Here is a 139,508-nt window from a genome sequence, read left to right on the forward strand (position 1 = left end):
CTCCTGAGAGTTGCTCTTCAGTTTCAAAGAACAATGCCACGATGATTTTCCTTAAAGTAAGTGCATTGTGGTAGGTGTCACTAAATCATATGTTAATATAAGTGACTCTATGATGCTGCCTGTGAATTCAGAACAAGATGACATAGATGTTGTACTGGTGCAATTTGTGATTCTTCCAGCCTTCAAGAGTTCTGCCACTCTGCAAAAAAAAAGTGTCCTGTCATGGTACCTTTTACAGCTAGAGATTACATCTCCAATTTAAATGATTCACTGGCTTAGTTTTAGTTTAGTTTAGAGATACAGCATGGAAACAGGATCTGTGGCCCACCAAGTCTGCGACGACCAGTGATCCCTGCACACTAACACTATCCTACACACACACACGGGACAATTTACAATTTTACCGAAGCCAATTAACCTACAAACCTGCGTATCTTTGGAGTGTGTGAGGAAGCCGGAACACCCAGAGAAAACCCACACAGGTCACGGGGAGAACGTACAAATTCCGTATAGACAGCACCCGTGTTCAGGATCGAACCCGGGTCTCTGGCGTTGTAAGGCAGCAACTCTGCCGCTGCGCCACCGTGCCGCTGTGCACCAAGGTGCAGTGAAATTCATTATTTGCATTCAGTTCAGTAAATTATTCCAACACATAAACACAATCCCAGATTAAGTACAAAGTGGGTTGAAATAGTCCACTGTGACCATAAACAAGAACCATCAGGGTTTGGCGCCATTTACAAAGTCCAAGCTGCAGCTGGGGTCTTACCTTCTGCGCCCTCAAGGTCGGCTGCAGGAGGCGCCCCCGGGGCAAGGACCTGAAGGTGACTGTGTGAGGAGAGGGACGACAGTTCGCGGGACAGTCCGGACGAACACGGCATCTGCACGGGCCTTTATGGCCATCTGCATCTGGGACTGAAAATATCGCCAAATCCTGGTGAATCGTGCATATAAACTCACTGGGCTGTTCTATACATTCTGAACTTTCATACTACAAGGGTGGCAAGGTGGCGCAGCAGTAGAGTTGCTGCCTTACAGCGCCAGAGACCTGGGTTCGATTTTGACTAGGGGCGCTTGTCTGTACGGAGTTTGTACATTCTCCCTGTGACCTGCATGGATTTTCTCCAGGATCTCTGGTTTCCTCCCACTCTCCTAAGGCATACAGGTTCGTAGGTTAATTGATTTGGTATAATTGGAAAGTGTCCCCAGTGTGTGTAGGATAGCATAAGTGTGCGGGTATCGCTGGTTGGCATGAACTTGGTGGGCCCGATGGGCCTGATTCCGTGCTGTATCTTTCAACTAAACTAATCTAAAAGAGAGAGTAGCAAGACTGTAGATGGCCGTGCGCAGAGAGAGACAACGGTTCGCGGGACGATGTGAAGAAATGGACAAAGACTTCAGGATCAAATGAGATCAGATGAGTCAGTCGTTTCCACATCGACAAATTATAGCAGCTAACGCTGGAGCCTATTGAAGGAATTTTGAACATGAATTAATTCTAGACGTAGGTATAAAACCAAGCGCTGACGCGGAGACACAACTCATCGGTGGATTGAGTCAGGATGTCACGTTCATCAGATCAGTGCAACATCAGAGACCTGAACACAATTAAGAAGGCCCAAGGATCTGAGAAAACCAATCAGGGGATTGAACCTGTAAATGCTATATATATGTGAAACACTCCTTCAAAGATGGAAAGCAGAGTTGCATATCTGAATTTAAATGTGTAATGCCTCATACATCATATACATATCGTAAGCACAAGTGGTTGTTGGTGTGAGTCTGCTTTAAAGTGCATATATGCATGGTCCAAGTCTCCCGGAGTGTCCTAAAGACTATTATATTTGCAACTAGGCAGCTCTTCAAAACAGGTTTATACCACCTTCAGACGCACTGCAAGATGCATTAGCAACATAAACATATTTTAGGAGCCAAGAATAAGACATCTGTCGATGAAACTAATAAAGGCCATGCCTCAGATCCTGACAAGGAAAATTATAAGTTCCGTGAAAATATAAAGGAGCACGTCAGGTGGGTCGAGAGGTGGAAAATAGAATTCAATCCAGACACGTGTGAGGTGATGCATCCGGGAAGGGGAAGGGGATGCAGAATAAATCGAAGGGTGCTCTTATATGTAGAAATTAATGCTCACAGTCACCTCGAGAGCAGGACGGGTAGAAACGGGGAATGAGTATCTTTATAGGTACTTTCCCTATTGCCCAAGGCCTGGCACAAGGACATCATATAAGAACTTGTTTAAGAAGGAACTGCAGATGCTGGAAAATCGAAGGTACACAAAAATGCTGGAGAAACTCAGCAGGTGCAGCAGCATCTATGGAGCGCAGGAAATAGGCAACGTTTCGGGCCGAAACGTTGCATATTTCCTTCGCTCCATAGATGCTGCTTAACCCGCTGAGTTTCTCCAGCATTTTTGTGTACCATCTTATAAGAACTGTTGTAAATGCTGGGTGGGTCACAGCTGTGTTTAGTTTATCACGCTTAAGCTGCCTGGGGCTGCAATCCTACAGTCTACAATTGGCTGTTAATGCTCTCTTATGTAGCCCGACAAGCCAATGGTGGTTTGGAAAATCAATGCGGTATAGGTCAAATGCTTTGTTTTTCTATCACAGGGTTGAAAATATGGTTATACTCACTCTGAAGAATGTTCCTGTGGTTCCTCACAACGCTAAAAAATATTCATCAACTATCCATAAAACATCAGCTAAAGGGATAAAAAAGGGATCATCAGCACTGCCTCAGGATATTTAGGAAGACCACCCATTTATTTCTGAGTTTTCATAACAGTCAAAGCCATGTCAATGATACTCAGACCACAGTGCAGTTGGGACTGGAGACCACCACAAATGCCCATGTCTCAACTCCTGATCAACTTTTGTGCTCTTTGTCACAGTCTGACCTCTCCTCATTCTCATCCACTTCACCTCCCTGTACTTTTCCACCGGTCCCTCCTTCTCCTCACCTGCCACTCCCCTCTCATCAGCCTAACTCTCCTCTCCTGTTGCACTCAGTTGCCTCTGATCACCTATTAACCCATTATATAGACTCTCCTCACCGTTCACACAGTGCCAGATTGTTCTCAGCATTCATGCAAGACTCTCCAGCGATTTCCCGACTGCCTACACGGATTCGAACCTGCCTGCCCCTGACCATTCCGTCCTGTCGTCTTCCCGGATAGCACCTCAGCCTTTTGTCCCCGACCTCCTGGTTTCTGTCTGCCTCTCTCCTGGGCTGTTTGGTGTATCCCTGCAACGGCTCCTCGACTACCTTCCTGGCTTCGACTCTCCTTTCTTCTGTCCCTCGCTGGTTTGTTTGCATCGTGTGTTGGATCTCCTGGTTACTGGACCTTCCGCTACCCGGACTACGTCTCCTGCCTGCCCCTCTTCAGAACCCTCGCTCAATCCTGAGCCTCTGTGTGAGTACGGTGTACCCATTCCTGTGTTACTACACTGTGTTACAGTATCGTAATAGGTTCATTGCCAATTATACCTGCCTGATTCTGTGCTGCTATTGGGTCCAAGCTATACCCGTTACACTCTTAGCTCGGTGACAAACAAATATTCTGTGCTTTAAAAAGATGCACTGAACAAATAGCTCGGGAAATCAGATGTATATGTTGGTAAGACCTAGCCTCTAACTAACCTCAAAGAGCCCAGTTGAAACTTCCCGTTGGAACATAGAACAGTAAAGCATAAGAGCAGGCCCCTCATCCCACAATGTCTGTGCCGAACATAATACCAAGACCAACTCTTATCTGTCTGTACATAATCTATATCCCTCCATATCTATATGCTTATCCACAAGTCTCTAAATGCCTCTCCCATTACCTCTAGCGTTGCATTCCAGGTACTCATCACCCTCTGTGTAAAAAATACTTGCCCCGTGTATCTGCTTTAAACCTTGCCCCTTTAAAGATATGTCACAACACCAAAGACGTACAGGTTTGTAGGTTAATTGGCTTAGTACAAACGGGTATCAAACGGTGTTTTGATAACGGTTTGTATCTTAGTACAAACGGTATCCTAGTGTGCGTAGGATAGTGTGTGGGGATCACTGGTCAGCGCGAACTTGGTGGGCCGAAGGGCCTGTTTTCGTGCTAAACTAAACGTCAAACAAAAAAAATCAAACAAACGCAAAATGCACACATGATGTTTACCACTTAATACATTCAAAAGCAGCCCAGACAAACTTACTTCCTCCGTAAAGAGCCAAGAGTGTAAAACCTGTACGGCAGCAGGGTCTTGTGAGCAATTGTCTGTCAATTTGCCTCTTCCCTGTTTGTGTGAAAATACCTCGCTCATGCAGCCAACAAGTGGGAGAGTAGAGAGCAGAAGTAAAGGAACCCTGATTAATGGCCGCATCTCGTCGATGGTAATTTCTGTGGTAGATTTCTGGCTCGGGGACAGATCTGTGGCTCATGGTATCGGGTTATTGAGGAGGATCACCCAGCAGGATCATCACCACATTGAAAGACCTGGGTAGATAGGAGGATCACACAACAGCAAGCACACCCTCTCCGCCGAAAGACTCCCTCCCCTAGTCCCATCCATAACCATCCCTTGTCATATTCTTGTCCCTTCCCTTCCCTCCCGTACCACCCCCTCCCCGGGCACTTTCCGTTGCAACCGCAAGAAATGCACCACTTGTCCCTTTACCTCCCCCCTCGACTCCATTCAAGGACCCAAGCAGTCGTTCCAGGTGCGACAGAGGTTCACCTGTATCTCCTCCAACCTCATCTATTGCATCCGCTGCTCTAGATGTCAGCAGATCTATATCGGTGAGACCAAGCGGAGGTTGGGCGATCGTTTCAACACTTCAACTACCCCTCCCACTCCGTCCATCCGACCTCTCTGTCCTGGGTCTCCTCCATGGCCAGAGCGAGCAACACCGGAAATTGGAGGAACAGCACCTCATATTCCGCTTGGGGAGTCTGCATCCTGGGGGCATGAACATTGAATTCTCCCAATTTTGTTAGTCCTTGCTGTCTTCTCCCCTTCCTCAGCACTCCTGCTGTCTCCTCCCATCCCCCAGCCTTCGAGCTCCTCCTCCTTTTTCTTTCTTCTCCCCGCCCCCCCATCCCCGATCAGTCTGAAGAAGGGCTTCGGCCCGAAACGTTACCTTTTCCTTCGCTCCATAGATGCTGCTGCACCCGCTGAGTTTCTCCAGCTTTTTTGTGTACCTTCGATTTTCCAGCATCTGCAGTTCATTCTTAAACTCTTAACCACAAAGTTACTGATGTGCCGCAGTGCAACAAAAAATAATGTTTATTGCAAGTTAGGAAAAATGTGATTTCATAAAAATGATATGAAAAATTGGGATTCCAGATTCCTATTGCCTAAAGCTGACAGGTATTTATTTTCAGTGCAGGTGGAGGTCTTTCATTTGGACAAACCACTGATGTTGTGAATGTTTCCAGTCAATGTATTTCTCCTTGCAATATATCAGTGATTAGTCCCTAGATACCTCAGCCAACAAGCCATTCTTCAGAGTGTTCTGGCAGGTAATTTGGCCTTTCTCTGTCCTTATCTGATGCTCAAGAGTTCATTTCCACCACGGCTCACTGGTGACTGACCAGGAATTGGAGCCAGGTGCATTTGTCCACCTCCTAGCTCAGACTCCATTGTAATGCACAAGGTTACAGGTTTTCACAGACAGAGATTGAGCCCTAGTTCTTCCTGCAGTAGGGCAAGGAACACGCTATTGGGACTGTTCTCAGTTTGTTTTTGTTTTTATTAAATTAGGTTAAAAAAAACCCTGAGCAGATTGAGTGGATTTGGAAGGAAAACAAACTGCTTTTTGGTCAAACACTTGACCTTTGTAATTTGCACTGCCCGATTTAGTTATCAACAAACAGTTGTCTGCTCTTGCTGAGACTCTATTTCACATGGCCAGCACTCTGGGGAAACACTCTAGTTTCCAGCATTGCTTGAGACTTGATAATTCTCTGCTCCTGATAAATTATATATTAGTGTTGCCTGCAGATTAAATAGGATCAGTGGTGTTTTTACTTTTAGCCTCAGTCTCTTAAATATATGATGTGTTTGACTTCAGCAATTTTGGTGGTGGATGGAGAGTTTGGTGACTGAAATACAGGCTCACAAAACAACTTATTAAAAGGAATGTGACTTATTAAAAGGAATGTGAGATCACACCATTAGGTAATTCAATTCCGGGATGATTCTGGTCCATATGTTTCTCACTCCCAGGCTTGCTTTCAATGCATTTCCTGGGTTATAAAAGAGCAAGCAACCTTGTGCTTCAAATTATTAACTCACTGCTAAAAAATCGTGGCTTCCTCAGTGCTTTCCAAAGAGAGAGTAAGCATCGATCAGCACAAGCAGCACCACAGTAACAGAGAGGATGCAAATTAACAAACAATTACTCATGAGGTTCGTCAACAATCCCCCAGTTGAACATACAGATTTTACACCATCGGGTTTTTGAAAGAGCTACTTGTCAGGGCCCCTTTTGAAAGTATCAAATGGTTGGAATTATGTGTGGATTTAATGTCTTTGTGTTTGATTGCTGTACGGATTTTATTGATTTGTGAATATTTTTTTGTTTGAACAGCAAGAGATGATGACATCATTGGGAGAACTGGCTCTCGGAGGTTGCTGAGAGTGACAGTGTAGGGATGGGAAGAGGCAGCTAAATTAACATCCAGGTTTTAAGTGATTGGATTGTGAGTTGCATTTGGATTAATGTCTGTATTCATGCTAATTCACGATTATGCTCTTGGACTCAACAATCTATTGATACGTGACTCACCAATTCAGTGATAACATCAAAAGTCATAAAAATGACAACATTATATTTAAATTTATTGCATTTTTTAAACAGTTTAATTTCTGAACAGCATCCAAAGGTTTACAGTAGATACCCTCTCAGTATAGCTGCAACCATATATGGTCACAATAGCTTCTATCTGAATGAATTTATGTACATCCAAGAATTATTTCTTAATTTGGAGATGAAAATAAATCTGTAAAAATCAGCAGAATAAAAAGTAACTTTCTTGAGGGAGCCCTTTCCTGTTTTATGCTACTTTAACAAAGCAAAGACTGACATTGAAAAGGTCATCACACATCCTATCGTTTAATAAAGAGAGTGCAGAATATGTGAGTAATCTAGTAAGAAATATAAAAGCAGAATAGGGAGAGCTTCTAAAGATATGTGAAAGGGAAAAGATTAACAAAGGTTAATGTGATCTGTTTCAGAATGAAGCAGGAGAACTAAATAGGAGGATAAGAGAATGGTAGAGAAAATGAACAAACATTCTGTGTCTGCCTCCATTGATAGGAACCTTAGGGGTAACTTTTTCACACAAAGGGTGGTGGGTGTATAGAACGAGCTGCCTGTGGAGGTAGATGAGGCAGGTATAATCACAACTTTTATGAAACATTTTGACGGGTACATGGATAGGATAGGATAGGTTTAGAGGGATATGGGCCAAAAGCAGGCAGGTGGGACGAGTGTAGATGGGACATGTTGGTGTGGTTGTTGGGCCAAAGGGCCTGTTTCCATGCTGTAAGACTATGACTCTAAGAGTACATAAAACACTTCCAAGAACTACGTCTATATTACAGGAAATGCTCAAATTAGCATTTTTTAATTATTAGTGATAGATAAATTCATAATAGATTAATGGGACTGATAGGTTATACACCCCCAAGGGCTGATAGTCTGCATCCTAGGGTTTTGAAGAGGACATTGTGGAGATAGTGGATGTCCTGGTTGGCATCTTCCTAGTTTCACATTGATTCAAAGGTTGCAATTGTAACCCTTTACCTGCAAAGGAGGGTTACAAATGCAACTGTTTACAATTATTATGTTCCCACTTTCTAATTAAAAGGGAGAGGGGAGAGAAAACTGGGAACTGCTGACCAGTAGTAGGGGAAATGCTGGAATATGTTATTAAGAAAGAAACAGAGCACTTGATAAACAATAGTGGGATTCAAGAAAGTCAAGGATTTATAAAAGGGATATCATCTTTGACAAATCTGGCCCGGAATTTTGAGGTCACAGCGAGCAGAAAAGATAATGGTGAAAGAGTTGATAAGGTGCTGAGGAAGAGCTTGCTTAACAAAATTAGAGCACATTTATGTTGGGAGAAAGTACTCGTGTGGACTGAGAATTAAAAAAATTACAGTTGTTTGATTACCAAGCCTGATGCAAGCTTTCTATTCCAGATTTATCCAAGTTAAATTCCCTGGCTGCCACAGAGGGATATGATCTTATACAGAGGTCCAGGTCTCGGTAGACAAGTCCTTTGCAACCATCGGTAGGCTGAATGTGTCATTGCACCAAGCCTTGACATTAGTCAGAGGTGAATGGCTGTAGTTGCAACAGCTGGGTGACACGACCAAGAGCACTGTATGAATTGATATACAAATCGTTAAAATCTTTATATTTTTTTTAGATTTAGGACATTCAAAAAATGTCAGCAACCTTAACGCACTTTAATAGGAGGTAGTGACATGATGGATAACCATGAGGAAACAAACTAGAAGGGGCCAAAAGGCATATTTGGTATCGTTTTAATTTTCTTCCCAAGTCAATGAAGGAAATAATGGTTTTCCTTGCCTAGAATTTCCCTTCCTCCACATTGGAAGGCCTTTACAAAAATCCGCTCATGCAGTTGGCTGGGAGCTACAACATGACAGGGTCTGGAGTTAAAACTACAGAGGGTTCACAGTGCTGAATAATGTGCCTTGGCCTGCACCATCTCAACCCTTGCCCTGTGTTAAATGACAACACAATTCAGAGAAGAACGTGACAGTTTATCAGGCCTCCTGCCAATCTTTATCCTCCAAGGCTATACTCCATGGATTAGATGAACTAGATTAGAATCCCATAAAGTTTTCAAGGGGCTGAACAGTTTGCAAATTGCAACTGCACAAGACAAAATAATCATGTGCATGAACAGCAGTAGCATATTAAGTGATAAAATATTGATGATTGTAAATTCCTACCTTACAATGATTATATCAAAGGTTGTGTGAGACACTATATTAAACACAATTAAAGAGTCTGAAGAAGGGTCCCAGCCTGAAATGTCACCTATTTGTGTTCTTCAGGGATGTTGCCTGGCCTGCTGAGTTACTCCACCACTTTGTGTTTATTCTTGCTAAATCAGCATCTGCAATTCCTTGTTACTACTTCTATACTCTGAAGGTTCTATACTTTTAGGTCCAACCAGGAACTAAAAAAAAAACAGAATTGCAATAAAAAATGATACCAGATTAGAGTTTGCAATTTACACTGAATCTTGTTTTAAAGTGAAAATCTGTAAGCTTCAGGAGATTTCCTGATGTGTCTTTGCTGAGATTGGTGATGCAATTTTATTCTTTATCTCATTTGATAAGTAGGCACTTGACAGGTCTGATTCTGGTTCTTGTCACCCTTGATGCTACGCTTGCAGTTTAGAAGTCACTTTGCCAGTATTCCGGGTACAAATTTCATTCCTGGACTGATGGGTATATTTAGGTTTGAATAGCATCTTCATTACCTTATATAGCAGGGCCCAATTGAATTTCACGCTCTCAGTATTAATAGCCTGGGAGAACTTCATTCAACACTGCCAAAAATAGCAGGCAAATACTGAAGCAGTGAGAATGAGTTTAACCCCTCACAGACTCCAGCCAATCTTTTCTTTAAACAATCTCCTGTACAAAGCTATTTCCTTGTACAATGAATGAAATTTCCTTCTGAAGTTACCATTTCATTGCACATTTGAAATCCAATCATTTGTCATGATTACGTAAGATTGTATGATATAAGAACACAAGCTACCAATTCATATTGGACTTTATCTGAATTGATCAATAGTGAAGAACAAACTGTTCTGAAAATCATCTTGATGCCCCAGGAAGCCACTATAGCTCATTGCTGTTGAAAAGATAGGTTTGCGGTCAGTGTACCTGAAGCCAATATGAAGCTGACTTGTGGCATGTTTTATACACAGAGGCTAGCGAGTGACTGGAATGTGCTGCTAGGAGTAGTGAGGGATGCAGATACGATCGTGGCATTCGAGAGACCTTTAGACAGGCATGGATATGCAAAGAATGGAAGGATATGGATTATATGCAGACAGATAAGATTTGGTCTTGGCATCATATATGGCACAGATATTGTGGCCTGAAAAAGCTTGTCCATATGCTGTACTGTTCTGTATACTGTGTTCTATCACTCATGAAATTACAAAGGTCTGTTGTGGCTGTACAATGACTGGACCCCATCATTTTGAACATCCTACCATGCTGTGCGTGTGGTCTGATTTGCTTCCATTTAAAAAATATAAAACAACATTGAAGCAGAAAAATATGTCCATTACTTGGGTCTTGGATGCTCGGTAGCAGGTAGAGGTAGAGGGAACTTGGTAGCAGGTAGAGGGAACAGCTAATCCAAGACAGCATGATTCTTTGCAAGACCTTGGACCATTTCTGGAGTCGGAGCTCTCCAGCTGCATTGCTGGGGGGTGACTTTACAGATGTGTGGCAATTCTTACGTAAACTGAACCCTAGTGCTCCAGGCATTTGTTCCGTATGAACATATTTAAAATAATTTTTAAAACAATTTTATTTTGGTCATCATAGTCGGTCAGTAATTTGTATTTAGTGCAACGAGCAGCACAGTGGCGCAGAGGTAGAGTTGCTGCCTTACAGCATCAGGGACCCAGGTTCGATCCTGACTACGGGTGCAGTCTGTACGGAGTTTGTACATTCTCCCCGTGATCGCGTGGTTTTTCTCAGAGATTTTGGTTTCCTCCCACACTTCAAAGACGTAGAGGTTTGTAGGTTAAATGGCTTGGTATAAAGGTAAATTGTCCCTAGTGTGTGTAGTATAGTGCTAGTGTGTGGGGATTGCTGGTCAGAGCGGACTCGGTGGGCCTGTTTCTGTGCTGTATTTCTAATCTAAATTAAAACTAAACTAAGAGCAAGACTACTCTACTAACTTTACATCATCCTGAAGCAGATCCTAATTACCTTGCTCAACCATTGAGAACAAATCTATGAACCTTCTTAGGCCCCCCTCGGTCATGGCTGACCACGGGAGTCTCCAGGGTGTAATTCCCTATATGGAGGAGGCCTGTGCATGACATTGTTTAACGTGGGGAGACTGGTGCACAGACAGCCACCCCACAGTCCTTGACAGATCTGGATCAGGATCCAGTGGCATGGAGTCCAAGATGACCGGAGACCCTTTTCTGCTGCAGCCTTCATCTGCCTTCCCAGCCGTTGTGACGCTCCACTAAGGTCAGCCATCATCCTCCGCCTGTTGCACCGTTGAGGTCTTGGTTGGATTGCTCTTTGTCAGAGACCTCCCCCTCGACCTTACCGCCATGGGTGGCCCTACCAGGAGCATAGCTCCAGACGGCATTGCTCTCAGGATCTCAGGTCCACACAAGCTTCTCCACCACGACATGTTGATAATCCCCGGAGAATCTATGAACCACCGCTAGATTATTGTAAGTTCTTTCCTTACAACAATTGTATCAAGGTTAATACTGTAGTTAATGCTATACAGTTGAAAGTTGATTTGTCCAACTGGGGTTAGAAAAATCATGATAGTAATAATAGATAGGGTTTGAAATGTACACTGGGTTTTATTATAGCGAAAATCTCTAGGCATCAGGAAACCTCCCAGTGTACCTTTACAATCTTGATATTGGGTAATGATTTAATATTCATGTTATCAATAGCTTCAGTTGATGGAAGAGACATTATCAGTGTGCTTTGATTATTGAAATGAGATCTGATGCCAAATCTTGGGCTACTCTTGGGCTTCTTGCTGGAGTGGGCATCAACTCTAAGCCGCACAACAGCTCAAATTAATTTTTACTTCAGTCATCTCATTTGCATCTAAAAAAACAATCGTACTGTGTGGTATGTGTAGGCTTGTATGTTGGTTTTCATAAGCACACAGAGTGGCATTCCAATAATCTGGTTTATGCAGTTAATTTCTTTGAAATAAATCCATAAATTTTTTCTCTAACACTGCTATAAAATGGAAATTTTATTTTAAAAGTGTGCGGATGCAATATTACGAAATGTAAAATTTGGGCGGCACGATGGCGCAGTGGTAGAGTGACTATCTTACATTGTCAGAGACACAGGTTTGATACTGACTACGGGTGTTGCCTGTACAAAGTTTGTACGTTCTCCCCGTGACCTGCGTGGGTTTTTCCTGGGATCTCCGGTTTCCTCTCACACCACAAAGATGTACAGGTTTGCAGGTTAATTGGCTTGGTAAAAAGTGTAACTTGTCCCTCTTGTGAGTGGATAGTGTTAATGTGTGTAAATGTGTAGGCACGGACTCGGTGGGCCGAAGTGCCTGTTTCTGCACTGTCTCTAAACTAAACTAAATGTTGCCAACCACAGGGAGTTCAGCAATTCCAGGGTTAATGGAACGTTGCCCTGGAATAAAAGATAAACAGGTTTATGTTGGCAGTTCAGAGTGATACTCGCATAAGGATTGGTGCATCAAATCGGAGTTAATACATTTGCTTTTTCCATTGGTTTAATGCAGAAGATCTGTTGATTTTACCAAATATACAAGAGCTCCAGAAACACTTGGTGAACAAAACTGAATAAGGTAATATTAGCTTCATTGGGTGTGTTCATATTTCCTTTTATGTTTCTGCATTTAACACTGTGGTTTGGATATTGGCAGAGTTAACGTTTTTTTTGTAAAACCTCTACCAGTTGCATGCAGACAATCCGTATTGTCTGACAACCTGGTATTGCTGCTGTTATCTGGTGCTGCTGGCCACACTACAGCCAATGTAAGTTCAAAATTTATTGAATGTCTTAATTAATGATGAAGTACAGTATGTGTTGAGAGGAGAGCACAATTGAATCTGAGTATGCTGTGGTCTGAAAGTCGATTGGCTTAGATGGGATATAATGTCTGAATGTGTATGTTATGAGTGTAACTGTAAGTCTACGGTTGTATACTTTAAACTCTTACCAAAATGACTATTGACCTTCCATGTATCTGCAGAATTAGGGTGTGGACAGTAATTGTAGAAGACGCATGTGATGAGACAGTCAATTTGGCACTGAATCTTGCAAAGTTCTTGAACTAGAACTTCTTGGCGATGCTAGTTTCTGTTTTATGCAGGAAGATAAAGGGAGTAAAACAATAGTAAAGTTAAAGTTGTCAAGGATTGTTTTGCCTCATATCAGATGGGGTTGCCAATAAAGGAAAGTTACAACTGTTGAGATGCAGAGAAATTCTACAATCATTATTTATAGTGTAGATAAGCACCTCCCAAATATATTTTAACTAACCTATCGCCGCTTGGCTCCTTGTATGATCATGCTAGCACAAGTAGCTGCTGCATTTACTGTGACTGTTAACATTGAGCTTTGGATCTGAAGTGTTTTGATGACTTCTTGGAGAAGTGGTAAGATGCTTTACAAAATGCAAGTCAATTTAAATGGTAGATTTCCACCATCACTATCCATTGCTTAGAAATTCCAAGCACTATCCATTAGGCAGAAACGATACAACCATCAAAATTGTTGGAAGTTAAGGAATTGAACTACACAAGTGAGCTAATTGCAAGGAATAATTTGGCATCTTGTTAACAGGTACATTAGAAGACATTGGCAAAGATATTTTACATGTCTTAAAGGTCCTTAGTCCTCATAGCTCGTTTTTGGAAAATCTCTTGCCAGTCAAATTCTTGGCTGTACATCTCTAGATATGGATATCGGAAAGAGTGGAGGTAAGTAGATGCAAGACAGAGACAATGAAGGGGAGGAGGTTATGAGAAAAGTGGAGGAATACAGGAGATGAGCTTTCTGTTTAGTTCTTATATAAATGCAGCCATTTTGTTTAAGGATGAAGCAGGAGGAAGTTATGCATGTCTGTTTCATTGAGGTGTCATTTCTTCTGGATGAGGTTTCATCCAGAAGAAATGTTACCTTAATATTATCTCCAGTAAAAGAGAGAAGAAAGGTGTTGAGTTTAACGAAAGATTTGAATTAGCAGTGTTCATGGCACCATGAGTTATGAATGATCTGAAGTACAGTAATCTGACTTTATGCATTTCTCCCATATATTTTTTTAAGCTAGTAGAAGTAATAATGAACATAAGGTTTCATGGTATTCACTTTTAACTGGATACAGTATATATTCAATTGGTCTAATTATGGGAAGTGTTCGGGTGATTATTCAATAAAATGAAAGAATTATAGCAACTATAAATGGAGTGAATCAATATGGGTAGCTATCGAAAATGGACATTCTGGCTCACAGATGAATTGGCTCACTGACAGTATGTAAAGGGGATCTTATTGAAACATATAAGATTGTAAGGGTTTGGACACGCTAGAGGCAGGAAAAATGTTCCAGATGTTGGGGGAGTCCAGAACCAGTGGCTACAGTTTAATAATAAGGGGTAAGCCATTTAGACAGACTTTTTCCTCACAGAGAGTTGTGAGTCTGTAGAATTCTCTGCCTCGGAGGGCTGTGGAGGCCGGTTCTCTGGATACTTTCAAGAGAGAGCTAGATAGGGCTCTTAAAGATAGGGGATATGGGAAGAAGGCAGGAACGGGGTACTGATTGGGGATGATCAGCCATGATCACATTGAATGGCGGTGCTGACTCGAAGGGCCGAATGGCTTACTCCTGCACCTATTGTCTATTGTCTAAACTGGGGACTGCTTGTATTTAGTATTTTTTTTGGTACATTGCAAACTTTTTTTTCAAAACCAGGGAAATAGTATGTTGAATGCACTTGCATGAGTATAATGTATACGAATCCAGTTGTTCGATAAAAAAGGATTGATATTCGGCTTGTATTTTGTATATTATGGACATTGCAGATGATGTAAGATTTTCCTTTGGTCACTTGTGCCTGGGGATTAAACAGGAGGAGTATGTTTAAGTGTGGTGCAGCAACTGAGTTCTGGGATGAGGAGATTCTTGGCCCTCGGCCACTAATGTCCCTACTATCACATGTATCTCTCTCTGGAAATGCTCAGAAAGCAACAGCGCCTGAAAATTCAAAAGTTGCTGTGGATTTACCAGGTTTATAACCCTGGAATTTTCTGCTCCCTGTAATGTACAACTTTTTGTTTTAAAGCAGGGACAAATCAGTCTAACTCAAAATTGCAAATCCTCTACCTTCTCTCAGTCCATTGCACTGCAGAAGGTGCTTCTCATGTACATTTTAAATTTGATGCCTGCATCCACCTCTTCCACCCTTGTCCCAATGATTCCAAGTGAAAAACATTTCCTCAACTTGCCTTTAATTCTTCCATCATCGATCTGCATTCTTCATTAATAAGTATTTTATTTGAAAGCGCAGATTTCTCACGAACAAGTATGAACAGATATTCAGCAAGGAAATTAATTATCTTCTGTAATAAACAATATTCTCTGTGGTCGATAAATAACACAATTGTTTATTAAAATCATCTTTATGATCATAAAAATTAGATCAAGTGGGGCCCATCAAATGTAGAGCTGCTAATTAGTTGAGAGTCACGCGTTTCAGTGGAATGCATTGAATGTGCTTAATCAGCCTCATAAATCCTCTACTTGACTTACAGAAAGAAGATTAAAGTGACACAAAAGACCGCATCCTGGTAAATGCTACCTCTTCCAAACTGCAAGTGAGTTGTATATATCATCAGGACCATGTAACAGTCAAAATCAGGAGCTGCATTTAATCATCAACAAATGAGTTTGGAAAAGGGTTTAGATGCATCACAACTGGCAAGGTTGTCTAATGAACAGCAAAAATGGTGCAATTGAATGCTTTGGGGGATGCTCTCCACATCTCCAGCTTGGCGATGCTCACTATTTCCACAAACTGCAGCAGAGTGGGTGAAGGTTTATACCTCTGGTAGAATGAACAGTGTCACCATAGGTCTCCCATTTCTTCAGGTAAAGTCTTCTGTCGATAGCCATTTTAAGGTTATGCATTACTTCAGATCTTTATCTTTCTGTTTGTCGCAACCATTCTGAATATCATTAACCCTGCCAGTATTCCGATGATCCTGGCTGTATCTGTGGGAATTGGATTTCTGACTTTGCCCCTGGAGCTTGCTAATACATTCTGTTGGAGGATTTCATAACTTGCGGAGCTACAGGAATGTTTCTTCATCCACCTCAACTAGTTATATTTATAGAATCTTGGGGCATAAAGTTGGCCCATTTGATGGCTATGGTTTGGGAGCTATGAATGGTGATTCGACTGAAATTATTGTACAAATCATCTACACACATTTTTAGTAGGAGTGTGAGGATCACACACACACACACACACACACACACACACACACACGCGTACAGAAAAGGCAGGGTGAAATGAAAATCATTGTAAAGTGTTGACTAATCCCACCACCTATGAAATTAAAAATCAAACGAGAATTAACCAAATGCGAGATGCCTAGCATTTAATAGCATCTCATCATCCCAACATCAACTGGCTATTTAAACAAATGCTTGGTAACTTGATATTTTTGTGATTGAATGGAAAGCGAGTCAGTTGCATTGATTTTTTTTTAATATTGCTCAGGAAATTGCATGCAACAACAATGGTTTAGTTTAGAGGTTCAACAGGGAAACAGGCCCTTTGGCCCACTGGGTTCATGCTACCTATCTATCACTGTACACACTAGTTCTGTGTTATCCCGCTATCTAATCAACTCCCTACACATTAGGGGCAATTTTACAGAGGGCAGTTAATTGACAATCCCACACATCTTTAGGATGTGGGTGGAAACCGGAGCACCCGGTAGAAATACAGGTGATCACAGGGCGTATGTGGAAACTCCACACAGACAGCAGTCGAGCTCAGGATTGAACCTGGGTCTCTGGCACTGTGAGGCAGCAACTGTATCAGCTGTGCCACTATGCACTACCCTAGTTACCTTGGTCATATCCTCACCATCAATATGTTGCATTGATCACCATTTAATAGAACCCTAACTGCAACTTCCTCATCAATACAGTGCCCTCCAAGAGTAAGGCTTGCTATTCAATGGCAAGTGATTCACCTAATTCGTTAAAACCTTTCCAACTCCTTCCAGGCACAAGATGGGAATTTCCACTACTTACTGCACTTGGATTCATGAAGATCCAACACTGTTAAAATAAAGTTTGGCATCATCCAGGACAAAGCAGCCTCTTTGTTGCCATTATGTTCATTGTCTTGAACAATCGCTCCCTCCACACTTGCACACAATGGTAGCTGCATGCACCGTCTTAAAAATGTTTTATGGGTAGACTTGAGGGCATTTCTGTGCATGCTGCAAACATTGCCATCCAGGAGGACAAAGCCAGAAGTACTTGGGGCCACCACCCTGTGCAGTTAACTGTCCTGGTCATGAATCCTCATAACTGTGAAACATATTGGCATTGCTCCATTGGACTGCCCTGATCTAAATGCTTTCAACACACTTTTAGCAGATGGTTCAACAAGATGCTTCCTAATGATCTTTCTAAAGATAATCAGAGAACAGTATTAAATGCTGGCTTATTCTACATCCCACAAGAGAATAAAAATGAAAAAAATCTATTCCTGCTTCAACTATACTTTTCTTATCTTCTTTCTGTTACTAATGATCTATTTGTACATTGTGAATTGTATTCATGTATTGTCTTTCTGCTGGCTGGTTAGCACACGGCAAAAGCTTTTCACTGTACCTCCACACATGTGACAATAAACTAAACTGAACTGAACCGAATTGAACTAATCTCATTATCTGCTCAATTCCAATTGAAGATAAAGGAAAAACAAAATCAATATACCTGACAATTGTTATATATGCAGTCATGAAAATACGTACAAGAATCATGCGTTAACTTTAACCAAATTCCTTGTGGCTGTCTTCCATGTTTGTTTGTCTGCCCTGCTGCTCTCACCCTGGTAACAGTAGCATGTGGTGGGCTGCTCATTTTCAATGGATGAAGATGCCACAAAGGATGATTTTGGCCAACTTGGGGGCATACTGGCCTTGGAATACCTCACCTCATCATGAGCAATAGCTGTTGCTCAATGACAAGCAGCAGTCAGAGTGCAGGTGAGATCACGTCCATCATCCTGAAAGGGGATGATAGACTGTTGCTGGTTGGAACCATTGCCACCACCCTGGGTCTGGGTTGGAGCAATCTTTGCAATACAATTAGATGTATTGCAAAGCGAGGGTATTACCTTTAGAATCTGCATTATCTAAGGTCATTGATGTTACAATTAATAAAAATCAGCTGGAGGAACAGGCTGCATCTGTTGAAGGAAATGGGCAGATGTTTCGAGTCGGGCTTCTACAGACTTTTGCAGTCAGAAGTCTCCCTCCACGGATACTGCTTGACCTGATGAGTTTTTCCAGCAGTTTGTTTCTTTTGCTCCAGGTTCCAGCAACTACATTCTAGTGTCTCCAATGCTGAAATATAAGTGGCCACTGTTGGAGGGGATAGCTTCCAGAATCAGTGCAAGCTTGGAGACGAACTGTCATTTGACTTTTAACATTTTACATCGTTTTTCTTGACCAGTTAATACCTGAAACTTAAGTTGTGCATGCCTTTATCTGTAGCCTCCTCTGCAGAAAAAATGTACGTGTGACATCGTACTTCAGGAATTAGGAATCCGCCACACTCATTAACCTTTCCTTTTGTCACAGATAAGACCCGTGTTCGATGACTCAGCGCATGCTGATCACTGTTCGAAAGTAATCTCCAAAGTGGAAATGTCCCTGCTAGGGGTGTCAGATCCAGTGGTAGTGACTGTTTCACAGCTCAAGCACCAACCCATTCTCCAAGTGAGAGGCCTTGGAATTCTAAGAGAGAATGACACAAAAGTAGCACTAAAAAGAGAGGAGAGCTGTAAACTGGAGAAGAATACTTGTATCACTTACTCTCTGAAAATAGAAGGAAAGGCAATGATCTGCCATAGGCACAAGTAGCAAGGAGCGATACGCGCACAGACATCTTTATGTCCTCAAAAAGGCACTGTCTGGAAGCAATGTGCTACAAGAATGAATAACACATTTAGGGTAGAATGGTCATTGTATTAGGTTGCGGAATGAATTCTATAAAGGTTGACACTCCACTGGGTCAACAGGGCATAGATTAATTGTCCGCTGCCAACCTATTGCGCGTTTTTCAGTTACACTTATTGTGGCTTTAAATCTTTTGGGTTGGTCAGGTATCAGAGCAAGCACAGAATTATGTAAATACATTACACTATCTGGTGTTGAGATTTTTTTTAAATGTTAGGTTGCAATGGCATAATATTAAAGAGCAAATTCTAATGCTCTTTTTAAAATGGTAGCAATAAACCCTGCAATCTTTTAGAAATTCTTCCGAACCATCCAAGACAAGAGCATAATGCTCATTTTCCACTATTAATCTAACATGGTGGGTATGATCTTCAAATAGAACAATCTATTTGTTCAACCACCTGCCCGAAAAATATTCAGCATGATATACAGGATGGCCTGAGCAATGTATTCCTCGTACCACAAATGCAAACAACACCCCTCATTCATCTGATCACCATTTATTATGTCAAGGCCACGGGTCACATAGAAGATTTAGGGGCAGCACAGTGGCATAGCATTACAATTAGAGTTGCTGCCTTACAGTGCCAGAGACCTAGGGTTTGATCCTGACTATGGGTGCTGCCTGTTGGGCCTGTTTCCGTGCTGTATCTCGGAACTGAACAAAAAAGTATTTATAGAGTTCACCATAATAAAGAACATACATTATATTAAACTATTTCTTTGCGATGCCTCGAGTAAATTGCGCTCGGAGTACTTATTGCTGAGGACACCATGCAGTGCCTAACATCGTGGTGTAGTTTGAGCTGGGATATTGTTAACATTCTTTGAAGTTTTGTAACATCTGGTATTATGCCTGTCACAATAGGAAGCTGAATTTGAGTGCACATTGCAGTCTTCATTACGTACTTACTACCCCGTCAGTTAAGCGAGATGTTCTTTAAATAATGGACAAAAATTACAGAAACAATTCAATCGGTATAGAGTGTACCTCTTGATATCACAGTTCCAAATGAGACTTGCAGCTGCTGTCACGTTGCTATTCATTTCAATAGGGGAACATATGAGGTCAAATTTCTTCAGTGGAAATCTATATGTATCACACTGATTGGTGAAATACAATATACCCTCTCCTCCAATTATTTGTGCCCCTATTTCGCTGGTGGTGAGTCACAGTACAATCCTGTTTTATAGGAGTGGTTTGACATTGTTGTACGAATCCAAAGGACATCACGTAGGTAATGGAAGTATTAACTTCTATAGCAAGTGGAAGGATATAGTCAAGCGGGTCATAACTGTAGTGTTTGTCCAACAGTCTACTTTAAGGTATGTGTGATTGCATCTTGATGATCTGTTACTCTACTTATGTTTAACTCGTCTTACCATTCCCTGTGTGTGCATCTGATTTCCCCATAAGGTAGCATAGGATTTGCCTGAGTGGTGCCTGATATCCAACAGTTATGCTTCCTTTTGGTTATAGAATGCTTTATGATAATTCAAAATAGTTTTGCACACCCAGCCATGTTTTAAACAAACAATGGCTTTAATAAATATGATATTTTGAAGAACTTTAATTATTGTTTGAATTTTTTTTAATTTTCACTAAAAGGGAACTAAATTAAATATCATGTATGCATGTACATCAAAGGCACTATGTAAAATTTGAGATCTAAAGGACGAATAGAGTTTTAAATGGAACATAGAATAGTACAGCACAGGAACGGGCCTTTTTGTCCCCAATGTCTGTGTTGAACATGAAACCAAGACTGCACATAATCCATATCACTCAATTTTGTGCATATATATGTGCTTATCCAAAGGTCTCTTTAATAATAACTTATGCATCTTTCTTTTGGGACGTTAAATGCAAGGGAAAAATATACAACTAATGGCATGATGCTCAACAGCATTGATGTACAGGTAGTCCAAGTCCATAACTCCCTGAAAGTGGCAACACCAGTAGATAGTGGTAAGCAAAGCATATGGTATGCAAGCATTCATTGGTTGGGGCATTAAGTAAAATAGTCAAGATGTAATGATACAGCTGTATAGGACTCTGCTTCCCATAAAGACAATCCTTAAAGTTGTGAATTAAGATGGATGGTAGCTTTTTAACCTCCTGAGCCTTCCTAACATTATCTTTTTAATTGGCAAAAATCTTTATTACCTTTTACGTGACCTGTTCTGGCTTCGGGTTACAAAGTTTATCTAGTGAATAGATGCAGAGCGGAGAGACCCCCAAGTTCAATCTCTAATTCATGTTGCAATACAAGAGCAAAACTCTTTCAAGAGTGAGTTAGAGTTAGATTTAGCTCTTAGGGCTAAGGGAATCAAAGGATATGGGGAAAATAGCCAGAACGGGGTAATAATTTTGGATGATCAGTCATGATCATGTTGAATGGTGGTGCTGGCTTGAAGGGCAGAATGGCCTACTTCTGCACCTATATTTCTAATGTAAAGTACCTCTGCAGTTTTGGGTTGGAAGGGGAATAACACCTAGGATTTACAGGGCTTACCACAAACCAATAATTCCTGTTGGATGTGCACATGTCAACTTCAGGTTAAGACACAAGTCACAAGTCTTGGGAATGAGGAGAGATTGGATAGGTTGGCTTTGGTTTCTTTGGAACAGGGGGTGCTAGGGAGGGACCTGATGGAGGTATACAAAATATCCAGGTAGAGTAGAAAGTAAGAAACATTTCCCCATGGCAGTGGTGTCTACAACAAGAAGTCATAGGTATAAAGTGAGGTTTAGAAGGAATTCGAGGTAACGATTTTTACCATGAGGTGATTGTAATGAGGGATGCGTTGCTAAGGAAGGCATTAAATTGTGGCAGATATTCTCATGATATGAACTAATAGACTACAGGCCAAGTGTTGGGAAATGGGATTAATAAAGATAAGTACTTGATGGTCTGAATCCAAAGCATTGGAATGACTCGGAGTCAAGCATCATCCCTGGAGGATATGGATAGGTGAAGGGTTAGGACCCTTCTTTGCCCCTGCTCCATATGTCTGAAGAAGGTTCCTGATCCAAACATCACCTACCATTCCCTCCAGAGATCCTGCATGACCCACTGAGTTACTCCAGCATTTTGTGTTTTATGTAAGGATTCCAGCATCTGCAGTTCTTTGTGTCTCTACTTGATGGTCAGCAGGGATGTGATAGACCGAAGGGCTTGTTTCTGAGCTGTATGAATATATGCCTCCACTCCGTCAGTTGTGTCTGAATAGCCTGCTAGTGTTCTCTATCCAACTTCATATATGTGTTTGGGTGAGATATGGCATTTGGGAGAGATGGATTAAAACTTGAAGAGAGAAATGTAAAAATTGAAAATATCTGACATTAAAAAAAATGACTGAATTGTGCTTGCAATATTATGCTTCCAATTTAATGTGGTTTAGCTAATAGAGACAAATTAAAATACCGCACTGTTCTGTACTGCAATGGTGCAGCAGTTAGTTCTAGTGCATCACAGCTATTGGACTCTGGTTTTGAATGTGACCTTGGTGCTTTTTGTGTGAGTTTGCGCAGGCGAGTGCTTCAGTTTCCTCCCACATCTCAAAGAGGTAATGATAGATTAATTTGCAACTGTAAATTGCCTCTTAGTATTAGCAAAGATCTTGGAGCTCTAAGATCTTTGGTATTAGTATCTGGCAGGAAGGAATCCAAGAATAGTTGAAGGGCGTGTGAGAGAGAATAGGTTGCAAGACTACTGGGAAGTAAGTAGAGGGGAATAGAATTGATGGGGTTGCTCTCCTGAAAGTCAGCTTTCACCCGACAGGTGACTGGTCTCCTGTGCTGTTATAATGAATAATCAGCAGAACGGCTCGAAAACTGCTGAATTGCCTGAAACTACTCTACCTCTCAGTGTATGTATCTAGGTTCAAATAATAGTATTTCTGTGAATATTCCACTGATTGTGACCCTTCAGACTTTAGAGATACAGCACAGAAACAGGCCCTTTGGCCTACTGAGTCATCGCTGACCAGCATTCACCCCATACACTAACTCTATCCTCCACCCTAGGGACAATTTTTACTGCAGCTAATTAACCTGTAAACCTGTACATCTTTGGAGTGTGGGCGGAATCCGGTGCACCCAGAGAAAACCTACACATCACAGGGAGAACGTACAAAATCCGTACAAACAGCACCCGTAGTCAGTCTCTGGCACTGTAAGGAAGCAACACTACCGCTGCACCACTGTGCCGCCTTGCGATCCAGATTCCTTTTCTCCACATCTTGTTGAATCTGACTTTAACTGGGATTGAAACAGGGTGCAAGCAACTAAAGATATTTCTATCAATACGTCTTTAGCAAATGTTTCAATCTTGAAGCTGTAATGGGTCTTGTAAAAAATGGCCATCATTCACTGTTGAAAGTCATTGTATTGTCCAAAATGTGGTTTGTAGGTTGACATTGGGGTTGACGTTAATTTTGGAGGCGATTCAGTTATGAGGAAATTCCAATCCCATCCACAATAAATCTTGACCCAATGAGTTATGATTGCAACCTTCAACATGGATGAAGTGTTCACTTTGAAGAGGGCAAAAAAGATTTACAAAGATGTTATTGGATCTGGAAGGTTTGATTAAAGTTGAGCCTGGAAATGGCTGGGTCTACTTTGGAACATAGGAGACAGAGGTGACCTTAGAGGTTTATAAAATACCTATGCTATAGGAGCATAGGTATGGTGAATAGCCACAGTCTTTTCCCCAGGATAGGAGAGTCTAAAACTAGAGGGCATAAATTTGAGGTGAGTGGGGACAAATTTAAAAGGGGCATATTTTTGGTACAGAGGGTGGTGCGTACATGGAATGAGCTGCTAGAGGAAGTGATAGAGGCATGTACAATCATGCCATATAAGAGATACTTGGACAGGTCTGTGGATGGGAAAGGATTGGAAGGAAATTGGCCAGGCAGAGGCAAGTGGGACACACTTGATTTGGCAACTTGGTCAGCATGGAAGAGTTGGGCCGAAGGGTCAGATTCCATGCTGTAAACTCTAGACTCTTAGTGAGACTGTGTCTCTGCTTAGTTTACTGCAGTTGTAATTTTGATATGGAATTAAAACTCCACTGCTTTTCCCCTTGACTCCTGTAGGTTTTCAACTATTTTCAACATGGCATCATATGAAGGGTCTTGCTGGCAGTAGGTGGGTGACAGGCAGGCAGTTTGCCTTAAGAATGGGGTGTGACACTGTCTACCTAAGGTGGAATGTGTGCATGAATTACCTATTCATGAGTACTACAGTTTCCAATTAAAAAAAAACTGGTCCGAACCACACCTTCCCCAAGGCCCCATGAGCTGCCTGACTGAGACCTTACAAAAGTGACATATGTTGGTCAGAACATTTAATTATCCACTAATGCTGACACTCAGCTTGATGCCACAGCACTGTGAAGTACAGGCTGTCAGGAGAATGTGTGGCACTGTGGTAGAAAACTAAAATGTTCTTTCCCAGAAGAATTTGACACAAAGTTTCTCAGTTGGCTACTGGGCTTGATTTCATTCATTTGCCTGAAATTCAGTTCCTTCTCTCTCCATCACTGCTAGTACTTCCACTTTCCCCTCAAAGATTCCCAGGCACTCCTCACTGCTTGCTGCAGTCTAAGCCTCTCAGCCGACCATTAGCAGTAATTGATACAGTCCTCGTAGCTAATTCAGTCATCTACAGTATGTCATTGCTGCTGTTTACTGCTGATCAGCACATTTCTGCCTCGAGATGCACTTCAATATAATTCTATTTATTTCCTATTTGATAATATATTTTATTGCCCTTTGCTTTAGCTGACTGTATTAAAAAACACACGTATCTCTATGGGCATGCACTTTTATTATCATTTTCTTCTGACACAGATGTAAATGTTTAGAGTACTCCCCAGATATAAATATCCCCTTAAAGCAGCAGCAAAAAAGTGATCGAGTTATTTACAGGGAATTTACTGCAAGTGGGGCCATCCTGAATGTCTCTCTGATGGGAATGGCATTGGATCAGCACAAAAACCCTGCCATCGACACTTTTCTTGAGAGATTGTGAGTGCTAATTTCAGAAATGCTTTGTGCGGAGTTTACTAATATTGCGGTCTCACATACCCAACAACCACCGGAGATTAGTTTGTACATACATAATAAATTTACAAATGAGTTGGAGGACTATTTGAAATAGGGAGGTTGTTCCACAGTTTTTCATTAAAATTCAGGCAAAAAAAAAAAGACATTATTGCCATTGCAAAACTCCAGCCTTTGCTTTCCATGAGATACTAAAAGAGTTATTACCTGCAGTTCTTCCTGAAATGGCTGAAACCAGGAGCAGCAGCCCCAGCATATAATCCATTACTTACTCTGAGTCTTGGGACCATTATCTGTCATCCCAATATAACTAGCCCTTACTAAAAGGTTAAACAGGTTTTTTTTGAGAGGGGGGGGGGGGGGGGGGGGGGGGATAAATAATCTGTGCACCATGATGGAGACACAACTTGCCTGGACTTTGCGCCTGTGCATGTGCTTGTCATAATTTGCACCAATGTGGCAGTATCATTTCCTAATTGAGAGAAGAGAAAATTCATTATCATATAGCTGTTCAGGTCAGGGTTTTTTCTTTTCTCTCTCTTGCTGCTTGTGTGTTGGTATCGATCTAGGGAAAGGGGTGGGGGTAGGGAAAGCTGATACAGCTTTTGCATTCTATGAATGAGCAGCAGAAGAATGTAATGATAAGGAAAGGAGAGCTGCCTTGAGTGTATCCTGAGAGCCTGCCTTGCACTATCCCGTGTCCCCGTGGCCTGTAACATCAGCATATTCATCACTGCTGTCAGCATTAGTGGACTGTTTGCAGCCTTCAGCCTTAATTGGGGGATACAGCACTTTGAAAAGGAGAGAGAGAGAGGAGGGGAAAAAAAAGACGATGTTTCAAGTCACCGAAAGGACGATGAACGCGTTGCACGAAGACAGTTGGGAAGGGGAGAGGTAACGTTCAAGCGAAAGAACTGACACTGTGGCCGAACAGTCTGTGGTTGGTTAGCTGCTTCCAGCTAATGGCAGGTGCTGAATCAGGTTCATTGGGAACATTTCCATGAATGGGAAAGGGGGAGTTACAACATTGCCCCTCCCAAGCCAACAGAATGCAGAAAGTACAAGGAGCCTTCTGCCCCTCTGCCTCTCTCGACCCCTGCTAACGGATGACGCAGCAGAAATCGACTGGCAGCTCGAAACCGGGCTGGGTGACTTTAAAAATGGCTTCAAGAAGTCACCTACTGAAACTTCTGCTGCAAGCAGCAGCCTGAGGATGTGGTTAGGCTGCCCTGTATCTCACCAGCAGGGCTATTAAATGCTATTTGCTGCATTGGAGATATAATTAATGGGAAAGCAGTGAAGAACTGAAAAGGTAACATTTGCCATATTGTCACAATGCCTCTTACTGCTTGATCTTGTATTTCATTTGAATTAGTTGTGCCTGCATTATGTGTAGTGGGGGTTGGAGTTAGGGTGGTGGAAAGCAGTCATTAACTGTTTAAAGCATGTACTAAGTCAGGAGAATACTGCACTGAGATCAGTTGAGAGTCACACTGGCTAACATGTTTCTTAATGAAATATTTTTTATTGTTGTATATGGGCTGGTCATTTTCTTTCCAAGTCAAAGCCATTTGAGGGTGGGGCTGATTCATGATAAAAGGGGCCATTTTGCATTCTCTAAAAATGTGCAATCTCCATAACCAGTTTGCTTTCTAGCTTCTTGCTTTGTCAAGGAATGTGGTGTGTGCATGTTTCTCTGCACAGCTGCATTCAACGGCAGCTTAAGGTCGCTTCGAATTGCCAGTCAGTTTAGTTCCTCTAACAATGTGGCTGCTTTTTAAGGTTTGGTCTAAATGTTCAGCTGCTTTGAAATAACACAGATGGTCGAAGTGATACTAATTTTCTTCCCCACAGTCAAAAACTTTCAGCTCAAGATGTTACTTACAAAACAGCCTTTGAGTCATGCCACATGATGTTACACAGACTGGAGTCAGGGATAAAAGATCATTACTGTATTAGGTAATAAATACGCTTCCAACTTCTTATGTCATGTTGAAGAGGCATTTGCTCCTCAGCACGAGCTTGGTATATATCCTGTCATTTTCTTGTATTTTGTTAGATATATGATTTTTCTTCTTGTATAAGTCCAAAGCATTGGGTACAGTCTGAGTTAGAAGACAGTGCCTCTTCCTTTGGGACCTGGGTTTGAATCCAGGTCAGACAGAGCAGGTGAAGGACTTCTCTATAACAGGGGAGGGTGTGGGGGGGGGTGTGAGAGGAGCTGACTGTATGATAAAACTCCGTCCTTTCACCTCTGTAGTCGACAAACATGAGCTAGACAAATGAGCTGGCACCATTGAATGTATCTTGATTGTCTGATAGCTGTTTAAGGTTTTAAGTTACAGTTAAAGCTCAAGAGCAGACTCAGACCAAATATCAGTCAATTGAATCATTGTAATGACATTTACAGCACACTTCACAGCTGTCACTTCTGAGTTAGCATTTTTTGTCTTCATCGCATTTTAGAACAATTGGCTACTTCTGTAAAATTACTGACAAATCTGGGGCTCATGGTCACCGTAAAACATCATAGAAACCTTGCTTGTGGACAGTTTGTTTAAGGAATTTGAACATTTTACAGATTTTTCCTTGCTTTGCTCCTCTCAGGCATTCTTTACTTTTGCAATAGGTTTTTGTACAACATTCAGTTTTGATTGGTGATCTTTTAACCTCTTCAAAGCTCAAAAGGTTCTATGATTTGTCAATAAGAGGTTCTGCGTGACGTTTCAGGTCTGAAATGTCACCCATTCCTTCTATGCAGTGATGCTGCCTGTCCCGCTGAGTTAGTCCAGCATTTTGTATCTATCTTCGGTGTAAACCAGCATCTGCAGTTCCTTCCTACACAATAAGATGTGCTGTTGCTCACGGCAGGACTGTCTTAGCACGAAAGAAGAGCACCTAAGAATTGCTAGTAATTGCTGAATCAAGCTCTTTTTACATGAATTTTGAGTTTGTAAATCCATTATGCAAACTGTGTAAAGTCTCAAGGCATGTAGAATGCAATTTAATTATGTAAATCTACAAGTTATTTATATTTGAAAATTTGACATGTATTTGTTCCTTGCATGAATATGGATTATAATTGTTATGCCGTCGTGTTTTCTGTGGGGATTTTTATGTGTATTATTTGTGCAGGGAATCAATGAGAAAGTGGGATAACATAGAATTAATGTTAAAGGGTGATCAGCGGTCAGCGTGGAATTGGGTGACCAAAGGGCCCGTTTCCGTGCTGTATCTCTAAACTATTAGTAGTGCACATTTTTTCTGGTTTCAAGATGTAACATCACTGATCTAAATTACAGGGTCAACTTGTGAAAAATTGGGCAACATCACTGCATTACGTCAAACCATCATAACTTGACACGGTAGAAATTGTCCACTGAAGGTTTCTTCATGTCCAAGTTAATTTGAACATGTAGATGTGAAAGGTGGGTGGGTATGATTGTACTCTATACCTTTTGCATTCTGGATAGCTCACATCTAATGAGACTGCAGCAATGTCAAAACAATTTTCAGTTGTTCTTAGAAATGTTATCAAGGGAGTTTATCATTTTGTAGTCTTTTTCTTCCCTTCTCCCTAGGTTGATATTCAGATGACAGTAAAACTGTATCCTGCTCGAAAACTAAATTTAATTGAAGCATTGTTCACTAGTAAGCCTCTCACTTTTAATTGTCCATCTTCCTTCTGAACTCTTGATCTGATGTTAGTGTGGTAATGCAGGGAATGTAGCAGCACTGTTATTATTCATCTTGCCATGGAGATAATATCTTCTGACTACATTTTGTACTGTTGCTTCAAGGGTGTCAAGCACTTGTCAAAAAATGGCATTCACTGAAAGAATTATTTTTCCTTTCAATGTCCTAATCTGCGTCCGTTGGACCAGTTCGAGGTTGGTTTTTTTCACGTTGTCTAACCTTGATTTAGGGAATTCTTAAAACAGCGCAGTGTAAAATCACATTCTCTTGAGACCAGATTTTAGGCACGTGTTATTGCTAAACCTCTGCTCATTGAAATCGCAATGAAATGTCTACTTGTTGACCTTTTGTTCTGCATCTTCATCCTTGTGATTCATCCAAGTCTGGAGACTTTTACACTGTTTAAAAATAATGCTACATTCTATTCTTGATAACTTCATGTAGGGAGATATTTCCTAGATATTTTATGCCAAGACAAAGCAAGGAATCTCCAGGCCTTGGGGTCCGACTCCATCCAGAGTTACATACTTCTTCATATCTCCATATGAAATGCCTGGCTATGGAATGTAAAGAAGTATGTATTTGCGGTATGGAATATCTTCAGTCATAAAGAAACCATGCTCAATGAACAGCCAAGAAGTTTGCTTTTATAATTCTAATAAAAGGCCTTGATGCTTTCTATATTAGTTGAGATAGTCGACTTTCTAACAGAAAACCTACGTACAGTTCAAAGATCTCTGAGGATTTTACTTCTATACTACAGGCGGTGAGGTAAAAACATTGGCAGGTTTAGGTACAATTGTGACGTGTACCAAGGCACAGTGAAAAGCTTTGTTTTGCATTCTGTCCAAACAGATCATACATAGATACAATCAGTTCAAACTCAAGTACAATAGATATAGCAAAGGGGAAGATATAGGATGCAGAATATAGTTCTCTGCATTGAAGCGCATTGTAACGCATCAGTTCCTTAGACAAAGTCCAATGTTCTCAATGGCGTAGAGGTGAATTGAACAGTACCCTAGTTTATGGAGTGCTGAGTTTAGGAAATGGTCTGAAAGAAAAATCAATCATAACTTTACATGGGAGCCTGAAACTAATGCGATGGGAATCACCCCCAAAAATGTGAGAGTAAAACAAAAGATAACTTTTGCTGAAGACCTTGTCCCTTGCCTCAATTTTGACAATAGAAGGTTACTTATTAATATAATGCACAGATTTTATACTCTCTGTTCCATTTTGTAGTCAAATTCTTTACTTGATAATTTACTGAGACTTGCCATTCCCTGATGTAAATGGGCATCCGAGTAATTCCTCACTCCTATGACAGCACAGTATAAGAGCCCATTAATGATTATACAAGACATTCCTGCTTTATATCAAATGCACAGTCTATTGGAATGGTTAAATGCATTTTACTGCCTTCTCATTGAACTTGATTCCTGACTAATGTCCACCCTCATGTTAGAAGACTGTGTGAGGGAGGGTTAATTGATGGTGTATTGCTTTAGCTTCATACATGAGGAGGGCAGAATAATTGCAAATTGGCCCTAATATATGCAGGATAGCGTTAGTGTGCGGGGATCACTGATCAGCACGGACTTGGTGGGCCAAAGGGCCTGTTTCCGCGCTGTATCTCTAAACTAAACAAAAATTAAAATTCTCATCTTTTATATACTTATCTCATTGCCCTCAGCTTCCAATGCTCCCGAGAAAACAATCCAAGCTTGTCTAACTTCTCCTTACAGATAATATCCTCTAACCTCCGCTCGTGAGTTGCGAAGAACACAGCTGTGATGCCAAAAGGTGTTGCATTTGAAGCTTGTAGATCCTTTTGTTCATTCAAATTTGATTCAAAATCAGAGGGGGTAGGCTAAGAAGCGGAAAGCAAATGCGAATGGAATGCATCAACATTCCATTAAGTAGAAAGGAGAAGGGGTCACACTGCCAAAGATTCCAGCTATATCCTTCAGGATACTTTGGGGCCATATATTTTCCTTCTGATGGTTTTGAACAACAGGCCTAGGTGGGTTAGGGCAGAAGTATTAAAGCTATCTAGTGTCTTGCAAATCCACAGTGATTTAGGTTAAGCAACATTTGCTCGTTGCCACAGTGGGTCCCAGTGATTTCAACCAGCAACAGCTGTAAGTTTTTATGATCCTATCTTCTTGCGTGATTACTCGGAGCAGGTGCCAGATGCTAAACTGCAGATCCTGTTTCTCGGAGAGTTTGTCTAAAAACCGCCAGCCGCATTCTGCTGTCAGAAATAGTGCAGCTACTGTTGTGTTAAAGCATTTCCATTGACATCTCTATAGGTTTAACTAATTTCCAAAGAAAGTGTTCTAACTCTGGCAAAATTACATGCTTCTATTCCACCAGTCTAGGGAAAGTTTGCTTACAATTGCCGAAAGAGTATTGCCACTGCCGAACTTGTTATTTTCCAACATCTAATTTTGCGCTGTTTTGGAATAATTTGGATATGATCATCCAGCAAGCTCTGTGTGTACCGAAGATAGACACAAAATGCTGGAGCAATCAGCGGGTCAGGCAGTATCTCTAGAGAAGAGGAGTAGGTGACCATTTGTGTCGGAACCCATTTTCAAACTGAAAGATAGACTGAAAAATAGGGATTCACTTATCTTTCAGTCAGAAGAAAGGTTCCAACCTGAAACATCACCCATTTCCTCTTCTCTAGAGATACTGCCTGACCTGCTGAGTTGCTCCAGCATTTTGTGTCTATCTTCGGTTTCAATCAGCATCTGCAGTTCCTTGCTACACAAGCTCTGGTTGTACATTTACGACAGAGAGGTCCAACATGAATCGCTTCTGAGAACTCGGGATTGAAGTCTGTGCCTTGGATTTTTTAATTCTGTCTCCCATAGTTTTAAATCCAAATGAACAAATTTTGGTCAGTCTTCCATTTATTTTGTGATAATTATGTGATTAGGCTGTGGGGTAAATAGGAATAAAATAGGGTAGAATGGGTGGTGGACCATTAATATTGTCCAGGTTACACACTTAAGCCTGGAGCTGTCTGGTGTTGACTGCTCCCAGTTTAAACTTGTGCAGGAAGGGACTGCAGATGCTGGTTTATACCGAAGATAGACACAATATGCTGGAGTAACTCAGAGGGTCAAGCAGCATCTGATGCCTGACCCGCTGCGTTACTCCAGTATTTTGTGCTTATCCCCAATTCTGGCTTGTTATCTCAAGCAGGTGAATACATTAAAACGTGTAAAAGCAGGGGGATCTCAAGTTTATACTGATTAGATTATGGCTGATCTGAAGTTAAATGCTAATTTTCTGCCAATTCTCTTCAAATTCCAATCAAATAAAAATCTTGTTTCGACTTGGCTTTGTGGAAAGTATTTGCAGACTACCAGTGATGTCCATGGAAAAAATTGTACTGGTAAATTTATGCAACCCAGCTTCATAATTTAATCCTAAAAACCCTGATTTCATTGCGCCATAGTGTGTTTTTCGTCCAACATTTATTTCGCGAGTGGCAAATCAGAACTGGGTATCTAGATGGGTTCGACTACAGAGAGAACACAGGGGACTGCAAATGCTGGAATCTTGAGCAAAAAACACAAACTGCTGGAGTAACCCAGTGGGTCAGGCAGCATCTGTGGAGGGAACTGATGCATGAGATAGCATTTTGAGGAAGGGTCCCAGTACCTATCCATTCCTTCCACAGATCTGGTCTGACCTGCTGCATGAAATACTCTGGGTTTCACTAAAGTTCAAAATGGCAAATTCCTCTGGTGCTTTAGTACTCTTGCGAAAAAATATTTTGCCTTTCTGATTACTTTCTGTATACATGCACTTTGAGTGATTTGTGCACCTACTGTATACTTAAGTCTCTTTGCTACTTTTTTGGTGCTATGTTAATTTATCTTTATTAGAGTCAAAGCAACTGTTCCTATACCTCCCTACACTGAACACAATGAGAATTCATAGAACAAAGGTCAGTGCAGCACGGGAACAGGCCCATGTTCCGCAATGTCTCTGCCGAACACAATGACAAATTTAAACAAATCACTTCTGCCTGCAAATGATCCATATTCCTCTATTCCCTGCCTATCTAAATGCTTCTTAATAGCACAATCTTGCTTCCATCATCATCCCTGGCCTTCTTCTCCTTATCTAGTCCACACACAAGATTAGAAGTTGTTCAGCCAGAGCTGAACACATTTCTTGGCATCTGCGTACAATGGTGTCTGTCTTGCGCTTCTTCTTGTGCGTGGTGGTGGAAAGATTGGTGGGAACAGGGTCACGACGTGAACGCTCTTTCTTTGACCCTACCCCTGGCAGTGTATTCAGTTACCAACCTGGTGGGGGAGCGGAAGGTGGAATGGGGCGGGAAAACCATGCCCCGCACATTTCCCATTAAATTTTCCTCTTCTCACTGTAAAACCTATGCCATCTTGTTTTTTTGTTTTCATCTTCAAGACCCAACTGCTGAACATACAAGCACACACCTAAGGAGCACTTAAGCCTTGAAACTGCTCTGCCAGTTAATAAGATCACGACTGACCAGAATGTATCTTTATCTCAACATTCCCACCCACCCCTGGTAACCTGGCTTATCAATAATCTATCTACCTTTGCCTTTAAACTATTCAAAGGCTCTGCTTCCAGCAGCCTCTGAGGAAGAGTATTCAAAAACCTATGACCCTCTAAGAAAACAAAAATTGTCACATTTCTGTAATGGGTGTCCCCTCATTTTTAAACAGTAACATCCAGTTTTCGACTCTCCCGCTAAGGAGATATCCTCTTCAGCAGCAGTCAAGGCTGACATAGTTTTCACATTATAAACAGACATGTTTATATACTAAAACTCGGTAGAACATAATAAAACATTCAAACATGTTATTACATTTTAACATGTTAAAAATTTTAATAGTAACTAATTAGAGGAAATATAATACATTGGAAAAATAAATGACCATGTATTCAGAATCCAAGTATGGGCGCTACCCTTTGAAAACAAGCTTCCTTTTACCAGAGTATCACAACCATTGTCCCAGCTCAAGCAATGTTGGATCCAACCCCAGTGAATAATTTTAAAATTATTTTTTTTCCTCTCTGAGGCACAGTCACTGATTATTACTGAAACTTACTTGTTAGACCACTGGACATGTCTGTTTCACGTGTGGCAGCAAAGAAATGTTGATGACTAGTTTAGCTCCATAACATATTAGCTGCTTACTAGCAGAAGCTGGTCCATGGGGTTGTAGAACTTGCAATTTTGAACCACTCATGAGCTGAAATTTGGCTTTTGTTACTTAAGCTACGGAGATAGTGCAGTGAGACTTGCTTGCAGCAAACCTGTAGGTCGATAGGTCTTCCAAAAGCTTATTTTAAATAGCTTGTTTACTCTTTGTTCACAGATCATCTTTTCTATCAGGATAGAGATAGATGAAGAGCTGGTAAGTAAAGGGCGGTGAGTTGATTACAAAATGCATAACCGGTTAACAATCTATCTGCAAGCAGTAGTGAATTAGTTACTGCATGATGCAGATTTGACACACATTCATCCAGTGACGCACATTTATGTACTACATGGCCAAATTCAGGATATAGACAGCACAGCTGAAGGACCAGCTCAAAGGTCAGCTCCTTCAATCTTCCAGTCTCTCCTCGATTTGCAAATTCAGCACTGTGTGCAAGTAGTCTTTAAAAAAAACATGTTGTGCTTCCTTCCCTTCACTGTTTTGTGAGAAATGGATTCACAGTGTGACTTGCCCCACTTAAAATAATTCTGGGAAAGGAAAATTCAGCGCAAATTTCCAGCTAAGAACACGATATTTTTATCCAAACCCTTCTGATCAGAACTGGAATGTCGAGGGATAAGAAAGGTAAGATTTATGCTTTCCTTTTTAAATCAATATTTTCAAGCCATGCTTTCCACTTTTCTGGTGGCAGAAAAATAGAGCAGGACAGAGAGACTCTAAATCCACAATAGCTTGAATGAAGTTTATGTTTCAAAGGGGCACATCAGCCAGAGGGCCCTCGGTGGTGGGGTGTGATAATACCATGTGTAGGACAAGCATTTCCTGTAGGAAAAAAAACAAAAGATGCAAAAGGTATTTATGCCCTTGTGGGAGCTAGTTGTAAAGTCCAACCACTGCTGGTCATAATCACACTCTCCTCTTTTCTGGGACAATATGTGGTGTTGGTTACATATTTAAAAAAAAGAAATATGTGCTAGTCTTGCTGCTGCGCTCCCACTTTTCTCCTAAAGATTGCTCTTTCTACAATATTTCTCCATCTATGGATAATGTCTGCCAGATAACAACAGCTTTAGGCAATAATTACTAACACTGTGAATAATGCTCTTATCCTAAATATGAATTATAAAAACGTTTTCCCCATCTTAATCCTTTTCCATCCCCCTCTCCTAAAGGTGTTAATTCCTTGTCAACTTCTACTGTCTCCTTGCCCCAATGTGAGCGAGAGAATATGAGAGTGGGATCAGTTAAATCAAGGCAGCCTTGGTAAACTAACTTCACTAAACCACTCAGATTTCCTAAGCAACTGTGGCCATTAATAGGGCTAACTTAAGGGCTTGTCCCACTTGGGCGTCATTTGCGCGTCACGCAGGTATCACGCGAATATTTTGTGAATCTCAAAATTCTGGGGCTCCGCGCGTCACTGCCTAGGTCACCGTGCACCAAGCGTGTGCACATCACATGCGCACATCACGTGCGCGTCATGAAGCGTGCGTCGTGGCGCATAAATGATGTTGCGTAAATGACGCCCTAGTGGGACAGGCCCTTTATGCTCAACTTTATTATTTATTATTATTTTATTCCAACCCATTTTTACTTAAGACTAGACCAAGTAGGACCCGTTGGATCCCTGTCACACGGGAGGCCTGGTCCCATAATGCAACCCGTTCCCCCAACACAATATTCGACCACTCACCCATAGATCCCACGGGACGCCTGGCCCCCTATGCAACTCGTTCCCCAACTCAAAATTTCCACCACTCACCCGTTCCCCCAACGCAAATTTCTCAAATTGGGGTTTTGTAAATCTAAAAATGTTAATAACGTGAAATATAACATCAATCTGAATGAAACTTGACACAAACCACCACAGGACAATTGTGAGTAAGGCGGTGCAAAAGTTTTAGCGCTATCGTGTACCGTTTTGGCATAGTTCAGGGATCACATTCATACACGCGCATAGATAGATAGATTGATAGATAGATAGATAGATAGATAGATAGATAGATAGATATAGATAGAAACAAACAAGATGAGTTTTAGTAATATACTAGACCAAGCAGGACCTGTTGGTCCCTGTCACATGGGAGGCCTGGTCCCCCAACGCAACCCATTCCACCAATGCAATATTCGACCACTCACCCATAGCCCCCAACTGTGCTGGTCAGCTTTTTCACCCTTCCTCATTTTTAACTTAAAAAAAATGCAATTGTACTAACATTTTTTTTATTCTCTAATGTGAAGTGGGTACCACTGACATGGCCATTAAACTTAGCCGTGGCTTTGCAATCACATATGTGCTGGGTTAGGCTGGCAGATTCTTCCCCTGCAGAACATTTGCTGTCAAGGACTCAATGTCTTGGGATAGCATCATTATAGCTAGGGCATTGTGACGTCATAGCTGGTAACTGCCAGTCCAGATTTTAAGAAATCCTTCTCGAAATGGGGTTATGTAAATTTCTAAATGTCAATATGTGAAATATATCATCAATCAGAACGAAATTTGTCACAATCGACCACAGGACAATGGAGAGTAATGTGGTGCAAATATATTAGCGCTATCGTGTGCCATTTTGGCATAATACTGGGATCACATGTATACACACGCATAGATAGATAGATAGATAGATAGATAGATAGATAGATAGATAGATAGATAAAATTGATGTATGAGAAAAGATACCTGTCTATAGAGAGACATTCGCTGAAAACATTTTGGGATTAAATTTCTGCTGAAACAATTACTATGTTATTACAATTATAATGTGCATTGGGAACTTCTATTTCACTTTTTCATTGATGAATTTAGATTCTGCAAAACTTTTATCATCAGGCTTTGATCCACAGACACCACTTCGCTTCGTGTTTTTCTTTGTCTCTCATACATGTGGCAGTGTACAGTGTAGGAGGGTCGAGAACCAGAGGACATAGGTTTAAAGAGAAAGGGGAAAGATTTAATATGAACCCGAGGGGTAACTTTTTCATACAAAGAGTTGTGGGTGTATGCAATAAGCTGCCAGAGGAGGTAGTTGAGGCAGCGACTATCGCAACATTTAAGAAACAATTAGACAGGAACGTGGATAAGACAGGTTTAGAGGGATATGTGGCAAATGCAGGCCTGTGGGACTAGTGTAGCTGGGACATGTTAGTTGGTGTGGACAAGTTGGACCAAAGGGCCTGTTTCCATGCTGTATGACTCCATGACTCTATATGAACTGAAAATCTAGATTACATTTTATTTATTGCTTAACTTTAGTAGTCCTGCCCAGAGTTCTCATTTCTGTGAGTTAGGAAAATAATTATGGTTTGTAGAATTGTTCCCCAACTTTGTTTTATCAGTAGAACACCGCATATAAATGTTGTTCTAATTTTACCATTCTTCTGCTGCTTTCACTTTGGGGCAGGTGCGGTTTTCTTCCACAGTGCATATCACTTTTTGTTGAGTACTACAATAATGCTGAAGGTCTCATTTGAAATTGTTAATTGACTTTTAATAATAAACTTGGTTAATGACTAAGGCCAAAATAAATTGTAGCGTTTTAATTAGCCTTTCCAAGCAGAACCCTGATTCCTGTCTGTTCAATATAGCTCATACATAAGGGCTACCTTCAGTTGTTTCTACAGATTCTGATTACCAGCTGAATGATTTCCTCGAAAAAAGAATGGCACATAGAATATTAGATGATTTTCATTTAAGTATCGGTTTGGGTGGAGTAGCATTGTTGCGCTTCTTCATAAAGGTATGTTTCTGTAGGGCTGAACTTGCCTGTTCTGCAGATTATTTTATGGTTCTTAGTAGCATGCTTTTGATAATAGAACTTTTTTGCAATATTAATGAATGACATCCACAGAAAAACCTGTGGTTACTACAAATGGGTGCATTGACGTAAATACTATGCTATTCATAATTAGTTATGTGGAGATATAATCAAAATGTGCCGAACCTGCACTTGTACCCACTTATTATGCTACTATTGTGCAGAATATATCATCCAATTAAGGATTCTGAGAACTTACTGCTTCAATTTCCATATTTATTTTTAACTTTAAATATTATGGTTAAATATGTACACTGCTCGCATCCAGTTGTAATTCATTACCATCTCTTACCTCCTTCTTTGCCTCTGATTTGACATGTTTCCCATGGGATATTAAGCCTTGAATGAGCATAAATTTCCACAACTTGTAGAGTACACAGCTCAGGCGCTATAATGGTGAAAACTGTTGCGCTATAATGCTGAGAACTCTATTCTTCTGATCTCTATCTTTCCCTTCACTTTACCTTAATTGTATTTATGTTTAGTACCATTTGATTTGATTGTGCAGCATGCCAAACCAAGCTTTTCACTGTACCTCAGTACACGTGACAATAATATACTTAAACCTAAACCTTTGGTCCCACCACAAAATCTGTCACCCAAATTATCAACTGTTGTGTGATCCTAAACCAGACTGCTTGCAAACTCACTCTCCTATCTGAACCTAAATTGAGCACATCTATCCATTTCCCTACCAAGTTCCCCTACCTCCATAGCATCATGCCTCTCAGCCTTGAGTACATCCAGGGCTGAAGCCCTCATTAATATCTTTATTTTCCTGTTTTATGACTAAACTGAAATTCCATTTTCAACTCACCAGAAACTAACCTTTCAAACCTCTGCAGCTCCCACCATGCTCAATTCATCCATTACTCCCGTGGTCACCATCCTTCAGTACATGCTATCAACACTTTGGTTTAAAAAAATGTAACCTTTGTTTTCAAATTTCTCCATGATTCCTATTCTTTACTCTATGATCGCCTCCAGCCCAGCAATATTCATTGATATGTTGTTAAATTAATTGACCAATATCCAGAGGCTAAGTCCATTGATCTGGAGGCAAAGTTCAAATTCCATCAAGGTATTTGTGTATTCATACTGAAGTAATTCGATCTGGAATAAATTGTTGGGGGATTTATATAAAGGAATGTGGAGAAAGGTTAATGGTGGAATGGGAGGATTTTTTTTAAACCAGACTATTGAATATCTGGAATTCACTGCTGATAAGGATTGTAGAGGCAGAAGTCTTCATCACAGTTAAAAGATACTGGAAATAAAACTTGTGATATTCAGGGCTATGGAGCTAATGCTGGTGGGTGGGATTAGGCTACACGGCTCTTACTTTACAATTCTATGATCTGCTTTCCTCAAATGATTTCCAATTCTTAGTAGCCAGGATCTGAAGACATGGAATCATCATCGAATTCTCACTGTTCTTTGACCTTCTCATTTTTTTAGGACACCATTTTAAACTTGCAGATTTGGCAGTTTTCTGCTCCCCTGTCCTAATACCAGATTTTGTTTGACTTTCCTCCTGGGAAGGACTGAGACATTTTGTAAGTTAAAGGCTACATGAAAGAATAGAGTTATAAATGAACACCTGCTCATTTGTTCTTTAGTTAGCTTAAGATTTTAATAATGTTTTGCCTTTGCTTGGTATTAAAATTTCCTCATATTGGCATTTGGCAGTAGAGCTCTGATTTTCATCAATGGTTTCTTAATCGAGGAAGTTATCTTTTTAAAAAATTGAAAAAGTCAAAATAATGAAATAAATAGAGAAAATACTGGAAATATTCAGCACGTTAGGTTGCAACTGTGGAGAGCGAAAGAACGAAAGAGAAAGACCATTGCATTCCAGGCCAGTAACCTTACAACAGAGTGGTTCGTATCAGTGTTCAGTGACTCTCTATTCCTTGCGTCTAAGAATCTTTGGCAAAACTATTTTTGCACGGTTTAATGCCATATCTGTAACAAGGTTCAGTTTTGCGTTTTCTGTGATCTCTTAATGATTGGTTTGTTTTCTCTGTCACCTTGATGTGCTTCGAGAAGAAAAATGCATTATGTGCAATAGAATTCACATGTGATTCATCAACATGCAGTTCACGTGAAACTGAAGAGGAAATATAATAAAACGCACTATTTGCTTTGGTTGGAATTACAATTTGCTGTTAATATTAGGTGAAAATGCTCTGTTCTTAATAATATGCCTTTCAGAATTAAGACTGCCAATACAATTATCAAATTGTGCATGTTTTTGTTCAGCATTTTCAGTAATAGAAGCTGATTAAATAACTCTGTATGGACTTAGGATAAGGGAATGGAGAGTTTAGAAAGAGGTAAAGGAGATAAGCTGTTTCCTTTAATGGAATGGTTTAAGAACTGGGCAGCCAAATGTTAAATAATAGTCAAAAGATGAGCAAAACATATAGGGGATTTGTGAGAAAGCTGCACAGTGGCTACGATCAATCAAGGCTTCAAAACAAATATTGGATAGGTACTTAATGGTTGCAGGGAAACCACAGAGAATTGGGACTTGGGATAGCTCTGCAAAGGGCCAGCATCGACTAGGTCACAATTCAATGGATTCCACAGGTATTGAGAATTGATAATGCTCATTTAACAACGGCACTCTGTAAAACAAATTAATCTCCATACTCCATCATTATCTTCCTCAAATACTGTTTATACTTGGCATTGATAATGATCATTAAGCAGTGGTTCTCTATTTTCTGGGATTGAGATCATTCAAATTTATTTTGCTGGGGTTACGGGTTGATCATTATAGGATTGAAATTACGCAAACTCGTTACTATTTGGGCTGATCAGAACAATCTGTCCATTGGGATCTTCAATTATTTTCATTACTGGTGCTGGATGAATCGAGTATCAGACCGTCATGTTAAAGTGCTAAAGCCATGTTAGCCCTTTATGAATTAAAGAAAGGAAAGTTAGAGATACTGGAAATCTAATTCTAAGTACATCACAGTTCACTTCATAGAGAATAATATTTCAGATACAAAACATAAAGTACTGGAGATACCCAGTGGGTCAAGCAGCATCTGTGGAGGGAATTTTCTCCACAGATGCTGCGTATCCCAATGTATTAACAGCACATTATGGTTTGCTCATGGTTTGAGCATGTGCAATTCCTTGTGTCTCCAATATTTCAGGTGTGGTTATTATTTCATTTTAGAGATACAGCACGGAAACAGGCCCTTCGGTCCACCAAGTCCATGCTGACCAGCAATCGCTGCACACTAACACTATTCCACACACACCAGGGACAATTTACAATTTACCAAGCCAATGAACCTACAAACCTCTACGTCTTTGGAGTGTGGGAGAAAATTGAAGTTCTCGGAAAACCCACATGGGTCACGGTGAGAATGTACAAACTCAGTACGATCCTTAGTCATGATAGAACCCGGGTACTGGCGCTGTAAGCATTGTAAGGCAGCAACTACCACAGCGCCACCGTTCCAACCTGTTTCAATGCTTCCATTATTCCAATGCACTTGGTATACTAAACAAATTAGAATCTCCTCGCTATTTTTGAGATAGAGTCCGTTTTATTTTCCGATCTGTTTCAGAAGGCATTGAAGAATTAACTCCTTACCAATTTGTATTGCTTCGCTGATCCTCAAAGCAATGCTCTGTGTAAACTTCTAGCTGCATAATTTCCAACAAAACACATGAGTAAAGCAGCATAAGGGTTACATGTGGTAGGCTTTGCCTTTCTCAATGGCACGCCAGTTGACATTGAAAGGAAGTATTACTAGAATGCAACTATTCACCTATACGCCACAAAATTAAGGATATAGCTAGATGGAACCTAATTCCTTTCTTAAGTCTCACTCGAGAATTGAATCTATTAAAATGAACATATTGCCAAGACTGTTATATTTATTTCAGACCCTACCAATAGAGATTAATCAAAAACAATTTAAGAATGGGACAAAAATTGTTAAGATATATTAATGAAAAGACCTAGGACCCGTCTCAAAATTACAGTTAAGTATATCTTTATTGTCATTTCCTGAGTATTCGCAACCCAGTAAAAAAAACGACCTAGGTGTGCACCCATCTCAAAAAAAATACTTACAGTTAACAAAAGAAAAACAGTGGGGGGGATGGGGTTTGTACCCTCTCAAGACTATTTTATCAGGCAGCACAGTTAAGACCTATGATATGCTGGTGCAACCCATCATATGATGTTCAATGGAAAAATATTGAAGAGAGAACACTCGCCATTCCTGTACAAGCGATCATAGCTGATGGCAACCTACAAGACTATATAAATGCTATTGAAAATCCTTGGGTAAAATTGACTTAAAATATGGAAAACAGTTATAACAGAGTATAATTTAGAGGAAGACATTACAATTCTTAAATGGTGCGCATATGGCACAGACTTTACTCCTAATAAATTAGATAGTAGGTTTAAAGAGTAGACAGTTAAAGGCATAACTGCTGTTTGTAACATAATGAACGAAGAAAAACTGTTAAGTTTTTAAATGCTTAAGGAAAAATTCCTGTTAGAAAAACAAGGCTTCTATCGATACTTACAGATGCGGAACTATGTTAATAAAAATGTTAAAAATAAAACGGTCGAATATAGGTTTGATGGGATTATTTAGGAAAGCGTATAACTCGAATACTGGAAGTAAAAGTATTTCATGCATGTATAAAGGGTTACTGAATCTTAAATCACACTCAACCTTGTATATTAAAATGAAATGGGAGAAAGAAGGAGGGATAATTATATCCGAGGAAGAATGGGCAGCAATATGGGGGTATCGATGGAAGTGTACCAGTTCACAAAACTGGAGGGAGTTTAGTTGGGAAAGCCTGAAACGGTATTTTATTACGCTTCTCAGAAATCCCATTACGGTGGGACCACTCCAGTTTGTTGGAGAAAATGTGGAAATTTAAAGGCAGATCATTACCATTTTCTCTGTGATTGCCCAGTTATTAAATATTTTTGGAGAGAGTTACATGATGCCTTACAAGACATTTTTAGATGTCATGTGCCCCTGGAGAGTAAGACCATGTTTTTTGGACTCATACCTGAAGACTGACGGAAAAAAGCAAATACTTACTGAATATATTGATGGTATCTGGTAAAAAAGCTCCCACAAAGAAATGGTTATCACAGGAGAGCCCAACTCTGAATGCATGGATGGGCATCACAATGGACATTTATAAAATGGAGAAAATAACAGCATATGTTAACTTTAATTTGGATTTATTTGTGTCACGCTGGGAAAATGGGAAAACTATGTAACGCCACATAGACTAGACTTTATTTTTTACAAATTTTTGATTGTATGGTAAAGAAAGGATTACTCCATAAGTGTTTGTAGTTTTTACTGTGTTCTTGTTTCTATATTTGTTAGCTACAATTCTCAAAAAGAGGCAATTCAAGACAAACATAAGTGGATGATGTATACATATAGTATTATGCCTGAAACCCGTTTTATGGAAATGCTGTGGAATGCCAATAAAAGAGTATATTAAAAAAAAAAAAAAAAGAAAGGAAGTATTACAGGTCGGGTGTGAACAGACCCACATTGATAATCTCATTGTGTTTCTGTGGGCACAAACCCTCAATTAAGTTTACCTGGCAGTATCTTGAGCACACAATGTTATATTGTCTTTATAATTGTTATTTTTTTCTCTTTTTAATGTCCTTATGAAATACTTCCATCTTTGTCATGCCTATAATGTCTATTTAATAGTATTTTTGTGTGCTCTTATTTGCTGTCTTTTTAAATTATGGTTTTGTCTCAATGCTTAATCTGGATTGATTGTTTTCATGTTCTTATTTGTTGATTACATGCTTGCTTTCCCCACATATGTACATGGATGCCAAATGGCCATGCTACATTATGAAGAAGACAAAATAAATTACAGATGCTGGAGTCTTGAGCAAAAATAATAAGATGTTGGAGGAACTCAACAGGTCAGGCAGCATCTGTGGAGGGAACGTCCATTCTCTCCACAGATGCTGCCTGACCTACTGATTTCCTCCAGCACCTTTTTTTAGCTAAATAATAGAGAAGCCTTGTTTTATCTCCACAAACATAAACAACCTCTATCAGATGAGTAACTGGGGAATTTAAATTTAGATAAATAAATCTGAAATGAGAAGTTAGTAACAATAATATGACCATGGAACCCTTGGATTGTAGTAACATGTTACAGTATCTGATCCAGTGAAGGAAATCTACCATCCCTATCCACTCAGGCATGTACGTGACTCTAAGTTTAATTCTCAGGTTAGAGATAATTAGAGAAAGCAACTAATCACCTGCCAAGGCACAACCCGTGAATTAATTTAAAAAAGGACCACAATATCTATTAAGATTTGCCCGTTTCCAGAAGGTAAAAAATCTGGTTATTGGATTGGAGGCCAATATAAAAGTTGCATGTGATAGAAAAATAGCCTAATCCCAGCCCAAGAATGCTAGCGTGACAAAGTTTCATACACCAAAAAAATCGAAACTTGACTTTAACATGGATGTTTCACTTCTTTGCATTCATTCTGGAACGTGATTTCTTCCTTGCTGAGATGACAGGATAGAGAAAGAATCCTTGTTCTCAGCTCTTCCCTTTGTTCCTTTTGGTCATTTGCAGCTGTATAAGGATGTACATGATTTACACAGCCTCCATTTCTCATAGTTTTCCTCAGGCCCAAGATGACATGATTTAATTCCATATTTAGCTTTCAAAGTCAGCCAATGACACAACAAAAATATGGCCTAGATTTTCCCTTCTGTTGCACTTTATTGTTATGCTCAATTCAGCCAAAATCAACATATCCAGCGCAAAATAATACAGCACTTGAAGCGCAAGTTACATTGTGCAAACATTTATGTTGGTTTAAAACTAACACAAGAAAACAACCAGGCCCTGAATCTAGCTCAAAGTTAAACTAATCATTGTTGCAAACTGTAGGTACACAAAGCTGGAGAAACTCAGCGGGTGCAGCAGCATCTATGGAGCGAAGGAAATAGGCAACATTTCGGGCCGAAACCCTTCTTCAGCTGCTGCACCCGCTGAGTTTCTTCAGCTTTTTTGTGTACCTTCGATTTTCCAGCATCTGCAGTTCCTTCTTAAACACATTGTTGCAAACTGTGTTTCTTTGTGGGACTGAGGGGGTCTATAGAATTTAAATGGAATATTTAATGGAAAGCACACTAACAGAAATGCTCATAGTGCTTTTCCAAAGCAATTTACTGAGTAACAGGCTACTCTGTTGCAGATTAGTAGTTGAGCAGTAATCGGTGAGATAAAAACTGTCACTAGTATCTTCCAGCATTGTTCGGATTGAGAATAGGGTACTTGTAAATTGGCTCAGTCCCACGTTATATGGGTAGGCCACACCTGGTAATTTTATTCTTTATTAGCTGTGTGCCTGTACTGCAGTCATACTGACCATCTTAGCCAGAAACACAGCTAATTTCTGAGCATGTCTTCGGTATTAGAGCTCAAATGTTATTCAGGCCTCCATTCATCCATAAATTAAGGGCTACCAGATTTTTCTGAAAATATTATTATTTTAAACCATTTTAAACTCAGCAGATAATTGTATTTGTACACTGTGGATGGCTCGATCGTAATCACGTATAGTCTTTCTGCTGACTAGTTAGCAGACAAGCTTTTCACTATACCCCGAAACACGTGACAATAACTAAACTAATCAATTTGGCAGTATGTAGAGGAGTATAAGTGTAAACTGTAAAAAAAAAAAAAAAATCTTCTAAACACCAGAACACCATTGAGAATAAATGTCACATATTTCACTTGAGGAATCAATGTAGAAATGACCAGAAGAGCCTTGCAATAGATTTAGCACAGATTTCCATGCAATGTGGTTCTCTGTTTCAGAGTGCCTTTGTTTAATTACACATTCGAAGTGTATTGGTATGTGTGTTCATTATGATTTTTTTTAAGTTGGTGCATTATAAGCTCCAGTCTATTTTTCTCACGTGAACATTTTTATTTGCCTGGCAGCTTCATTAATCCTATAACTGGAAAATGCTCTGAACACCTTCAAGTGGGATCAATAATATAAAGGGTGTCATAGGGTAAATATTTATATGCTTAGATCCCTTCCAATCAATAGGAAAATAATTAGTAGATAGAGACATCAAGATTGAATCCTAATTGGAAATTGCTTGATGACTAGAATAGTCAACATCCAATGTGACCACCCTGAGACACTGTGAGACAGTCTCCAAAGCATGAATAAGGGGAGCACAGTGGTGCAGTGGTAGAGTAGCCGCCTTACTGCGCCAGTGACCCTGGATCGATACTGCCTACGGATGCTTGTCTGTGCTGAGTTTCAACATTCTCCCCATGACCTGTGTGGGTTTTCTCCAGGGTTTCCTCCCACTCTCCAAAGACGTACAAGTTTGTAAGTTAATTGGCTTGGTATAATTGTAAATTGTTCTTAGTGGGTGTAGGATTGTGTTAATGTTCGGAGATCGCTGGTTAGCGTGGACTCGGTGGGCCGAAGGTTTTGTTTCTGCGCTGTATCTCTAAACTAATGTGCACTAAGAAAGAGGATGGTGATCCTGTTTGTCTCTGCAATATAGTTCTACAGCGAAACAGGAGTTTAGGATTGTCCAGGATGGGGGACTCAACATATGGAGCAGGGCAACAAATTGTGCAAGTTATTTTTTTAATTCTTACTCCGGGAACGAGATTTGAATCTGTTTGCCTATGACCCTAAATAGAGGTACAATCATTCTTCACCTGGTTCATCAAAACTAAATCCCACACTGACTTCAAAGCAGAGACAATTTGGCCGAGTTAGAACAGAACTTGCACAATAGGCTTGTACCCGTCAATTTCCCGCTGAAACAGAAAAATAGTTGATATGTTAAATAATTTCTTTACATCAATCTTCACCATGGAAATATCCTAAAAGTAATAGTGTTGGAGAAACTGTGGAGCTAGGACCTGATGGCCTGCTTCCAAGGGATCTAAAGGAAGAAGCTGCAGAGATAAAGGACACATTTAGTTTAGAGTATGGAAACAGACCCTTCGGCCCACCTTGTCCATGCTGACCAAAGATCTCCTATTTACAGTATTCTGTCCTATTTACAGTATTCTGTGTTATCCCACTTTTCCATCCACTCTACACACTAGGGGCAATTTCCCAGAGGCCAATTAATTACAAACCCGCACATCTTTGGGATGTGGAAGGAAACTGCAGCACCGGGAGGAAACCTGTGCGGTCAGAGGTAGAACGTACAAACTCCACACAGGCAGCACCCATAGTCAGGATCAAACCCAGGTCTCTGGTGCTGTGAGGCAGCGGCTCTGCTATTGCGTGGTTCTGTGCTATGTTCATTGTTTAAAATTTTCTATAACTCACTAAATTCTGGGAAAGGAATACATAGGGACACAGATGAAAAAAGCAAATGATGTACCAGAAGATGAGTAAACAGCCAATGTGACTCCCTTCTTCAAAAAGGGAGGAGTTCTAAAGTTAGGGAGCTGTGGTACAGTTAGCTTAAAAATCTATTGTTGATATGTTGTTAGTTAAGCAACAATGAGAAAAGAACTAATCATTTTGGAAAGATGAATGTAAACAAATTTAGTTAATGTGTTTTATGAAAAGCTAATCATGTTTGACAAATAACCTGTTCATGTGCTGTACTATTCTATGTTCTATGTTAAATTTGGTTATGGAAATACAGGGATTGGACTATCATGGTACAGCCTGTACAAGTCATTGGTGAGACCACAATTGAAGTATTGTGTACATTTCTGGTCACCCAAATAGAATGTTATTAATCTTCATGAGGATGTTACCATGACTGAAGGACTTGGGTGATAAGGGGAGACTGAATTAGTTGGGGCTTTTTCCCCCATGACCTGTAAGAGGTTAAGGGGTGAGCTTACAGACACATAAAATCATGAGGGCCACAAAGAAGGTGGATGTTCTTTATTTTTTCAAGTGTAAGAGTGATAAAAAACGGACACATTTTGTTTTTATACAGAGGGTGGTGGGTACATGGAACAAGCTGGCAGAGTAAGCTGTAGAAGCGGGTATAACTACAATTTCGCAAAGACATCTGGTCAGGTACATGGAAAGTAAAGGTCTGAAGAATACAGGCCAAATGCAGGCAAATGAGACTAGCACAGGTAAACATCTTGGCTAGTCTGGACGAGTTGGATGGAAGGAGCTGTTTCGTTACTATATGTCTAAGATTTATAACAATAGTAAGGTACCATATGGATTGGTTCTTGGTCCATGGTTAATTACCATTTACATTGGTAAGAAAGGAGGGAATGGTATGGAAGATTTACAAATTTGCCAATGATAGAAAAATACATGGAAGGGCACATTGTGATGAGGAGCTGCAGTAATCGGGCAGCACATTTTATTAGAGATCGTATTCCCACATCTGCAACATTATGTCTGTATAGAACACATGGGTGTGAAGATGGTTGCATGGAAATACCAGAAAAATAAAAATACCAAAAATCGTGATGCAAATCGAGCCGTTTATCTTGTATTTCATCATGAAACAACTGTGAAATTTCAGATGTGTAATAAGTGGAATGCTTTTTATTTTTATCAGCAGATTTTCATCTTCGCCATAAGTAGATGCTTTGCTGAAGCTGGTAAAAGAGAACCAGATCGACTCTACCACTGATTTGGTCCCCTTCAACCAGCTGCAGCTGCGCATTCATTACCCCACCGCATATCGTGGCCATCGCACGACTCCTGACAGCCACGCTGGATGAAACATCATACCCGGATGCTCAACATTGACTGGAGAACAAGGTAAAGCAGACATAAGACTGGTATCCTTTGGATCAGATTGGCTGTTTAAAGCACAAAACTGTTAAGTCCACATATGGTAAAACCTGTTACAATGCTGATGATAAACCACAGTAATAATAACTTTCAGGGAAACTATTGTGCCAAGCCACTTGTATTGTTTATTGCATTATACATGTACACAATTGTGATATAGGTCATTTCTAAATACTTAAAAAATAGTGATTTATGCAACTCTATTGGGTTGGAATGCGCACCAAATTCCATTCGAAAGATATTAACCCTGTTCAGAAAATCACAAATTTTCAATTTGATAATTGGAGCTAGGCAGCCACATAAACTACATTGTCCATTCTACAGAAGATTTACACAAAGTGCAGGAGTAACTCAGCAGGCCAGGCAGCATCTCTGGAGAAAAAGGATGGGTAACATTTTGGGTTGGGACACTTCTTCAGACAATGTCCATTCTACACATTCTTGTCCATTCTACACATGCATCGCATATGTTGATAGAAGTATGTCCGAGTCCTGTGTGTGGTGTGGCCACATTGAAATGCACGAGTAGTACATTTTTAGAGCCTCAGTTCAATTACGATCAGAAATTATTTATCCATTTTGACTGTTTCTCCTCCGTCAAAAGCAAAATCTGGCTTTATTTGCATGTAATATAACTTTGCTTTGTTTCAGAATTAAAGTAATCTGTACTATTCCTTCGTTTTTCAAATCAAAAACTTGTTCTAATATCTCAACATATGCAGAGGTGGAAGTTCGGAACAGCAGTGGGAAAGAGTTTATTAGGGAAGCCTATTCTATGTTTGCCTGAATGCAGTGGAGTTTTAACTGCAAAATGTGTTTCTTTCCAGAGGTGGGATTGGAATTGGACAGATCATGCAGGTAGGTGTTGGTGAATGGGGTGCTGTGGGTGTGTAGCTGGGAACTGCTTTTGAAATCAGTGAAAACATTGCTGCATCCAATTGCTATAACAAAGGGTTCGGAGGCTGTATTGTAAAAATCCATAAGCAATAGACCCAATGCTTCCCAGGAAGGAAGTTCCTGGGAAGAAACTGGAGTACCCGGAGAAATCCCATGCAAACTCCACACGCACAGCATCCAAGGTCAGGATCAAATCTGCGTCACTGGCGTTGTCAGGCAGCAGCTCTACCAGCTGCACCATTGTTCCGTCCACTTGCGGTATTACATTTCCTGTGGTGTTACAATTACCCTCGCATGTTCATAAGTTGATAAGTCATAGGAGCAGATTTGGACCATTCGGCTCATAGTCTACTGTCTTTCAATCATGGTTGATCTATCTTTCCCACTCAACCACACCCATAACCTATGACACCCTTACTAATCAAGAGAATGTCAATCACTGCTTTAAAAATACCCAAAGACTTGGCCTCCACAGCCATCTGTGGCAATGAAGTCTATAGATTTACCACCCTTTGGGAAAATAAATTCCTCTTCATCTCTTTTCTAAAGGAACGTCCTTTTATTCTGAGGCTATGCCCTCTGGTTCTAGTCTCTCCCACTAGATGTGGGAACCATCCTCTCCACATCCACTTTATGCAGACCTTTCATTATTGAGCCACCCCATCATCTTTCTAAACATCTGTGAGTACAGGCCCAGAGATATCAAACGTTCATCAAATGTTAACCCAATCATCCTTGGGATCATTTTCATAAACAACTTCCAATACCAGCACATCCCTCCTCAGATATGAGGTCCAAAACTGCTCATAATGTTAGTTTTCTTTCTAGATTTAATTTGTCTGCTTATATGTTTCTGCATATTAACGTGTATACATTTAAATGGATTACATTGGTACATGGTTGACTGCCGTTTATATGACTATATATTTGATATTGGATTTGAATCTATACATGCAAATGTGAGCAAAGGAAATATATATCGATGTAGTCACGAGTACATATTTTTACAAAATCAGAAAATGATGGAAAAACTCAGCAAATCAGACAGCATCTGTAGGAAGAGAAACAATCGACATTTCAGGTCTGTGCCCCTTCATAATCATCAGAAAAGAGATGTTTAGAGAAAGCTGAAGAAGCATACAATATACACACATTTAGATTAGATGAGTAATTTTCCAACTTCAAAGAGCCTTAACTACTGATAACTGATGTGAACCAGGATGCTGGAATTTCCAATAGACAGAGGATGGATATGGTTCCACATCAAGATTGTAGAGTACAAATATTTTCTGTATGGAATTTGCACGTTTATTTATGTACCTAAGAGTGTTTGGTTATTCCATTTTAAAAGGATTAATTTAATCAAGAACACAAGTTAATTTTTATCCATGATCTTTGCGATTTTATGAAAATCGTAAATGCAAGAGTCATCCCCTGATAACAGCGGCAAAGCTGAAATTGCTGATACGTTTTATTTCCCAGTCAGAGGAAGCAGTGAGGATGTACTGAATGCTTGTCAGGTACAGTGTGGTCCCATCACTATCTATTGTTTTGTATGTGCAATGCAATGTTTATTCTGACAAACTCGCCGAATAAAAATGAATTGGTGAAGAATTGTGTTTTTTTGTTTAGTATTAATTTAAACACATGTGCCAGCAACAGACTTTGTGTTAGCATTGTACATGAATTATAGTGTTGTCATTAAATTACTTTCTCGTGTTACAAATAGGTTGCTTAATTTAGAATGAAACATTGAGGAACACTTTCTGTTGTACAGTTTCCGTACCTAATGCAAGATGATGAACTGCAATTTGAACTATTTCTCTATTTTTAGTAATAGTTCAATTGAGTGGTGTAGTCATGCATCATCTTATATAGGTTGGTTCTCATATATCCAATAAATTAGTCAAAGTGTGTAATCTGAACAAAGAAAATGCACATATTAGTAATTTAAGCTAAATTGATTTATTTTTAAGAGTGAATATAATCCACATGCACAACAAACTGATTTATATCTTCAATTTATAGGCAACTTATAATTATTCACATATTGGATGAACATATAATTGAAGTCAATGATGCGAGGGTAAATTGTTCTGTGAAAGGCAAATTAAAATGTTATGTGAAAAGACGTTTAGAACTAAATGTAGTGTGGATGAAATCTCAATATCAGACTGCACTAGATCCGAATCATTTTGCCTGCAAGCGCTATCATTGTGATAAGAAGGCTCATTTCCCTAGAGACAGCAGCTTCTGAGCAAAGGGGAAAAAAAAGTACAACGTCAGCATTGTCACAAATCACATCATTAGAGTTATGATAAATGGTTGTTTAAGCTGCGTCAAGGAGAGAGTGGAAATGACTTTCCTTTGGCTGCTCATTAAAAGAGGCTGTATCATCAGCAGTTTGCAGCTTCAAAGTAAAAACTCCTATTTACACAGCAGCCCAAGGTCATGACATTGATGCTGTCGTTTCCCCACTGCTCAGTCTATAAGGTCATAAAGAACAAATCTCAAAATTACCAAGGATTTTGAGGTATACAAGCTTAGAAAATGTATTCCACGTGATATTGTGCACAGAAACGTTGTTACAATTAGCACTAACGCCAAACTGGATTTTCCTCAAAACAATCGTCAAATCGGTCAAAAGGACACGTGAAAGGGTGTTAACGTGATTTACCAGAGAAATAAGTTCTAAAATGAGATCTGTCTGGGTCCTGGCAGAAGCTAGCCCAGCTGAGTGCAGCTGCCAACACTTAACTTTTCAGCAATTATAGAGAGGTTTCTGCCATTAAGACAGAATCCCCACTGAAGCCAGACAACATGCGCCTGGCCGTCGAAAGACACATAGACGACGTGCTCCACATGGAGGGAGTGAGATCCTGGGTGTTGTTGGGCATTGGGAGTGGCTGGAGTGAGGAGGCTAATCACAGCCTCCATTGAAGAAAGTGTGGCAGGAGGTAGTCAACGTTGTTTCCACATGTGAAAATCCCTGCACAAGGATCATTGTCCAAAGCAATTTCACTAGAAATGTCAAGGTGAGTTGCAGACTTTGCAAGCTATTAGAAGTCCCAGTTCCCACTCTCCCCAGAACATCATATGCGGCAGGTGAGCAGGGGACAGAGGAAGAGGCAAAGGAAAAAGGGGGGGGGGGGGGGGGGGGTGGGGGGGTGAGGAAATCATCGTCATACAGTGTAGAAAGAGGACCTTTGGCCTAACGGCCACACCATCAACATGTCCCATCCACACTAGTCCCATCTGCGTTTGGCTCATATCCCTCTGAAACTATCCTATCCTATCCATGTCCTAATGTTTCTTAAAAGTTGCGATAGTCCCTGCCTCAACTATCTCAACCCTCAATACCCAGCTGGAGACTAGACTTGTGCAAGATGAATAGGTGATCACAAGTATACACACACACACACACAATCACAGTACACCATACACGCATGCAGACACACACACACACACACACCTCTCCAATACGCACAGCCAGCAGATTCCTACACCATGGGCACACTCATTTTGTACCCACCATCTGCATACTGAGTTTTGTTAATTAGTTCAGTTTATTGTCACGTGTACCAAGGTGCAGCAAAAATATTTTATTGTGTGTTAACCAGTCAGCGGAAAGATTATACATGGTTATAATCAAGCCATCCAAATGTGGGAAACTGTCCTGCGGAAATAAAGCATAAATAAATCAACTCAAAATTGATGTTTTTCAACTTGCGTTTCTTGACACACGTACAGATGATGCAGCATTGTGTTACGGAAATCACCATGTGATCTGCTTTTTAGGAACGCAACCCCTTACCCTTCCCGTAATGCAGGGATCACACTGCACCCACAACTAGAGGGCTACAGGTCAGAACTAGACACACAAAATCTGGAGTAGGGGGCTCACCGAGTTGTGGTGGTATGGGCAAAGGGTTCGCCCATCTGGGCTGCCCAAGAAGTCTCGCATGAGGACCACAAGTGGGATGCTTTCACAAGGCTGATTTGTATGCACAATGAAATAATTAACAGTTTGCAAGAAATGATGAGGAACTTGATGCAGTCCACCTCCATGTTCTCGCAGGAGAGAGGTGGCTGTGATTTTATTGCGTGTTGATAACAATCCTGTCTCATTCAGGATCAGGTGAGAAGAGGCACAGAGTGAAGCCAGACAAACTTGTTCAGCTGCTCTGCACTCTCGCTCTGATCTGGCTGGATATCAAACTCTGCCCCACAGAGCAATTGGGCTGCCTGACAAAGCAGTAATAAGTGACCAGGCCAGATGGTGTCCTCAGTGAGTAGACAGAAGCCATTCACTAGCAGGTTGCCTTCCTCAGTGAAAGCCACTCATAGACGAATTGCTCTATGGCATGAGCAGAGAGATTCATTAGCAATCAGGTAAAGATACGGCAAATGGAAATTGGTACCTCTTTTGACGGAGCAGAGACATGGCTCCTACACTCTGATACCACTCATCGTGAATGGTGTCTACTCAGATAGTGCAGAGAACTGATTCCAGGAATGAAAGTGAAGTCAGCAGTCACCAGTCACCTGTGATTCGAGGTCTATCAATCAGGTCAGTACAAAGTCTGGAGGTTGAAACAATGGTGGAATGGTCTGAGTATCAGCAGATTATAGCACGATCGACCTGAGATGGTTGCCTGATGCACAGGTTCAGCATGTCAACATCCCTCTACATTAGGGCATTAATTCACTTGACACGATCTCTCAGGCAGCACACTCACTCATGCCCCACAGCCAGTTATCCTTACCTACGAGGTTGTTAAATGGCAAAAACACACAGCAAAATCTTATGGGAAAAATGAATAGTTCTCCATTAATATATTGTTTATCTGGCTTTGATATGAATGATGCTTAGGCCAACAGCAATGTTGAAATGTGTTCCCATTTAGACCACATTGAATCCATGGAACAGTACAGAACATGAACAGGCCCATCAGCCCAAAGTGTCTGCGTTGACCATAATGCCAAGGTAAATTAATCACCTTGGCCTGCATATGATCCATATCCCTTCATTCCTTACTTATGCATGTGCCTAAAGCCTGTTACATGTCACCTTTGTATCTGCTTCCATCGTGGTGATGGAATGTTCTAGGCACCCACCAACCTCTGTGAAACAAAAACTTGCCCCACAGATCTCCCTTAAACATTCCACTTCTGACTTTAAAGCTAAGCCCTTTAGTCTTTATCTCTGGACTTAATTGTACAGAGGCAAATCACGTTGGCATGCCAGCAGCTTACACTAATTCACGCCCTGAGACACACCCGAATGACAATGTCAAGCGAATGTGCAGGAGCGAACTCTGGGTTGTAGTTAGACATTGAGTGATGGCCATCCTTTACAGTTATAGTCTTGTGCAGTGCAGACACATATAATAGCTGCCATGTTATTTTGGCAATGGTTGCTTACAACCCTAATGTGAAGTTGACCACTATCTTGTGAATCTTACCACTTGCTTGCCCTGATCGTACAGTTTGTTATCATGGCCACCCCTGAGAAAGGGATTCCTATGAGAAGCAAAGAGATAGGAGGGGTATCACGTGGTGGGATTAAATGTGGTGGGAACACTGCAACATATCCACTTTATAAGAAGGATTGGAAGTGATGGGATTAGGTGATAGAACTTCTGAACCTGTATTTCTCCTCCCATCTACTCAATTACACTCACATATCTTTTTTCCAACATGCCCCCAGCCCCATCACCCTATTTCTTTCCCCTCCCCCACCTACCTCATTTATATTCACCCATACACTTCTCTCAACTGGATACCCTCTGCTCCTCCCTTCCCTCCCACTTATTCTGCTCCTATCACTTATGATCTTATGCTCCATCTGCCACATCCTTCCTCAACTCGAAAAGTTCCTATCTTATCAGATTCCAGTAGCTGTAGCTTTTCGTTTTCTCCACTTATCACCTCCCAGCCTCGGTCACTATCTCCACACATCCTTCCCCCCCCCGACTCCAACCAACCTGTCAATTGGATTTGATTGGATTTGATTCAATTTTATTGTCATTGCACTTTTCAGTGCAACAAAATGGTTTAGCCTGCAATCATAATATAGAATAAATAACAAAACAAACACTCAACACAGTTTAAAGTCCCAAAGTCATTGTCTCCTCCCTCCTTGCTCTCCCTCTGCTCTGAGGCAATCCAGGCCTCCGATGTTGTGACCCCGCCGGGTGATGGTGTGCAAGTCCCGCGGCTGAATCCGAGCTCCGCAAACGGGCCGGTTCAAACTCCGCGGCCCGGGGCGATCGAAGCTGCCGCCCTCCAGTCCAGCGGACGCAGCTGTAGTTGCGGGAGCTCCTGAAAAATAGGTCACCAACCTGTGACCTGCGAGCTCCCGACGATTTCGTCTACTGGCCCGCGGACGAGGAGGCTCCAAAGTCGGGTCAGAAGTTCGGTCGCCCCTCAAGCACAGCCCAGAAGTCGGCCAGCCTCGTGTTGGTAAGTCCTGGCTGGCTCCGCCTCCGGAGCCTCAAGGTCGGTCCCAGTTGGAGGCCGCCAGCTCCACGATAGGCCTCAGCGCAGACGGACACCGAGATGGGGGATACGGCAAGAAAGGTCGCATTCCCCCCCCAAAGGAAAAGTCAAAAACATGTTACACCCACCCCCCCACACACACAACTAAATAAATCGAAATAAACTGTAACAACGGGACAAAATAAAACCAAAAAAAAAGACAAACGGACTGCAAGGCAGCACCGCCACTTCCGGAGTCCCACCTCACCTCCATCCACCTATCTTTTGTTAGCCCTTGCCCCACCCCTTTCTATCTCATTTTACTGACTAATTTGACTACTTCCAATCTACCCTTTCAATTCAGATTAAGTGTCCGGACATGAAACGTTAACTGCCAATTTCCTACCACAGATGCTGCCTGGCCCATTGAGTTCCAACAGCAGCTCTGCTTTCTTTTGCAATCAGGTTCCAGATCAGTTTATCCTGAGGAGCTTCAAAAGGTTAGTTCAGTTGCTGGAAAAGTGTTGGGGTGGTATCAAGGAAAAGGCACCGTCTGTTTCATTAAAAAGTTAATGTTACTAAAAAGAAAAATTTTTAATTATATAGATGTGAAACAGTTAAATACATTAGAATTAAATTGAAAGGTAATTTTAGCATTTTCCTAATGGCCATTTCTTCCTACATATTGCAGTAGTTGCAGCTGCACTTGCCTGCAGACTCAGCAGGCAGGTGTCAAATCGAGGGCTGGGTAATCTATGCAGCCTGCAGGACTCCATGAGGAGAATATATGCTAACCTGCACTTGGTAACCTTGAGTCTCTCCCAAATGAACGGCTACAAAACCAGCAAGTGGGCTCTACAGTGCCCAGTGAGAAGAGCTGCTGTCTCTCACTCCAGCAACACAGGTTCAATCCTAACCTCCTGTTACGTCTGTGTGGAGTTTGCATGAGTTTCTTCTGCATGCTCTGGTTTTGTTAAAAATCCCTCAAAATGTGCAGCAGGTAGATTTACTAGGGCGGCACAGTGACGCAGCGGTAGAGCTACTGCCCAACAGCCTCAAAAACCTGGATTTGATACTGACCACTGGTGCTATCTGTACGGAGTTTGTACGGTCTCCCTGTGACAGTGTGGGTTTTCTCCAGGTGCTCCAGTTTCCTCTCACACTCCAAAGACGTACAGGTTTGTAGGTCAATTGGCTTGGTATAATTGTAACTTTTCCCTAGTGTGTGTAGCGTGGTGTTAGTGTGCAGGGATTGCTGGTCGGTGTGGACTCGGTGGGCCGAAGGGCCTGTTTCCGTGCTGCATCTCTAAACTAAACTAAAAGCAGCAGTGGATTGCAAATGCTATGCATCAATTCAAAAAACGGCAAGAGAAATAAACCATGCTCTCTGGGTGCTCCAGTTTCCTCCCATGTCCCAAAGATGTGTGGGTTGAAAGGTTAATTGGCTTCTGTAAATTGCCCCCAGAATAGGATGCAAAACTGGGATAACATAGAACTAGTATGCGGGTGATTGTTGGACAGGGTGGGCTGAAGGGCCTGTTGTCATGCTGTAACTTTAAACTAAATTGCTCATTGTAAATTGCTTCTAGTGTGTTGGTAAGGTAGCATTAGGAGGGAGGGGATTGTTGGGAATGTGGGGAAAATAAAATGGATTAAAATTATATACATTTGAAACAGTTAAATATATTAAAAGTTCAATTTAGCATTTTCCTAATGGCCATTTCTTCCTACTTATTTCAGTTGAAGAGCCTGTTTCCATGCTGTATTCTCCATCACTATGAACTCAATGAGATCAAATGGAAGATTTCCCCCATAATTTCTCAAATATAATGTATGAGTCGCAGTACAAACAATATTAACTCTCCTAACAGTAAACGTTTGCTCTTTGAAACTGATGTTGAAGCTCAGTGTTAGAACAAATCAGTTAGGGATTAGCATTGTCTTTGACCCATGTTCTTCCTTCCTTAATTAGCTAATGCCTCTTGATGTAACATATCACATTTATGGTGCAGACTGTGGTTCTGGTTTTGACAGAGCTACCTGGTCTGTGTTATTAGCAATACTGAATTATAGTGCCTCTCACTTTGCTGTAAAAAGGCAAAAATGAGCTGTGAAATCTGTTATTGCCAACATGTTTTAGAAGAGGGGTAAATATTTCCATTTGAGATTGCTTCATCAGATTGTTCGGTGTAACCCATGTTCCACTGGTGGCACAGTTCTGCAGTGGTAGAGTTGTTGCCTTACAGAACCAGAGCCTGTCTGCGGGTGATGTCTGTGCAAAGTTTGTACATTCTCCGCGTGACCTGCATGGGTTTTCTCCGGGTGCTCCGGTTTCCCCCCACACTCCAAAGACGTACAGGTTTGTAGGTAAATTGGCTTGGTAAAATTGGAAATTGTCCCTATTGTGTAGAATAGTGTTAGTGTGTGGAATAGTGTTAGTTAGTGGGAATCGCTGGTCGGCGTGGATTTGTTGAGCCAAAAGGCCTGTACCGATGCTATATCTAAACTAAACCATCCTCATGAAAAAGCCTCACCATTGTTGATCTCTCCTTGTGACTAATTCTCCGACTTGGCCATGTCTCCTCTGCACCCAGTCTAGTGCTATCGCATATCTCCTGCGTGTGGTGACCATAACTGCACATTATATTCTAGTTGTGGTCTAACTAGTCTCTTTCAGTAAATTCAGCAGATTAGTCACAAGATTCAATTCAAGCAAAAAACTGGGTGAAGCAAATCTTTTACCATCGATGCTAATATGGCATGTCTTACAGTATTAGTCGTCTCCTAATCTAAGCACGACATTTCATTTAGATCTCAGGCCCATTTTTATCTCCTCCAGAAAGAGTAGCACACTTAAGGAATTTAATCACCTTTGGGTAAATCCCATTATTTTTAAAGATGTGTTATGAAAGAATTGTGACATAATGATTTAGTAGCCTGTGCTATGAAGATTTGCAAATTGGCTATTTTTATCTGCACTTTGCACTGAAAGGTAATCCTGACTGATACTGAAAATGTCCTGGGGAAATAGTTATGCACTTGTCAGGATTCTATTTTAATAGGTAATGGCATTGGAGAAATACAGTGGAACTAAATATATTTCCCATGAATTGTACTTTGGTGCTATTTGTAATTTGTAAGAGATGGGAAAGCAAATAATCCTTGGTGTGATTCATCCTTTTCCTCACGAAGAAAAACATGAATGAACCAGGAGTGAAATAACATGGAAGGATGTTAACAATTAGTTTAGTTTAGAGATACAGTTTGGAAATTTTACAGTTTATACCAAGCCAATTAACTGACAAATCTCTACGTCTTTGGAGTGTGGGAGGAAACCAAAGATCGCTGAGAAAACCCACACGGTTCACGGGGAGAACGTTTAAAAAAAACTCCGTACAGCAGCACCCACAGCTGGGATCAAACTCGGGTCTCTGGAGCTGTGTGCACTGTAAGGCAGCAACTCCCTGCTGCGCCCCATGCCGCTCCTCTTTATTACACTCTTCATCAACATTTTAATTCTACAGAGATTTCCAGAAGACATGCTGTTTACCTTCATTAAAGTAATGTGATGTCAATTGCTGAACGTTACAAAATGGATGTAGAATAATAGATTAGACCTTAGTGCTCAACATTGATACACATTCTCTCCAACTGTTCCTTAGAAATCTTTAACTTGATATCCAGTTAATTAGCAGTTAAGGATGGCACAGTGGCACAGCTATAGAGTTGCTTACAGCGCCAGAGACCTGAGTTTGATCCTGAGGACGGGTGCTATCTGTACGGAGTTTCTACATTCTCTCTGTGACTGCGTGGGTCTAGTTTTCTCTCGCACTCCAAAGACATATAGATTTGTAGGTTAATTGTCCTGGTACATTGTCCCTAGTGTGTATAGGGTAGTGTTAAGGGCCTGTCCCACTGTACGAGATAATTCAAGAGTTCTCCCGAGTTTTCCCCCGATTCGAACTCGGAGAATGTCCGTAGAGGGTCCATAGGAGTTCGTGGATGTCTCGTAGCGGCTCGTACGAGTAAAAAGTAAAAAGAATTGTCATCACAAGTATTTTTTTACTTGTGGACATTTTTCAGTGTTGAAAAAACGTCACTAGTTTACCGGATTTCCCGAATACCTACCGTTAGCATTACGAGCCGCTACGAGACATCCACGAACACCTACGGACCCGCTACGGATATTCTCCGAGTCCGAATCGGGGGAAAACTCGGGAGAACTCTTGAATTACCTCATACAGTGGGACAGACCCTTTAGTGTGATGGGGTTGTTGGTCGGCATGGGCTCGGTAGGCCGAAATGCTGCATCTCTAAACTATACTAAAAGCAGTGGTGGATTGCAAATGTTATGCACCAATTCAAAAAAGGGGAAGATAAATAAACCATGCAATTAAATGTCAAATGCTCTAACGCCAGTGGTCCAAAAAAAAACCAGGATCAAGGTTAAAATTAATTCTTACTTCGGGAAGCATGGATTAATTAGATGTGACCTGGACGTGTTTGTTAAAGTCAAATTGTATCTGACTTACCCGAGTTCTGTGAAGAAATAGAAAGGAATCTTAATGAAGGTCATTCATTAGCTGTTATATAGACTCATTAATTAAATAGACCCACTTGGAAATAAGGGGCCATTATAGTTTATGCATATAATTGGTTAAGAAATAAGATGTAGAGTTGTGATGAATGGAGGTTTGCAGGAGGATCTCTTTGGATCAGTATTAAGCCATAGCATTTACTGTATACATAAATGACAAGGACTATGGAAATGGAGAGCAATTGCACAGATGAGATACAATATGCCAATGTAGTTTTCTTTATTATTGTCATGTGTACTGAGGTCCAGTGAAAAGCTCTTGTGTGCAATCCAGCCAAAAAAAAAAACTATACATGATTACAAGCAAGTCGTCCACAACACACAGATAAAGGGTACAAAATTATAAAGATAAAGTTCGATAAATTCTTATTGGATGCATTATTCCAAAATGAGGTGGTGATGCATCCCGATAAAATACTTTTGAAGGTGCATCTGTAGAAGTGTTGAGTATTGTTGGGGACATGCCGAACTTCCTAAGCTTTCTGAGGAAGTAGTTTCTAAGGCCATAGCTTTGATGTGGCTGGTCAAGGATAAATTGCTGGCGATATTTATTCCCAGGAACTTGAAGCTTTCATCCATCTCTACTTCGTGTGCTGCTTCGTTTCTTGAAGTTAATCAAATTTCCTTTGTCTTGCTGACATTGAGGGATAGGTTGTTGTCTTGGCACCAGGCTACAAGGTTCTCTGTCTCTCTTTTGGACTCCATCCGGTCATTATTTGATAATGGTATGGTGGTGTTGTCTCAAACTTGTAAATTGAGTTTGATTGGTATTTGGCTGCACAGTCAGGAGCGTGTAAGGAGTGTGGTAGTGGGCTGACAACGCATCCTTATGCCCCGTCCCACTTATAAAACCTGAACGGAAACCTCTGGAGTCTTTGCGCCCCACCCAAGGTTTCCGTGCGGTTCCCGGAGGTTGCAGGTAGTGGAAGCAGGTAGGGAGACTGACAAAAACCTCCGGGAACCGCACGGAAAACTTGGGTGGGGCGCAAAGTCTCCAGAGGTTTCCGTTCAGATTTCCTAAGTGGGACAGGGGCATTATGGGGCACCAGTGTTGAGGATTATCATAGAGAAAGATTTATCACCTATCCTCACTGATCATGGTCTGTTGGTCAGGAAGTTGAGGATACAGTTGCCGAGAAGAGTGCTGACTCCAAGTTCCACAAGTTTAGAGATGAGCTTGGTTGGGATAATGATATTGAAAGCACAGCTGTAGTTTATTAGGAGTCTGAGAGTTTATTAGGTGTCCTTCTTATCCATGTTTTCTTGGGATGGGTGTTGGGCCAGAAAGATGACATCATCCATGAACCTGTTGTTGCGGTAGGCAAACTGCAATGGATCTATGCTGCTTGGTAGGATGGTTAATGTGTGAAATTACCAGCCTCTACATAATTGTGGATATCAAGGTCACCGGATGGGAGTAATTAAGACACAAGATGTTGCTTTTTGTTGGCACTGGGATGATTGTGGTCCTCTTGAAGCAGATGGGGGTGCCTCATGATGGTGTTGGGAGAGATTAAAGATGGACGGAAATTCCGGGTGGGACACGTCCCTCCCATGTTTTGAGAGGTGGGGGACAATTTCCACCCCCCCCCCCATGTTTTGTAATCTGGATTTTGAAATTTGGTGAAAAAAAAATCTATTAAAATCTCCGCTTTCCGCGAGAGTGGGGGTGTCACTGTTAAGCGCTTGTTAAATGTCTCTATTAACATCGTATTAACACGATGTGTCACCAATTGTGTTTTGACCTTCAAGTATTACTGAATGTATTCAGGGAGAATTTATTAAAGCTGTCTGATGTGGGTACATTTACCATTTGAACTAATTGGCTGAATTGGTGGATGGGAAAGATTTAAACAGGTATTAGATTTAAACGGGTCAGGTCATTAAGGGCTCCGGTCGAACAGGTTTCCTGACCGGCTTGCAGGAAAGTCCCTCATTCACGGTCACTCGCGTTATTTCGTTTTTTTTCCCCCATCTCTCTCTCTCTCTCTCTCCCTCCTCCAAGGTTGGTTCTTCCGTTTGCCTTTAAGGCAAAAAGGCACAACATAGGATGTACTTCCTACGGCAGCTGAGGAAGCACAATCTGCCACAGGCAATGATGGTCCAATTCTACACAGCCATCGTAGAGTCTGCTCTCACCTTCTCCATCATGGTCTGGTTTGGCTCAGCCACCAAGCATGACACCTGGAGGCTGCAGCAAATCTTCTGATCAGCAGAGAAGGTTATTGGCTGCAACCTTCCCTCCACTGCAAGGGCCAGGAAGCGAGCGGGCAAGATCATCTCTGACCCCTCTCACCTTGGCCACAAACTCTTTGAATCACTTCCCTCTGGAAGGCGACTCCGGATTGCCAAAGCTGCCACAGCCAGACATAAAAACAGTTTTTATCCATGATCCATATCCTTTGCGGGGCCTTTCATTGCCCGGCACGGCCTAAAATCAAACTGCTGCGTAGAGGTGATCGAGGCTCCCGGCTGGCCGATTTTAAGCTGCGCCGGGCGATGAAAGGCCTCGTGAATGGGCCGATTCAAGGCCCACGATTCAAAGCTGCTGTTGCTGGAGTTCGGAGACAGTCACCAACCAGGTCAGCCCCCGATGTTACCGTCCACAGGGCCCACGGCCGAAGCCTCGTGTATGTGTGTGTGTGTGTGTGTGTGTGCGCGCGTGCATCAAGAAATTGTGACCCACCCATGTTTTAATAGTGATTTCCATGAACACTCCCACTAGTTGGTCCTCGCAATTCCTAAGGACACGGCCAGGGACTCCATCCGGGCCAGTTGCTTTCCATGGGTTAACCCTCAAGCAGGCCAATCTAGCCCCTGCATGGGTGACCGTGGGAAAACATGCACACGAGTCTGACGGGATGGATATCATTGCTCTGTTGACCTTCTGCTCAAAGCGAGTATAGAATGCATGGAGAGGGTCTCGACCCGAAACGTCGCAAATTCCTTCTCTCCATAGATGCTGCCTCAACTGCTGAGTTTCACCAGCATTTTTTGTCTGCCTTTGATTTTTCCAGCATCTGCAGTTCTTTCTTCAACATAGAATGCAGGGAGGTCCATACTATTGCCAGCGATGCTGTAATTAAAGTTACAAGGAAGTGGCATGTTAGGAGACCAGAGATAGATAGGTGAATAGTAGTGGGTCATGGCTAACAAGCCTTCCATACATTTTTGAAGTGGACAGAAAAATATCTACTAATATTTGTCATATAGTCATTCAGAAAGCCATTTTTAATGTCTATTATGAGATGAATTTACATAAAGTTAAAGTGAACAGAAGTGAAGCAGATTCTAAGTTGCATTGTGAAGAAACAGAGTTAGGGATTCTAATCAGGTCATCAAATGGCAAAATATGATAATTGCAAGGATCTGTGTAGGCCTGCAGCTATTAATTATATTCACGAATCAGTATGAATGAACATGAATGAACTGCAGATGCTTGTTTAAACCGAAGATAGAAACAAAAAGCAGGAGTAACTCAGCAGGACAGACAGCATCCCTGGAGAGAAGGAATGGGTGATGTTTCGGGTCAAGATCTTTTTTTCAGACTAGGTCTTTCAACTCCCAGTCTGAAGAAGGGTCTGTCCCGCTGAGTTACTCCAGCTTTTTGTGTCTATCTTTTATATTTATGAATGACTTGGGTTAAAGGATAGAAAACTACAGAAAAGAAGATGAACATCATGATAAGGAATATAGATGGAAGCAATACATTTATATGAAGGTATTGGGTCTGATTTTGTAATGAATGATAATGGGAGGATTCTGCCTAATATATTTGTCCATGAAGATTTCAATGATCTTCTAGGGTTCCATCTTTCCTTTTGGAAATCACAGTCAGAAATTAGCTGCAGGAAATTCTGACTTTCTGTAGCAATTATGTCATCACTGACTGCAAGCCTGGAAGTAAAAATCATTTAAAATCTCTCACAGAGTGTGAAATTAAGATTACACTTTCTTACGAGATTAAAGCAGAAACTGATTAATTATTAACGTTATTTTTAATTCACTGCATATGGAATTTTGCAATCTGCAACTGCATCTGTCTTCCTTTAAAGCCAGAAATGACTTTCAAAGAAACAATTATTGTTTAAAAGAAACAATTATAGTTTAGGAAACCATTAAAAATTCAATTAGATCTTATTCATATATGCTGAATATTGTCAGTTTCATTTACATAAACATAGCAACATGGAAAATAGGTGGAGGAGTAGGCCATTCAGACCTTCGAGCCAGCACCGCCTTTCAATATGATCATGGCTGATCTTCCAAAATCAGTATCCCGTTCCTGCGTTCTCCCCATATACCTCGATACCATTATCCCTAAGAGCTATATCTAACCCTCTCTTGGAAACATCCAGTGAAATGGCCACTTCCTTCTGCGGCAGAATATTCCACAGATTCACAACTCGCTTGGTGAAAATTTTTTTCCTCATCTCAGTCCCAAATGGCTTACCCCTTATTCTTAAACTGTAATTTCTCCTGCATCTAGCCTATCCAATCCCTTAAGAATTCTCTGTCTCTATAAGATATCCTCTCATCCTTCTAAATTCCAGTGAATATAAGCCCAGTCAACTCATTCTTTCATCATATGTCAGTCCCATCATCCTGTGAATTAACCTGGTATTTACAATTAAGTCAAGTCATGTTTATTGTTGCCGGCATAAGTATGGTATCCTGCCAAACGGTAGCAGCGAATAGAGGGTATGACCCAGATGGTGGGGATCCTTTATAATAGATGCTGCCGTCGAGATAACGCCTCATGTAGATGCTTTTAATGGTTGGGAGAGCCTTGCCTATAATAGACTGAGCTGAGTTTACCACTCTCTGCAGCCTCTTGCGTTCAAGTTGAATTTCTTGTTCATTCACCAATTTTCATTGAGTGAGATCAATAGCCAAAAGACGTGAAGGGAGAAGGTCCGGAAGCCCGAAGTCCCGCACGACCAGGTTCAATGGATTTGAAGGATAGGGACATGTTAAAACAATTGCACTCAATTAATTTTTGGAAATTCACAAGGCACACTTCTCAACAGAGATTTATTTATTAGTGTAATCAACTACATCTGCCAAATGTATAAGTCTCGTGAGCCAGGCGAAACTGTTCTTCCAACGGAGACTTCTTTTGAGACAGAAAAGCTCAACATATCACAATTCATACGCTTTACCAAAGGGCATGCTCTGTTCTTAAACATGTAAAAGGAGGTGATAATGGTCAGTCCTCATAAATTGCAGCAAAGATAATTTAGAGCATTTGCTTTCACAAATTCTCAATTTTGCTCGCTATAAGGACATTGTTAAGCTCTGGAGACATTTTCTTGGCTGCCAATATTACCATATAAATGAAGCAAAGTGTTGTTTGAGCACTTGATGACTCCATCGATGCTTCCATCACTCAGTGCAGATTACAATATAGCAGTCCAAGCCCTGTCACTTATTCATCCAGAAGCTCAAAAAAATTGTATTTTGTGGCAGTTTTTCATAGCAAAATAAATCTTCATGACAGGCCCTTTCGACCTCGACAATAAGCACAAGATTATAAATGTCAGTCAGGTCATCTAATTGTATTGCAAAACTAATGCTTTCATTCTTTCAGTCAATTGGGATTCAATGTCTTCAGTATCAGGTATTCTGTGTGTGTGACAAGTTCAGTTACAAAGGAATGCCACATATTTTCTTGCAGGCTGCATCACTCAAGACTGAATGGCATACAACTATTACTGAAGGCATTATTAATTCATCACCTATTGTTAATGGTGATTTGCATTGACAGTGCGATGTGCCAGGAGATTCTTTAAACATACTATCATTTGTCATTATTGCAGTTGTTTTGTATTTTTTAGAGAGGCCACTTCATCTTGCTACTATTGGAAAAACTTCCACCAACTTTCCTTTAACTTTGGGTGTTTGTCTCAAGGTGTTGAATCACATTGCAAAGTTTGCTCAGAATTACAAATCACACAATGAACACATATTGGAATAAACATATACTTTATTTATGCAGCATCATATTTTCTGTTGAAAGTCGAATGCCTTCTTGTCTTTGCCAACTTTTCTTTCCTAACATTGATCATCATATTCTTCAATGAAGTATTGTGTGCAGCTAAGGTCACACTATGGAAAGGCAGCGGAGGCTTCAGAGGATGTAGAAATAGTTCATGAGAATGTAGACAATTATTTTTGTTCCCACAGATGCTGCTTGACCCGCTGGGTGCCGGCACATGTGGTTTGTTCAGAATTTCATCTTTGTTGGTGCAGACGTGATAGGCTGAAGGGCCTGTTCCGGTGCTGTACTGTGATATGTTCAATGTTTTAATTTGTCTTTCTTTGTTCTGCCCATTGGATTTGGTTAGTTATCCTCCACAGTTTTTGCCTCTTCCCCCCCCCCCCCTTCCTGCTGCACTGGAGTGAAATGTAAAGCCAGAGGGAAGGACATGACTGGCAGGGGAAAGAGGGACATATGTCAGATGAGTGTACAAAAGGGAGGAAAGGAGCAGGGGTAACGGGGGTGGTGAGATATGGTGAGAGAAACTAGAGAACTCTTCATATGAAGAACATTGCCTGCTATTCTCACCTATGGCCAGTCTCATTGGTGTTCAATCAGTTAGACATTATGGTGCTCTGCAACACCATCAGTGTCTCATTCTATCACCATGGTCATTAATAAGGTCATCTTGCATTGACATGTTATCTATTAGTCTCCTTTCATGTGAGGACTGCTGTTTACATCACGATGACCAATCCACACTCTATGTTTGAGTACTTATTCCAATTGTTCACAACAGTATGTATATTATGTAAAATGAATAGACTGCTAAAACACATCAAGGAGCCCTGACATAAACTGGTTAATGGGCATCAAAGGAAAAACATTCTAATGGTAGGACGCATACCTCACTCCAAGGAAGATCGTCATGGTTACTGCAGGTTAATCTGCCCAGTCCCAAAACTGCAGAAGTTCCTCAGGGCAATGTCCTAGGCCCAACCATATTCGGCTGCTTAACCCATCAACCCTAAAATCAAAAGTAGTGATGTTCTCTGATGATTGTACAATGTTCAAATCCATTTGCAAATTCTCAGCAAATGAAGCAGCCCTTCCCTTATACAGCACGACTTAGACAACATTCAAGTGTGAGCTGATATGTTCCAACTAACATTTGCATCACAATAGTGCCAGGAAAATGACCAGTCTAATGCCAAGGGAGTGTCGAACTACACATCTAATGACTTTAACATCACTGTGTTCATCATCATCAATATCTTCAGTGGGCATCATTGTCTCACCTACTGTCAAACCACCTTGAAGCAATTTGTTAATAACCTCTTTGGCTGAATGCTTTCAACAATCATATTTCTGTAACGGAGCTTGCAACATTAAAAATACTGTATAAACATGATTTTTAGGTAGTGACTGACAAAGACAATTATTATTAAATAATGTCTTACTAATTACTTATGATTATTTCCTATTAACTTTAGAAACGGAATAAAATAATAGGAAAACATGAGGGACAAAGAATAATATTGAACTTTCTGCCCACTGCTGATCTTGACATGCAAATTAAACCATTAGTCTGATTTATTGCTCATTAACCTCAGACTGACAATGATAGATTGGTATTTGTTTTTGCAAACTCAGTGAATTACTATCAATAAAGTGTGTTTGAAAGTTTGGTGGTTGAGGCAGATATGGTAGAGACATTTAAGAGACTTTTGGATAGGCATATGGATATCTGGGGAATAGAATGATATGGACTATCTGCAGGCAGATAAGAGTTGGCCTGGCATCATGTTCAGCACACTCATTGTGAGCTGAAGGGCATGTTCCTATTAATCAACACGTTGTGGAGCACTAATCTGGCAGCCTTACCTCTTTCTGCTCCCTTTTTCTTCACTTTTATCTACAGATGGAATACACCTCTATCATCTTGAAGACACACCATCCTAAACCAACACCAAGGTGACACACTGGTCAACCTGAGGAGTACCTTCAGCAACAGACACGCCACAGGAGATCCTTCTTCCCTGTGGCTATCAAATTGTCCAACTCCTCCCCCTTCTGTCGTGGGGTTGACTGACCTCCCCCCCACCACCCAATCTTTGCACATCCCCAATCCATTGCATGGTCACTTTAATTTCATGTTTCATGTATCTTGTGTTTTATGATTGTTGTCAGATCACTTTCCCTCCTGGGATAAATAAAGTTCTATTGCATTGTATCATCGTGCTTGACAAATTATACTCAGTCATCAACTCTCTTGAGACAGAAAACCCTGATAGCCTATTCATCGTTGCTGGTGACGTAAATCAAGCACACTTCAGGAACATACTCCCTTAAAAACCATCAGCATATCTCCTGCCCCAGGTGGAGTGTTAACATTTTGTACCATTGCTAGTCCACCTACACCATAAGTAAACTGATTGCTTCCTTCTCCGCTCTAGTTTCAGCCATTCTGATCAGTTGTCAGTGCTGCTTCTGCCTGCTTACAAGCAGATTTAAATATGGGGCATCAACAAAGAGTAACACAGCAGGGGATTGAGGGTCTATTTCAGCGTTGCGACCCTTCTTCAGACTGATGTAAAGTCAACACTGGTGCTCCACAAGGTTGTGTGCTCAGTCCCCTGCTCAACTCCCTGCGAAATATCACCTATTCATGTTTCCATGGATGCAGCCTGACCTGCTAAGTTACTCCAGCACTTTATGTCTTATTTTGTAAACCAGCATCTGCAGTTACTTACTTAGACACCTGAAAAGATTCAACATGTCCATGATGATTCTCTTGAAAAATCTACAGATGTGCTGAATAAAGTATTGTGATCTGGACCTTTCTAAAGAAGATTGAAGTTCAGAAGGTTCAGTCCGAAGAAGGGCCCTGACCTGAAACATCGTCTGTTCATTCCGTCCACAGATGTTGCCTGGCTCACAGAGTTCCTCTGACCTATGGTTTGTTAATTTTGTTGAGTTTAGAGATACAGTGTGGAAACAGGCCCTTCGGCCCACCGGGTCCGCGCCAACCAGTGATCCCCGCATATTAGCACTATCCTTCACACACTGGGGACAATTTTTACATTAACCAAACCAATTTACCTACAGACTTGTATGTCTTTGGCGTGTGGGAAGAAACCAAAGATGTCGGAGAAAACCCACGCAGGTCACGGGGAGAATATACAGACACCGTGCAGACAGCACCCGTAGTCGGGATAGAACCCGGGTCTCCGGCGCTGCAAGTGCTGTACGGCAACTCTACCGCTGCGCCACTGTGCCCTTTATCTATCCACAGATGTTGTTTTACAGCATTTTCTGTCTGTTTCAATTTTTGGTATCTGCAGTATTTTTTAAATTCTCATTTCTTTAATTTTTGTTGATGGTTACAAATGAAAAACTTCACACTCAAAATATTAGTAACCTATCCTTTTCCAAAAAAGGGTGATGGGTGTATGGAACAAGCTGGCAGAGGTAGTTGAGGCAGGGACTATTGCAATGTTTAGAAACAATTAAATAGATTCATGGATAAGAGGTTTGGAATGACATGGGCCAAACGCAGGCAGATGGGACTAGTGTAGGTGGGACATGTTGTGGTAGGTGTGGGCAAGTTGGGCCGAAGGGCCTGTTTCCACGCTGTATGACTCAGATTCTATCATTTTTCTTTGCTGATGGGCTAGAAATTTCTGATGTGGTCTGAACTTATTTTATATTTCCAGAATGTTTAGGTTTTTCTCTATCAATGGGATTTTCGATCCCACCCGATACCTGCACTGTAAAAAGTATTTATTGTTTTCAATTATAAAGGTTACTGCAAGAGCAGAGTCTATAAATGACTTCCATGTTGTTGTAAAGTACTGTAAAATGTAAGCATCATAAACCTGTTGTGTCCTTGGGAATATGATTCATTTGAATTCCAGCTGTAACTGTCCTTAATGAATAAATCAGAGTACCAGCAATAAATAGTTAATCCTGTAGGATTCTTATTTACAATGCATGGTGGACTGTCCATTCGCACAAATGAGAAGAAAATTGTTAATATACAAAGGTGGATATAATCACTTTGTAGATAGCAGTTGCCTTCAGCGTTTTGGAATTAATTTACCAGCCTCTGTAGAATCCACAGTTTATTTAGGTCACTGGAATAATATCTCTCTCTCCCTCTCTCTCTCTCTCTCTCTCTCTCTCTCTCTCTCTCTCTCTCTCTCAATATATTTCAAGATATTATCTTACTCTAAATAAAACCATTCTTACAATTTAGGTCCTGTGGCTAGTAAGATTATCTCCAATGATGAGACAAGAAAACATCTTAATTCATTTATACAATCAATTAGCCCTTTGTGCATAGAAACAGATTATATTATTTGGCTTGTACTATTCTCAGTTGTTACTTTATCAGGTCCTAAAGATCTTAATATGTAAGATATAAATGTGTTGTGGTCCATAAGGTCTTTAAATGAGTAAGATATAAATGTATTGTGTACCATATCACAGCATTTATTTGGGTAAATTATTAAATGTCATCTGGCATTGCATAAATGGATGCAGATTTGTAATTGTGATTCAAAATAAATCTGAATCAATCCACTGTCAGAGAATGTAACTTGTCCATATTTGAAAAGATTACCAAACAGGATTGGCACCGACTAGCAATAAAATGTCTTGTGCACAATCAGCAATATGTGACACAACACATTCTATAATGGTCACTGGGAAGGAAAATAAAAACGCAGAAGAGAAGGTGAACCCAAAAGGGGGGGAGAGGAGGGACTTGGGAGGTGGGGGGCTGATGTCACTCGCATCATCAGTGAAAGAGTCTTATTTTCATTAATAACTCGAGAAATAAAGCATGACATTTTCAGATGAGGCGATTTTGTACTCCACGAGAAAAATCTCTAACGGAATATGTAAAAATGTTACCGTTAGCATGTCAATTTTTTGAGAAGTTGTGATTATACACACACACACACACACACACACACACACACACACACACACAAATAAATATACAAAATTAGACTTTTAAGTATATAGATATATGATTTTCCCAGTGTATTTACCCCTAGGATCACACTATTTATATAACCCCCATTTGCTAGGCTGGAGTTATCCATGCCCCCATCTCCTCATTGTTACATTATCCATTAAATGTTTGCACATATTTATTGAAGAGCTCTGGAAGCCTCTGACCTTGACTGGATTTATTGCCTTTTTTCTTGCTTTGAATCACTTTGAATCACATTGCAAGCCTTCCTAATGTCAGAATCATGGTAGAATGTAATTACAAAATAAATCATACTGGCCAAATTTCAGGCTGTATAAAATACTTAGCAGTGTTTCACTGATTACAGTTCATAATGTAATCAACAAATTAAAACATACAATTGCACTTTCTTAATTGGCCACTTATCAACCTGCAGAAATGTGACACCTGGATTTAAAGAATTGACACAGCATCTATGATCTGCATCTGTCAGGTATGTTTTTAATGTTGGATAACATAGAACCAGTGTGAACGGGTGATCAATGGTCAGTATGAACTTTGTGTGCTGAACTCCCTCTTTCCATACTGTATCTTTCAATCAGTTAATCAATAATTCAAAAGCAAAATTCTATAAACACCCAGCAGGTCAATCCGCATGAAACAAAGAAAGAGAAGTTTGTTTTAAGTTGCAGAAAAGCTGGGGAGGGGTGAATAAGATGAAGGAAATATCTCCGATGGGGTGGGATCAAGTCTCCCAAATGATTCCAATGTTTACGGAGTCATCTTGTTAATAGATTAATAAGAGAAGTTAGAAAGAGAGTAAACCAGTGAAGAGATAACTTAAAACTGTGAAACATAGATAAGAGCTGTTATTAAAACCTGAAAGCAAAACGGAAATGCTAGAAGGAATCAGCAAAACGGGCCATGAGAGAGGTGAGATAATATTACAGATTGATAACTTTACAGCAAAACTAATCGGTTCCGATACAAACAGGAAAGGCAGGTCATCATGTTTTGATTTAAGTTGTTAAAAAGACTAACCTATTTATAACTGCATAGGAGATCATGTTGTTATATATTTTCCATTGATGCAAGGAAAAGATTTCCTCTGAGTACAATGTTTAATGAAATCATAAATCTTAGAGAGCCTCATGCAATCTATTCTGACAGAGTTTTTCTCCAGATATATTGCAGTCAAAATTGGTCCATGTTGCACAATTTTTCAACATTGTGGGTGCAAATTGCAAATGAAACTTTTAGTAGGATATTTTTGCTATTTGGCGCAGTATATGTGTAATACAAAACTTAGACTGTCTTATTGGTGACAGTTGGTTACAGTGGCCTCCAGCTCCTTCCACTCTGTAGCTGGGAACATTTCATAATTTGCTGTGTACCATAGCATTTGGGAAATCACCAAGATTGTCTTCAGCTTCTGAGTTAAATTCTTCTACTCCCTTTGAAAGGTAGCAAAGGCAGCAGGCAGAGGCTTTGCCATGGCTGCGTGAGTCATGCAGATACAGCACAGAAATACTGTAGGTGCTTCAGCCCATTGAGTCTGCACCGACCGTCCACCACCCATTTAAACAAAATGTGTATTAATCACTTAATTAAAAAAATACTCCCTTCATTTTTATCAACCCCCCCCCCTCGATTTTATCATTTATTAAGAGCAATTTAACTTACAAGCATGTATGTCTTTGAAATGTTAGCAGAAACCAGAGCATCTGGCATTGCTCTCATATACACAACTACTTCCAACCCTGCTATTAACAAATTCATATTCCATTCCTTCCATGGGTCTTCCAGGTAAACTCACTATCAATGCTTCATTGCATTATTCCATCTCTGTTGGTTTGACACTCACATTGTCATTGTGCTGCTGCATAAAAGTGCTTGGTATATAAATTATAAACATGACTGTCGGTAGACTGCTTTATCATTGCAAGGCATCACTTTTCCCAACTCTCTATAATATCAGAGCAGCAGGAGCAGAGGAAAGACTGAAGGGAGAGGAGATGAAAGGACACTATGAGTGATGAACAAAGTGCATCATTGCAACTGACAGCACAAGTTCTGAGAAACTGGCAATGCCAGGCATGAGTGGAATCATGAAATAATAGAAAAATTACAAGAAGGGAGTCATTCCATCCATTATGCATATTGGTATGCATCTGCGGAAAGAGAAACCAGTTAGATCAGGAATAGACTGCCTGTTTTGGTACACAGAACATTTCAGCGCAGGAACAGACCCATCAGCCCACAGTGTCTGTGCCGACCATGAGGTTAGTTTAAACTGCATACCTGTTTGCAAGTGATCTATATTCCCTGTCTGATCATACCTGACTAGGGGAAAATAAGTGTTTGGCACGGACTTGTAGGGCCGAGATGGCCTGTTTCCGTGCTGTAATTGTTATATGGTTATATGGCTGTATAAATGCCAATTTCTTATGCATTTTCCATTCTTGTTTCATATTCCAGCATCTACAGTTGTATTTGTTGGACCAGTACTCGCTTGTGAGGGTCTGTCAAAGTATCAGCATTGCATTGCGCATGGAGACCGGTGATGCACTGAGGCGAAGAAAACATATCATGTGGTCCACATGAGGCGTAAAGGGAGGCACTCGATTTTTTTTTTATTTAAAAAAAATAAACTTTATTCAGAATACAAAAAATGTATACAAAATAAGAACAGTGCAAACATTCTTCCAACATTCTTAGTGTCCACACATTTATTAATGTCATATTCAGTTGTGTTCACAACTATCCTTAAACCAAGCACCTTTGACACTCTTGTGGCTAGGTGATATCTCCTCCCTTGTTTGAGGAGTGTCTCTACCAAATTCTGCCCCCCCCCCTCCCCGCGCCCCCAATGTCCCACAGCAAAAGGATCCAATACTTTGGTCTTCCCCCACAAATCCTTGGCATTGGTTGCACCAAACTTCAGCAAGTCCCTCACCACATGCTGCTGCAGTCTAGAATGGGCCAGTTGGCAACAGTCCCCTAACAGACATTTAGTTCAATTTAATAAAAAGTAACTGCAGGTGCTGGTTTATACCAAAGATAGACACAAAATGCTGGAGTAACTCAGCGGATCAGGCAGCATCTTTGGAGAAAATGGATAGGTGACATTTCAGGTGAGGATCATTCTCCAGACTGTAGTAGGGAGAGCAGGAAAAAAATATCACGAGGGGAATAGATAGGGTGAATGCACAAGGTGTTTTACCCAGAGTTGGGGAATCAAGAATCAGGGGACATGGGTTTGAGGTGAGTGGGGAAAGAATTAATAGGAAATAGAGAGGCAACTTTTCACGCAGAGGGTGGCAGATATCTATGGAATGAGCTGCCAGAGGAGGTAGTTGAGGCAAGTACTGATATAACATTTGGAATGGTGCATGGATAGGAAAGGTTTTCTCCGCTCTCCCATCTATAATCCGTCTAAAGCAGGGACCCGACCCGAGTGTTCACCTACCCATGTTCTCCAAAGATGCTGCCTGACCTACTGAGTTACTCCATTGCTATATACTGACTCCCATAGCTATCTTGACTACACTTCTTTCCACCCTGCTTCCTGTAAAGACTCGATCCCCTACTGCCAATTCCTCCGTCAATGCTGCATCTGCGCCCAGGATGAGGTTTTCCATACCAGGGCATCAGAGATGTCCTCATTCTTTAGGAAACGGGGGTTCCCCTCTTTCATTATAGATGAGGCTCTCACTAGGGTCTCCTCGATATCCCACAGCTCCGCTCTTGCTACCCCTCCTCCCATTCGTAACAAGGACAGAGTCCCCCTTGTCCTCACCTTCCACCCCATCAGCCGTCGCATACAGCATATAATCCTCCAACATTTTCTACACCTCCAATGGTATCCCACTACTGGCCACATCTTCCCATCTCCATCCCTTTCTGCTTTCTGCAGAGACCGTTCTCTCCGAAACTCCCTGATAAACTTGTCCGTTCCCAGCCAAATCACACCCCCCCCCCCCCCCCCCCCCCCCCCCCCTGCACTTTCCCCAGCAACCGCAGGAGTTGCAACACCTGTCCCTTTACCTCCCCCCTCGACTCCATCCAAGGACCCAAACAGACTTTCCAGGTGAGGCAGAGGTTCACTTGCACCTCCTCCAATCTCATGTACTGTATCCGCTGTACCAGGTGTCAACTTCTCTACATCGGCGAGACCAAGCGCAGGCTCGGCGATCGTTTCGCTGAACACCTCGGCTCAGTCAGTCTTTAACCTACCTGATCAGCACTTCAGCTCCCCCTCCCATTCCCTGCCATTGACCTTTCTCTCCTGGGCTTCCTCCATTGTCAGAGTGAGGCCCTAAGCAAATTGGAGGAACAGCACCTCATAGTTCGCTTGGGTAGTTTACACCCCAGCGGTATGACCATTGACTTCTCTAACTTCAGATAGCCCTTGTTTTCCATCTCTATCCCTTCCCCCTTCTCCCACCAGTCTTACAGCCTCCTACTACATTCTATCTTTGTCCTGCCCCCTCCTCTGACATCAGGCTGAAGAAGGGTCTCGACCCGAGACATTACCCATTTCTTCTCTCCAGAGATGCTGCCTAACCCGCTGAGTTACTCCAGCAATTTGAGTCTTCATTACCTGATTTTGGAACTTTCCCTGGGATGGGTTCCAGTCAATGGGCAGATGTACTGCTTTAAACATTGATTTCTCTAACTTCAAGTAACCCTTGCTTTCCCTCTCTCTCCAGCCCTCCCCCCACTCTAGTTCTTCAAATAGTTTCACTGTCCTACTTATTAAATTTACTGATTGTATGCTTCATTTTCACCTTCCCCTCAGCCAACAAAGAACCATTCTACAATTCCTTGACAGCATCTGCTTTGATCTGTCGTTTTCACACCTTACCCTTCCATATCTCTAGTTTCCCTCTCCCCTGACAGTCTGAAGAAGGGTTTCGACTTGAAACGTCACCCATTCCTTCTCTCCAGAGATGCTACCTGTCCCACTGAGTTACTCCAGCATTTTGCGTCTCACTGCGGTGTAAACCAGCATCTGCAGTTCCTATCCACTTAAAAGGGAGATAGAGTGAATGAATGCACATGGTCAAGAATAGGGGAATCGAAAATCAGAGGACATGGGTTTAAGGAGTGTATGTAAGATTTAATAGGAAATAGAGGGGCAACATTTTCACACAGTATTACAGTACATACACATTTGGACAGGTGCATGAGTACGAAAAGTTTTCCCCGCTCTCCTTAGTCTGAAGAAGGGTCCCCACCCGAACAGTCACCATGTTCTCCAGATATGCTACCTGACCCGCTGAGTTACTCCAGCACTTTATGAAGGAAGAAAGGTGCTGGTTTGACACCGAAGACAGACAAAAACAGCTGGAGTAACTCAGCGGGACAGGCAGTATCTCAGGTTAGAAGGGATGGGTGACGTTTCTCGGGCACTTTGTGTCTATCCCGCTTCATTACCTGATGTTGGAGCTTTGTCAGGGTGGAATCGATGGGTAGGCGTCCCGCTTTATATTCGCCGAGGACCAAAGACATCTTTGCCAAGGACGTCTCCGTCCCTGCCTCGCGGGACCGGCTCAAACCGTCGCTGCACGCGCGGCTCGCACGCTCTGATTGGCCGGGTTGCAGATCCGATTGGACGCTTGCGGGCACTCGTCACCCCGCCCGCTCTCCCATTGGCCGCGGATCGACCTTGTGTGCGATTGGACGCCGCAGAAGCCAATCAGCGTCCGCCCTCTCGTCTGCCCATCCGCCCGCCTCAGCGTCGAGCCAAGATGTCGGCTGTGAGTAGGGCCCTGACTCCGCCCAGTCTCTCTCGCTTCTGCGGGGCCATGACCGGGGCGCTGTTGGGCGACTGCATCGGTGTGGAGTTCGAGGGCAAAGAGCTGGTCAGGATGCAGGATGTGATTGAATCCGTTCAAGCCTTAGAGGAGGAGAGGCAGGAGGAAGGTAAAAAGGCTACGTTGATGGGCATTGGCAGCAATGCACTGACAACCCGGCGGCACGCTGGAGGTTCGCCGTGTTTGAGCGAGCTGTTGACAGCCAACAAAGTCTTTATACATTTATTTTATTCCACCGTAAATAACTGCAATATTTGAGAAACTATTCTTTTAATTTATTTCATACATTCTTCTCCAGTGTGTTTCTCGGTCCCACGGATGTAACGTTGCCATCGTTATTATTACCTGACAGGTTTTGTGTGAAGGTTACACAGAAAAGCTGGAGAAACTCAGCAGGGGCAGCAGAATCTAGGGAGCGAAGGAAATAGGCAACGTTTGGGGCCGAACCCCTTCTTCAGACTGATCGGGGGAGGGGGGGGGTGGGGGGGGACAAGAAAGGGAAAAGGAGGAGTAGCCAGAAGGCTGGAGGGTGGGAGGAGACAGCAGGGGAGCTGAGGAAGGGGAGGAGACAGCAAGGACTAACAGAATTGGGAGAATTCGATGTTCATGCCCCGGGGGTGTAGAGTCCCCAAACGGAATATGAGGTTTTGTGTGAAGTTTAGTTCAGGTTGTCAGTCACTTAAATTTTAATGGATATTGCTTGCATCCTTCTTCTTAAGGAAATGCATTATTTTCTCTTTGTTAACTTGCATTTCCTTTTAATGTGTGGCTAGTGTTCAATTTGCATCAGTAAACAAGAAATTGCAGTTCTGGTCCAACTCCAACCAGTTTCCATTTGTGACTTGGAAAAGATAGAAAATATTTATTCAAGGAAAAATTGATCATTCATCCATTTCCCTGTGAAGTGATGTGGAACTGTGACTGCAGGTGTATAGTTCCTTGAAAGTGGTGGGGTAGATAGGTTAATCGAGAAGGCTTTTGGTACCTTGGCCTTTGTCAATAAAGGTATTGAGTATAGACGTTGGGATGTTACGTTACAATTGTACAAAATGCTGGCGAGGTTGCATTTTGAAGTATTGTGTTTAGTTTTGATTCCCCTGATAAAGGCAGGATTTTATTAAGACATCCTTAAGAAAGAGTGCAGAGAAGATTTATGAGGATGTTGTCGGGACTCGATAGCATGAGCTATACAGAGTGGTTGAGCAAGCTAGGGTTTGATTCCTTGGAGTGCAGGAGGCTGAGGGGTGATCTTATAGAGAGGTGCATACAATCTTGAGGGGAATAGATAGGGTTTAATGCACAGGGTCTTTTACCCAGCACAGGGGAATCAAGAACCAGAGGACATGCCCATATGTGTATTTTTACAATACTGGAGAGTTTTTGACAAACAAGATTAGTATTCACTTTTTTACACTAATACGATGTTCTTCACAAAAATCTACCCATCATGTGATACCTTATAAATAGCAGATATAACTTGGATAACTTGAACACTGAAAGTCAAAACATATTTTCATAATAGACAATTTTTCATCGTTTTCCCACCATTTTGGACACCAAAAGTGTGACATTAAAAACTCTGCCACATTTAGTCATGAATATTTAATTCATAAATAAACTTCATATTGCCCCTCTTACATATACGTTTTGATAATGGTCTAGGGAAATATCTTCATCTATGCTAGGAGGAAATACAGTAACACAAAGATAATACAATACAGTAAAGACTCCGTAACGGTTATTGTGCTTGGTGTCCATTGTCACAACATCAGTTATCGGGGTCGGTAACTCCGTAAGTTAAACCACAGGAGCTCCAAACCTCTAATGCTTTTCAAACACCCAACGAGGTATCCTATGGTAGTAGCGATCTTTGGGTGAGTGGGGGATTTTTTTTCCTGCAGTTCCAAGACTCAACCTGGAATATTATGTTCATACCTGGGTTCACCAAACGTAAATAAATAATATCTTACGTAAACATTTTGCAGCAAAGATTGAATTGTGGTATGATGAGTTTGTCATTTATGGAAAGACTGTCTTAAAATCAGGAATCTCATCCATGTTTCATACGAGATGTGTTTATGTGGGGAGTAGTGAATCTTTGACATTTTAATTTGAGACGTGCAAAAATGCTCAGTTGTTGAGTGTAAAGAAAGCAGATTGATAGATTTTTATGGAATCAAGGAATATGGGGCTTGTGTGGGAAATGGAGCTAAAGTAAAGAGATCAGGCATGGCGTGGCGCACCTCCAGGTATGCTGGTCCTGACCCGTGTCGCTGTGTGGAGTTTGCATTTTCTGTCTGTAACTGCATGGGTTTCCTTCAGGTGGTCTGATTTCCCCAACATCTCAAAGATGTGGGAATTTGTAGGTCATTTGGTCACTGTTAATTGTCCCCAGTGTAAATAGTATTAATGGGAATGTCGGAAGAATAGATTACAATGAAAATGGGCAGGGGAATGAGTTTCTCAGAGTTACCATAGACATAATGGGTCATAAAGATGTTGCATATTGTGCAAGTTGACTTGTTGAAAGTGTGTAATCTGTACTGTGAGAGATAAAGACAAAATTGAGTTGTTTCCTTGGTTGGGGTGTCTCAAACCAGTGGCGAGGTCTCAATCTAAAAATGGCTGGCATTTCAGGGCAGATGTGCAAAATCTTTTTACCAAGAAGTTAGTAAATCTTCAGAATTCTGTTCAGTAGAAGAGCTACAGAGGCTCATTGGTCCAATATATTCAAGATAGATATTAAAGCTATTAGGAGAAAGGAATAAAATAAATTTACTGCAGGAACGTGGCAATAAGATTAGAAATGAGTCCATATAACCATAAAATAACCATATAACAATTACAGCACAGAAACAGGCCATCTCGACCATTCTAGTCCGTGCTGAACACATAATCTCCCCTAGTCCCATATACCTGCGCTCAGACCATAACCCTCCATTCCCTTCCCGTCCATATAACTATCCAATTTATTTTTAAATGATAAAAACGAACCTGCCTCCACCACCTTCACTGGAAGCTCATTCCACACAGCCACCACTCTCTGAGTAAAGAAGTTCCCCCTCATGTTACCCCTAAACTTCAGTCCCTTAATTCTCAAGTCATGTCCCCTTGTTTGAATCTTCCCTTCTCTCAGTGGGAAAAGCTTTTCCACGTCAACTCTGTCTATCCCTCTCATCATTTAAAAAACCTTGATCGCAGTCTTGATAGCATTGAATACGATTGCATGCTTGAGGATGACATACTCCTACATCTGTTTGCTTTCTTATGATAAGAAGAATGCTCTTATTGTATATACGAGGGGGTGAGAGTATGATGAATGGAGGGTATTATATTTGGTACTCACAATGTGGTACTTTTAATGGCAAATCTAAAAGTAGTTTTGGTGGCCTCTTTGCAGAACACCTCCATCCATCTGTAGGGGGGGACCCTGAAGTGCAATCTTCATACTATGTCCACTTTAACCTTCTTCCTTGATCTCCTTTGTGGCTCCTACATACGTTTATGGAGCAACTTTTGGTATCTGATCAAATATGTTCTAGCCCAAATGCTTCATTGAATTCAACAATTTCAGGCAACCAACCCTGTTTTTGTCAGTTCTGCTGAAAGGTTGTCAACCTCCAACATTGACTCTGCTTTATTCTCTGCATTGATTCTGCTAAACTGCTGAATATTTCCAGCATTCTCATTTTAAAATGTGAAGGTCTATCTACTGTGAATACAACACAAGAAGTGTAATGATTTGGATAAATGTGCCACTCCAACTACACACAAGAAACAGCCCATTTGATTGGCATTCTCACCAGCTTTGCTGCTCCGTGGTTGCCGTACATCTAATTTGTGAGTTGAGCTGCTGCAATTTGCCAAAGCATCTTTGACAGCAGCTCCCAAATCGGCAACCCCTACCTCTGAGAAGCAAAATAGCTGCAAGTGCATGGAGCTATCATTGCTTCCAAATTTCTTTCTATACAGATGTGTTGTTATTCTATCTTGGTTATCATTGAATTCCCTATGTGACAACATTATGGAGGTTTTTTTTGCATCACCACCATCTCCAACAATTAGTTGGGCACAACATTTGTATATGCCAGTGATATCCACGTGTACAGAATAATTAAATAAAGACATGTACTATGTACTGGCCATACCTAAGTTATGAACAGGTTCTATTCCGGAGAATAGTTCGTAATCTAATTTTTTTGTAAATCGGAAATTAACAAAAATAGTGTGTAGGAGAGGACTGCAGAAACAGTAGTGATGGGGGAGCAAGCAGGCTCGGGTAGAGCGGCCATCAGCTGGCCTCACGGTCTCAGAGAGATAGCGAGCAGTTCTGATCAGCGCTTCCAGCTCTGCTCAACCCATCTCGTGAATATTGCGGTTTAGCGGGGAGATGGGGTGAGAAGGCATGCCGATGCCCCATTCCAACCCGGCACAATATGCCGGCAGCAGCCAGCAATTCCACAAATCCATCTCTCCCTGCTCTCTCAAATACCCAGGGAAATATCCTTCTCGTCCCCAAGCCTTAGTTGATGTCTTACAACTGATTGCTTAACACAATTTATTTTACTTTCAGGTTCATTAGTGTATTCAGATGATACGGCAATGACTAGGTGTGTGGCACAGTCGCTGATAAGTAAACAAGACTTTGATGAAGTGGATATGGCTAAGAGGTAATGTTTTACAGAAACTGAGGCTTGGGAATTCTTTACTTGTGATTTTATTAAAAATTAAATTAAATTTTAATCATGCCTTATTCTATTCTGGCACAAAAATTGTAAATATGATCATATAACTTCTCATTGTATTTTGTATACAATACATCTTATTGATTTGTCACAACTCCTGAGATTTGACTTTTTATTGTTCAAATTCACTTATCTACAATAATAGAGAAGAAAGGCACCTTGAGAAACCGCCGACTTGTCTTTAACCATTTGCGGTGCTTGTTTGTTGTACAGTTCACCACTCTTTGTTGATGTCAAGGAATTAGTATGCTTATCAGATCTTCATTTAATAAAAATATTTTATGCTGTTTGCTGGTTTGTTAAACTTTAATCCTTTCTTGTATTTTGCGTGTGCTGTGTACAAATAGCAAGCATGCTTCCACATCTCTGGAAGGTGATCTGAAAATGCTCAGTAAGCTATTTCAAGGTACACAAAAATGCTGGAGAAACTCAGCGGGTGCAGCAGCATCTATGGAGCGAAGGAAATAGGCAACGTTTCGGGCCGAAACCCTTCTTCAGACTGTCTCCTCCCCTTCCTCAGCCCTCGGACTGTCTCCTCCCATCCCTCAGCCCTCGGGCTCCTCCTCCTCCTCCTCCTTTTTCCTTCCTTCTCCCCGCCACCCCCTATCAGTCTGAAGAAGGGTTTCGGCCCGAAATGTTGCCTATTTCCTTCGCTCCATAGATGTTGCTGCACCCGCTGAGTTTCTCCAGCATTTTTGTGTACCTTCGATTTTCCAGCATCTGCAGTTCCTTCTTGAACAACAAGCTATTTCAAGGGTCTGGATTAGCTCCTTCAGTTTGCTGTTTTCCCAAAGCCACTGTTTCACTATGGTAACATACAATTTAGCGTTGTGGAAGGTGACAATAGAGATTGTGGAGTCACAGTGTCCCTTCAGTTTGCAATGCCTTTTAATGCAATAGTGGCTGATCGGTGGCATGACTCCATAAACACACTTGCCATGTGAACCCTATTTAAATTAACAAAAATCTCATAGAGTTCATTTTCTTTGAGTCAAGTAGCTATACAAAACAGAAATAAGCCATTTGGCCCACCATGTCCATGCAAACCAAGTGGGCATACTGGGCTAGGTTTATGTTTAAGTTTATTATCCTTCCTCCAAGCCAATTCTGAATCTATTTGGCTAGCTCGCCTTGGATTCCATGCTGTGTAACTTTCCAGACTTTCCTACAATGCAGGGACCTTGTCAAAGCCCTTTCTAAAGTCCATTATAGATAATGTCCACTGCCCTGCCCTCATCACAAAAGGTGAGCTTTCAAAAAAACGTTTAGGTTTGTGAGACATAATATCCATACATATCTATCCAAATGCTGGTAGATACTGTGCCTAAGAATTACTTCCATCAACTTTCTCACCAGTGCCGCCATGCTCGCTGACCTGTAGCTCCTGGCTTGTCCTTGCTGATCTTTTAAAATAATGGTAAAACACTTGAAGTCTTCTAGAACTTCACCTGTAGCTATAAATAATGCAAGTATCTCTGCAAGAGCTTCCACAATTTCCTTCCTATCTTCCTGCAACGTGCAAAATACATTTGGTTGTCCTCGGGAGATTTATCTACCTTATTGCGCTTTGATGCTGCCTCTACCTCTTTGGCAATTTGTACATGATCTACGATCACAACTCTTATGCCTTAATTCCTTAGCTTCTATTCCAGAGGAAATGGATAAGAATTATTCATTAATGTCTCTCCTATCTCTTATGGTTCTACACAAAGACTGCCTCGCTGATCTATTTAGGTGACCAATTCTTTCCCTAGCATCCTTTTACTCTTAATATACCTTTAGAATCTCTTATTATTTTCCTTTACCTTGCCTGCCAGCTCTATTCCATTGTTCACTTTTAGCCCTCCTATCTGTCTTTAAGTGTACTCCAAACTTCTTGTACTCACAGAGGAATTTGTTAGACCAATCCGATGAATGCCTCCTTTATCCTGACCAGATCTTCAAAATCACTCATCAACCTCAAAATTAAACTAAACTAAACTAGGGTTCCCTAAATGTGCCAACCTATCCCTTCACCTGAACAGGAACACGTTACCATGTTATCTTGCTATCTCACTTTTGAAAGCCTTTCACTTGCTGTTCCCTTGCCTGCAAACAGACTCTCTCAGTCAACTTCTGTAAGTTCCCGTCTAATGTTTCCAAATTGGGCTGTGCCCCTATTTAGTGCCTTAACTTGTGGAGAAATCCTATCCTCCGTAATTAGTTAAATGTAATAGAATGATAGTTATTGGTTCCAAAGTGATTTCCCCCACCGACAACTTAAGTCGATAGTCCTGTATTGTTTCTGTGGATTTTGTGCTTTAGTGCATCCCAAATTACTTTCTAATATGCCTGGCATAATTTTTTAAGATTAATTCCCTAATTCTAAAGTTTCCCTATCATAAAATAATGTTTTGTTATTTGCCCCACAAGTTTCCCCGAATACCTTAAAATCTTAACTGAGTAATTCCTTAACATTGTAGATTGCAACTATGTAGATAACCTCCCCTCATAAGTAGAGTCCAGTTATCATTCTGATAGATCTATACTGCCCATGTTGGCTCTGAATAAACCTTGTATGAGCAATCCATGGCTTTATATACCCATCGTATTACTTTAACATCATACTCCTTCGTCCAGACTATTTTATATCTTAAAAATCCAAAATCTATTTGCCTTTTTGATTTTTTCTGTATCTCCTAGATCCAGAATGGATGGCTTGTCTCCGAGCTGTATTGAAATCTATATTCCATAGGCGTGTCCAATTAATTCGTCAAAAGGTTTAGTGAATGAAGTAAAATTAATCTTTACTATTAATCCAACTATTTTCCAGCAGTATATTTCAATTTGGATTATGTATTTATATTAAAAATCCACCAGGATATTAAATAAGTATTTGTACACCCTTTTGGCCATCACTGAAGACTTCCCTCTGTAGGAGATCCCTGATTATAGTAAACTTTTTTATAACTGGGTTTTAGTGTTCTCAGGCCGTGATTAAGTATTGTACATGTAACAAACTGCTGGTGATTTATGTTGCACAAACAAGGTAACCCAATAACTGTAAAGATCATTCTGAGTGAATTGAAAAGCCAGCCTCTCCTGTTAGATTATTCTGTACTTAGTCGATTGGTGTTAATAACATAGTAAAAGTGTAAACGATCAAATTAATTATCTATTTTTACTCTTGCAAATTGAATTAATAACACAACATAGATGATGCATCCTTTGTTTTCCTGATTTCCTGTTGGTATTTGTGGTTTTTGGGCAAGTGAAAAACAAAGTGCTTGAGAACTCGGAGGGAGACGCCGTGTCCATGCGGAGAAATGGACAGATGACGTTTCGGGTCAGGACTCTGTGCCTGACACTCTGAGTTCCTCAGCAGTTTTGTTTTTCACTTGCCCAAAAAACACAAATACCGACAGGAACAGCATCTGTAGTCACTTGTGTCTCTATGATACAAGTTAGTATTTTTATGGAGGGTCCTTCTTTTTCCCCTTTGTCTCTTAACCAAGTGATTTATCATTGTTAATTTCATATTTCATCTGAATTGACCCAGCTGCTTTCTGAAATTTGCCTTTAAAATCCTTTTGTTGAAAGAGTCAAATAGTATTTCCTATCTGTGTTCTGGCAAAGCTCCCAACTATGATCCTTCAATTCAGCACATAACTTATTCATCGGTCAATAGATCGTGCATTACTGTAAGCTGCTGTCAGCGAAAACTCCTGATAATTCACGGATCACCTTGAAGGCTGTAGACAATCACATATTCTTATCCAGCCTTAACTTCCTCAATTTTCATCCCACAAAAGCCCTATTCTTGACCTCTGTGGTTACTGACACATCCAATTTTTTTCCATGTTCCATACTTAAGGTTAGTTTATTGTCATATACACACCATGGTGCAATGAAATTCCTAGTTCACGTGGAGGTCCTAGAGTAAACATGGGAATGCTTTATGGACTTGCAGCAAATCTTTAACAAGGTTTGAACTGAAAGGCTACTAAATATTTGCATTATATAGGGTTGGGGTAGGTTAGAGTAAAAAGATTTTGGAAAAAAATATTAAGATCGGATCCTGAATGGGAACATGAGACAACAGATGCTGGAATCTTGAGCAAATGTCTTGAGGGTTGCATGTAATCTGTCCATTTCCCTCCTAAGATGCTGCCTGACCTGTTGAGTTCCTCCAGCAGTTTGATTTTTTTTCCCCACAGATTCTGAATGGGTGATGTTGATCCTCTGTGTTTAGTTCTGAGTTCACTTCTTTGAACTGAGTCAATCATCAAGTTGGATATTGGCTTGGAGGAAATAATGTCCGAACTTTCAGATGATGCCAATGTGAGAAGTGCAGTTAATTTATTTTGAATATTCATGGAGAGATACAGAATTTTGTGCCACCGAGAACTGAATTAAAAAGGAGCAAAAATAGAACAACTTTATACAAAATATAAAGGTATGCATTTCTTAATGTAAGATGATGTGACCAAGTTGAAAGCATTCTATATGGATAGAAACATAGAAAATAGGTGGAGGAGGCCATTCGGCCCTTCGAGCTAGCACCTCCTTTCTTTGTGATCATGGCTGATCGTCCCCAATCAATAACCCGTGCCTGCCTTCTTCCCATATCCCTTGATTCCACCAGCCCCCAGAGCTCTATCTAACTCTCTCTTAAATCCATCCAGTGATTTGGCCTCCACTGCCTTCTGTGGCAGGGAATTCCATAAATTCACAACTCTCTGGGTGAAATTTTTTTTTCTCACCTCAGTCTTAAATGGCCTCCCCTTTATTCTAAGACTGAGGCCCCTGGTTCTGGACTCGCCCAACATTGGGAACATCTTTCCTACATCTAGCTTGTCCAGTTCTTTCATAATTTTATACGTTTCGATAAGATCTCCCCTCATCCTTTTAAACTCCGGTGAATACGCCTAGTCTTTTCAATCTTTCCTAATATGACAGTCCCGCCATCCCAGGGATCAATCTCGTGAACCTACGCTGCACTGCCTCAATCAGAAGGATATCCTTCCACAAATTAGGAGTCAAAAACTGTACACAATACTCCAGATGTGGTTTTACCAGAGCCCTATTCAACTGCAGAAGAACCTCTTTACTCCTATACTGAAATCCTCCTGTTAAAAAGGCTAACATTCCATTAGCTTTCTTCACTGCCTGCTGTACCTGCACACAAACGTTCAGTGACTGGTGTACAAGGACACCCAAGTCTCGCTGTACCTCTCCCTTACCTAACCTAACCCCATTGAGATAATAATCTGCCCCCTTGTTTTTGCCGTCAAAGTGGATAACCTCACATTTATCTATATTATACTGCATCTGCCGCGCATCTGCCCACTCATTCAACAGTTTATAATTGTTTATCTTTAGGAATTTGTTTGACACAGCAACAAAGTTTTTATTTTATTTGTGTTCTTCAACCCCTCAGGTTTGCTGAAGAATATAAAGAAAATCCAAACCGTGGCTATGGAAGTGGTGTCATTCGTGTATTTAAGAAGCTTCTTAGCCCAAACTGTGTTGATGTTTTTAAACCGGCGAGGGAACAGTTTAAGGGAAAGGGCTCCTATGGAAATGGAGGTGCCATGAGGATCGCTCCAATAGCACTGGCATATCCAGATATTCAGGATGTTATAAAGGTCAGCTTAATGCATATTGGATATTTTTTAAACAGCTTTATTTTTGGTTCTTTCTTTCTCCACTATTTCCACTTCTCCAGCTCTTTGGAATCTTCCCTGGATAGAATTATAAGTATTTTATGGTTATTGTTTGTCTATTAACATTACCACGTTAACAGTTGTTAACAATGGATCCCTGTGCTTACCATTATATATTGGCATATATGTATAGACCATTATATATTTCTTTGAGCTTATTGTTAACCATGTTAGATTACCATTCAGTCCAATTGCAATTGGACTATAAAAATAAAATGACTCCTGTATGGTTGGGGGTGGGTGAGGGCAGTCAGCAGTTGAAGCAGCTCCTTTGGCTGGCTATTAAAATTTCATTTTATGCTAACTAAATAGTTTTTGTTCACCTGCCAGAGTTTATCTGTACCAGTGGATCTCCTGGGGCATTGTTTATGGTAAGTTAGATGGTACTCCTGTTTTTTTTTAAGACGGGAGCATTACTTAATATGCCACAAGTGTACAAGAAGATGGAGCTTTCAAGTCATGGGTCTAATAGTAATCAAAAAGCACTGCACTAGAACAGGTGGGAAATTCCTTCAAAATGTTTTTTTACAGGAAGAACTCAGATTATGACAGTCGTGGGTTCCTGAGAACTGTTCGTAAGTCAGAAACGACCAAAAACAGTTTGTGGGAGAGGATCGCAGAAACAGCAGCGAACATGCATGGGGAAAGAGACCTTCAGCTGGCTTCACTGATCACTGAGTGAGCGAGTCTGATTCATGCTGGTCTCCCAATTGCTTCTTCCTACGTATGGGGTGCCCATAAGCTGGATGTGAACCCATGGAGAACCTGTATTGCAGAATGGAAGAGATTTTTGAAATGCAACTTTTTGGTTTTATTTTTTTAAATTGAAAGCTGATTAAAATATTGAATGAAATATGGCAGTCATTTCAGATGTGAGTCTAGGAAGAGCATTATATGTATGTGGATTTTCTGAATCATTGCTCTGGTTGAGATTGTTGATAGGTTGCATAGACCGCAAAGAGAAGGTTATGTAAATCTTTCGTAACATGTCAGTTTCTTTGTTGAACTAAATTAAGGTAAATTGATGGAGCAAATGCTGTTGCTGACTTCAAATTCTGACCCAACATTTTAACACCATTGAAGAGTTCAGGATTCTTTATTTATTACTTGTGGACAACTGTCCTGATATTATCCCTATAGTGTTGTTTTGTTGTAAGGAATTATCTTATTACTGCTCAAATTGTTATTGTATAAAAACTAATATCATTGACATGCCTTTCTTATTTTATCTTTCCTTTCATTATTTATTGATAAAATAAATAACATGTCCTGGCCCAACATAATGTATTCATACTGGTGAATGGCTGATCTATTTAAGCAACATTTGCAGTTAAGACCACTTTTGAAACAACTTAAATTATTGTATTGAACTTAGAATTTTACATGTGTTTTTTCCAAAGGTTGCATTAGCGCTGGAGGAATATCTTCATTCTAGTTGGTAAAATGCAAGGAGCATACAACTTTCATAATTAATCAGCTAAAGGAAAGCAGTGTTTCTACTCTCAGGGCAAATTAGCGTGAACTAATTCGACAATATAGTCCTTTATCAATTAAATTAGAAGCCGGCACTGTCATCTTCTACAATAATTCTGTTTTGTTTTGTTGTGGGACAGTTTGCAAAGAAAAATGCAGAAGTGACCCATGCATCCTCACTGGGCTACAATGGCGCTATCTTGCAGGCCCTTGCTGTTCATCATGCCTTGCAGGGGGAGTTGAAGGAAGACAAGTACTTGGATCACCTCATTGGGGAAATGCAGTTGATCGAGAATGATGAAAAATCTCTTTTAGATGCAAAAGAGTAAGTACAGACCTAGGGTGGCCTCTTGTGGCCACCACTTTATTTCTCCAATAATTTAGTGTTATGGTCTTGTACACATAGTCTAGGATTAATCTTGTGAATAAACCCAGGTTGAACTGCATTGAAGAATAAAAATATTTGGCGTACAATTGTTTTTTACCACCAAAGAATGTATGATTATGGCAGAAATGGGGTACAATTAGTTAACATCCAGTATCCTGTCAACTGATAGATTTACACCCTGAGGAAGGATTATGTGAACATCTGCCTATTGTAAGTTTTTGGTCTATTTCTATTTTGTGTTATCATACCATACCATATTCCCATTAGTGTAGAATTCAATGCAGTGTAAATTCTTCTATTGTTAAATCCAGATTTTGATCCAGATGTTAGAATTCAAAGGGAATTGTGTATCCCAACTATATTTACCACATAGAGACACAAAATGCTGCAGTACCTCAACGGGTCAGTCAGCATCTTTGGATAAACTGGATAGGTGATGTTTCAGGTCAGGATCCATCTTCAGACTGATTGCAGGGGGGAACTGGAGGAAAAAAAGAGAAAAGATGAGGAAGCCGGACAAATCACGGCTGGCGGCAGATATCCTCGGCGAGGGGATTTCCTAATATGCATATTGTTTGATAGAAGCAGGTGGAAACTCAAAAGAAAACATAATATTGAACTGTGAAGCATGTTTAAAGATTTCTGGTGGAAACTAGTGCAAGATCAGCAAGGGTTCAAGGTTCAGTCTGAAGAAGGGTCTCGACCTGAAACGTCACCGTTCCTTCTCTCCAGAGATGCTGCCTGTCCCTCTGAGTTACATCAGCATTTTGTGTCTATGTTCAAGGGAAGGAGGCAGGTGGTGGCAGGGTAGGGGGAGGTGTTTGCAGAAGTTACTTAAAATTGGAGAATTTAATGCTCATGTCGTTGGATTATAAGCTTCTCAGGCGGAATATGAGATGCTATTCCTCCAGTTTGTGTGTGGTCTCACTGGCAATGGATGAGTGCCAGGACAGAAAGGTCAGTATGGAAATGTGTTCTGAAGAATTTACTAATTTCATGTCCCAATCTATTGAAGAAGCATTTTCATTTGCTGCAAACTATCTTGTCAAGCTTTGGGAGTTTGCTTAACTTTGCATCCAGAATGAGTTATACCTTAAAACATAAATCTATGTACTTGGTATTGTTAAAGTTTTCTGAAAATCACTTTCTATTTTAAATACTAAGTATTTCAATATTTCAACTAATATGAAGGAAAATTGGACCCATCTACAAAAATAAATTAAAGAATGTTGATAAAAAAAGGCTAATCTTAAATTATTAAAAAAAGTCGAAATGGTATTGTATAATTTAAGCAGCTCATGGGTATTGGCCTTTTGTGTTTTCAGCAGATGTGCTCTGTCTCGATTTTTTTCCTCTACACTTAAAGTTGGAAATGTATTTGAACCAGCTAGTTGTCCTGCCATTTTGGGGTAATATTAAGATTTGGACAATAACCTTTAAGGGAACTGTTGAAATCTTGTATAGTCAAAGACCATAGTTATTTTTGATGACCTGGGCAGGAGGAAAACTGACACTCGTGTTACAACAAAGAATGTAGTTATCAGTATAGTCTCAAGTTGTTCTAGGTATCATTTAAAAAAAAATCAATTTGTAGCTGAGGATGTACATATTACAATAGTAATATCATCACAGTGTATAAGGCATATGCCGTAGAAAATAAAGCATCCAATATGCTGTTTGCAGCATGCAATATGTTTATGGCTTTAGATCTATGTTGCATTGCCTTCTTTAATGATATTAGCTCATATTGTGGTTTTATTTAATTTCTCTCGCATTGTTCTCTCGGTGGTTTGTTTAACTCGGAGGAAATTATATTTGGTTTCCTTAATATTAGCATGACTGTCTTTTAACCAATTGTCTAGGAGCATGCGATGAACTCAAGGTCACTCAATCGATGTTTAAAGTAACCATTATCTTACAATTGCAGTAGTAATTAGCTTCTGTGATTTCTAGCCCTGATGTTGTGTGTACATGCAAGCTGAGATGGCTCTGGTAATAATTACTGGTGACCAGAAGGAATATTTAGAATTTGTAGGAATTGTAGTGTTTCCATAATGTAAGATCTGACATAGTCGTGGGACGTCCAACACTCAATTCAGGCCGTATTTTTGTCACATGCAAGAAAGTTGAAGTACAGGTGCAATGAAAATCTTGTAGCAGCATCATAGGTGCGTGTAATGTACATGCAACTAGAGAAATGTTTGAATAATATTTCCTTCCTGGAGAGCTATGCAATTTCTCTTACAAAAGCTGCAAAGAGATGAAAAGACCAACATGTTCCACAGTAGCATGGAAGTGACAACTTATAAATTTGTATTAAAATTTTGGAATAGCTTTAATGGCTACGCATGCTCATTGCCTTCAGCCTTGCTCAAGAAACATGTAAAACATCTGTACAACATTAATGTTGTCAGAAAAAAAGACACAATGTACCGGAGTAATTCAGCAAGTCAGGCAGCATCTCAGGAGAACCCAGGGAGATGGGGTTTTGAGTCGGGATTGTTCTTCAGTATGATCCATGATCTTTAGGAATGCTGCATGACCACTGATTTACTCCAGCACTTTGTCTTTTTTTTTGTAAATCAGCAACTGCAGTTCCTTATGTCTCCATTTATGTTGTGAACATGCATTCTTGTCAATATGTTACCAATTTATGCAATTTCTATATAATTTTGAAATTTTTAATTAGATTTTACAGGCACCATTTCAGACCCTTTCATGGCTTGAATACAGGCCTTTTTTAATTGCTATTGATACCACAAATTTAATTTCAACTATAACTTTTGACGAGTTATCTGCTGAATAATTTTGGTAAGTTTAAAAATAGACAACAGACAATAGGTGCAGGAGTCGGCCATTCGGCCCTTCGAGCCAGCCATTCAACGTGATCATGGCTGATCATGGACAACCAGTACCCTGTTCCCGCCTTCTCTCCATATCCCTTAACTCTGCTATCCCTAAGAGCTCTATCTAACTCTCTCTTGAAAGCATCCAGAGAACCAGCCTCCGTCGCCCTTTGAGGCAGAGAATTCCACACACTCACAACTCTCTGTGTGAAAAGGTTTTTCATCATTGCCGTTTTAAATGGCTTATCACTTATTCTTAAACTATGGCCCCTGGTTCTGGACTCCCCCAACATTGGGAACATGTTTCCTGCCTCTAGCATGTCCAAACCCTTAATAATCTTATATGTTTCAATAAGATCCCTCTCATCCTTCTAAATTCCAGAGTATACAAGTCCAGCCGGTCCATTCTATCAACATATGACAGTCCGCCATCCCGGGAATTAACTTTGTGAACCTACGCTGCACTCCCTCAATTGCAGGAATATCCTCCCGCAAATTTGGAGACCAACTGCACACAATACTCCAGGTGTGGTCTCACTAGGGCTCTGTACAACTGCAGAAGGACCTCTTTGCTTCTATACTCAACTCCTCTTGTTATGAAGGCCAACATGCCATTCACTTTCTTCACTGCCTGCTGTATCTGCATGCTTACTTTCAGTGACTGATGAACAAGGACCCCCAGGTTCCGTTGTACTTCCCCTTTTCCCAACTTGACACCATTTAGACAATAATCTGCCTTCCTGTTTTTGCCACCAAAGTGGATAACCTCACGTTTATCCACATTAAACTGCATCTGCCATGCATCTGCCCACTCACTCAACTTGTTCAAGTCAACCTGCATCCTCATAGCATCCTCTTCACAGTTCATACTGCCACCCAGCTTTGTGTCATCTGCAAATTTGCTAATGTTACTTTTAATCCCTTCATCCAAATCATTAATATATATTACTAGACCAAGTGCAGACCCGTTGGGTCTGTTCCCCCAACAGTGGGGTGGGGAGGCGGCATGCAGCGTCACACACTAACTACTCCCCACCCCCCTCCCGCACCCACGCTAATGGAGGGGAGGAGGGGAGGAGGGAGGAGAGAGAAAGAGAGAGAGAGGGGGGGGGAGAGAGAGAGAGAGAGAGGGGGGAGGAGAGAGAGAGAGGGGGGGGGGAGAGAGGGAGAAAAAAGGGGGGGGAAGAGAAGGGGGGGGGAAGAGGGTGGGGGGAAAGAGAAGGGGGGGGAAGAAAGAGGGGGGAGGGGAGGAGAGGAGTGGGAGAGGGAGGGGGGGGGGAGGAGGGCGGGGGAGAGAGGAGGGGGGGAGAGGGAGAGGGGGGGGGGAGGGAGAGGAGGGGGGGGGGAGAGAGAGGTATGGGGGGGGAGGGGGGGGGGGAGGGAGGGAGGAGAGGGGAGGGGGGGGGGGGGGGAGGAGAGAGAGAGAGAGTGCCTTTTTACTTCAACCCAAACCCAAACAACTATTTGCAGGCAGTGCTTTTTTTTTGCCTCTAACCATATTTTCATTTTCAAACCAAATTAAGGGTACTCACAGTGCTGTAGACATTTGTCAGTGTCATTCAAAGCTCTGATTGAGGCACACCACTTGCAGAGACTGATTGAGGCACACTACTGATTGAGGCACACTACTTCCTGGTTTTATAGTCGCTCCCCCTCCCTCCAGCAGGGGCAGCAGAGAGAATGGGGAATGTTGTAAAAACATTAATATCTCTGTCAATTTTCATCGACGGGAAAAATCCTCGGCACACACGCGGCGGAGGGGGGCTCTGAGCGAGGTGGCCAGAAATGACGGCCGTAGGTGGTGGAGTACTCTCGGAAATCGCAGCACAGAAAGCTGAAACCGGCCAAGAACAGAGTTTTAGTAATATAGATAAATAGCTGCGGCCGCAGCACCAAGCCTTGCGGTTACCCACTAGTCACTGCCTGCCATTCTGAAAGGGACCCGTTAATTCCTACCCTTTGTTTCCTGTCTGCCAACCAATTTTCTATCCATGTCAGCACCCTACCCCCAATACCATGTGCTCTAATTTTGCCCACTAATCTCCTATGTGGGTCCTTATCAAATGCTTTCTGAAAGTCCAGGTACACTACATGGCTCTTCCTTGTCCATTATCGTTGTTACATCCTCAAAAAATTCCAGATGATTAGTCAAGCATGATTTCCCATTCGTAGTTCCATGCTGACTCGGACCGATCCTGCTACTGATATCCAAATGTGCCGCTATTTCATCTTTTATGATTGACTCCAGCAACTTCCCTACCACCGATGTCAGGCTGCCACCGATGTCACCAAAACGGCAGATTATCGTTATTCCTTTGGGGATGGGAGCGTAGTTTATGTTCTAATCAGTTTTGAACTTAATAAACCATAACATTAAATCTAATTGTTTCCCATTTAATTGCTTTTCCTAATTTGCTGGCAAGTCAACTTGAATTACTACTTATCCGGTACACGGTTAAGTTGGTGCTAAAAGAATGTCAAGCAGAAGAATAATTACATACGCTTTGTGGTTGTTGCTTTGTCTTTGGTGGCTGTGCTGAATGGAATACTTAATTTTGTTGAATCCGTTGGATTAAAATTCCTCTTCAGTTGATATGAATTCTTGGCTTTCTTGTAATGCAGGCATTATTCAGCCTTTGTAATGTTGCTGTTTTAGCATTAAGGGAGTAATAATCTAGCTATTATTATGATCTGTCTTGTATTGTGATTATTATGGCAAAATCTGAAGCTTTCACAATCATATGGCATTTCTTTAAAAGCTAGGTGGGAGTAATCCTGTTTTTTTTTCCCCCAAAATTATTTTCTATTGAGAAGTTCCCAAGGTAATCTGTTTGAATTAATATTCCCAATATAATCTTGGGATATTAGGGCTACATTACAGAATTATTTGGTTAGGGCAAAAAACAAGAGAAGCATGAGTGGGTTAGCATATGATGAGCTTTTGATAGCACTGGACCTCTACTCGCTGGTGTTTAGAAGGTTGAGGGTGGACCTCATTGAAGCTTACAGAATAATGAAAGGCATAGATAGAGTGAATGTGGAAAGGTTGTTTCCACTGGTGGGAGAGTCTAGAACCAGAGATTATATCCTCAGAATTAAATGGCCATTTGGAAAGGAGGTGAGAAGGAACTTCCTTAGTCAGAGGGTTGTTAATCTGTGGCGGGCTGTGGAGGCCTATCAGTGGATATTTTTAAGGCAGAGATAAATTCTTGATTAGAACGGGTGTCAAGGGTTATGGGGAGAAGGCAGGAAAATGGGATTAGGAGGCAGAGATCAGCCATCATTGAATGGCGGAGTGGACTCGATGGGCCGAATGGCCTAATTCTACTACTATAACTTGTGAACTTTTGAATCCAGTTTTTTTTCTTTAGCTGCATTAGCTTTTAATATATTTTTTCCTAAATTTAAAATGGGTATTTTATATTTTCAATTTGTTAAATGTAATATTGACTCTCCATTCCTGTTGTCTTTACTTTTCAAAAAATACTTCATCTGATTCTTCTCAAAAATTTTGCTTTCAACTTGAACATGGCCATAGTGACCTTAAGAATGAATAACTTTGTACAGAAATGAGCTAACAAGTTTCAAAATATTTTGAGAGGAATCTGAGAGATTAAATTTTTGTTTGGTGCTTAAATATGCACAGAGTATTCTACTTCATTACCATGGGTCATCCACATTCTCAGCTCAGATGTGATCGGTGCACAAATGTGCATTTTGCATCGTTTAACTTGAATTAACAAGATTAACTTGAATTGTATCTGTGATTTGTTACATGGAAAATTATTCTTAAATTTCATAATAATGGGTGCACAAGAAGCAATGTTTTCACGAGCTGGATGTAAAGAATATGTTTCAACTTCCTTTTAAGTGGGATGGTGTGTCATGAGTGGGCTAGAGTGTGCAGGATTTGTGGTTATTTTGATTTGTTAAACATTTTGAGCAGTTAAGGTCTTTGGAAATTCTTCTGCAAGATCATACTTAAAATAATAAATCTATGAATCATAATAATTCAACCTTGAAAGAAGATTGGAATAGGATGTACATTTTTTATATCCCAGGGTTAAGGTTTTGAAAGAGCCTTGAAGTAATTAATTTTTAAAACTTGCTTATGTTTGCTGTGAACATATAATAGATGCATTTGATCGGGGATTGAGGTGAGATATGATCTTTTTTTATGGAGCATTAATTGGAAAATGTGATCCTGGCACGATTAACTGCTATTTTAATCCCGTTTATAAAAAAAACGGAATTCCCGCAAAAGAGAACATTTTAATGCTAAATTATTGCAAAATAAGTTTTTCCATGATTTTCTGTTTTTATGTTACACTTGGAGATTTCTTGCAAAAGTGTGATCTGCTCACATTGCATATTCATATTTTCACTAATGTGACCACAAATGTTTGAGCTTGCCTGTTCACTTGCTTTCTGATACGAGCAGCTCTGTGTTTTGTTTTTGCAGACAAAGCCCATTTGGTCCTCTTACTGGCTTGCTTTTACTTTAAATCAATTAGCAATTTTGAGTGCATATTATCTTCTCTGCTTGAATAGCTATGATTAAGTATGTACAAGATAAGGAGTTTTGTCATGAGCACGATTCAAAGCAGTCACAGTAAAATTGGATTTCATAAAATCTGATTTAAAATGTGGAGATCTGACATCGTAAGAAGGGCCAAGTGGATATTAAGATTTGATGTTAAGATTTTATATTTTTATTTAAAAAAAATACTCCCCTTACAACGGATCACAATGATTTATATGCGATTCCTCTGGAGAATCTTAAATATTTGAGAAAGAGACAAATTTGTTTCTTTTTAAGTACATTATAACAATTTTCCACAAAATTTGATGTGGAAAACCTATTAGAAGCAAAGAGCTCTTCCCTGTTTGGACACCCCAATAGTTTATTCTCTTTCCTTTTTTTTCTAGTTTTCAAGAATTTCCCTTTTGCAGTAGATTGAAGAAAATGAAAACATTTTTATCACGAACAGATGTTTCAAAAGAAGAGGTCATTAATGCATTGGGTAAGAGTGCTGTTTCCATTTTCTACAAACTTGTGTATTTAGTTCTAGCTTTATTAATTGGCAAATGTATTCAGTTTTGTAGAATGGCAGGAAAAGAACAGAGAATAGTTTAAGCTGAAAAACAATTAATTGGAAGTGAAGAAAGCAGCTGCTCCCTGCCAATCTTATTTTTTGCATTTAACTACATTTGTTTCAATGCCCAGAGAATTTTTGAATTTACGAATTTAACTGAGAATTGTAGGTTTATGAATATTGTCAACATATTTATCCCAAAATAAAAATTGAAATATCTTTTGCAATAAGAAAATTAATCACGTGCATCTCCTTTCTTTGTAAGACTAATATTTACAATTTTTGAATATAATCAAAGAGGCACTGTCGTCTTTCCATATTTTGCCTACATTTCAAATATATGCTGGAGCTTTCACCATTCAGTGGGAGATGAAGGGGAGAGAAGATCATTCCATAGTGTTGCAGATAAATATGAAATTTTAATCTTGAAGCTGTAATACGAAATGCTTTGTTTTCTGCATTTCTGTTGGCATCTTTAATATGAAATGCCGCAAATGTCCACTCAGTTCATCGTTTTGTTTTCTGCACACAATGATCATTCTTCCTCATGCCATGTGAGAATTTCTGCTTTGTTTGAATATCAGGCGCAAAGCCAACAATTCAAATAGAGTCCTGTGTTTCTGCAATACATCTCAAGCTAGTGCAACTCTTAAATGTATTCTGCAATGCTTTGTACCTTTTATAGATATTACTTGTTTCTACTATGCCTGTAAGGTTTGTGCAACTTTTGTTTTCAGGAAATGGGATTGCAGCTTTTGAATCAGTGCCAACTGCAATTTATTCCTTCCTGAGGTGTATCAATCCTGATCCAGAAATTCCAGAAAAGTACAATGGGCTTGAAAGGACAATAATCTACAGCATTTCACTAGGTGGTGACACTGATACAATTGCCACAATGGCAGGAGCAATTGCCGGGGCTTATTATGGAAAAGATCACATTTCACAGACTTGGCAGAGGAGTTGTGAAGCATATAAAGATGCAGATTATTTTGGGGAAAAATTGTACGAAATTTACTGCCGTCGCCTTGCTTCTCCAAAGACAATGGGATAGAATTTAATTTAAGAACTGTCATTGTCATTAAGAATATATATTCAAATCTCAAATGAATGTATGTGGCTGTGAAAAAGAACAGGTAATTTCTAAATCCAGTTAGTTACTTTATGGATTTTATTCCAATTAAGCAATCAAAAAGTTTGTATCATATTTCAAAATGGTTGATATTGCTTTAACTTTAACAAAAAATAACAGAAGTGTTGCAAAGAAACTTCAATTGTAATTATTATTCCTTTCTATACAATCACAAATCTCAGACAAAGAGTTATATGTATAGAATTTTAATTCCTTATTTAAATGGAATTTGTTACGTTATCTGAACAAATTAAGGATAGACTGTAGTTACTAGTATCTTGACTATATTTGGAGCTTCAGTCATGAAAATGTTCCTTTTGCCAGGACAGTAGGTTTGTGATTCCTTCACTGCTAGAGTGCTCTGTTTAAACCTTTTGTTATTAGTTTGTTACTTAAACATCACACAAACTCCACCATGATACTAACCATTGTATCACTAAACCTAAATATTGTAGTAATTTGATTTTACAAACCTGGGATTAGGGGTTGCCTATTCTCACCTAAATGGAGATAAATTCAATTCAAATTCAATTTAAATTCAATATGGTGATAGAGAGATAGAAAAATTGCACCTGCTTAGTTGATACCCGTTGGTAGCCTAGCCTTTTTTTTTTTGCAAAACCTAAGCCATATATATATACGATAACTGGCTGTTGACTTTTTTTTAACAAGGGTCTGTCATTGTTTCTGGCAGCGCATCCCATCTCCTAAACCACCATAATTATTTTTCCTAATCTTTTCCCTTTGTCCTGATGTAATACTAACTTGTAAGCTAGCAGAAGTTTTTTTAAACTGATTTTCTAGGTTGGGACTCTACTGTCTTTAATACAAGCATATAATATCAATTCCATCCATTTTGATGGAAGATATCAGTTTCTTTATCTTTTGTGCCTAGAGCTTCTCCTCCTGTCTCATAATTAACTGACTACAATATTTAACTGCAGCCTAAATGTTTAAATGTGGTTGTATTACTTTTATACAAAAGGTTTTTTATAAAACTTAGGATTAGATATTATTTATTAATTGTATTAACTTCTCATGTTTTAAAAGTACTTACTTGTTTGCTTTGCCTTGCATATTAAACCATTTTGGCCGTTGATTATCATTCATATGCATATATGTATAGAGCTTAGTTCTTCAAGTGTATTTACCAGCATATAAAGTATTGCAGTGAAATTCCAGTAGTACATTGTTCAACCATTCAGAAATCCTGTTGGTTCAATATCTGGATCACCCAAGATACACCCACTGCCTGCCCGTGGCAGTGCCACTTCCCCTGTCCCTCACTAAAATATTACCACGTAACAACTTTTTAAAACAAAAGTGAATTAGAAAATCTGCTGTCTTGCTCGACAAGTCCCATGCATAGCAAGTTAATGATACTTTGTTGCATTAGAATTAAATTATTCATGCTAATAATATAAAATAGTTTTATTGAAAGAATTATACTTTCGCAATGTTCATTATCCATAGAGATGTTTTGGACTAATTAGCTCATGACATGGATTCACTTTTACCAGTGTTTGATCTGCTGTCTTTCAGTGGAGACATTAGGCTGTGGCTGCATAAAGTGGACAGGAAGAATCACATGATCCTATCAGGAGGTGAACATTTTTCTCAATGCCTTGAGCAATTATTTAGCCTAAAATAGTACCACTGAAACAGATTATCTGGACTTTACCTTGTCGCAGTTTCGGGGAATTCACTTTGGACAAATTGGCTCTTTCCTGTATTATAATAGTAACTGTGCTTCAAAAGTACTTCACTGACTGTAAACATATGCAAATGTCCTGACAAAAAGAAACAGATTTACAAATGAGCAAGTTTATTTTTCTTGATTTGTAAATGCTTCCCAAGTGTAATGCTTTCCCAAAGCATGCCTGATGGAATTAAATTGTTTATGTAAAGTTTAAAGGTAGTAGGGTGAAGGGATTAGGTGTCATTGTAGCTTGATATTTTATTTGTTTTTGTGTTAAATTCTAGAGGGGAATAGAAACTTATGCAATTGTACATGCAGTCAACAACTAAATAACCATGAAATACTTTTCGTGTCACGAATGCATAAATGTAGATATTGTTATTGTCTAAAAATAGACTGTAAATATATACAGATTCTGTATATTGGTCCCCATAATATGCCAAAATCAGTTTAACTTTGAAGTGCTTCGAGCCAATCAAGATAATAAAGATGTTTGCTTTTGATTTATCTGAGCGAGGTGTTGATAAGCTTTACTGTATGTCCATTATACGTACGTTATGTAACATTGCCTGCTGCATTTCATAATAAAGGAGTTAATTCTCTTGGGATTTGGGAATTCAGGTAAATACAAATGAGGATAGCATGCTTTTGAAGGAACTGTTCTGCAGTGTAAGTCTTACTATTTACAGATAGCGTATTGCAGGATGTAATTGTGATATATCGAAACCATGGTTTTCAATTTCTTGGCCATCATGGGCAATGTGGCTGTCATGTTTGGGCTTGGTTTATGTAAACCAACTTTCTGTACATCAGTTTCAAAATGTGGTTTTAACAAGATGTGACATGAGCTGCACAATGTGCTCATTGGGCCCGAGATAGTGAACCACTGATTTGAACCATCCTTTCATTCTTCAGAAAATGTACCAAATGTACCATTTGGAAATCGTTGAATAGGAACTGGGGACTGTACTGTCCTGCCTCATTCTGGCATTAATCTACTACTGCCCCTAAGGTCATATGGTTTGGGAAAAAATGCGTATTGAGGTTTCCATTTAAGCTATTCACAATAAATGAATTGGTCAGTGTGACTTACACTTGTCATATAGCCTCCCCTCTCAATCCCCAAGCAGTTTTTAACATTTTTGAAAATATTTAATATAGATCTTAGTGAGTTTTTTTAAGTGTCAGGTTGTGTTAATAATTTTATTGTACCACAAGTAGTTGCATTTCATTCTGGGTGAACTATGCCAATTCCATAGCAATAAAAACAAGTGGATTTCCTTTTCTCAGTTATGATGTGCTACAGAGTTAATCAATTCTTAATACTGCTTGTTTTCCCTTTGGTTCTTGACTGAAATAATCACTAGTTTCACTGAGGAAAGTGAGTTATATTGAGTTTCCAGCATATTCAGTGGCTGCATGGTGATTACTATTTAGAAAAGATTTGCATGCAAGGGTTTTCATGGCGACAACTCTATTAAATCTCATTTCACCTGATGGGCTGGTTTCCACTCTTCATAGCAAGTCAAACATTTTAAATGAGCATCTTTTATGAATTACAGTCCTTGCCATTAATCCAGTTGTTGGTTTCATCATATATATTAAAACAAACCAACCTGTTTTCGACCTATTTTTGCAGTAAAGTTCAAAATCTCAAAACTGCTTATGTGAAGTTTAGCATTGTGCTTCAAGATAGTATTTCCCTGGAAGAATATTAGGCTTGGAGAAGTTGCTGCAATCTATGAGGAAAGTCCATCATTTAGAAAAATAATCATGTCCTCCAGTTGCCCTCCTTGTTTGATACAAAATGCTGTTCGATTTTGGTGCTAGAAAGGATAGAAGAAAACACAACCATATATAAAAATAGTCATTCAGCAAGTGTACTATGAAAAGACTGGGACGAATTGCTCCGTCAAGATTCTTTCTCTGAAGATACAGGAGTGGAATTTCCACATCATAACCTGTAAAAGAGAGAATAACTTGGTTGGTAGTAGCTGCAAGAAATAATATCCTTGGACCTAAATTACTCTTTATATTCACTACTTTTTTTCACACAGAGAGTGGTGAATCTCTGGAACTCTGCCACAGAGGGTAGTTGAGGCCAGTTCATTGGCTATATTTAAGAGGGAGTTAGATGTGGCCCTTGTGGCCAAGGGGATCAGAGGGTATGGAGAGAAGGCAGGTACGGGATACTGAGTTGGATGATCAGCCATGATCATATTGAATGGCGGTGCAGGCTCGAAGGGCCGAATGGCCTACTCCTGCACCTAATTTCTATGTTTGTAAATCACAAATATCAAAAAGAAATCTGCAACTACTGCACTCCATTGCATTGTTTTATGAATCCATTCAAAATATTTCATAATTTTTTTCAATACCTCACTGCAATTCATGTTTCTGACTCTCACCCTGAACCTTATCCATGAGCATTTCTATCTTTTTTACGATGACAGAAATTGCTCTTCACCTTCTGTCCAAACAAAAAGGGAGGGGATGGTGTAGTGTGGAAAGATGATGTCTTTCCAATCTGTCATGTTCGAAAGCTGATCATTTCTCATGGTAGGCTGGTCCAGCAGGTCAGGTCACATGGGATCTATAGTAAATTGGCCATAAAATTGTCTTGGCTATAAAACACTGGGGTTTCTCTGACAAGGTCTATGATCAGTGGTGTTTTGCACGTATCAGTGTTGGGACCTTTGTTTATGATATAAATGATCTGGACGATAATGTAGATGGTCTGATTTAGTTAGTTTGCAGCCGACATGAAAATTGGTGTAAGCGTCTGAAGACTGGTCTCGACCCGAAACGTCACCCATTCCTTCTCTCCAGAAATGCTGCCTGCCCTGCTGAGTTCCTCTGGCATTTTGTGTCCATCTACAGTGTAAAAACACATCTGCAGTTCCTTCCCACAAAATTAGTGTTGTGGATAGTGAGGAAGTTTGCCAAAGGATACAGCAGGATGTTGATCAGATGGAAATTTGGGAGGCGAAATGGCAGATGGAATATAATCTGGACAAGTGGTCCCGTAGAAGCATTGATGTATAGAGGGATTTGGGGATGGCAGTCCATAGTTCCCTGAAAGTGGCAACATAAATGAGTAGAGACAAGCACTTACCTTCATCAGCCAGGGTATTGAGTATAAAAATTGGGAAGTCATTTTGCGGGCTGTATAAAGCATAAGGTGCCATATTTGGAGTGTTGTGCAATTCTGGCTGTCGCACAAGATGGATACAAAACAATACAATACCGTTTATTTGTCATTTGAACCCTCACATGAAGTTCAAACAAAATTTGGTTTCTGCAGTCATACAAGAAAAGAACCAAGACACACACCAACACAATTTACACAAACATCCATCACAGTGAATCTCCTCCTCACTGTGATGGAAGGCAAAGTCTTGTCTCTCCCCTGCTCTCCATTCCTCTCTCGAAGTCAAAGTCAAAGCCCCCGGCGGGCGCTAGCAAGTCCCACGGCCACTTAAAGCCGCGCCGGGCGATGTAAGGCCCTGCTCCGGGTCCCAATGTTGGAGCCCCCGGCGGGCGCTAGCAAGTCCGCGGCCATTTAAAGCCGCGCCGGGCGATGTAAGGCCCGCTCCAGGTCACTCTCAACCCCGCAATTCGAGCGGGAGAAATCGCCGTTGCCGGAGCCCCGCAAAGCGGTCTCCCACCGGGGACAGCTCCCGGTGTCACCATCCACTGGAGTCGGGTCGCAGCCGCGCGTCACCGCAGCTCTCCACGCTCCGAACTCTCCACGCTCCGAAGCAGGCTTGCTCCACGATGGTAGGTCCGCAGCTCCGCAGGCTCCGTGACTTGAGCCCCCAGGTCGTTCCGGTTGGAGGCCGCTCCACGGTGCTAGGCCCCAACGGAAACGGAGACCCGACAGGGAAAAGGTCGGGTCCCCGTACAGGGAAGAGATCTAAAAGTTTCCCCCACACATACACAGTCAAAAACCCACCCTCAACAGGACAATAAAATAAAAAAAGACAGACGGACTGCAGAGGCCGCTGCGACGTCGGTCGTGCCGCAAACCCAGCATGGATGTGGAGGCTTTGGAAATGATGCAGACGAGGTTTGCCAGAATGCTCCTTAAATTGAAGAGTATTAACTGGAAGAAGAGGTTGGACAACCTTGTACTGTTTTCACTGGAGTGTTGGATGCTGAGGGATGATCTGATGGAAATATATAAAATTATGAAACGTATAGATAGGGTAGATTATATTTTTAATCTAGGGTTAATCCAGATTGGAAATGTAAAATACAGGATGTCAGTTGAAGGTTTTAACGTTTTAAAGGAAACGTACAAGGTGAGTTTTTTTTACACAGTCGTAGGTGCCTGGAACATGGTGCTGGTAGAAGCAGATTGAAAACACCATTTAAGAGACATGTAAACAGACACATGAACAAGCAAGGGATAGGGAGATCAGGACTGAGTGATTAGTTAGATTAACATCATTGTTGGCTCAGCCATGGCTGAACGTAATTTTCCCATGCTATACTGTTCTATGGTCTATTGATTTTACAGAATAGTAACAGCAACAAAAACCGAGGCAGTAAGTCAAAAAATAAAATTCAAAATTAATGCAGAAATCTGGATGTTAACATTTCTTACCAGGATCTTAATTATAGATTACCAGAACATGGAACTGCATTTCTGCTTCAGTTTAAAGTTCTTGCAAAGAAAGTTTGTGGTGAGGAATGATCAGTCTCAATTTTTAATTGTACCTCAGATTTAGAACAGTTTGAATATGTCACTGAGGACGTGATGTTCATTAAGTCTCTTCCTGAAGTTTTGCAACATTTCTTGAAAGACCTTGGACTTGCTTTGACTTCATTAATGAGACTTGTCTGAAGAAACTACAAAGCAAATATTAACCCTTGACCAGCATAACTGCATTTTATCTGGAAGGTATTTTTAAACAGACATTTCTTCAGTAAACAAAATACCTGTAATTTTTCCCTTGTCACGAGCCTGTCTCAGAAGAATGTAACCTGGAGACAGATCCAAGAGATTTGAAAGATACTAGGGTTGAGTGGTATGTGCTGGACAATTTGCTTCAGCGAAGCTTTTAATTCCCGAGACATTTTTCTGTACATGCAGGTTGCAATATTTTACAGATATGTTGGCACATTAAAGTTACTGGAATAACAGCCCAAGTGTATGATCATTGACCCTAGAGACAAGAGCTTAAATCACACTGTACCAGGTGGGTAATTTAAAAGTGATTCACTAAATGTAAAATTAAATCTGGAAATGGTAGCCATGATGCTGGCCATGGATTGTTGTAAAAGTTCAGCTAGTTTAATGTCCGTCTCAAAAGGAAATTTGCCACTCTTCCTGATCTGGACTTTGTGACTCCAGGCCCAGCATTGGGATCATCTATATCATGCCTCCATAGTTCGGGACCAATTGGAGGTATGTCAGCATTGTCAATCACATCCACACCCTGTGAATTCTCATAAGGCAAAGGAGCAGAATTGGGCTATTCAACCCATCAAGTCTGCTCTGCCATGCGATCATGGCTAATCTATTTAAAAATAACTCATTAGTTTACTTTGGTCTGGCACAAGTTGGTTTCTTAAACTCGCACAAATTTAGGCATACTTTTAAGTGTGTTGTGATTAACTATGCACCACCATATTACACCAGGGGGAAAGAGAATGGAATGCCAAAAACAACACAGACATCTGCTCCTCTCTGATACTGTAAGCAACTCTGTATAATAGTGTTTGTTTCTGCAGACTGTCACCTACACCTTTTCGGCTTCTTGTCAATCAGATTTTATTAATTAACATTTTGACAATATTTTTATTAAATAATTTCTCTGAAGGTTACAACAAAATAATGAAATATTTTAAATGCAATGGGTGACATGGGGCTGCATGAACGGATTCTCTACTGAAGGAATTGCCAAATTAAACTTTTTATTTTTCTAAGCATTTTGTATAATTTTACAAACAGCTTTTGATCTCCATTTATGTGGATTGATGCAATCTGAATATGCAGCAATTTCCCTAAAGTCCCTTTCTAGATTAATTAAATTACTTGCATCCAGGCAAAGGGCTAATGACAAACAAAGTTGGCAATTGGTATTTATTTTCCATGTTACCAACTGACAGTATTAACAGTTTTGACACAATCCATGTGGAATGCATGTCTGTGTTGCCTCATTCTGACATAGCCTTCAACATAAACACAACTCAACCTTATTAAATGAATTCCTAATTTGCAAGGACAAATTACTCTTGTGCCAAGACTTAAATGAGTGAATTGACTAGCTCAGCCAGTGCAAAAGAAAGGAAATGAAACATCAGATGTCTGACTTGCTGTGCGCTTGCTGCATTCTCTGTTTCTATTCCGAGCACCCATTTACACTAATCCTTTTCTAATCACATTTTTATTTTCCTCACTTTTCCATAAACTCCTCTACCCCTCGCCACCCAAAATACGAAGAGGAGAAGAAAGAGATAAAGGGCCTGTCCCACGAGCATGCGACTCCATGCGGCAAGCGCGACCTAAGGTCGCGCTTGCAGCATGGAGTCACATGCTCGTGGGACAGGCCCTTAAGACAGGCAACAGGAAGTGCATTTTGTGATGACTGAAATGGTTACAACTAATTGCAATGGATTACATTAATATTAGGATTTTTTAAATAGGAAGTAGAGAGTATAACCAGTCAAAGGTGACACTAAAGGTAAGCAAAACTCTTAATGGGTCACATATACCTCTTATGCTTTCACTTTCTTCTGGATCAATTAGGCTAAATGGTGGGAGATGAATTTAAGATTCCTACACTTCAGTTGCTCTTAAATTCACTGGAGAAAATGGTTAGATACGGTTCAAATGGCTGACTTTGTGAAGTTTTCAAAATGCTTGTCAGTGACCTATAAGTCTCTGAACTTCACTACTGGCACATTTCTGAAAGCAGCTGCTTGCTTGTTCTGAGAATGTTGGGATGAAAACAGTTCATTATCAGTATAAGGCCCATTTGATATTCAGATTGTACTTTATAGCCTTTTGACCATCTGTTAAGTTTCAATACAACTTTTAGTAAATTAATTGGGGCACAAAATATTTAAACACAAGTAAATCAGCTACTTGTGCAAATCTTAAGTGACTTCCTGATGTAAGCAAATTGTTGGTAAGTACCAGATGTTCTTTAAATATTGCATACAGAATTAATTGGAAAACATAAAAGAAATCTACCTATCAGATTAAGAGTGAAGGCAGGCTGAAACTGAAAGAGTGTATTTCATTTTAAAATCTGTGGTTGATAAGAGGACAAACCTTAAAGCATCCGTTTCTCTGCCCTGACAGGGAGAAAAAAGGCAGCTAGAAAGCAAAGGCACAAACTAGAGGCAACAAGAAAAAGTGTTTTCATAAAGGAAATCTAATTGTGATTATAAATATGGGTCAGGGACATTTATCAGTTCTATGTGGTCTGCTGTTGACAGGATGATTTCACTCTGTGTACTTAAGTTCCTAGTTTTCATTGAAGGCCATTGTGGTTAAAAAGCTATTACTCATTCTTCACTTTTTCCTCATCCTTCCCCTCTGGTCAACCTCATTGTTATGCTCTGAGTCTGAAGAAGGGTCTCGACCCAAAACATCACCTATTTCTTTTCTCCAGAGATGCTGCCTGACCCGCTGAGTTACTCCAGCATTTTGTGTCTATCTTTAGTGTAAACCAGCATCTGCAGTTCCTCTCTACTCATTATTTATATAGTTTGGCTCTGAATATTCAAAGAGAGAATAGTTCACAATTTAGCACATTTGTAAAATGTCAAATAATATAAGCATTAGGTGTTTGTCACTTTTGAAATCTAAATCTCTGTCACTGTTATACTATAAATCCAATCAAAATGTCAGTTGTAAAGCTGATGTCCAAATTTGCCATTTTGGTCACTGCATGATTTTTCATAATTCCTGAATGAATGTTTCTAAAAATTGTCAAATTAAGATGCAGTACCTACCAATCTGATAAGCCAATCTTTTTGTGATGGGCTTGACAATCATTATTTCTGCAAATGGATTTAACTGAATAATGATGAAATAGAATTGATGATAATGGAAAAATAATTTCTGTTTATTAAAACCCATTAATTCTTCAAAGCTCGCAGTCTAAACATTTAAGAACAATAAAATAAAGCACATAAGTTAATTATTCTTAACATTATGTAATACAGTTAATTGCTCCTTTGCCTTTACAATGATGAACGTACAAGATGGAGAATGAGTGAAACTTTATTTTCTTTCCAGTTACAAAGAGCCTGACATTGTGAAATATTTTAAAACAGTTAATTGCATGGGGCTAGACAAATGGGTTTTCCACTGGAAGGAATTGGCAAATGAAATGCTTTTTATGTTTCTATGCACTTCATATATTTTTACAAACCTAGAAAAATAGGCGCAGGAGTAGGCCATTTGGCCCTTCGAGCCAGCACTCTGATCAATACGATCATGGCTGATAATCTAAAATCAGTACCCCGTTCCTGCTTTTTTCCCCATATCCCTTGATTCCTTTAACCCAAAGAGCTAAAGCTAACCCCTCCTTGAAAACAACCAGTGAATTGGCCTCCACTGTCTTCTGTGGCAGAGAATTCCACAGATTCACAACTCTCTGGGTGAAAAGGTTTTTTCTCATCTCAGTCCTAAACGATGTACCCCTTATTCTTAAACTGTGACCCCTAGTTCTGAAATCCCCCAACATTGGGAGCATTTTCCTGCATCTTGCCTGTCCAATCCTTTAAGAATTTTATATGTTTCTATGAGATCTCCTCTCATCCTTCAAAATTTCAGTGACTACAAGCCCAGTCGACCCATTCTTTCATCATGTATTAGTCCTGCCATCCTGGGAATTAACCTGGTGAACCGACACTGTCATTAGCTTTCTTCACTGCCTGCCTGTTTTCAAGAGGGTGTTAGATTTAGATCTTGGGGCTAAAGGAATCGAGGGATGTGGGGGAAAAAGCAGGAACGGGATACTGATTTTAGATGATCAGCCATGGCTCGTAGGGCCGAATGTCCTACTCCTACACCTATTTTTCTATGTTTCTACCTATATGCTTACTTTCAGTGACTGATGTACAAGCACACCCAGGTCTTGTTGCACCTCCCCTATTCCTAATCTGACACCATTCAGATAATAATCTGCCTTCCTGTTCTTGCCACCAGAGTGGATAACCTCACAATTATCCACATTATACTGCATCTGCCATGCATCTGCCCACTCCCCTAACCTATCCAAGTCACTCTGCAGCCTCAAAGCATCCTCATCGCAGCCCACACTGCCACCCAGCTTTGTGTCGTCCGCAAACTTGGAGATCACATTTAATTCCCTTGTCTAAATCGTTAATATATATATTGTAAATAACTGGGGTCCCAGCACCGAACCTTGCGGAACCCCACTGAAACGGACCCGTTAATTCCTAATTTTTGTTTCCTGTCTGCCAACCAGTTCTCTATCCATGTGTAAGAAAGAACTGCAGATGCTGGTTTAAATCGAAGGTAGATACAAAATGCTGGAGTAACTCAGCGGGCCAGGCAGCATCTCTGGAGAGAAGGAATGGGTGATGTTTCAGGTCGAGACCCTTCAGACTGAAGAAGGGCCTTGACCCGAAACGCCACCCATTCCTTCTCCCCAGTTCTCTATCTATGTCAATACCATGTGCTCTAATCTTCCACACTAATCTCGTATGGGACCTTGTCAAAGGCTTTTTGAAAGTCCAGACACACCACATCCACTGGCTCTCCCTTATCCATTCTACTTGATACATCCTCAAATAATTCCAGTAGATTAGTCAAGCATGATTTTCCCCTTCATAAATCCATGCTAACTTTGACCAATCCTGTCACTGATTTCCAAATGTGCTGCTATAACATCTTTAATAATCGACTCAAGCATCTTAATGTAAGGCAACTGGTCTATAATTCCGTTTTCTCTCTCCCTCCTTCCTTGAAAATTGGAGTTACATTGGCTATCCTCCAGTCCACAGGAACTGATCCAGAGTCAAGAGAACATTGGAAAATGATCACCAATGAATCCACAATTTCTAGGGCCACCTCCTGAATACTCTGGGATGCAGATCATCAGGCCCTGGGATTTAAATTTTGTAATTACGTTTATGTGGAGTAAATAAATATGCTAGTGAATGTAATGATCCAGAAGAACTGAGATAGTTTTAGAGATGCAGTATGGAAACAGGCCCTTCAGCCCACCGAATCCAGCTGGATCACCCATTCACACTAGTTCTATGTTATCTCACTTTCTCATCCACTTTCTCTATCCTAGGGGCAATTCACAGAGGCTAATTAGCTTACAAATCCGCACATCTTTGAGATGTGGGAAGGAACCAGAGGACTCGGAGGAAACCCACGGGGAGAACGTGCAAACTCATTTCTGTGTCAATACAGGCATCCTATTTAACTTTGGTTAGTTGGTCGTAGTGAGCAAAACACACAAATTCCCTTTATGTTTGAAACTTTTCTGTTTGCAGTGATTTTTGTGTATGTAATTAAAACCAATGAAACCAAATGAGGTGGTGAGGACAGTTATTGACCAATACTCTTGCACCTGTTTATTTCTGGTATATAAGGCAAAGGTATATCCCTTAAACAGCATCAACTAGCCAGTTTACACCCAATGACGTGGCATTCCAAATTGCAAAATCGTATGTTACCCTCTGTAGAAACTTGTGTGCTGAATAATATTTTCTCCTCTCAGCCCCTCATCTGGAATTTTGGGAAGTCTTGAGGTTGTAAAAAATGCTACAGGCGGCGCCAGCAATGGCTGCCTCGCTAACTGTCTCTTTGTTTTAATAGTATGTTAAATGTATGTTTTTAGTGTTCTTTAGCTTGTTCTATGGGGGGAGGGGGGGGTTGAGGGAAATTTTTTCTCATCTTTTAACTTGACAGAGATGCGTTTTATTTCCCCCCGTATCGTATCTCCGTCCGCACTGCGGCCTAACATCGAGGAGTTGATGGCCTTTGCTGGTGACCGATTTTTGAGAGCTCCACAGCGGGGAGCCCGCGATCTCTTTGCCAGGGATCGACCTCGGAGCTCCAACCGTGGGTGCTTGCAGACTTAACATCACGGAGCTTGCGGTCTCTAGTCAGCTGACAGACGTCTGGACTGACATCTTCAACCTGTCACTTGCCCAAGCAGTTGTCCCCACTTGCCTTAAAGCCACCTCCATCGTGCCAGTGCCAAAACACTCCACTGCGGCAAGCCTCAACGACTTCCGCCCAGTTGCACTTACCCCCATCATCACCAAGTGCTTCGAGAGGCTGGTCCTGGCACACCTCAAAAGCTGCCTACCCCCCACACTGGATCCCTATCAGTTTGCCTACCGCAAGAACAGGAGTACGGAGGATGCCATCTCAACGGCACTTCACTCCGCCCTCTCCCACCTCGACAACAGAGACACTTATGTAAGAATGCTGTTCATCGATTACAGCTCAGCATTCAACACCATTATTCCATCAAAACTGATCACCAAACTCGGTAACCTGGGTATCGACCCCTCCCTCTGCAACTGGATACTGGACTTTCTAACCAACAGACCCCAGTCTGTGAGGTTAGACAAGCACACCTCTTCAACCCTCACCCTGAACACCGGCGTTCCTCAGGGCTGTGTGCTGAGCCCCCTCCTCTACTCCCTCTTCACCTATGACTGCACACCTGTACATGGTACTAACACCATCATCAAGTATGCAGATGATACAATGGTGATTGGCCTCATCAGCAACAACGATGAGCTGGCCTACAGGGAGGAGGTCCAGCACTTAGCAGCATGGTGCGCTGACAACAACCTGGCCCTTAACTCCAAGAAGACCAAGGAGCTCATTGTAGACTTCAGGAAGTCCAGAGGCGGCACGCACACCCCCATCCACATTAACGGGACGGAGGTGGAACGTGTTTCTAGCTTCAGGTTCCTGGGAGTCAACATCTCCGATGACCTCTCTTGGACCCACAATACCTCTACTCTGATCAAGAAGGCTCATCAGCGTCTCTTCTTCCTGAGGAGACTGAAGAAGGTCCATCTGTCTCCTCAGATCCTGGTGAACTTCTACCGCTGCACCATCGAGAGCATCCTTACCAACTGCATCACAGTATGGTATGGCAACTGCTCTGTCTCCGACCGGAAGGCATTGCAGAGGGTGGTGAAAATTGCCCAACGCATCACCGGTTCCACGCTCCCCTCCATTGAGTCTGTCCAAAGCAAGCGCTGTCTGCGGAGGGCGCTCAGCATCGCCAAGGACTGCTCTCACCCCAACCATGGACTGTTTACCCTCCTACCATCCGGGAGGCGCTACAGGTCTCTCCGTTGCCGAACCAGCAGGTTGAGGAACAGCTTCTTTCCGGCGGCTGTCACTCTACTCAAAAACGTACCTCGGTGACTGCCAATCATATCTAAGTACAAGAGTACATCGGTTTTAGTGTAAGAATATTATATTACACTGGCACCATCTTAGACATGATGCTATGTCACACTGGCATGTATGCAAATAAAAAACCCTGCATGTAATACTGTTGTTTCTGCCCAATGGCCCCTATTTGTGTAACACATCACTAATATAGTAACAATGCAATGGGATAATTGTGATCATTTCAGGCAGCTCTGAAAGATACATATCATTATCAAAGCATAGATGGGAGCATTGGTAATGAATGTATGGATGCTTTGGGAAGGAAGGAGTGTGCAATGTGCTTTTGGGGGTCAGGGGAAGGTGCCCTGCAGAAGGTATGTCTTTTATCCAGGAAAATCATAGAGATCTCTCCAGGGTAGAGCCTGATAATTTTCAGGGAAATCTGCATTGGAGGCAAATGTCTGGAACTCACGACTTGTTGCTCTGGGCTGAAGGAAGAGGAAATTAATCTCCCAACACCGACGATACCACCATTGTTGTAAATAACAGGTAATGATGAGTCGAAGTACAGGAGGGAGATTGATAATCTGATTGCACAGTACCAGCACAACCTTGCCCTCAACAAGCTGGCAAGACCAAGGAGCTGATTGTCACTTCTGAAGGGGAAAGCGAGGATCCATGAACCTGTCTTGATTGACGAGATGACGGTGGAGAGAGTCAATAGCTTCAAGTTCCTGGGCATCCAATCTCTGAAGATTGGTCCTAGGTCCAGCATATTGATGCAATCACAAAGAAAGATCATTAACGCTTCAACTTCCTTGGAGAACTGAGGCGATTTGGTACGTTTATGGATACCCTATCAAGTTCTACAAGTGTATGGTGGATAGCATACGGTCTGGCTGCATCATGGCTGATTTGGAAACTCGAATGCTTAGGAACGGAGACTGCAGAAGTGATAGGCATGACTACTGACCTCCACCCTATCACAATGTACCATAGAAGACATTGCTACAAATAGGCTGCCGTATCATCAAAATCCCACACCACCCTGGCCACGCTATCATATTTCCTGCATCACCGGGAAAAGGATACAGGAGCATGCGAATCATGACCTGCGGGTTCATGAACAGCCTCTTCCCATCATCCATCCATTAGGCACTTGAACACTGCACAACACTAACTACACCCCTACCTCAGCAACTGTTATCTATTGTGGACTTCGTTTTGGTTGCGCTATGTACCTTGCTTCTGCACTATTATGGTCAAGTTCCCTAGTATTACTGATTATTACTATTCTATTTATTGATTATTGTATATTTATTTGTTGTGTGACTGCGTGAATGAGCCTATAAAGCTGCAGCAAATAAGAATGTTATTGTTCCATTACCTGTGCATAGGACACTTAAACACTCTTGACTCTTGAGCCTAGAGTTTCAGTGACCTCCCTAACAGAGCATTGAGCAACACCCTGTGAGATGTGGCAAAAGATCAATAATAATGGGTTGGAATGACCCCAAGGCCAGGATTACTGCAGTGACCCTGACTTTGACGTCCATGACCAAAACAGTGAAGGCACAGATGTAAAGTTATACTGAAGATTCTGGGAGCCAGAGTGCTCAGTGAGGTCATGGAATGCAGTCTGTCTGTTGGCTTTTAAAATACTGCACCTTCAGGGGATACAGGATTAGTAAGAGCTTGTTGTTCAAAGATTAAACAAGAAGAATAAATTCTCAGATCAATAAAATTGAACATCTTACTGCATTTGATCGTACATACCACATGGTTCTTATAATCATTTCGAAAAATATTAGCAAAAGAAAAATGTGTTGGTGAAACGAGACGTGTCCAGTAAATGAGGAAACAAGTTTTCTGACGGGCACTGAGGTGGCCAGAAATGGGCACAACATTGTACAAAATAGTTCATCTCAAAATAATTTCATTTTTAGCTACACTCCGATTTTATTAGAGTTGTATGAATGAGTTCAGTCTCTGTCTCAGAGATTGGGATCTAACAGAACCAGTACCCAGTTTATAACTGACTGTCCAACCATTCAATGCTAAGCAGGTCACTTAAACGAAATGTAATGAAATGAAGGGCCACATGGTGGCACTCACTATCTTTGGGAAAGTGTGATCAAGATAGTAACAATCCTAAATTGAGAAATACTGTTTGAATCCACAGGTATATGTGGGTATTACCAAAGATTTTATTTTAAAGATGCTTATTATAGGAGATCAAAATGAGATTTTAGCGACCACTGAACTTTCATGACATCAATAATTGACAACGATTGCACAAGACACCAACTTTCAACGCAATCCTTGACCTGACCTCTAGATCACTGGTTCCTTATCTCAACTAATGCAAAGAAAAAAAGCTGTGCTTTTATCTAGCTTACAGAGTTGTACTATAGTTTTAAAAAATAGGGAAAGCTCTAATGCAGTTTCCATAATCTGCAATGAAATAGCACGCATTTATTGTTTAGTATTTCTGAGATTAAATATTATTGGAAGAGAGATGATTGAAAGCACTTTGTTTGTGATGTGAGATAGTCTGATGTGAGAGATTTGGCACCAGTATTGTCAACTACATTTTAAAATGTTTACTTCAGGAGAACCACGAGGCATAAAGATTACTTGTAAATAGTATCTTTAAATGAGATGACAATTATGTTTTTACGAACTTTCCTGTTCACCATTGCTACTGGTCATTTTTTATTTTTGACAAGAGAGTGGATCATTAGTATGAAGAAAACAACTCCCCCCCCCCCCCCCCCCCCCCCCCCCCCATTGCAAGTGATATGTATTTTTGCATATTTTCAGTCTGAAGAAGGGTCTCGACCCGAATCGTCACCTATTCCTTCGCTCCACAGATGCTGCCTCACCTGCTGAGTTTCTCCAGCACTTTTGTCTACTTTGTATTTTTGCCGTGTTTGATAACTGCTTTCCATTCACTGTGACAAGCTCAAAACAACTGTCCATCGAGCAATCGATTTCAACTTTGGTATCATTCATATCAATGAAAGCACAATGGCCAGCTGGGTATTGTCAGTGACTGCAGCTTCAGGCACTGGTCACACTATTGCTGCGTAATGCAGCGTTCCTCAATCTTGCATTCTCACCAGATTATAGTAACATAGTTATACATCCACTACCTACTTTATTTGTAAAAACCTAATTAAGAAGTTCCATTCAATTGAATGTCTCAAGATACATTATTGAAATATTTTCATTGGAGCACACCATCGCTAAAATAGAAGATGGAATAGCTGGCAGATGGGAATTTAAGCCAGAAAAGATGGAAAACTGGAAGTAGCTGTCCCCTTCTGAAGATAGACCGAAAATGCTGGAGTAACTTAGCGGGACAGGCAGCATTTCTGGGGAGAAGTGGTGACATTTTGGGTCGAGACCCTTCGGACCCTTGTCCCCCTCTGCCTCCCTTCCTGTGTGGCAGTTGAAACAGCCCCTTGAAACCTTTTCCAGGAATTAATCCTATGAATGAAGATCCAGGAATTAATCCTATGAATGAAGATTATTTTCAAAAAGGTATCCCTCTTAGAATCACACCATCACAAGCCAACAGGCAGCCAATCAGGGAACCTCCCTGCCTGAGGTCACATGTTGCCGGCCCTGGTCTTTTCTTGCTTCCAGTTCCCCACCACAATCAGTCTGAAGAAGGGTCACGACCTGAAACGTCACCTATCCATTTTTCCAGAGATTCTGTCTGACTTGCTGAGTTACTCCAGCATTTTGGGTCTATCATAGTTTACTACAATCTGATCAAATTATATTTTTTATCAGGTATATTGAACATTTACAGCCCATTTACTTCTTATCCAACAGTTCCCTCACTTAGCGTGTGATGTTCCCATTGATAGTCTCCTTTTGACTGGACCTTTTACAAATTTAATGATTTCCAGACTGTTATGAATACTGAAATTCATGGCCAATCAAATTCCACTGGCTCTCCCTGTTTGCCAATTAATTTTGAGATCCTTGTCTTTACATACATTTGATCCCATGGCCTCAGACTATCCCACGTTTTTCTAACCTATCTTGCAGATTGTTGCTTTCTTCTCCCTAATCAACTACATCTATATTGGGTTAGTTTTCTGACAGGTGACCTTCCCCTCTTGAATACTGTCCCAAATCTTTTATCTTTTATTTTAGCTCAGTTGGTGATATTGCCTCCTCTGAGTCAGAACAAATTGTTCTTGTACATGATGTCCTTTGTATGAAATGTTGAAATATCACGGTTATTCAATAGTTCCGATCAACACTGCATTTGTTTCTGTACAGTAATCCTGCTCCCTTTTCAGCGCCTCAACATGATTCCTTCCAACTTCCTCTATTGCGACACCACACCTAAATGTGTCTAAGATGCAGGAATCCCAACGGCACACATTCGCCTTGTCCAGTGCAGTTGTGGAGAAGATATTTCCCAGAACATTCTGTTTCTACCATACTGAGAGCAGATGTTTTGAGAGAGGATGGTATTGACAGGGAGAGTCCTTATTTTGATCCTTCAGTACTTATGGAATGATTTTTGTAGTCCCCTTTAACTCACAGCCAGTCCTTATTCATGAATAGGAGGCCTGCCTTTTTGATTTGGCTTATGTGAAGCACCAATAGCCATGGACTTCCATCGCTAGTATTAAATTGATATGCTAAACTTTCTCAGGCCAAGTAAATATGTTTCCCTATCAAAGGTGAGAGCTTCTACTTCTGAACACCATCTCCCCTGTGCTACCTGGAGTGTAATTAACTCTCTTCCTAGCCAATCCACCCCACACCAAACTTCTTCATTCATTAACTCCTATTACTCCATGTACATCTTGGCCAAGCAGTGGTTCACTACAAAACATACTGCAGGGCTAACTGGAATCTACTTTGGTAATACTGCCATTAACAATGGCTAAGTGAGAAGTTCTGGCACAGTTGGTTTACATAATCATTCTTAGTTGTTGAAAGCTTTCTGTCATTAAAGAAATTGAAATCAGCATTAAATGGTGTTGACCTGTATTTGTGCAAGTTTGTGTATAGATTTTACTGTTCAGGTCACCTCAAAGGTGTTAGTGTGTTTAAAGGCCAGGCTGCTTCCCAGCTTCCTCTCCACATATGAATAGTATATGCTGGTGTGCATACGAAGTCCACCCTGTTTGCAGATGGAGACCAAGAGGAAATTCATGAAGCAATATCTTTATCCCAAAGGCTACAGCCTCATCGTTCCCAGGCAGCAGGGAAAAAACAGGACTTTACAGATTTTCTGGCAACAACTGTGGACAAAGCAGTTCTTCCTAAAGGGCCTGTGCCACTTGGGTGTCATTTGCGCAACTGAGCGGCACAGGTGGTGCGCGAAGATTTTGTGAATCCCAAAATCCTGGGGCTCCGCGCGGGACTGCGCAGTACTGCCTACGTCACCACGCGCCATGCGCGCAGCACCTGTGCGTCACGATGCGCGCGTCGTGCTTCATGACACGTAAATGATGTCACGTAAATGACGTCCAAGTGGGACAGGCCCTTAAGCCCTCTTTCTACCACTACTACCAAAGATACTGCCCAAGTCGTCATTCATCCAATTATCCTCAAGCCGACCTTTAGGGAAATATATGGCTATCTAACCAAAATTGCAGAAGCTGGAAGTTATAAAAAACAAAAACGGAAAATGTTGGAAGCAATCAGGAAGCATCTGTGGGAAGAGAAACAGATCTAATGGGTTCAAACCCAAGATGAAGCTCTTTGATCTGAAACGTTATCTCTATCTGTTTTGTAAAATGCCCCCTGACCTGTTGAGTGTTCCAGTGATTTCTGTTTTTGCTTCAGGGGAATAAAATTGTATTCTCTTTGCATACCAATGGCTACACCAGATAATTGGATCTCCATGAAGAACAACTCTAATTCTCTATATTTGGGTTTAAAGCTCCATTAAATAAATCTAATTTACCCCAAAGTACTTGTTGCAATAAGGAAAGAGCAATTAAAATATAGGCATTTACAAAGTAAACTGTTTGGAATCTCACTCAACAGTTCTATGTCTAGGAGAGTTAATGATTGTAAAAGTCCAATGAGCAAATGAAAGAAAGTTAGGTTTGCTGCTTCAGAAACAATGTCCTTTTACTTTCTTAGCCTTGCATAATACTAATATTATTTTTCCTACGGGTCATTCTCTGGTATTGCTTATCTTGCCTAGACACCATAAAGCGTCAATTAGATTGCAACTTTACAACCTGGATAGACCAGCTACCAGATATGGAAGTTGTGAAGAATGTTTGGTTTGAACTCATGTTTTCCAGCAAGTCAGAAATATTTGATACATCATGTTATGTTCAGTTTCCTAGAGTGTTTAACCATAGGAGACATCAGGTAGAGCCTGATTCTGACTTAATTCATATTTGCCCATTTGCCCTTCAGCAAGGATAATGATCAGTCATCAGGAGAAACTTTGACTGATCGATTTCGTACTTAATCCTTTCTGGGTTCTGTTTCTTTCACATTGCAGGTCGGTGCTTTACACTTAATGAGATCAATCAATCATCACTTTGTCTTCCATCTTATGGCTAAGATAAAATTAGCCTGGGTGCCAGAATGTTTTGGGATGTATGGAGTAATGCATCTGTCTCAATGGGCAGGAGACTAGAGAACCTGCAACTGGTAATGGGAAGAATAGGCTGCACTAAATGGTTTAATTCAACAATGATTGTAGACAATAGAGTAACCCTGAAACAATGAACATTGAATCATCCAATTTTAGGTATACAATTAGGTAAACAATTCCTCTTTTATTTATGTTTTCCTTCCCTTTCTTTTTCTTGTTCCCACCTGGATTCGCACCCATTTCTCCCTGTCCCCTTCCACCTATTTTCCTTCATCTGGCTTCACAATTCGCACCTCTTCTATCCTCCTCACACTTTTTGTATTTTAGTCTCTGGTCTTTGCCCAACTATCTGCTTATCACCCCCCACTGTATTCACCTATCATTTACCAGGTTTTGTCCTCCCCCCACCTCTCTTCTAAATTTTTCCTCCGCCGCGCCATAGTCAGTCTGAAGAAGTGTCGTGACCCGAAACATTATCTGTCCAGAGCTGCTGCCTGACCCACTGAGTTACTTCATCACTTTGTACTTCAGCACTTTTTTTGTAAGCTCGCATCTTCAGTTCCTTCTACCTCCTGAAACAATAAAGCTAATTTAAGGTGGGGAATGGGAGAAAACAATCAGTCCATATATAGCCTCCTCTCTAGCTTGGATCTGCTGTTAAAGACTGTAACGCCATCTGATTACCATTTAAGAGAAAGACCACTGAAACTTTGGAATGTGCTGGGCTTTTTCAATGGTATTGAGCAGAGTGCACTGAGATCACATGGTTTCGTTTGGGATTGTTCGACTGTTGTTTTGCAGTTATGTTCATGCACTAATTTGACTGGGCATTATTGGAAGCTTAAAGTCTGTAACAATGTGGGATGTGGAGTGTCTCCTGCGGGAAACAACATAGGCTGTGGGTTGAGCATCAAAAATGTGTCTAGAATTTAACTTTCGTGACCCCTGTCTCGGAACTACATGAAATTTTGCACAGATTTAGATAAAATATAATTGAGAAGGAAGTCACAATTCATCAGTGCCAAAAGTGGCACGTTAATTAATTAAACTAATTAGAAAATGAGATCAAAAAAGTAAGTGCCATCTAGTGTCCAATGCCCATATTACACCATGGAGAGCCTAATTCAGTGCTGCGGTCCATTTAAACCATATTATTATACCATATATATAATTATGTATAATTATATTATATAAAAATAATATAATTAATATAATTGTGAGTGTGCATTTTAAATGAGACTGCCGCAGAGGCCCGGATCCTGAACCAGCCTAATAATGGGTGAGGGCAGTTCTTCTGGGTTCCCCCGTTTACTGAATCCCATTGAATGCCAGTGTGCAGAGTGGGGTTCACGGCCATAGTGGGACTGGGGTGGGGCCAGGCTAGGAGAAGGCCAAGTCATCTTACCCTGACAGGAAAATGCCTAACCCTAACCCTAATTCACCCCCCTTCCAGAGTTGCCCACGGCTAGAGCTGGTAGCCGCTTTGGGGCCGGCTGCGTGCTCCGTACGTGTGGCCCCGCAGCGCGTCCACCTCGGCCAGCATGCCCTTCTGGATCATCGTGGTGATGATGGTGGGGAGCAGCACTGCCCTGCACGCTGCCCGGGCCGACTTCAGCACCCCCATAGTGCCAGCTCGGTCAGTCCGCCTGCTCGCTCGCTGCAACACTGGCCGGCCAACAGCTGGCCGACCACTCACAGCGCCCACCGGCCTTCTGACCACTCTTACCACCCACTGGTGGCCCAGCCCAACTCACCACCCACCGGTGGCCCAGCCCAACTCACCACCCACCGACGGCCCGACAGTCTGACCGATCCTCCACAGCATCCATCGGCCTACCGACAAGCCCGACCAACAGGCTGACCAATTGACTGACCGACCGACCCTGACCCTAACCCTAATCCTAACCTTAACTCTACATTTGTTATTTATCATTTTTATTTAACAGTTCACATCATAACTTTATAAAGATAAATCAATTGAAAAACAAAATGATCAGCAAGGTTAGCATTACTTTTATTCCTTGGAAACCTTGTTATTGTTTTGATGTAATTAGGAGGCAGCCATGATCCCAGGGTCCTGGCTGCCTAGCGACAATAAAACTTATAGGTCAATTTGCGTCTGACCTCAATGTCAAACCGGCATTGATTGGGCAATTACTACTCGGACAATCTGAGCTTGCTTTTTCTCATATTTTAAAAAAATGTGCAGGTTTTGGTCTTGACGAGTTTCAGGTATGATTTATATAATATTTTTACACAATATGTTAAAAATTCAGGTAGTTCTGTGAGTTGGGCCATGAACTTGAACGAAAAAGCTCCTCGGTCCCACAGCCTAACACAAAGAGACAATTCAAATGTTTCTGACTTGCTGGAAAACCTGAGAAAACACCAGACATTCGTGAATGCTCTTGTATCTGGTAGCTGGTACACCCTGGTTGCAAAGTTGCAATCCAGTTAGCACTTTATGGTGCCTGGGCTGGAGACGGTTTCACTGAAACATCACCCTAGATACGACAGCATCACCACTGAAGGGAGAAGTCATGACTTCAGAAAGGAAATCAATAACTGTCAAGCAATTTAAAACAACAGTAATCTCTCGTTGGCCTCTCCCCTGACCCTCGGTTTGAAGAAGGGTCTCAACCATTCCTCTCTCCAGAGATGAATATTACCCATTCCTCTCTCCATAGATGACCCGTTGAATTACTCTAGCTGTTAGAGTCTATCTTCAATATAAACTGGCATCTGTAGTTCCTCCGTAGAACAATCTGAAGTTGTGCTCATGTGTCCGTACATAAATCTCTCATTCAACATCTAGCAATTCCTGAATTTGTTCTAGGTTTCCAGTATTTGTAATTGTTTTCATTTCTTGGGAACAATAGTTGACACGACATGTAGCCCATTATATCCAAGCTTCAAATGTTCTCATTTACTGACTTCTCTCATTTCTGTACTGGCAATACAGAGGGAACATAGGTTGGGCAGGTGAGGGTAGGTTGGTTGTGGGAGGGGATCCCTGTCTTTCTTCATTAACTTGCATCATATACCAATCTATGCATCATTTGTTAATTTTTGCATCTACATTAACAAAAGTTTTCTTTATTCTATTAAAGTTACGGACGGGCATTATACTACCACAGGAATGTTATTAAAAGTTTTTGTGCCAATTGCCATCACCACCTCAAATTTCATTTATTCTAGTAAATATTACTTTTGACATGAAGGCTTTGAAGGAAGATGGTTTACAAGTACCGATAAACAATTATTTTTGTATGAGATAACAGAAACATTGGTTTCACAAGACTCCTTGCTGGATTGTCAAATCCATAGAAATTTCATAAATTATAGAATAGGTCAAGGCATTTTAAAGGAGGGTTAAATGTTTCATTGACACTATTCATTGACCTATCCAAAGAGAATCTGTTTCCATGTCAGATTTTATTCAATCAAAATTGCGTTCTCATCTTGAGTCCTCAGTACTTCACTATTGCAGTCGAGCATGTCTAGAATTTAGCTCCTGCTAATACTTTGATATCATGCAGGGATGGAGAGGAAGGAAGATCACACCAAAGTCTGAAGTATTATTTATGTGGAGTAATGTCTATCATATCAATTTACAGGTGTTGTTCTCTCTTGATAGAAGAAATCAGTCGCCACTTCAGGTAGTTAGACCTGAGATGAAGCTCGCAGTGCAGATTAAGATGCTGAATGACTTTTCACACAGTAGATTAAATGAATGCTACATCAACTAATTGCATTGGACCAGCCTTGGAATGCAGAATGAGAAAGTATTTTGTAACACCCTGAAATCTCATTCATGATGAAATAAACTTGCGTATGTGCTGCTCCATGCCCTATGTTCTCCACCATCAATCCGTCATTCCCCCATATATCTTATTGCGTAAATCACTCCAAGGGTTAACACGCCCTGAGCAGTTGATTTGCTTGAGTGCTGAGACCGCCGATTTCTGCTTTTTGCTCCACTTTAGTGGTTTTCTGGTCTTCTGCAGGTGTGTGGCAGGATCTGTGCATCTGACAACTCTTGATTATCTTTCACATTAACACAAATCCTGCCTCAGGCGCATCGCAACGTTGGAATTTTTACCCTTTAAAAGCATACACAAAATAGAACATTTTAAGTTATTCATACGTTAACCTTTGGAGACTGTGGGAGGATTTATACCCCAAAGGGTTATGTGGGAAACTTCAGTCAGGAGAAAAATTATCACAGTTCAAGCATGGAGTGTTTTTGGGTTTAGATTTAATCCACTTTTTTTTTTACAAATACAGAGCTTGCTGCTGACCTTTATTGTGATAGCTTTTACATAGCTCTAAGTAACAAAGATATGATTCTCATCACAAACATGTGGGAAAAAAATCAATGCTGTGCAAAGTAAGAGGCATTTGGTCATTTACAGCCCCAGAAGGATGTGAAAAGTCCAGAATATTGACTGATGTCTTATCTACATTTATTGAATTGGATACAGCAACAGCTTGTATTTATATAGCGTATTTAATGTAACAAAACACCCTAAGCTAGTTCACTTGTTTAGTTAAGAGGTACAGCGCAGAAACAGGCCCTTAGGCCCACCGAGTCTGTGCTGACCAGCGATTCCTGCATACGAACACTATTCTACAAACACTCGAGACAATTTACAATTTGACCAAGCTAATTGGCCAACAAACTTGTCTTTGGAATGTGGGAGAAAACCAGAGCACTTGGGGAAAACCCAGGCAGATCACGGGAAAGAACGTACAAATTCCATACAGACAGCACCCATAGCCAGGATCAAACCCAGGTCTCTGGCGCTGTAAGGCAGCAACTCTACTGCTGCGCCACCGTGCTGCCCGGTGTTGTGATAACTTGTGTTATCAAATAAAATTTGACAGTGAGCCACTTGACATTATATTATACCGTCAACAAAATACAACTAAGAGGAGAGCAAGGAGGAGCGGTGAAAAATATAAGGTGGGGAACTCCAGAATATAAGGAGTTGGTAACAAATGCAGGAGATTTTTGAGCTGGAGCTATTAAACGTGGGGTTGATGAAAAGACTAGAAAATAGTAATTGGAAACCTGTAGGGTGTACGGTTTTGATGTGGGGCAGGACACAAATCGCATCGTTTTATTGCATATTGGGAAGTTGGGAGGCTAGCCAGGAAAGTATTGTTCGGTCTTGAGGTCCCGAACACAGGAATGAGAGATTCAGAGGCATATGGCAAACAGTGCAAACAGGTGCAAAGGTAGCCAGTGAAAATCAAAAACCAGCAGGTGATGAAAATCTGAAATAAAACAGAAAACACTGATCAGGCTACATTTGTGGTAAGAAAAACAGACTTGACATTTGTGTTTATATAACGTCTTTAATGCAACTAAACACACCGATGTATTTCACTCTTAATATCAAATAAAAGTAAAATAAAAATAAATGGGGAAACAAGATTGTTTTAAGTTACGAGAAGATGATGGAGAGGTGGAAAGGATAAAGGGAGTACAGTGTCTCTGATAGGGTGCGTCCAGGTTACATCATAGTGGAAAGCTGGTCAGTGGGTTAGTTGCTGCCGTTTGGGAGAAAATGAACAAAAAGCTACAAAAGGAGGGCAGTTGGAGTGAGAATACAATCAAAGGAATACAAGTTATGTAATGTGTAGGAGAAACTGCAGATGCTGGTTTAAATCGAAGATAGACATAAAATGCTGGAGTAACTCAGCGGGACAGGCAGCATCTCTGGAGAGAAGGAATGGGTGATGAAATTTAGAGTGCATGGGTTCCACAAAAGTGTTACCCAAGCTGTATTTGGTTTCTCCAATGTGGAGTAGACCTCATTGGATCACCAAATACAGTTCACTCCTCTGGAGGAAGTGCAAATGAATCACTGCTTTACATGGAAGGATTGTTTGGGTCCCTGAATGATGGGAAGAGAAGAGGTAAGAGAAGAGGTGCCATATCTCCCACGCCCCAAAACTTCAGGATGAGGGATGGGGGAAAGGAAATTTAGGTTTAGATTTATTATTGTCACACGTACCACGGTACAATGAAATGCTTTGTTGTGCATGCAATCCATTCAATTCAAATAATACATAAATACAATCAAGCCAAACTCAAGTGTAGAGGGATGTTCAGAATATAGTTTTAACGTAATAATTTCAGAGACAAAGTCCAATGTCAGCAATGAGTTAGTGGAAATCTGACTACCCCAGGTTGTGGAGGGACTGTCCAGAATTCTGATAACAGAGGGGAAGGAGCTGTTCCTTAGTTTGGGGGTGCATGCTTGCAAGCTTTTGCACCTTTTGCCTGAGGAGAGCAGTGAGGAGACGGAGTGCTAGCTTGAGTGCTAGCTCCTGTCCAGAGGCAGTGTACAATGAAATGCTTTGTTGGTGCATGCAATCCATAATTCTACATCTGCAATTCTCTAAATTTAGAAACATAGCCAAACATAAGAAAGAGGTGCAGAGTAGGCCATTCGGCCCGTTCGAGCCTGCAGAGCCAAAGTCAATATGATCAGCAATGATTATCCAAATCACTCCCCCAGGTTGTTCTCTCCATACCCCCTGATTCCCTTACCACAGAGGGGAACATCTAACTCCCTCTTAAATATAGGGGTGAATGCTGCAAGCTTTTACCCTCTTGCCAGAGAGAGAGGAGAGAGGAGACGGAGTCTCTGTGCTTGAGTGCTAGCTCCTGTCCAGAGGCAGTGTGAAATGTTGATGGTGTCAATGGTGGGTAGTATTAGGCTACATCCACAATTCTCTGTCATTTCTTGCAGTCTTGGGCAGATCAGTTCCCAAACCAAGCTGTGATGCAAGCCTGGATGCTTTCTATATTGCATCTTCAGAGGTTTGTAAGAATCAGTGGAGACATGCCCAATTTCCTCAGTCTGCTGAGAAAGTAAAAGTGTTGGTGTGCCAACTTGGCTGCCACTTCAACGTGGTCAGTCCATGACAAATCGTTGGTATATTTACGCTAAGGAACTTAAAGTTCCCAACCATATCCACTTCAGCACTGTGATGCTCATTTGGGCACATACTCCAGCAGGTTTCTGAAATCGATAATTAGCTCCTTTTTAAGGGTATAAGAGGTTGATGGTACCTTTTCAAGACGAAGTCGTGTTTTATAATGAACAATATATGACAATATTTTGGTCTTGGGTGGACAAGAGTCTGATTTGTAAGGACTTAGAAGCTGGAGGTGACACTCAAGGAAATTATGTACTGGACATTGATACAATGATGATTAAAAAAACTCAACACTTAAATCAGGCTGTTTAACAGGTAGGCGAGTATTTCTGGCAGGTTATTCTCCAAATGCTGAAAATGAACATTACTTTACTTGCAGGCAGCAATTTTATTTCCCTAATTAAATTTCATTGTATCTGATGGGATGTTCGAAAGAGCAGTGCCTACAACCGAGGCACGAATATTCAATCCTGATTCGGTCAGTTGCAATTCTTTTGCGAATAGTTCAAGGTTTGATAAACTGTTGGAAGATTGCTCCATTGAACATAATACATGCTTTGACCTTTCAGGTAATGACTGTGCCAATACAAATATGCACCCTCATTGTTGATTGCGTCTGTGCGTTCATACTTCTGCAGAGGTCACAGTTGGGAACTGGGAGTGGGCTGGTGAAACATACTTTCATGGGGCACATCTTGTTGCATTGCTTACGGCTGTTGGTTCACCTGGGAGCAGCGAGTGCAGCAAAACTGGATGTGAACGAGCCCCTAACGGACCCCACCTTAACTTTTATCCATCATCTTAAGTGGAAAGATATTCAGGTGAAGTCTCTCACAGATGTACACTCCTTTGCAACTAATTATTTTGGACACCGGTAAACCAAAGACAGCAGAGCAGGTGCAAGACTGTCCAGTATGACTAAAGATAATTCTGCAGAGAAAGAAGATTTTTCTTTCAGTCAGTGCAATTTGGCTCTAAACGGGGAATGCACCATTACCCAATTAACAGGAAAGATCCCCCAGTCCAATGCTGTTCATAGAATTGTACTGAGATATTAAGTTAAAGAGAGTTCATTTATTTTTCTGTCATGTATCATCATTAAAGTCAACAATTTACCTGGTGACATCTACTGAGTTTAAAGCCACACCCAGCTGTAATTTGTAGAGTTTTTTTTTATCTCTCTCTGCTGGTGATTTTAATTTCAAATAATACTCGTACGTCACAACTTTATTGATGAGTGGAGTGTTATGCAAGGCTGCTATTGAGGAGAATAACAGATGGAAGGAAATATGCCAAATTTAAGAATTTTTGTCACAAATTAGAATTTTGTGAAAGCTGGGTATAGATCTTTTATTTAAATGGAATACATTTATTTTGTTGTGGATTACCTCGCTGTTGTTTTTTAAGAACAGGTCTGATGGATTTAGGTCTGTGCATCAATATAAGGCAAGGTAAGGAACTTAATACATCAATGACCACCTTTTGAGTGAGAAGCTGACAGTGCCAATTTTAAAAAGTTCTTTCCCAGAGCTTCTTTCCATAACTCTCACACAAGACAGCATCTAAACAGTGCTTGTGAAAGAGTTGCACTTGTTCTGGATGGCTAATCGTAGCTATTTTTTTCTCACTCCAAACAACTTAATTTTAAGAGAAAAAAATGAACATAATCCCCAGAAATAGGTTAAAATAATAAACAGTACATTGGGCTGACAACAAATGAAGGAAAACTCACAGCCCAATCCTTTAAGCCTTTCTGACAGGGCACTTCTAATAGTGTTGAAGTAAATATGGCTGACCTAACAGTGAAACAATCCTTACAAGAAATTGCAAACAAAGTAAAGATGGCAAAGTGACACGTACACTATTGGAGCTGTTGATTGATAAATCTCTGTGATGACAGAGACGGCAAAGAGCTTTCCCTAATTAGTGCAGCTGTGAAAATTACAAAACCCACCAGGACTCAAGGATATCCCAGAGACATTTACGGTCAGTGATGTACAATTGTACTGCAATGTCAAACATGCAGAAATGCATTGTGTGCAACAAGATTTCACAAAGCACAAGGTGACAGTGACTGGCTAGTATGGTTTTCATGTAGAAACAAGGCCCCCAAAGAAGGGTCCTGACCCAAAATATCACCGATTCATATTCTCCAGGGATGCTGCCTGACCCGCAGAGTTATCCCAGCACATTTTTCTCTTTCCCAAGTATGATTTTCCTGTTGTCCGATGGATAGGACACTGGGTAGACCGGACCAATTATCACCCCCTTAGTCTACTTGCTCAGTAACAATTTGTTAAATCTTAGTAAATTTGTTATTTTAATTTTTAAGTTTAATTTTTATTTGTATTTAATTCTTAAATCCTAGGAAAGAGATGCTTACTAGAGCCTGAGTTTGGGTGCTGTCTGGTCAGACAGAATGCATCCAGAATGCTGGAGTAACTTAGCAGATCAGGCAGCATCGCTGGAAAACATGGTTGAGTGACGTTTTGGATCGAGACTCTGATGTGCGGACTGATGCAAACACATCAGTCCAGAGATGCTGCCTGATCCGCTGAGTTACTCCAGTATTTTGTGTCATATAACCATATAACCATATAACAATTACAGCACGGAAACAGGCCATCTCGGCCCTACAAGTCCGTGCCGAACAACTTTTTTTCCTTTAGTCCCACCTGCCTGCACTCATACCATAACCCTCCATTCCCTTCTCATCCATATGCCTATCCAATTTATTTTTAAATGATACCAATGAGCCTGCCTCCACCACTTCCACTGGAAGCTCATTCCACACCACTACTACTCTCTGAGTAAAGAAGTCCCCCCTCATATTATCCCTAAACTTCTGTCCCTTAATTCTGAAGTCATGTCCTCTTTCCTTGGTAAACCAGCATCTGCAGGTCTTTGATTCTGCCTCCATGAACTAGTTGGACAGCAGAAGTATGGGACCACCACCATCTGGAAGTTGCCTTTCAAGCCATATGCCATCCTGATTTGGAAGTTTACTGCAGTTCCTTTGTTGTCGCTTGGTCAAAATCCTAGAAATGCCTACCTTTCTGCATTGTGGACTTGCTCACATCGCAAGGACAGAGGCAGTGCACCTTAAACATCTAAGTGACAATTAGAGATTGAACGCCGACTCAGCCTGCAAAGCCACATCACTTGAATGAATAATACTTTTTAAGAAGGCCTCATACCCCTCCTTCTCTTCCACCACAAATTCCACTGCTTTTCTTTGCACTAGTGCCATGGAATCTTTATGAGAGAGCAAACAAGAACAATTAAAATCCTCACCTCCTAAAAGAATAACAGTCATGTATGTATTCTTATCTTCCCCAGGTTAGGGTAATACCAGCAACTTATTGGCTCAAAGGATAAAGTACCACTGACTGATCCTTGACTGAAGTGAGTAGATGATTACTTGATAGTACTAGTCAAGCAACCATATTAATAGTATATAAAATTGATTTACTATGTCTTGTAAATATATGTTCAATGTATGCTGTGTATTCAAGAGGAATTCAAACAAATGTCAGTCCAGATATTATCTCTCACCCTTTTAATTCCCTTTGCAACTGGATAATGGAACAGGTTAGACATACTAATCTGAAAACAAGTACAATTGGAGGATTGCCCTACCACACGTATCCAAGGATCTGATTCAGATCAAATAGAAGGGGCTAAACAAAGTACAGACTGGCAGAACGTTGATTATCCTACAGAATAAAAACATAATTTAGAAATGTGCAGAAGTCATATATGAATATGTAAACTAATATTCTCCATGAAAATGCTTGGGGAATAGCTACATTTTAAGTGTAGGAAGGAACGGCAGATGCTGGTTTAAACCGAAGATAGACACAAAATGCGGGAGTAACTCAGCGGGACAGGCAGCATCTCTGGAGAGAAGGAGACATTTTGGGTCGAGGCCTGGCTCTGAGGGCGCTGACGGCTGATTCTCCTCCGGGGCATGCAAGAAGGGAGAGGAGCGACAACCTCGAGATCCGGGGGGGGGGGGGGGGGGAGGGGAGATAGTGGGGGAGTGGAGCAGATAGAGGGAGAGGAGGGGAGTAGGGAGGAAAGAGGAATTATGGAGGGAGGGAGTGACTGAGGGGAGGGAAAAGGAGAGGTGAGGAAGGGATTGGGGGAGGGTAGGAGAGGGAAAAGAAGAGGGAGGAGGTGGGGAGGGAGAGTGGGGGAGGAGGGGGAATAGAGGGAGAGGAGGGGGTAGTGTGGGGGAGGTGAGGGGGGATAGAGGGGGGGGGTAGTGGGGGAGGTGGGGAAGGATAGTGGAGGGGAGTAGGGGGGGTGGGGGCAAGAGGAGTATGGGGGTATGGAGGGAGGGAGGTGGGAGTGACTGAGGGCAGGGGAAGGGAGGGGAGAGAGAGGTGAGGGAGGGATTGGGGAGGGGAAGAGGTGAAGGGAAAGAAGGTGGAGGATGAAGAGGAAGGGGAGAGAATGCTAAGGATGAGGGGAAATGAGGTGCGCCTGTGCAGTTAGGGGCTATGGGTGAGTGGTGGGGGACCTAGCCTCCTGTGTGACAGGGACCCAATGGGTCCCACAGTCCAATTATACTTCAATCTCTGCAGTGGGACGAACTCAAGAGTGCTACTCACTGAACTGAACATTTTTTCTACTCTTCCCTTCATGTTTTGCCAGATTACATTTATCCAGTACTATAAGCTTTACGGTAAAATACCAAACTCTTGACAAATTAAAACTTTGTCTATATCTGCCTTAATCCACTATTGGCAATGAAAGCAATCTCCATGACATCAGTGGGGTGTGATTACGGAGTGCGGTGTGGGGGTTAGGGAGAGGGGTTAGATGGGGTGGGTTAACATATGACATAACAGAGGCTAAGTGATATAAAATAATTTGGAATAATTCAGAGTTGTCTGTTCATGGCACAAAATCCTTCGAATGACTTACATTAAAGTTTGTGTCTTTACTATACGGCATCTTTTATAATAAAAGAGGTGCAGTAACTGAAGAAGGGTCTTGACCTGAAACGTCATCCATTCCTTCTCTCCAGAGATGCTGCCTGTCCCACTGAGTTACTCCAGCATTTTCTGTCTATCTCAAGGTGCATAAAGCACTTCCTTACTTTCCCATTTTATGCTTGGAAGGGAACAGATGTGAGTTTTGGAGTGTGTGACTGACACAAACTGAAAATCTCATGCCCAGAATTTTCCGAGTGTAAACAGCTGTGATTCACAACGAGAGAATGATTCATGACATGCAAGTGTGAGCATGAGGGGTGTGATGGGTGAGACGAGGAAGGAAAAAAACCCAATGAGAATAGTGACGTGTAGAAAAGTTATTTCTTTTGAAATAAAGAAACTTGGGCAAGAGCCAAACCGAAGAAACAAAGCAACAGATCCGAAGTGTATGTGACTTTATTAAAGTAAATCCAGCAATGAAAAGGGGCTTTATAAATAACCTGTGGTTTGTAGCCATTTTACATCCACATAGCTGTCAGGCATTTGGCATGATACTGAACACTGGGACAAGTGGAACTTTAATCTTTATCAGGGATGTATAATGCAGTGCTGTTTGATTTTGCCCTGGAAGTAAGGAGATACAAAAAAAAAATTAAATATACACAAAGCAACATTGAAAGCAAGAGAGGAAAATATGTTTACTGAATGTAATTAAAGACCAAGAGAATCAAAACGAGATTCTCGTGCTTCCTGTGATAATAATTATGATACAATTTAAAATGTGCATTAATACATATGATCATAGGACCTTAAAACATAGCAGAACTAGGCCACTCGGACCATCGAGGCTGCACTACCATTCAATCATGGCCGATCTATTTTTCCCTCTCAACCTCATTCTCCTGCCTTCTCCCAGTAATCTTTGGCTCCCTTGCTAATCAAAAACCTATCAATCTCCACTCTAAAAATACCCAATGACTTGACCTCCACAGCAGTCTGTGGCTGTGAATTCCACATCACTTTCCTTACTCCTTCTGCTGTGCCTATATTGGTGGGAACTGAGATTACCACATAATTTACTGATCTGAATAAATTTTCCTGAGCCTTTCAGGTTAAAGGTATGAAGATTCAATTGATTCCCCAACTTTAGGGAATGGAAAATCACTGCCATATCAGCTTCTGAGATAGGATTTAGTCAATGTCTATTCATATACTATAGCAGTCTCTGTGAAAGTTTGTGTATGCGCTTACCAAACATACTCAAGCCCAAACATTGTAGTATGTTTAAGTTCAGTTTTTAGTTTAATTTAGAGATACAGCGTGGAAACAGGCCCTTCGGCCCACCGAGTCCATGCCGACCAGCGATCACCCCCTACACTAATGCTATCCTACACACACTAGGGACAATTTGCAATTATACCAAGTCAATTAGCCTAGAAAACTGTATGCCTTTCGAGTGTGGGAGGAAACGAGAGATCCCGGGGAAAACCCAGGCAGGTCATGGGGAGAACGTACAAACTCTGCACAGACAAGCACCTGTAGTCAGGATCGAACCCGAGTCTCTGGCGCTGTATGCAGCAACTCTACCACTGCGCCACGTGCTGCCATCAAATGGGTAGACAAAAATAAATTCAACATTCCCAACATGGAACTGTGCTAGAAGTGAGATATTGGAGACCGTCATTGCAATGCGATCCTAATTTTTCCACCCATATTGCCATTGAGAGTAACTGAACACTGGAATCATAGAATTGTTTGCGTATCTCAATTCGAAAATAGCTTTTGCTTTGTCATCACAAATAACACCAGATGCCAGAAAATATGTTGCTTTCCTTTGAGGAAGGATTTTAATATTCCTGACATTTTCCAGAAGGAACAGTGTATACTGCACATGACTTCATAAAATATATAAATCAATAAAACCAGCATGTCTCGGCAAATCAGAGTTTTATAGATTTTTTTTGAATCACCTTGTACACATTTGCTGCTGAGAGCTTGAAGAAATTAAATTTGGCATTTATATGGTCACATAGCTTACTAATTGAGAGCATTTGGATCATTATTGCAGATTATCGTGGATTTTTGTTTCCATTCCCATGAATGGAACAACATTCTTAGGATGCATCAGTCCCACAACTTCGTTGTCGGGTTTAAAATATAGAGACTCATAATTCTTTTTATAACAAATGGGAATATGATCCAGGATATCTGGCCTCGAAAATTATAGCCGGCATTAATGAAATCTTTTAAAAATATTTAATATAACATACTTTGTGTAAATTAGTTGCGGTATTGCTCATAACCAGTTTTTTGGAGGTAAATTTCCATTATGTACTCGATGTTACTCCAGGACAAGGGGTCACAGTTTAAGGATAAAGGGGAAATCCTTTAGGACCGAGATGAGAAAACCATTTTTCACACAGAGAGTGGTGAATCTCTGGAACTCTCTGCCACAGAAGGTAGTTGAGGCCAGTTCATTGGCTATATTTAAGAGGGAGTTAGATGTGGTCCTTGTGGCTAAAGGGATCAAGGGGTATGGGGAGAAGGCAGGTACAGGATACTGACTTAGATGATCAGCCATGATCATATTGAATGGCGGTGCAGGCTCGAAGGGCCGAATGGCCTACTCCTGCACCTATTTTCTATGTTTCTATGTTTCTATGCTATCCTGGTTGGTAACATGGCTACTTGAAGCCAAGGATTACAACCACAGGGTAGGTTCTGATGAATTGGCAATGATCTGAAAAAATAAGTATAGTTCTCTCTCCGCCAATGCCGCCTGACCTGCCGGGTGTTTCTATTCTAATTTTAGATTTCCAGCTTCTGCTATTGTTTCCTTTTTGTTTACTTTATTATATTGCTGATCGCAAGCTGAACATGAAACTAGTGAAAGAACAAATCATGGTGGAGAAATGCCAAAGAAAAGATCAGTATTTATAGATTAGTGCTTTGCGAGACAAATAAAGTAATCAATTGTGTGTAGAAAATTGATTGTGAATTTTAATTCTAAATGCCAATGCTTTCGAATGGCTCAAAGCATAATCTAATGCATTTGTGGCCCTTATCTGTACAATTTAAAAATCTCATTGCATTTAAATCACTCTGAGGGTTTTCTACTACCTCTGCTTCAGCCCTGCAGTCCTCATGTCTCTGGATTTTTGCCTCCAGCGCATTCTAGATTTTATCATCCCTATTATTAATGTCAGTGTTATCCATCATCAAAAAATGGTTGGCTTGCTCCTTAAGCCAACTCACCACCTTTTTGTTGAATGATGCACTGCAAGAAAAGGGGATAAACAGATTAGAAACATGTCTGATTGATCTTTGGATGACCAACTATACATTTCATTTTGTCTAAGGCTTTCAACATTTAAACTGAGCATGGCTTCACGACTTCTACAGTTTTCATTATAGTACATAGAGTCAATGGTCAATAGTTAATGTTACTTTATAGTCACATGTACCAAGGTACAGTGAAATTATGTTTTGCATACAGTTCAGTAAAAGTTTTACTATACATCAGCATATCTTAGATTCAGTACAAATGTTCAGAAATAGTAACCTAATTGAGTTGAGAAGTTAGATTTAAATTGAGTTAGATATAGCTCTTAGGGTGAACGGAATCAAGGGATACAGAGAGAAAGCAGGAACAGAGTACTGGAAGCAGGAAGGGTCGAATGACCTACTCCTGCACCTATTTTGTATGTTTCCATGTTTCTATGTTGTGAGGTTTGGTACCGTTCAAATCCAAGTTGTTACAAGTGCTAACCTGGCCATAGAGTCATGGATAGACACAAAAAGCTGGAGTAACTCACAGGCAGCATTTCTGGAAAGAAGGAATGGGTGACGTTTCGGGTCTGAAGAAGGGTCTCCACCCAAAACGTCACCCGTTCCTTCTGTCCAGTGATGCCGCCTGTCCTGCTGAGTTACTCCAGCTTTTTGTGTCTATTTTCGGTTTAAACCAGCATCTATAGTTTGTTCTTACACATAAAGTCATAGAATTAGATAACATGGAAGCACGCCCTTCAGCTCAACTTTTGCATGTCATCTAAGTTGGTATTCAAGGCTAGTTGCATTTGCCTGTATTTGGCCCATAGTCCTCTAAACATTTCATATCCATATATCTGTCCAATTATATTGTGAAAGTCGGAATTGTATCCACTTCCATCACCTCTTCTAGCAACTCATTAGAGATATGAACTATCCTCTGAGTGGAAACAACTTGCTCCAGAAGCACCTCTTCCCTCTCACCTATGGTCTCTAGTTTTGAATCCTCTATTCTGGGAAAAAGACCGAGTGTTCACATGTGTAGAAAGGAACTGCAGATGCTGGTTTACACTGAAGATAGACACAAAATGCTGGAGTAACTCAGCGGGACAGGTAGCATCTCTGGAGAAAAGGAATAGGTTATGTTTCGGTATAAAAACCCTTCTTCAAACTGAGCATCAGGGCAACTAGAGGTAAGAAAAGGTTCAGAATAAATGAGAGCCGGCACCGACGAGAAAGAAGGAGCCCACAATGGTCCACAATGGAGGGGTAGAGGGAGAGGGAACGCAGAGATGACTTGAAATTAGAGTAATCAATATTCATACCATTTTGTTGTAAACTGCCCAAGCAAAATATGAGGTGCTGTTCATCCAATTTGCGTGAGGCCTCAATTTGACAGTGGAGGAGGCCCCGGACAGCAAAGTCAGTGTTGGAATGGGAAGGGGAGTTAAAATGTTTGTCAACCGGGAGATTGGGTAGGCCTAGACGGACTGAGCTGATGTGTTCAGCGAAACAATCATCCAGTCGACGTTTTGTCTTGCCGATATATAGGAATCCACACCAAGAACAATGGATACAGTCGATGAGGTTGGAGGAAACATAGAAACACAGAAAATAGGTGCAGGAGTAGGCCATTCGGCCCTTTGAGCCTGCACCACCATTCAATATGATCATGGCTGATCATCCAACTCAGTATCCCGTACCTGCCTTCTCTCCATACCCCCTGATCCCTTTAGCCACAAGGGCCACATCTAACTCCCTGTTAAATATAGCCAATGAACTGGCCTCAACTACCTTCTGTGGCAGAGAATTCCAGCGATTCACTGCTCTCTGTGTGAAAAATGTTTTACTCATCTCGGCCTAAAAGATTTCCCCTTTATCCTTAAACTGTGACCCCTTGTTCTGGACTTCCCCAACATTGAGGAACAATCTTCCTGCATCTAGCCTGTCCAACCCCTTAAGAAGTTTGTACGTTTCTATCTGATCCCCCCCCTCAATCTTCTAAATTCTAGTGAGTACAAGTCGAGTCTTTCCAGTCTTTATTCTTATGAAAGTCCTGACATCCCAGGAATCAGTCTGGTGAAGGAGGTGCAAGTGAACCTCTGCCTCACCTGAACAGACTGTCGGGGTCCCTGGATGGAATCGAGGGAGGAGGTCTTAAAGTCTTAAGAGTCTTAGAGTAATACAATGTGGAAACAAGCCGTTCAGTCCAACTTGCCCACTGGCCAACATCCCAGCTACACTAGTGCCACCTGTCCATGTTTGGTCCATATCCCTCCAAACCTGTCCTATCCATGTACCTGTCTAACTGTTTCTTAAATGATGGGAAAGTCCCTGCCTCAACTACTTTCTCTGGCAGCTTGTTCTATACACCCACCACCCTTTGTGTGAAAAATTAACCCCTCAGATTCCCCTTAAACCTACATCCTTTAGTCCTCGATTCACCCACTCTTGGCAAGAGACTCATCTACTCTGTGCATCTACCCGATCTATTCCTCTCATGATCTTATACACCTCTATAAGATCACCACCCATCCTCCTGCACTCCAACGAATCTGAGAATTTAACACATTTTCTTTTGAAGTCATTCTGCTTTATGCTATTCACTGGTAATTTTGTTAAAAACAATTGCACATGTTCCATTGCTACTGATGGTTTAAATGCCACTCCAGTCCAATACTCCCTTGTTGATTAAGGCTTTAATATTCTATATACTTCCTGCCAAGATTTCTTGGTGTGAAACCTTGCCTGAAGAAACAGCAGCACTTTCCTCATTACTTTTAGTTTCAAGACGCTTGTTGAGGAAATGTGCCGTGTTCTCAGCCAGTCCAAATATTTTTTCTTCTTATAAATTGAAATATGTGGTTAGGATATATCGGTGAGGCCAAGCGCAGGCTCGGCGATCGTTTCGCTGAATAGCTCTGCTCAGTCCGCCAAAAGCTAACTGATCTCCCGGTTGCTAAACGCTTTAACTCCCCCGCCCATTCCCACACTGACCTTTCTGTCCTGGGCCTCCTCCATTGTCAGAGTGAGGCCCAGCGCAAATTAGAGGAACTGCACCTCATATTTCGCTTGGGTAGCTTACACCCCAGCGATATGAATATTGACTTCTCTAACTTCAAGTAACCCTTGCTTTCCGTCTCTCCATCCCTTCCCCTTCCCAATCTGACTATCCCCAATTACATTTTATCTCAGTTTTATTTGTTGTTACCTCCTAGCTAACAATGATCTATTCTACATTTTCCTTGGATCATTACCACCTTTGATGTCTTGTTCTCACACCTTATGTTTCCTTATCTCTGTATCTCCCCCTCCCCAGACTCTCAGTCCCAAGAAGAGTCTCAACGGTGCTGTGAATTAAGTTTTGTTGAGTTGCCACAGCGTATTCTGCAGACAGTACACAGTCGCCACCAAGGTTAGACATGCAGAAGTGATTAAACTGGTGGATGTCATACCAAACAAGTGAACTGCTATGTCCAAAGGATATTGAGATTTGTAAGGGCTGACTGTGCAGTAGCCATCACGTGTTTGTAGACAGTCCCACTTTGGGGAGCAAGGAGGTAAACTTCTTGGTGAAGGAGTTTGGTGGGTGGCGATATCTACGGCATTTGCAATTGCTCTGTGAGCCAGCACAGGAACAATGGACTGAATGGCTGCTTTTATGTCATAAGGAACTATGAAAATATCTTATCCAGAGTGATAAAGCTGGCAAAGGTATTTTTCCAATGCTTTTTCAATTTCTTTATACCAGCCAACATTGTTAAAGTTATAGTCCTAGAGTCATAGAGTCATACAATGTGGAAACAGGCCCTTCAGCCCAACTTGCCCACACTGGAAAACATGTCCTACCTACACCAGACCCACCTTCCTGCATTTGGCCCATGTCCCTCTAAACCTATCCTAGCCATGTACCTGTTTGAATGTTTCTTAAACACTGCAATGGTACCTAAGTTATATTAAGTTATATAAGCAATAAGCCATAAGCAACACGTTTCTCTAAGCTACCTGTATAAGGGCAGTCTTGTAGCGCAGCTGGTAGAGCTGCTGCTTCACAAGTTGTTTCAACCCTGATCTCGGACGCAGTCTGTGTGGAGTTTGAATGTTCACACTGTGACTGCACGGGTTTCCTACAGGTGCTCTGGTTTCCACCCACATCCAAAAAACATGCAAGTTTGTTAGCAATGAGTGGATAAGAAACTGGGGTAACATAGAACTAGTGTTAACGGATGATCGGTGGTCTGTGTGAACTCAATGGACCCGTTTCCATGTGATATCTGTTTCCATGTGGTATCTTTAAATCAGTTCCAACAATCTAGAAACAAAATGTTACTATTAAGAAGTTAATGTAAGATCTTAATTGAAAAAGGAATGGATCTCTTCAGATCTACAGTTGCAATTTTTAATCTTGGTGTCATTCTGATCAATTTGATCTACTTCATCCAGTTGAGCAAAGGATGAGAAATAACTCCAAAGTTGTGCGGGCAACCATTTAGAAAACTTTAGAAAACATTTAGTTTAATCTGGAACTCTTTCGCTAAGTGAAAACACTGCTCTTCTGAACAGATGCATGAAGATTGGTAAGGGGTGTTGAAGGGATTTTACGTTTCTCAATGCACATTCTGTGTGACCAGCTTGTTGCTTTGCATTCCGTCCATGTTATGTATTCGTATTGTAATTTTGGAGTTACAGCAGGAAAGTTGCGCACAGCAAGCTGCCACGCACAGCAATATAACAACGAACAAATAGCCTGGAATTTTTTTTTAGCTAATGATGCAATTTGATCCACAAAACTGAAGCGATTAGGATCCAGAGGTTTTTCCATAATAACACAACACTATTGTACTCAACCAACT

General features: G+C 40.9%; 1 protein-coding gene and 1 long non-coding RNA gene across 2 annotated transcripts; one reads left to right on the forward strand and one right to left on the reverse strand.

The window, feature by feature from the left end:
* Positions 1 to 53,032: 53,032 nt before the first annotated feature.
* On the reverse strand, positions 53,033 to 77,222 carry LOC129709747 (uncharacterized). Its single transcript, XR_008725569.1, has 3 exons — positions 77,069 to 77,222; positions 54,013 to 54,174; positions 53,033 to 53,267 (listed from the first exon to the last, which is right to left on the reverse strand). It is a non-coding gene; the product is annotated as an uncharacterized LOC129709747 (long non-coding RNA).
* Positions 77,223 to 77,344: 122 nt separating this feature from the next.
* Positions 77,345 to 101,041, forward strand: adprs (ADP-ribosylserine hydrolase). The gene is made up of 6 exons (XM_055656301.1): positions 77,345 to 77,557; positions 82,022 to 82,118; positions 87,613 to 87,820; positions 89,512 to 89,696; positions 97,535 to 97,629; positions 98,439 to 101,041. Exons 1-6 carry the CDS (start codon positions 77,383 to 77,385, stop codon positions 98,750 to 98,752), a joined length of 1,074 nt encoding a protein of 357 aa, XP_055512276.1. The 5' UTR covers positions 77,345 to 77,382; the 3' UTR covers positions 98,753 to 101,041.
* Positions 101,042 to 139,508: the final 38,467 nt, after the last annotated feature.

This window comes from Leucoraja erinacea, chromosome 26, assembly GCF_028641065.1.
Source record: "Leucoraja erinacea ecotype New England chromosome 26, Leri_hhj_1, whole genome shotgun sequence".
NCBI classification, from domain to species: domain Eukaryota; kingdom Metazoa; phylum Chordata; class Chondrichthyes; order Rajiformes; family Rajidae; genus Leucoraja; species Leucoraja erinaceus.

Coding starts and splice junctions, on each gene's coding strand:
- adprs (XM_055656301.1), top strand. CDS start 77,383: ATGTCGGCTGTGAGTAGGGCCCTGACTCCGCCCAGTCTCTCTCGCTTC. Junction 77,558..82,021: donor GGAGGAGAGGCAGGAGGAAG/GTAAAAAGGCTA, acceptor TTTTACTTTCAG/GTTCATTAGTGTATTCAGAT. Junction 87,821..89,511: donor ATATTCAGGATGTTATAAAG/GTCAGCTTAATG, acceptor GTTGTGGGACAG/TTTGCAAAGAAAAATGCAGA.